Source organism: Neltuma alba, unplaced genomic scaffold, assembly GCF_004799145.2.
Source record: "Neltuma alba isolate B1F8T4 unplaced genomic scaffold, ASM479914v2 tig00011952_pilon, whole genome shotgun sequence".
Taxonomy (NCBI): Eukaryota; Viridiplantae; Streptophyta; class Magnoliopsida; order Fabales; family Fabaceae; genus Neltuma; species Neltuma alba.
The window spans coordinates 44,914-170,526 of record NW_021636531.1 but is presented as its reverse complement, the minus strand read 5'-3'; the positions used below and the strand labels follow the sequence as shown (position 1 = coordinate 170,526).

Here is a 125,613-nt window from a genome sequence, read left to right as displayed (position 1 = left end):
AAATTTGGTAAACATATTAAATAGATTATTAATAAATATTAATATTAAAAAAACAAACTACTAATTTAATATAATGAGGGATAAAGTAGTAAATAAGGTTTATTTTAATATCTTAATTAAAAAATACTTTAAAAAAATTTCAAGAATATTTCTTAACAGTATTAATGGTTTGGACTATAACCTATGTTATCAAAATAGGGAGAAGAGCTGTATAATTAAAACAAAATGGAATAATGGTTAGAGTATTTTGCTCAAAAAAATTTCTTCTCCACATATGAATAAAACCAAAGTAGTATTTATAAGATAGGTGAAGAAAATTTGTATTACTATTTATAAGTCACATGACTATATTTTTAGTTTAAATATATTATTTCATATTTTATTTATTATTATATTTTTAAAAAAGGCATATATACTAAATAAGGTTGAGGTTGTGAAGTTATTTAATTTGAAGATAGATGCAATGATATTTAAGATTGGGATGCCATGAGATTTGGTGTCTAACTCATATCTGATGACTTTTGAATGGCAAGGCTTGTTACTCATATTTAGAGGTGAGTAAAACCGAACCGTAATCGAAAACAGAACCGAATTCAATTTTGGTTTTTCAGTTTGATTATTTTAGTTTTTGGTTATATATTCAGTTTTTATTTTTGTAATAATTCAGTTTTGGAGTTCGGTTTGGTTAGTAAAAAAATTTTCAGTTATAACCAAAAAACCAAAATAAATATATTATATATCTATATTTAATAAATATTATTATAATAAACATATATATGTGGGTTTATGTGAACACATTAAATATATTTATACTCAATAAATATGGTTATAATAAATATTATTATAATAAATCACATTATATAATAAAATATTTATTAATTAATGATTGTAATTGTGTTATTATTATTATTATTAATTTAAAATGACTTTCATATTTATAGTCACACTGCCTTTGCTCGCCGAATTTGCTTGCCACGCTATCATCTCGGATTTTCACTTCCGTTTCTTGTGAAGTGTTCACTTTTAAACAAACCCCCCCCCCCCCAGACAAAAAAAAAAAAAACAGGCCCGATATCGATGGGCTAGGTCGGTTCAGTTCATTCCTCTTATATTGTGAAAAGGTCACAGCTAGGCTCAAACAAATATAAATGATTCACACTTGACTTCTGGATTTGGAAGGATCTTTGCTTCAGCCTTTGAGGATTCTTGATTCAGGGGAGTTTGGCCACTCTTATGAACACTTAAAAAAATATTGTTATATAAGTTGAGACAAAAATTCGTCTAAAGTAACTTACATCAAGCTCTGCAAAATTGCTTTAAAAAACCTAATTCAAACACCTTTTTATTGTCCGGATTTGTGATGGGTAAAGCAGCAGTGCCGTTGTGGCCAGGTGTGAAAGGTGTGAAATTGCGTTTGTGAGACTTGTACAAAACGTGAGATTGAGTGGCTGTGCAGTATGCTAACCTCTCTCTCTCTCTATTCTCTTATCCTTAATGTATGATTTAATTAGAAAGTTGATACTCCTCCGATCCTTAATATAGGACCTAATTCTTGAGTTGGTTTTGGTCATAAATATAAGACCCATTTATCATATTTTTTAATTTTCTCTAAATTACCCCTATGGATATCCCTCAACCATAATCAAGTAGAAGAGGGAGAGGGGTATTAAGAAAGATGATTATGGTGTTTTAGGAAAAATGTGTCACTTTTCTTATAATTAACTAATTTACCTAACTTTCTTAATCTAATTAAATTAGTTAAATGGGTCTTATATTAAGGACCGGAGGAGTATTTGTTTTATATTTAAGACCTATTTTATACATGTTTGTTAATTTCTTTTTCAAATTAATCATATTGACATTCTCCCAACAATAATCAAATAAAAGAGGGAGAAAGAGAATTAAGAAATATACTTAGAGTATTTTAGAAATAATATGTCATGTGCATAATTTAGCTAGCATCATTAATTTACTCAAGCTGATTAATTATATCCCATATTAAGAACCGAAAAAGTATATATATGTGGCAAGAATTACCATCGTTTATGCTTGCATCAATTATATTATACTACCTCTATTCTTAATAGAAAAACTAGAAAGGTTGGATTTATTTCTAAATATAACATCAATCACAGTTTTATCTTGCAAATTGATAAATTTTTTCTCTAAAATGTTTTTATTGACTGTAAAAGGTTCTCACCAAGAAGTATAGTTTAAGCATATAATTAAATAAAGTAGTCTAAATAAGTCAACACATTTATTACAATGAATCAACTTAACTAATTTCTTTAATATCATCAAATTTATTATCCATCTCTTTCATCAAGAATCTCATTGGCTGCTATGGTCCTTATTGTATAATTTATCACTCTCTCATCTTAAGGAACACATTAAACTGGTTAAATTATTCAAATTTACCCCTGTTAAAGTTTTCTCTCTCCCCTCGTTGACAATCATTTTCACCTCTTTCCTCTCTCTTTTTTTCAAATAATAATTAAATAAGAATGAAATTAAAAAATGATTATTAAATATCTTAAAATTTTTTAAAAAAAACTCCCCACAAATGACTTAAGTGCCCAATTAACGTGGAGCTATATACAGTGTATAGGGTTAGAGATTTAGGGAGGAAGCTACTGAGTAGAGTTGGTACCCGCCAACCCATAAAAAAATAGTGGTTTAGGGTTGGCCAAAAGTTAAACCGCTTGTAAACAATACTTTTCAACCCGTATCGTTTAACCCGCAACCCACCACAGGTTATCCCGCATTTTTTTTTTGTATTTTTAAATTTTTATTATATGTTTATTATTAAAAAAATACATATATCATTTATTTGGTGTTTTTAATTAAGTATTTAAAGAAAAGATAAAAATTTCATTTCATTTTTTATATTGTATAAAGAAAAATATCTTCTAAATAAAAAAAAAAAGAAAATAGTTGTTGGCGCATCAACCCGCCATGGAGGGGCCGCTACTACATAGGGCTTTTTCAACCCGCCCTACCTAACCTTAACCTGCCACAGGTCAACCTGTAACTTGCGGGTTAACCCGTATTACCACCCCTAGCTACTGTTGAGTAGGCTCCCAAAAAATAGAATAACTAATCTAATTAGTTATTTGGTAAAAATATAGCTAATTAAGTTATATTTTTTTGGTTCTAATACTACTTCATTAATATAAGAGTTAATTGATATTCAATGTGATCATAAATATAAAATTCTAATACATTTTGTCTCAAATATTTATCTTTTTTTTAAAGTAGTCATTATAATAGTTGTACATATTAAAGGTTTCATCAAATAGTAGTTCTAGCTAATACATATAATTAGTAATGATATTTTAAAAAATATAAAACACATTTATTATAAATAACTATCTTAACTAATTTTTTAATCTATTCGAGTCAGTGAACTAGTTATTATATCAAAGATATTCAAGTTAGTGAACTAGTTATTATATTAAAGACAGGAAATAGTATATTCATTATCTTGCACATGCATCCATTCTAATAAAAGTAATTCAAATACTCCTCTAACAAAAATCTTTCTAAACCAAGTAATCAACGTGCCCTGATCTTGGAGGGGATCTCTCCATTTCTCTTCACTTTCATTTCAACTACAAGGTTTTATGTTCTATGAAATCATTTAAAAAAAAAAAGAATGAAATTATATCGTTGAAATTGCAATCTTAATAGTTAAAATGAGGGGAAGGAAAATGGAGGGAGAGGCAAGTGGAGGGGCCGTCTCCTCCTCGAACAACCCAATTCTCCATATACTCCCTCACTTCATGTATGTTTGTTTATCCGACCCTTCTTACACTATTTCTCATCTCGAGCTCTTTCAAGCCAAGTCTTGCCTCAAAATTGCACATATACTTATATCAACACATGTATACGCTGGCCTCTCCTCCTACATATATCATCGTCGCAGCAACAGTCATTAAATCAAACATGGCCACCGTCGACAATATCGGCAACGCCCCGCGCTTACATGGTTCCGCCACCATCTTGGCCATCGGCACCGCCACTCCTCCAAACTGCTTCATCCAAGCCCATTATCCCGACTACTACTTCCGCGTCACCAACTGTGAGCACATGACCCACCTCAAACAAAAATTCAACCGCCTCTGTACGTCGTCTCTCTTATCATTTCTTACATTTAATTTTACTTTCTTCATCGGTTGGTTTCATTCATGTAGTTATTTTGTTATCTCAGGTGAAAGATCTGCGACCCAGAACCGTTACATGCACCTGACTGAGGAGTCTCTGAAACAGAATCCTAACACGTGCGCCTACATGGCTCCTTCACTTGATGCCCGTCAAGATACACTTGTGGCGGAGGTTCCCAAGCTCGGAAAAGAAGCCGCCGTTAAGGCTATCTAAGAATGGAGACAGCCTAAGTCCAGGATCACCCATCTCGTTTTTCTATACTACGTTCGGCGTTGATATGCCCGGCGCCGATTACCAACTCACCAACCTTCTCGGGCTTCAACCTTCCGTCAAGCGTCTCGTGATATACGAACCGGGCTGCACTGCTGGCGGCACCGTCCTTCGTCTCGCCAAGGACTTGGCTGAGAACAATAAAGGTGCACGTGTTCTTGTTGTTTGCTCTGAGATCACCGCCATCATTTTCCGCGGACCCTCTGAAACCCACCTCGACTCCCGCGCGGGTCGACAAGCCTTGTTCGGTGACGGTATATCATCGTCGGAGCTGATCCTGACGCCTCTGCTGCAGAGCGTCCAATTTTCCAATTGGTATCCGCAGCGCATAAACCGTCTTGCCAGATTCCGAGAAATCCATGAAACTACACTTACGAGAGGCGGGTCTCACTTTCCACTTGCAAAAAGACGTGCCGGATATCATCGCCAAGAACATCGAGAAGTGCTTGGTCGATTTCACGGCAACGATAAGTACCATGGAGCTCCTTGTTACTGCAATAAGCAACGAAGCTGGGTTGTTGCGGGTAAATTATGGAGTCAAGTACGGAAATGGTGGTGATTAGGGCACCAAATTAAGTGCGCGACCGCGAGCGCGGTGGAAAAAATAAAGATGGATCGGCGGTGTAATATTAATATAAGAATTATATTTCACTTTTAATTTGGTTTTAAGTATAATATCTCAATTTATTTTGTTTCTCATATTTTTTTTCAAGGCAGTTATTATAATAATAGTAATTTTAGTTAATACACTTGATTAGTAAAGGTATTTTAAAAAAAATACCTATTTATTATAAATAACTAACTTAACTAATTTTTTAATCTATTCAAATTAGTTAATTAACTCTTATATTAAAAATGAGAAAAAGCATTTATGTATGCATTTGTCTATATACGAAATTTATCTTTGACGTGTAATATACATCTAGAGATGATTACCTTTTCATTTCTTTGTGGTTAGAATATATTACTTTCTTTTTTTTTAACTTCTATCATAATTTGTTAGATGTAATTACGCGCCTGTTCGGATGAGCTCATTTCAAATGATTTTTATTGTATAAGATACATCTGTGAGAAGAATTCTTTCAAAAAAATATATATATAGGTGTTTTTTTTTTCCCGTCATTCACTAACTTGCATTATGCTTGCAGACGGTTTTTACGTTCAAGTTCACAAACGATATATGTTTCAGCAATTTTCTTTTTAAATTGAAATTCCGGCGTTTTTTTTTTTGTGCGCGCCAAATCTCTGAGTCAATCAGTTTATATATATATATATATATATATATATATAAGATTTAGATGATTCAGTTACTTGAAAAACTCGGCATGATTAATTTTACCTGAACTATATATTCTGCCCATTATCAACTGATGACAATTAATGCTCACGTGATATTATTGGCTCTAATAGTTAGTTGTGCCTAATTTCAAGCATGAAAGAGGAATAGTTTTGATGCTCATCGTTTTGATAAGCACTCTAAGCTTATTAAATCCAAAACATTCATATCTCATCTGAGTGAGTGGTTTAGATTTGATTTCTTTTTATTTTTATTTATTTAAATAATTAGTTTAATATATATATAATGTAAATAGAGATAATATTTTTAACTATCATTTTTTCAAAAAATAACTTTGTCTATTTAAAAATAAAGTTGTTAATTTTAAATATAGACGGTTCAAATTATATATAAATAATCTAGATCTGATGAGTTTAAGTGCTTATTAAGACGATAAACAGTAAAACTGATGGCTAAATTATATAAACAGTGCAGATCAAACGGATAAAATACGTAAGGATAGAAAAATCAGGGAATTCTTGATTCAGCCTCCTTACTATTGTTATGTCGCTTTTGAGGGGAAAAAAATTCAACACGCAAGCATCACTATTTGTGAGGCTAATAATCAAATTTCATTATTGATGTGATTTTCCTTTGACTTAATGAGCATGTGATCATAATTCATATTTAACACCACCATCAAAACAGTGGCCTCGCATTGTAGCCAGGCGGGACAAAGCGTGATCACCTAGATCTCGAAACATGCTGATGCATGATATCTTACCTAAAAAAACTAAATAGTCCCGCTCTTTTAAATAGATCAGTTACACTCCTCCGGTTTAGAATGCAAGTATCAGAACTCTGAAAGGAGTTGATTTTTTAAGCATCAATTTGGACTTGTTTGATTATTTAATGTACTTTTTTTTTTTATGAAATTCTACTCATTCTCTCTACTACTTATCCTCTTTATCAATCATGATATTTTAAGAAAATAAATATTGATTTTTACATATTATTGTTCTTAAGTAATTTAATTAAGTTATTGAGTTGTGTAATTTAGCTATTTGATGTTTAATTATATTTTGACACAAAAAGGAGTATATGAGTAGGACAAAGTCAGTGGAATGAGGAGGGTCGTTTTAGGCTGACTATAGGGGTGTCTGGATGAATTAAAATATAGGTTTTAAAAGTGTTTTTTATAGTATATAAAATAAATAGGTATAGGAGTTTATCTCGATTTTGCGAAAAGTGCTTTTCAAAAGCACTTTTAGTACTACCCAAACACCCCCTATAATGACGGAGATGGGGGTATGCAAAAAATGGAGAGAAGAAAATATTTTAATGAGCTTGATTTAAAATATTGATGAAGTAGAGTTAAAAGTTTTTAATTAATTTTTATTATAATCTTTATTTTCTATTTCTTTTATTAAAATTTTAAAATCCTTATTTTTCTTCTCATCTTCTTTTCCTCTATTTTTCTCATACCAAACACACACAGGGTTAGAGCCAAATTAGATTAAGCTACTCCTCGGTTTTTAATATAAGATCCAGTTGTTGAGTTGGTTTGGTCCTAAATATGAGATCCATTTATCATATTTATTAATTTCTCTGAATAATACCCCTATGGATACTCCCTCAAACATAATCAAGTAAAGGGAAGATGGGGTATTAAGAAAGATGATTATGGTATTTTAGGAAAAACATGTCACATTTTTATATTATCTAACTTCCTTAATTAAATCAAATTAGTTAAATGGGTCTATATTAAAGACTGGAGAGTACATACTTACCTATGCATGCATGTTGTGTTTCAGTGTTTATAAAGACTCGAGATGGATGGAACGGGGGCATTTGGAATTTGCATTCAAAGCATATAAATTAATCGAGCAGGTTGAATACTTAAATGCATAAAAGTATCTTTACAGATCATAAATCTTATGCTTTAAAAAACCCATCAACATGGTGTTTTAAAAAAAATAAATAATAACGTCACTTTAGAATTTCAGTGAACAATATTATTTTTGTACAAATTTGCCCTTGAGGCGAACTATGTTAGAGACGTTTTTCTTTTCATTAAACAAGACTAATTTAATAAAATAATATCGTATCCTTCTAGCATAATTAATCTCATTCTAAACTGTTTAATCGTAGATTTTGTCATCTTCGTAAATACACCCTCACGGTTGCTGCCAAATAGTAAATCCGGTACTTAATATCAGAGTTTATTTAACTTTTATTTTAATCCTAAATATAAGATCCTGATTCATTTTGTCTCTCATATTTATCTATTTTCTTCTAAGATAATCCTTGTAATAATAGTAGTTCTAACCAATACACTTGATAGTAAGATATTACAGGAAAGACAATATCTATGTATTACAAATAACAACTTAACTAATTTTTTTAATCTATTCAAATAGTCAATTAACTTTTATATTAAATATTGGAGGTAATACCATTATACCAATGAGAGTAGGGTTTAGCGGAAAGAGCTAATCTTTCATAACGTGATAAACCAAAGTTTAATCCTTTTGAAAGAAGTATTCACATTTAGTGTCAGAATTGTCTCAAATAAAATGATAGCTATGCTTTAACAAAAACAGAGAGAGAGAGTATTGGATTTGGAGGTAGTACACATGGGTCCACGCAGCTGCTGGACATCACTCAAACCTACCGGCTCCTCATATATACCCTCCACCATATATCCTCTCGTCGCAACCTTCAAATCAAACATGGCCTCCGTCCATGAAATCCGCAACGCCCAGCGTTCCCATGGCCTCGCCACCATCTTGGCCATCGGCACTGCCACTCCTCCAAACTGCTTCATCCAAGCCCATTACCCCGACTACTACTTCCGCGTCACCAACAGTGAGCACATGACCCACCTCAAACAAAAATTCAACCGCCTCTGTACGTCGTCCATCTTCTCATTTCCTACGCGTTTTTTTTTTTGGTTTCATTCATGTAGTTATTTTTTTCTCTCAGGTGAAAGATCTGCCATCAAGAAGCGCTACATGCACTGACTGAGGAGTTTCTGAAACAGAATCCTAACGTGGGTGCTTACATGGCTCCTTCGCTTGATGTCCGCCAAGACATGCTTGTGCTGGAGGTTCCTAAGCTCGGAAAGAAGCCGCCTTTAAGGCTATCCAAGAATGGGGACAACCTAAGTCCAGGATCACCCACCTGTCTTCTGTACTACCTCCGGCGTCGACATGCCAGGCGCCGATTACCGCCTCGCCAGGCTCCTCGGCCTTCAACCTTCCGTCAAGCGTCCATGATGTACCAACAGTGCTGCGCTGCTGGCGGCACCGTCCTCCGTCTCGCCAAGGATTTGGCAGAGAACAACGGGGGGCACGTGTTCTTGTTGTTTGCTCCGAGATCACGCCGGAATTTTCGCGGGCCCTCCGAAACCCACCTCGACTCCCTCGTGGGCCAGGCCTTGTTCGGGACGGTGCAGCTGCTATCATCGTCGGTGCTGACCCTGACCCTTCTGCGGAGCGCCCAATATTCCAGCTGGTTTCTGCGGCGCAAACCATCTTGCCGGACTCAGACGGAGCCATCGAACTACACCTGCGAGAGGCGGGTCTCATTCCACTTGCAGAAAAACGTGCCAAAGATTATTGCCCGTAACATTGAGGATTGTTTGATGGAAGCATTCTCGCCTGTCGGCATCAATGACTGGAACTCCATTTTCTGGATCGTCCACCCTGGTGGACGGGCCATCCTAGATGAGGTGGAGGCCAAGTTAGGGCTCGAGAAGGAGAAGCTGCAAGCTACGAGGCACATTCTTAGCGAGTACGGGAACATGACTATTGCGCGCGTTTTGTTCATATTAGAAGAGATGAGGAACAAGTCGTTAAGGGAAGGAAAACCCACAACCGGCGAAGGACGGCAATGGGGAGTGCTGTTCGGATTTGGGCGGGTGGGTGTGACGGTGGAGACGGTGGTGTTACGTAGTGTTGCGGTGGCGGCAGGTTATTAGAGATTGAAAATACGAAGTGAGATAAAAAATGGTGACTAGAGAAGCGCCTAATTAAATGCGTATGGCAGAGGAAAAAGTACTGGTAGGAAAAAATGGACCGTATATCTAAAATAATAAATGTGAAAAAAAACAACTTCAAAAGCGTGCGTCCGGGGAATCAGACTCTCAGCAATAATGCGTAGTAGTAGTACAGCCGTCAATAGCTAGATAGACGGAACCCGTCTATATAGCGCGCCCAAAAGAGAAAGCAACGTGGCTGCTTATTCACCGCCGTTTAAAGTGATGACAGGTAATTGATTATCCCGTGTTTGGTACAGGAAAAATAAAGGCGAGAGGGAGGATACAAAAAATTTTAAATAAAAGAGTAATAAAAATTAATTTAAAACTTTTAAGCCTGGTTTTTAATTTTTTAAATGAGTTGGTTAAAATTTCACTCCTTTCTCCTCTGTTTTACTCGCACCCGACCCTTATTTCGATACTTTGCTGCTGCATATAACAGTCAACTCCACATATGCTGCACAAGGTGGAAAGCTTTTGATGGGTTTGTTACTTTCTTTTTAAAATATGGGTTTGTTAATATTAGCTCATGGCCAAATCAAAGATATATCAAAGGGGTTAGCTCGAGCTCGACGCCAATAATTTACAAGAAATAACCGTCTGCAATGACAATGGGCCGCATGATTGGATCTAGTCCTACTGGGCGGCAGTGGTACATGGGCCCGGTGTATAATTGTCAATCTGGCCATCCACAGTTTAAAGCCCACCATACCTTCGCAAAAAAGGTTTAAAACCAACCAAACCCGTATTTGAATGAAAGAAGAGAGAGCATGCTGGTACAAAATAGTAGAGCTTGTGCTGGTCAAGGGGAAAAAAAATCCGGGAAAAGGACCTTCCTCCTTCCCTTCCTTTTCATTTCCTCCACTTCTCATCTCAAACCATTGAGATTTTACAAACTGAACAGCTCAGAGTTTATATTTTATAAAATTATGAATAAAATTGTTTTGAATTATCATAGCTACAATTTACTATAGTTTAATTATTTATTTATTTTTATAAAATTAATATTATTTTAATTTTATAAAAACATTGTTTTGAATTATCATAGCTACAATTTACTAGTTTAATTTTATTTATTTATTTTTATAAAATTAATATTATTTTTAATTTTATAAAATATGAAATCTGAACCATTCGAATTGTAATCCTATAATTGAGAGGGGAAATAGAGAGAATAGAGGAAAAGGGGATTGGAGAGACTCCTCTCCCAAAAAAACTCAAAACCAAAATGTACAGGAGGATAACGTTTTCATCCAAAATAAAACAGGTTAAAGTATATTTTTAGTCCTTTAACTTTACATAAGGTATCATTTTGGTCCATTAACTTTAAAAAGTAAACTCTTAGTCCTTTAACTCAAAAATTGTTAACAAAAAATAATGATACTGAGCTCTCGAATACCGGATAAAACAGTACGAATATTAAGTTTAATAGTCAAAATAAACACGATTGTTATAAAAAATCATCATTTAAGACAAACAATTTTGGAGTTAAAGGACCAAAAGTATATTTTTTAAAGTTAAGGATCAAACTGAAACCTTACATAAAGCTAAACGACTAAATGTATACTTTAGCCAATCGAAAATTATAGAGATCATTCATTGAAGGAGGGCTAGGAGACATCATTGATACTAGTTAATTTCCCCAAACTCTAAAATACTGGCGTAATTATGTTTGCTCCCCTTGTCTCGGAATCTGACGATCCTGACTTTAGTTTTGGATGTGATTTAAAACACGAACATAATTAATTTTTATAATACATGTGTATTTTGGATTCATTATCAACAATATGACGACACACTAACGATCTTATTATGATATTAACTTGCGTCTGACAATTAGTTCGACGTAAATATCTAGAGGCTGGTTGCTGTTGTGTGTGCTTGTATCGGGCCTAACAAGTTAGAAAGTGGGATTATCATCATGCTCTTCTTAAACAGGGTTGGTTACGACTGTAGGACCCAGTATTAGAATATCAAGCTCGTTGATGAATTTAAGTTACCAAACTTATCTTAATTCTGCTTTTTCCAATTCAATTATAACCGGTATGTATATATGTAATACACGCGTTGGCACAATAAATAATAATGATGATCATATATGTGATACACTCTCGGAAGATTTTCCACCCATTTTTCAATAATGCGGAGCGCTCGTGATGCACGCATTGGCACAAAAAATAGGTTTAATTTTACATCTGATTCTTAATATAACAATTTGTTTGATTTTTATTTTGATCCTAAATATAAAATCTCAATCTATTTTGTTTTTCGTATTTATTTATTTATTTAAAATAGTTCTCATAATGTTTCGTCAAATGGTAATTCTAGCTAGCTAATATACATGATTAGCAAGAGTATTCTAAGAAAGACAATACCTATTTATAAAAATAACTATTTTTTTAATTTATTTAAATTAGTCAACTAGGTCTTATATTAAGTATTGGGAGTAACATTTTATATTTGTTTCATTCTACCTACACACATATATAGCCAAATTTGACTATGAGCCTCGATCTTTTTTACTAGTTTTTGATTTACTACTGCATATATGGAGTGGAATTCTGATTATTTGAATTCTCCAATTAATTTTGATTCAAACAGATACGTCATAAAACTACAGACATTCTGAAGAAAAATGAGGTAACGATAAATATATGGAAATTAATAGAGGGGGATATTGAGACACATCACACACAACATGAACAGATGCTTGGAGGGTGACGTGCTTCAATTATGTGCCATTCATTTTAGTATCCTCCCATAAATGCTCTCCCATTCTCACCTAACGTCTACAAATGATAATTCGCATGCCAAACAATATTATCAGTACTTCATTTAATGCCTGCTTGTGTGTGTGACAAGTTCGTGCTTTTCGGTTAAAAAGGTTCGAAATTTTAGTTAAGTCATGAACAATATAATTTGCCGCAAGTTTGGTATAAGAACATGAATGATACGTCTAATTAATCATGCTAATTGAATTGTCGTTCACCATTTATATACGTCGCTTCTGTTCTTGTCGAAGCATTGATTTAATAATAGTCATCACATTGTACTATCTCAAATATATGTTAAAAAAAAGCATTTTAAATATTATTTATTTTATAAACAAAATCGTTTTCTACCACAAATCTTTTCATAACAAAAAATTTAGATGAATTGAGTCACGTGAAATAACTAGGACCAAAACATGTTTGTGGACTCAAAATATGCTTAAAAAGATACTTATAAATCGCTAACGGATAATGTTTTCAACTTTTCATGTAAGCAATAATCACCTTGTGAGTTATGAGCCAGGTTTGTGCTAACTGGACCAACCTTTGGTTGCTTTTATAACAAAATCCTTTTTGTATTATCGCTACTTTAATAATAACGAGTATACAAAAAAAACTCTATAGTATAACAACATACGGATCAATATAATAAAAAACATCATATCTCTTTAATGCTATCAATATTTAATACTCCTCCGGTCCTTAATATAAGACCCATTTAACTAATTTGATTAAATTAAGGAAGTTAGGTAAGTTAGTTAATTATAAGAAAAGTGACACATTTTTCCTAAAATACCATAGTCATCTTTCTTAATACCTCATCTCTCTCTTATACTTAATTATGGTTGAAGGAGTATCTATAGGGGTAATTTAGAGAAAATTGATAAATATGAAGAATGGGTCTTATATTTAGGACCAAAACTAACTCAAGGATTTGGTCCTATATTAAGGACCGGAGGAGTACAAAGTATCGAATTCCTACTAATTTAGCAAGCCGTACTCTTCAAACCTTCATGAACAGTACACCTCATTTTAATCTGAAGGTTTTGCGTTGTACTTGAAAGCTTACGTAGTCTATGTATCTAAATCCATACATATGAAATATTCGTATTAAATTGTGTTGTTTATAGAATGATGTCATAAATCTCTGATGTCATGCAATATTTTGAGTGCCACCTAATTATTGTATTAGTATATCATAAAAAATCTATAGTAAATGGCACTAATGAAGACGTGAAACAGGATACGACATACATAATGAAATAATTTCCACCTTGAAAGTTAGAGAAAAGATGGACAATATCTGTTTCGGCAAAAAAAGATGGATAATATATATACTTGTAGGTAAAATAAATATCCAGATTTGACAATAAACAGGAGAAAAGATAACAACCAAATTACTAAAAGATCCAGAAATAATAAGACAGAAAACAGGCGATCGTAACTTACAAAGGAGACTCCACAAAAATCCACTCATTCCAATTCCAATATAATTAATGGAATTTTACCTTTAATTTTGGGCATTTAGTTTATCTCCTAAGTGATACACAACACCAAAAAACCGTAAAACGCAGAAAATAAGACTAGAAAATTTGAATTGTCTATTTACAAAATTCAAAAACCAATATTTAAAAAAATTGTTTTTTAAATATATTTATTTATTTCATAACGGATGATTTATCCAGAGCAAGAAATATTAATATATTTAATATAAAAATTACTTTGCTAATTTAAACATTAATAGATTAATAAAATTAGTTAAGTTAGTTATTTATAATAAATAAATATTTTTTTAAATATTTTTACTAATTATTTTTATTAGTTAGAACTTTTATTTGATGGAACTTTAATATGTATAACTATTACAAGAACTATTTTTAAAAAATAAATATGAAAAACAAAATGAATCAAAATTTTATATTTAAAATCAAATTAAATATTAAATTAGTTTTATAATTTTAAAATCTTTTAAAGTTGATTGATATTAATTAGCTACACACCAATATATTGAAATTCTTGCAATTTAAATTCTAAATTGTATGCAAAGAAACATGAAATAAAAATAATATTTTATTTGTTATTTTGGTTTTAGCATTACATATATGTGACATGCAAGAGAGGAACGCTCTCATATTAAGATTTGTATTGGGTGCTCATCAGGTGATGAGCACGCAATGTTCATCACTCATCTGGACCGTCCAGATCTAATATGGATGATTCAGATTTATTCTTATTTTTATTTTTTTAAAATAATTATTTTAATAGGTATAAAATAAAAAATAAAGATAATCTTATAATTATCATTCTTTAAAATATAATTTTATATTTTAAAAATAATTATTTAATAATATTAAATCTAGACCGTCTAGATTAAATCTGAACGGTCTAGATTGCTCGTCATGTGATGAGTGCTGATCACCTGATGAGTACCAAATGGAAACCCTCCCACACTAAGGGGGGAAAAAAGAACTCCGGCGATGATAATGTAATGTGTAATAAAATTAAGGAAAAAAAGATACAAGTGTTGGTGTATTACTTTCCGTTTATTCCTGCTAATGTAACAAATCTCGATTCTTTTGGTAAAAAAAATGCAATGAAATTAGGTGATTTTGTTGCAAGTAACTAAATTTAACATGTTAATAACTAAGTGAATTTAATAAGTAGGAGCAATAATATAAATGTGCAGCTCCACCAGCACCATGGAATAAGCGGCCTACCACCCAGATGAACGTGGCCACTCAGCTGCCCGTCTCTCCGACCTACCCACTAGTCCTATGATCCCTCCCTCCCTCTGTAGACTTAGACACGCATATATACACCTCACTTCATCTTCCACTTCTCATCTCTCACTCTTACCTTCACTTGTACATATACCCTTTCCGGCTACCTCCCATCATCCACCATGGTCACCGTCGACGAAATACGCTCCGCCCAGCGTTCACATGGACCCGCCACCATCCTGGCCATCGGCACCGCCACTCCTTCTAACTGCCTCATCCAGGCCGATTACCCCGATTACTACTTCCGCATCACCAACAGCGAGCACATGACTGATCTCAAAGAAAAATTCAAGCGCATGTGTATGTCATCTATCTCCTCTTCATCCATGTATATGATTCTGTTAGTTTACGTTTGAGTGTTAGTTTACGTTTGATTGCGTGAATCAGGTGAAAAATCCATGATCAAGAAGCGTTACATGCATCTGACGGAGGAATTCTTGAAGGAGAATCCCAACATGTGTGCTTACATGGCTCCTTCTCTTGATGTGCGTCAAGATATAGTGGTGGTGGAGGTGCCTAAGCTCGGAAAAGAAGCCGCCGTTAAGGCCATCAAAGAATGGGGGCAGCCCAAGTCCAAGATCACCCACCTCGTCTTCTGTACCACTTCCGGTGTTGATATGCCTGGCGCGGATTACCAGCTCACTAAGCTTCTTGGTCTCCGACCCTCTGTTAAGCGTCTCATGATGTACCAGCAGGGTTGCTTCGCCGGCGGCACTGTCCTTCGTCTTGCCAAGGACTTGGCCGAGAACAACAAGGGCGCGCGTGTTCTCGTTGTTTGTTCTGAGATCACCGCCGTCACTTTCCGTGGGCCCAGCGACACCCACCTCGACTCTCTGGTGGGCCAGGCCCTGTTCGGGGACGGAGCTGCGGCAATGATCGTCGGTGCTGACCCTGACCCGGCCGTGGAGCGACCAATTTTCCAGATGGTCTCGGCGGCACAGACCATCCTGCCGGATTCCGACGGAGCCATCGACGGACACCTTAGGGAGGTGGGTCTCACGTTCCACTTGTTGAAAGACGTGCCGGGAATCATCTCAAAGAACATCGAGAAGAGTTTGGCGGAAGCATTCACACCCATCGGAATCAACGACTGGAACTCCATCTTCTGGATTGCCCACCCGGGCGGACCGGCGATTTTGGATCAGGTGGAAGCCAAGCTGGGACTCAAGGAAGAGAAGCTGCAGACGACGAGGCACATTCTGAGCGAGTACGGCAACATGTCGAGCGCTTGCGTGTTGTTCATATTGGACGAGACCAGGAAGAAGTCGTTGAGGGAAGGAAAATCCACCACCGGAGAAGGACTGGAATGGGGAGTGCTCTTTGGTTTCGGGCCGGGCCTGACGGTGGAGACGGTGGTGCTGCACAGTCTTCCGGCGGAGGCAGGTCATTAGAGAGATCATTAATGAATTACAAGTTTGGTAATTAAGATTGTGTTAATTAATGGTTAAGTAGAAAAAATTGTGAGGGAGGGAGGGGAAGAAGAAATAATGAAAATGGAAAGGCGTAAAGTACATAAATATATATTTCACTGTGTTAACAATGTTTGTGGAGTGAAGAGGAGATTGATTACTTTAATGGGTGAAGTAGTTGTGGGCGATCTTTAGAATGTTGTTACGTTGTGTCACAATCCAATGGCTCCCTGGCCTTACCTTCTTTTAATAGGTTTGTTAGAAAACGTGTAATCATATGCGCCTGCCCAACGAGGTGGAATAGCCAAGTATTAGGTTAACATACACGATCAAGACTATTGTGAATCCGATTCAAGTTTTAGAGACCGTCTGAAATAGAAACAAAATCATGATTTTAAAAGTATTTTTACGATATACGAAATAAATATGTAAAAAAAATTATTTCAATTTATCAAAAATTACTGTTGAAAAATACTTCTGGAATTGCTCAAATACTGCCTTAATGTATGTGTCACAAATTTATGTAAGCCAGACAAAATAGAGTAAGGGGAGAGCTCGCGACTGGGATGTGAGATGCGCCTTGTTTAGCTTAGCTTGTTGAATAAGTATATGGAAACTCGATATATCCTTTAATTTAATCTGTGGCTTTCTTATGAAACGTACCTTTTGCCGTCAGATATTTGCATGAAAAGTAGAGATAATGAAACAAACAAGTGTTTAATTAAAGCTTTTTGGGGGTGTATTTATTTATTTATTTATATTTATTGTGGGAGGCGCATCAGTCGCGTACAATTACATCACGGGAAGCGAAGGTGGGGGTTAAACTGAAAAGGCCATAATGCGAATCACATGTGATGTGGGAGAAGACCGCCAGCCACCTACCCACCCCCACTCTGCCACTATACTCGACGGAACTGTCCATTCCTATCTCACAAATCACAAATGTAAGGTCTGTCGTAACGGTTCCGTTTGGTAACTACCAACCGCTCCTTTCCAGCATTCCACAACCCCCCCCCCCCAAAAAAAGGCTGCTTCCATCCCCAGACACAGCTTGGTTTTCGCCCTTCATTATTATTATTATTATTACGCTTGAATTATTTCATATTATGCTCCTTCTCGTTCTATCATGCACCAAATTTACATGAGGTCATCTCTCTCTCTCTATATATCCTCTGTTATTCAGCGTTGCCATTATTGCAATGTCTGTTTATAACAATTTTATTATACTCCTCCGATTCTAAATATAAGATCCTTATACACACTTATAAGGATCTTATATTTAGGACAGAAAGAGTAATTATAATTAGTTTTCAGTTACTGTCTATATTATTATACTGAATACAGTTATTGAGGGAAGCAAGCCCCGCGTTCTTAAGAATCCCACTAAACGATCGATGGAAATAAAAAATAATTTCATGACCATCATCCTTGACAGTTTCTCAATATCTAAATAAAAAGGTATACGGGCTATCGCCTTTGTTAGGCATTATTTATATCTTTTATTTATTAAAGTATTTATAAGCATGTTTCATATAAACTGAGTCAAAATTTCTCTCACATATAAATTGAAAAACTCACAAATCTAAATAAGGCCTTAACTGCTTGCTCACCGAGTATTTTGTATCTTGCACATGCAATAACTGCAAAGGACTGTTTTAATCGCATGCAAGAGGCGAGTGGAACAGGATCATATAAATAGCGAGGAAGCACAGTAATAAATGAACACAGCCTCTTGTTTTCCAGGAATTTCTAGTGTGTGTGTGTGTGTGTTTAGTATAATGGTGCGTATTTAATTTTAGTGGGAAAAAAATTAGACTAAAGGGTTGGGATGGTTTTTATTTCAGAAAAGAACTGCTCATGCTTAGAAAATGGAGGAGAAATTTATATAATTTTAAAGAAATAAATTTCTGTGCGATTTACTAAAATCACCTAGGTGGACTAGATTAGGCCCGTATTCACTGCAGGTTGTAGGAAATCAGATGAGCCCAGTTTTGATGGGCTTTCGGCCTGCAGGCCCGGCAAAGGATTGCAAGCACTCAGCCCAATAGAAATATTAAAAATTACACACATGCCATTGTACCGTTCCAAGCCATTGGCGTGCAATCTGACAAAAATAACGCACTCTTCTGCGTGTGTGTACTTGTAGAGACGTACGAGAGATCTCAATTCATTAAAAAAAAAAAAAAAAGGATCAGGCGATCATGGAAGCAAAGACACCCGTATCTCCCTGCAGGACCCATTTCAGATTTCTCGGATCTTCTGCACGACGCGTAAGAAATTCAGCTTTATGCCCCGTTTGTCGTAACAAAAATGAATTTAATACCACCAGTCCACCGCCTCCTTCTCCTTCTGCTCTAGATATGGTTTATGATGCACAATACATTACAAATTAAATATTATATTTAAGATTCAAATAATATTTTAAAATAAAATAATAAGTAATAATAAAATATTAGTTAAGGAATAGATTTGATCATAGAACTTTATATAAAGTTTTAGTTTAGTGCTTAATCTAAAAAGTACATTTTTAATCATTTAATCTCTAAAATTGTTAATATTAAATGATAATTTTTTTGAGACAATCATATATATATCATAGCTGTTTTGAAAATTAGATTTTATATGTTAGAATTTGAAAATGATTTGTAAACATTTAATATCTCAGTATCATTACTTTTTTATTAATAGTTTTCGGGCTAAATAATTAAAAAAATATATTTTTAAGTTAAGATACGAAATTGAAACTTTATATAAAATTAAAGTACTAAAAATATACTTTGATTTAAAATATCATTAATCAACGTTTTGTTTTGGCATTTTAGTTAAAACGTACATTCCCATATTTTTTTGCTTGATGATTACGTCAGGGTTTAAAGTAAAAATAATTTCACTGGTTTAAATAAGGTTGCCTGGATCTGTGTGGTTGAGGCAATTTCATTGGCTTTGAATGATAAAACAAACTATTGAAAATCCTCAAGCACAGACTAGAATAAACATTTCACAAGACCCAAGGATGCTATTAAGACCAGCATAAAACTGTTAAAAACTTCGAACTTTGATGGATATATGTAATAATATAATATAGAATCGTAAATTTATAAGCACAAGTTATTTTCTGTTGGAGCTCGAGGGAAGAACTAAGCCCATTAGCCTCCGCAGAGGATCGTCCTTGATTGACTGCCTTCATAATTAGTCAACGGTCGTAATACTCACAGTAATGGATATTTTATCTTATCTATCCAATACCAAGGGATATCTGAATTCTGAACCTCATGAATCTACTTTTAATACTTTTCTAATATTATGGCGCAGCTTGTTTAATTTTAAAAAAACGTGATTTTTAAAACAATTTAGTAATTTTATAAAAAATAATTTATTTTGTAGAATTTTTATAAACAGTATACTTTATTTTGCTCTGCGTTAAAATAATTAAAATATCATTATTCAATATTATGTTTCTGATTTTATGATATCTTCGTAATCTTTGCTGATAAAAAATATTTATTATCTCATCATTTTAATATTTTATGATATTTAGTATGTTTCCGCATTTCTATGACATTCTCAAAATAATCAGGAGCACTGTAGCAGTGTAAATTACACTCCCATTACTTAATGTATGACCTAATTAACTAATTTAATTAGATTAAGAAAGTTAACAGGTTTAGTTAATATGATATTTTTTTTAATAATATTAATTTAAAAAAAATAAACATGTAAAATAAATTTATATACAATTAAGACAAACATTAACTCTCAAATTAAATTATATACTAAAGATCGAAAGAGTATAAATTACTTACCTCCATAAATTAATCTTGAGATAGAGAGTCTAAAGCACGCATCCCTTGTAGTTAGGATTTGGTTTACTCAATACACAAAAAGTTAATCAAATCTCCAGTCCCTTGCCTAAAATATAGTCTCTATTAATCATTGCAGCTTGAGTTGATAATTTCAACACTTTTAATTTAAAAAAATTTAGAAAAGTTTGATAAAACATTGATTTAAGACTTTAAAAGTCCTTCGGTGTCACACACTCATCAAATATAAATATTCAGTCTAAATTATTTCAATAATTGAATTCTCACAGAAGTATCATTTACCTACCTTCAAAGCTTCAACCTCAAGCTCCCTGTGGTCTCGTGACAGACTCAATATTACAATCCCAGAAGAATCGCCCTCGGAGTGAGCGATCTCGCAAAACGGCCAAAAGAGAAATCAATAAAATAGAAGAAAGGCTTCTCGAGAGCCATCATATAATAATACAGGGGAATAATTAATGGAGCTCACAGTAATAATAGTCGCATTGGTGGTGAGGTCTTATCAAAGGTTCTTAGGAGTCACAAATCACAAGTTGGTAAGGGAAGTGATAGATGCCGTTCAAGAACTGTAGTTTGATTAGCACTAAACAATTCTAAAAAAAAAAAGGATCGTCTTTCGCCCATTTATGAGCCTCCTTTAACTCCTATCAACTTAACCCTTTATGGGGTGTGAAAAAGGTTCTTCAATCAAGCCTCCACAGTTTGCAAACAGGGTAGAAACTAGAAATACACTCTGAATTATTTGTCCAGATAGCAGGGAAGGCGTAAAGAGGAAGAAAGAGAAAACGAAAAAGGTGACTGAGGTGGTAGTAGTAGTAGGGTTTTCACAAATAGGTAACTGTGCATCATCTTGGTCCATAAAGACGTGATCTTTGTGGGGCTGTACTAGTTATACTGTCTGAAAAGTTTGACGGATCTATTATGAGGTGAGTGATCTCTTTCATAATTCTGAAGGGTGTGCGGTTACTGTTAACTGAGCTGCACAGAATGGCAAGAGGAGGCTGCTGAATCTAAATATCAGGCAAATCCAGTTGAGTGAATACACTGACACAGGGCCAACGATGATGACAGAAGGGGCCAAACCAAACCAGAAAAACCAGAAACAAAAGAGAAATCCGATTACAGAGTGGAATTTCATAAATTGGTAAGCCAGAAAGGGAACCAAATCATTGAGCCAAAATAGTTTCCGCTTTCATCAAGTCAAGAATCTTTCAAATCACAGCCAATCATCCCATGTTTCGTTCACGTCGCTGCTGATATAACCCCCACAAGGTTACTTCTCTGGTTTTACTTCTTCACAGAAAGAAAGGCAACCTTAAAAAAAAGGGGGAACAGTTAAATCCCTCAACTGCTACATTTCTGGGGAGTTCTCTTGACCTATAATATCATAAAATATTAACAAGCATTGTTTTTTGGTTTTTTTTTTTGTTTTCTCTCCCAACGATAAGATTAAGAATCCGAAGTGTTGGTACTGGTGAATGAAATAGGAACTTAAAGAAAAAAAAAGCTAAAAGGGTACAGTACAGCCGCAGAGCTGGCTGGCCGTTACATATGATTCTTTGCTTTGTCCTAAATTTTATTCACTTTGTATAAATATGATAAGCACTAAATCAAAATGCTCAGTAGGAGCAACGTCAACATAGCTGGCTGGTGGGGTACAGCAACCCCACAATACAAACAAACCACAGCTATGCCCTTTCCTTTCTCTCATTTCTCAGCCGTTGATGTTGTTTCCTCTTTCAGTATAAAAATGTTATCTTTTTGTAAATACGTAGCTATATCATTGCGTTTTTGCACCTCCACTGGGCTGTTTCTCTCTCTCTACCTCTCCCCACCCCTCTCTTCTCTGTGCTGTTGTATTACCAGCGTGAATCTGTGACAGGCAGCCCCCAGCCAGATGTGATAGAGATACGATACAACAATTGTGCCTCTTTACACCCCAAAAAAGAAAATTGAAACGGAATAAAATTAAATAAATTCTTCGTCTTGTCCCTGCGTGTCCTCATATATTATTATTTTTGTGGTTGTGGTTGTGCTTGTTGTTATTATTCACCTCCTATTCTGGTCTTTGTTCTATTTCAAATTGAGTTCAACTCTGAGAGAATTGAATTTGGTCAGCTGGTCACAATAAAAGAATAAAAGGCTTCTTAGTTTTCGAGAGCTCTATGTATATGCTGATGATTTTGAATTGGGTTGTTTGGTAATAAATCTTGTAGTGTGCTGTCGGCGCAAGGTCACTTTCTGTCGGCATTGTCTGCATCCGACGATTGTACACTGAGAGAGCATTTCTAATTAATTTAATAAAAGTACAACGGAGATCGAGAGCGTGGTTCTTCTTCTGGGTTTTCATTGCTTACAGAGTGTCACCACTGATCACCACCTTTGAAGAAACACATTGATTTGGACCTCGCGAGTCTTGTCTTGTCTTGGTAACAACTGAAACTTCCAAGAATTGTGTCTGATCTGAAAGCGGTTTTGTTTATGCTTTTGATGCTAAAATCCCTACTTTCTGCTTTGTTGTGTTATTGAAATTCTCTGTTTGGTTGTTTAGTTTGTATCAAAGACAGACAACTGCTTCATATGGGGGAATGTGGATGAATCTCGATTTCGGTGATGGTGCATTGGAGCCTAAATCGAATCCTCGTTGGTAAATGAAGCTCTGGCTTTCTGAGATCCTGCCTCATCATTTATCTGGTAACACAGCTCCTCTGATTTGGACAAAAAAGTGGCTCTCTGTTCAATTTATCAACCACATGCAGATAAAATATCAGTCAAGGTGTCATTTAGAACCAGACATACATTTAGCTGGAGCTCAACTAGTTTCCAAATTTTCTGGTCTTTTTGCTTGAAACTATTCATTAACCTCATTATCATTAGCAAACTGTAGGAGGTATACTAACTGCATGCCTTCTTCATTTGCAATATGTCACATCTTCAATCTGAGCTTGAGTTTCACCGTCAATAGATTGTGATCTTCTGCTACATGTTGGATTCCAGGTTCTTATGTGTATAGAGTCAGCACAATATTGAACAGCAGAATTGCAGTGATCCCCATTATCAGATGTCAAGAAATCTTGCAGCAGCGGTTGGAGGAGCTGCAGGAGCCGTGGCATTGGTAGGGATAGTTATACTACTGATATGGTTCTGCCTGTTTCACAAGAGCAGTGTTTCTAGAAATTCAGAGACAGGGTCCTCTGAACCTTCCCAAGGTAACAACAATATTCTTGTATAACCAACACTTGCAAGTTTCCTTAAGGTGGTTCTAATGATACAAAGAACAATCAATTCTTGGTTTTGGCCTCAATTCGTGCAGTGGGAAGACATGGTGGGATAGAGTTAACAGTAAGAGATGCTAGGCGTTTTGAGATTGAAGAACTGTTTCACGCTACAAAAAATTTCAGTGACAAAAATCTGATTGGAGAAGGAAAATTTGGGGAGGTTTACAGGGGTTTACTTCATGATGGAATGCTTGTAGCCATCAAAAAGCGCCATGGATTTCCTAGTCAGGAATTTGTAGATGAGGTAACATTCAGTTCAATTATGCTCCAAAAGACTTCACTTTATGAGGTGCTGAGAAATATATAATTTAAGTACTGCATGCTCCCTGAAAGATAGAAATCTCATCAATCCGACTTCTCTGGTCCTCCTCCTGTCTTATGTTTGTTTCTGCTTGAGAATTTTGATTAGGATCCTATAGACATAGTCGGTAGGGTATATCTTATTGTTTACTCTCCTGGTTTGACCTAACAGTACTGAGTTTTACTTCAGGTACACTTCCTCTCATCCTTTCAACATCGAAATCTTGTAACTCTTTTGGGATACTGCCAGGAAAACAATCTACAGTTTCTCATATATGAGTACGTGCCTAATGGGAGCGTCTCCAGTCACTTGTATGGTAAATCTCTGTGCAGTTACTGTATCACTTTTTTTTTTTCTTTTTTTTAAATGAAGTTTTGTATTGTATATCTGCAAAGTCGAACCGTGGACCATGGATTTATCCTGCATGCAAAGATCATCCTGCATGCTGTAAAGTTGTACTTTGTCTTGTTTTAGCTTAATATACACTTTCTTCTGAAAGCTAAGGCCTGGGACTTATTTATTTGTAGGAGCTGCTCAACAATCACGTGATAAGCTGGAATTCAAGCATAGACTTTCCATAGCTCTGGGTGCAGCTAAAGGTGATCCTCTGCAAAATCAGTGAGCATTTGTGGCTTTCCTGGTATCATTTTTCTTCTCTTCCTATATAAAAGTACTCAAGTTTCTAAATGGACCCCAAAAATTCATTTTGTAAGCCCTCCTAAATCTCATTTATTTCCTACTACATCCTGTATGCATAACAGGTTTTACGTTTCAAAATGCTCATTCATCATAGGACCTATTGTGCACAGGTTTGGCTCATCTTCACTCCTTAAGCCCTCGTTTGGTGCATAAGGATTTCAAAACAGCCAATGTTCTTGTGGATGAAAACTTCATTCCTAAGGTTGCAGATGCAGGGCTTCGCAACATCCTAGGAAGAGTTGAAATTGCAGGGCCATCTTCTCAAGCTGCGGCAGATGAAATCTTCCTTGCTCCTGAGTATATATCTCTCTTGATTTGTTTCTGTTCTTTTCATGCATCTATGCATCTTCTCTAAATTCCGAATGGCACATTCTTGATTCAGAGTGAGAGAATTCAGAACATATTCTGAAAAGAGTGATGTATACAGTTTTGGGGTATTTTTGCTGGAACTGTTGAGCGGGAGAGAAGCAACTGAATCACCATCTTCAGACTCCAATCAGAATCTAGTTGAATGGGTATGTCATGGATATAGAACTCCATGTCTCACTCACAGCAATGAACACAAATTACACAATTATATATATACATGTATATATATAAAGCATTGTGATATTTGATGTGTGTGTCTGATATAATTTTGGTGCAATGAAGGTGCAAAGTAAGCAAGACCCTGGGATTATGTCAGGCATAGTTGACGAAAGAATGGGAAGCAATTATACAGCAGAAGCCATGGAAGAGTTTATGTCACTGATAGTTCCATGTATTGACAGTTCAAGTGAGAGACGACCTGCAATGAGCTATGTGATGATGGAAATTGATCGAATACGTGAGAAAGAAAGAAACTTGACGACAGTGATGGGAGAAAGAACCCCTATTGTGACCCTTGGAAGCCAATTATTTGAAGCTAAAAAAGAATAAGGTATTGTGATCCTATTTGTTACATATTATATAATCTTCTTTTGATTATTGTTCTTTATTATTTGTTATGTGGGTGCCAGAGAATAGGTAGATCCAGCTGCTTGACAAGTGTAAAAAGAGCAGTTGGAGTTGCACCGTTTTTATCTGGGCTAATAAATAATTTTTCTGTTTGTTTTTATTTATTGTGTTGTAAATTTTTTTTTTTGGTTGGTAAATTTATGAGATATATGTTGTAAACCATCATTTGTTGTTCATATAAGGGGAAGATTGGGTTGGTGTGACCATGACTGGTTATGAGCTGCTCCTTACATTAACGGTGCTTTTTTTTATTATTAAAAAAAAATATTATTTTACGATCCCCACAAAAGGGTTTTTTTTTTTTTTTTGGTGCATAGGATTAGGAAGATTTCTTTGAACTCTACGTATAATTGACATTCATGCAGTTTCACTGGAAACAGAGTTAGCAGAAAGCACAGAACATGTTTTTGTTTAAATTTTTCAGATATTTCAGGATGATCGACATAAAAGAAATCTTATTAATTTATACTTCTTTTATTGTTATTTACTCGTCCACGTTTGAATTTCTATTTCGCTCGTAAATAATTATTGCTTGTTTTTAATAATACCCGTTAGATAAAGGACGTGAAATGGAGGTAGTTAAGAAAAGAAAAAATAATTTTGACATAATATAGAGATTTTGCTTTCTCGCTAGTCTGCATTTTTTCCCCCTTTTCTATAAGGACAGGCGTATGAGGAAGTATCTCCTTCAAAAACCATTCATATTTCATAGACAAGTCACTTTGCTTCATCAGTCTCTTTCTATGAGGAGCATCACAAGGCATCCATTGATGACCGTTCGAAGAAGATGGGCGCTGACGCAGACCTACCCTCTCTGTTTTCACTTCTCTGTTTCTTGTTGTTCAGTCTGAGGGAGGGAGGGAGACTGAGAGTCGGCTATACAACGGTCACAAAATGAAGGGGCATTTTCTCCATTTCAGCGTCTTCGGTATTTGCCTAAACGGCAGCGTCTCAACCCTCACGTTATCACATGGCTTACAAAAAAATAATATTCATCCCATATTTAATATAAGACTTATTTTATAATGCAATTTGAGTGGGAGAGTATTATATATATGTGATCAAAAAAAAAGGAAAAATAGCAACAACAAAAAAAAGATTGTTCAAATAAAAAAATTATATATAAGGATTTGCTCATAAAAATTGTTATCAAAACTCATAATATTATCGTCAAAACCCATACTAATATTGTTATGGGTTTTTATTTACAATTTTTTCAAAATATTGTATGGTATATAAACACACACATGTACGGTTTTGGCGTAAATTTATATGGTCTCCTGATTCTGCAATTAATAATTTGGTCGCATTTTATTTCTCAATTTTATTTTTGCAAATAAAATCAATCAAAGCCTTGGATGTAATTGAATTCATAAAAATACATTTGTTTTAACCAAACCCATTATTTCAACACTGCCCATATAAATATCACTGTTGTCATTAGTCGCAACAAACCATTATGAATTCAAGCTTACCACAAGGGGAATTAATAAAAATAAAAAACTGAAATTGGCCAGAAAAAAGAAGCCAGCCAGAGTGCTTTTCTTTTTCTTAGCTACGGATTCACAGCTTCACATTCTGCAAATGGGAAAGAAATAACACAGCGGGCGCAGAGACCCCCCTCTATTACAATAATATTGAGGGCACGTGTGCCTATTTCGGAGTATAATAACAACAACAAACTTACTGGCGTGGGAGTATATATAAATAAAATTGTTACGTTAACAATTTATTTGATTAGTACTACCTCCGGTTCTAATTATAAACAAAATCTGTTAACAATTTATTTGATTAATACTATTTTCTGTTCTAATTATAAACAAAATCTTATAATTAGAATAGGAGGTAGCATGAGTTATAACAAATGATCGAATAACGTTTTGTACTATCAATCTACTCCCCCCGGGGGGGACCGTCTTGGAGGAAATCATGTCTCTTTCAATTACCGAAATGCTCCAAGCGGGGTTGAAATTTGTGGGGACAATTGACGACCCAAGTCCAAAACTCTTTTGTTTTTTTTTTTTAAATATTTAAATATAAATTCCGATTACAATAACTTACTTTTTTTCAAATTTGACTTGAGTCTAATTTGACTTGACATTGACTAAACATTGGAGTGTAATGCCTGTGACAAATTTTTGCTTTGTTGATCTGAAAATGGTTCAACACCAGATAATTAAGGTAACCTCCGATTGCTCCATTAATTACATCAATGCATAATACTTCTTCCGATCTTAAATATAAGACCTATTTTGTAGTGTAATTTACACTATAAAATGGGTCTTATATTTAGGATCGGAGAAATATTAAACTTCTAGAAAACAATTGAAGAAAGTTTAAAAACGGTTCATCAAAAATTGAATTAGAAGGAGGGAAAAGATGACATAATATTCTTACATAACAATTGAAGGCAACAATTGACTGACTTCCATGCAAACCAATTTCGTAACATCTTATTACATCACAAACCCACAAAAATACACAGAACCTTCTTGTCACAACACTATAATTAGGCAGGTTCATTGGTTCCATCTCTTACCTTCATTACTAACTCTTCAGTGGTAGTGCCAATAATTTCATTAGCACGTCTCAACCCAACACATTGATATCGTCCAATGGAATCCTGAATTAACGGTAAGATTCCACTCAGAACAGAAAATCAGTCAGCAACAATAAATTCTGAAGTAAATTTAGTAAATCAATTAATCAACATCTGTTTACGATTTTCTTGATCATTTTATCACTCATGTAAGTTTTTCCAAGATAATTCATTATATGTCAGGATTGGAATAGGAAGAAAACTGCGAGGCATCTCACCCGGGTAACAATTCCCAGCTTCTCTAATTTCTTGACTGCATCATCCACGTCAAAATTACAGCTCTCTCCAAACTCATCTTTTAAAAGATCCTCACACGCTGTATCCAGATCCTGCTTCATAAAACCAGACAGGTAACATCATTAAGGCTTAAAAAAACCCTTGTTTTCTTGGCTAATGAGAAATTGTCATTATAAAATAGAGAAGGAAAATAAAACAGAATTGTTAAAATCTTGCATTGATTTTTATACCTGTCTTGTAACTTTCCCTTGCTCCATCAGAATAAAGAACGAGACTATCACCTCTTTGACCTTTACATAAATAGTGCATAGCTTAAATACAGCGATGTAATACTCAATAACAGCTAGCAGCAGTATGCTGTATCCAGTTGATATTCCAACAGTCTTAAGACATTTGCTTTTCAATACTAATCACCAACTAAACACTAGAATTATACCTCCAAAAAGTGGTCAAGTGAGGAATAAAATCATGACTAGCAATTAATTGGAAAGGAAAAATGCATATAATGACGCAGAGCACTTACTTCTTGTTGAATGACATCATCGCACAAGTGGAGAAGGGTACCCTTTCCACTATCAAGTTGTCTGTCATACATTGACTGAGTAATCAAGTTCTGGTAAAGAGTTAAATTTTGTTGGAACCTAAGGTTAAAGTGTATTAGTCAACCAGGTTAAAATAAAAGCATTGATCAACGGCATTTACTTCTTACCACTACAAAATCATCGAAAGCGAAAGATATTTAATGAGCATAATAGCTATGAACAAGTCAAACCATGAATCTGTACCAAGAAAATTGCCCAACTGGACTTTAGAGTTCCTATGTCACCCATAGAGAATTAAAAAAGGAAAACTTGATAAAAGGTGAACAAGCAGAAAGCTCTTTTTAGAATGCTAAGAACCATACTTTTGGGAAGGCTACGCATTTCGAGGTTCTTAATTTAGTTTTTTTAATTTATAATCCTTCAATCTGAAAATATATTTAATGGCTTAAAACACAACAAAAGTAAACTCTTTAAAAGAAAATTACTCTATCCATCATAAAGATAATCAAATTTAAGTCAACTGATGGCACGATTTGGAATTTTCAATGAAGTAGGGAGCTAGCATCATTTACGTGAAGTATGTCTTGGCAAGATAACCAACTAGTGCCGAGAGAAAAGCAATAAGGAACCACAAATCAGCTTTAGGCATTTCAAGAGAGCTAATGACAGCAACCTGCAAAGAAAACAACCACAGTAATTGCACTAGAGCAAAGATGGGCTTAAGAAAGGAACAGCTCAGTGTAAATACTTGGTAAACTAACCAGACCAACTAAAGCAGTTCCAAGAAACTTGACCCAATCCATTGGAGTCAATCCAGGGTTTTTCTTTTCCGGCTGTCAATTAAAAAAGATCCGTCACCAGTCACACTTGCATGCATTGTGGTAAAAGGTAAGAGACAGGTCTATGAACCACAGAGATAACACAGAAGAATTAAATGAGGCAACTCACAAGAACAATTTCCATATCAGCCATTGGAATGTTTTTAAAATGCTTCACAAATATACTGCGATCTTTTTTTCCTCTGGTACTGGCTCTCCTGAAATTCATTTTCCTTATAATTTAAGTTCACGGTGTTTCTTCTGCAGAATCTTATGAATATCAAGCATAACTAACGAATCAGCTTTACAAGAGATTTTTGACAGGAACTAATCATTCGTCATCTCTCTAATGATAGCAATATAGGCTTTTTCACCAAAATGGAAAGGGGGAATATAGAGGGAGAATTACCTGTAGACAACAATTATCCTGTCAAAGGTAGGTTCTTGAATCGTAGTCTTGCTCAGCAAACTTTTTAAACTGGCAATTGCAGCAAATAATTCCTTGAGTGGCCAGAAAGTCAAATACTCAATTAGAAAGGTTTATGCGGCTTAGATGAATGAGCCTAGTACTGACGGTGATAACGAAGCACACTATGCATGCTGGGCAATTAGATTTGTGCTGAATAAATATGTAACTCCCAGTCTTTTTTTTCTTCTTCCAATTTTCTGAATCTATAAGTGAATCTAGATAACAAACCCCATGCCATAAAGAACCAGCACTTGAGCTTAAAAGCTTATACTTAAAGAACAGTGGCGCATGACTAGCAGAAAAGATTGAATCAACGTGAAAGAAATTCCAGAGTACTTAACGAGCACAGCCAAAAACTCAGGATTCACACATTCTGACCATCACCAACAGATAGCATTATTTAAATTTAAATTACTGGGAAAGGTAGTTTACGTACATCAATAGGATGCAGTAGATAAGCATGTAATGCCATTTATTTATGATTAAGAATGTCAAGTGAATGCACTACGAAGAATCCTAGCCCAACACCACAAAGAAAACAGTAATATATAACTGGGAAAGATAACATCAATAGCAATAGTACATAAACAGATGTGACAAGACCTTAGCTCCATATTCTCAAGACGTATGCGTTCAACATATAAATCATCCGAATCTATGTCCGGAATGTGGTTCTTATTCTCTTTCTTGTGACGTTTCGGTGGCCTTCTAGACAAAATCCTTCCCAACCTGCAAGCTACGTAGTTTGAAAAGATTTCTTGAAGAAGACCTAAGTACAATATGCAGGGTCAACGATAATAACTGTATTTGTTCAGGCAAAAGAAGGAAAAGTTAAATAGTGGATATCTGTACATCACATTTTTAAAGACTTAAAAAATTGAGCTGAGGCAAAATTATGACTTCTCACATCGGATTATTATTGTAGTTAACAAACAACTTCAGTTTAATTGAAAAGATTTCCATAATCTTTTGCTCACCTAGTTTTTCTTAACAGATATCGCCAACCACGAGCAATGAGCATGTCCAATTTCTCCAACAAAAAGAAGTCAGTCATCCGATCAATTCCAATGCCGCGTCTAAAGATAACGTACTAGAAAAACTAAGAGGCATTAGCCTGTTATGGTTGTTAAAGGGATGAACAAAAGAACAACATGAATTAGTTTAAGTGAGAGAGAGAGAGAGAGAATGGAGGGAGAGCTCCGCATACAGTGCAAAAAGAAGAAGAAGAAGTAATGAAAGCTGTTATAAAAAAGAAGTAATAAAAGCCAGATGATTTCCTATAGCGATTGAGGAAGGGGTAAGTCGGGGGCTCGACTGGAAGCACAATGGAGGGTATTTTTGGAATAAGGCGGTGGTAATAGGTGGTAAAATATGGTAATAAGGATTGACATGGGAGGACCTATGAATCTGGATTACCATCCTGTTGGTGATGATTATCACCGTGAGCCCACATCAAAAGCCAACCAAAGAGCTTTCAATGGTGATGCAATCCAGATTACCATTCATTCCCATGCTCGCAATGAAATTGACAAATAAGCTGCTTCTATATCTTTGACGCGTCTTACACAGCCCTCACAATCCAGAAAACAAACCAAATTCTCAAACCCAGATAAATAACCTATTTCATGAAGCCAATCATTGTTGCCACTAACAATTGTTACTACTTTTATCATATTTAAAGCCGTACCTTATCTGCATATTCCGGAGCGTTCTCATATTGATGCTCCTCAAAATATCTCTTCAAAAGCTTCTTGTCAAGCTAGATTCAATTAAAAGGCACACATCAACAAATACTAAAATCACAATCAAACCTCCCCAGTAACTCCAGCCGTTATATGCAGGGATATTATGCTTACAATAATCGAGAATGCAACCACCATAAAAGTATATGTAAAAAACCTTAGATTCATCAACAGTAATGGGAAGATGTAGACGATACTGCCCAGCAGCAGCAACTTCAATCTCTTCATCAGTTGCTATCTTAAAGTTACTTTTGTGCATGACCTGCGGGGAAAAAATGAAAAAGGATAAAGCAATCTCAAGATACCATAAGGGACAAATATTTAAATACATATGAAGGGCTCTGCTTCACGCGGCCCTGAAACATAAATGCAGCAATTTAGAATCGAGAGCAATCGCGAAGACCGGCAATAAGTTGTACTTTGCCTTTTTCTTTTTTCATGGTTCCATTATTATCACAAATCATCGTTACAATTTTTAACGGAATGTCCATGTTCATGCAGTGACACAATACCTGAAACATTAATGATAAGAACTTCTGTTCAAATACATCAATTTCTGTGTCGGTCAATTTCTGTTGTTCCAAGTTCTGTGCCCCGTGAACAGGGTCAACAAGGGCGTAGAGTTGCTGGAGGAATAAAACAGTCAGCCTCCTCCTCAATGTATCTTTTGCATAGCTATATCTTGAGGAGATAAAGAATACATGGATACCATCATTTCCTCAAAGTGTAGAAGGTACCAAGCTCGTATGGTGTACTCTACTCGTTTGCAAAGCTTCAAAAACTCGGCTCGGTCCGAACTTTTTTCTGCAGAGTACTAAAAAAACTCAAGTCCATGCTGGCTCATATAAACTCGAACTGCAAACTTTATACTCCATAACAGTACCAAATAATTCAACTAGATGAAAGGAAATGCTATGTAAGAGAAATCCCTCCTCGCTATTTGTTTATGAAGGAAATGACCATCTCAGACTGAAATGATGAAAGGAAAGGGGCAAGCGTATTTCATACATGATGTCCATTTACAGATTTATTTCTAGAGATATCATTCAACAGATCTCGGCTTTATTCCAACAAATTTGAATGTCACTAAGACCAGTGCCATACTTCTATATTACAGAGTCCCGCAATACAATAACGCCCAGAGTTTTATGCATGTTACAAAGAGAAGAAGATTCGAAGTCTGTACCAATAAGGTTGGCCAATGTCATAATAAGCCTTGGCTTCAGAATTCGAATGACGGATTCGCGCTCTAAACGAATGACATCCTTCTTTTTAACCATTGCTTAAGCAGCAGTAGCAATCTAATCTTGAAGGCTTCAATTGAAGGGTTTGTTTTTCTTCTACGGTAAATTGGGAATGATCGTTCGTACCTAAATTAGACGGGTGGTTACTCCACATGCAATGCAGAATTGTCAATAATGCAAAATCACTTGGAAGCACAGAACAGGAAAGAATTATCCCATTTCTACTTTCTATTACGCGATCACTGCGTTCAGGGGAAGACGTAGCTTCGATTTTTACGGAGGGAAATTTTCTTCAGATGGCCACCAATTGTTGGTCGTTACCAAATGAAACGTCCGAATCGCGGGAAGGAGTGTGTCAAAAAGCAAGAGCTGGGGAGGAGATAGTTTAAAATTTTTTTAAATTGCAAATTTTAAAGGGGCCTCACAGTTTTTTTTTTTTTTTGCACTTTTTTAAACTAAAATATATGTATCTTATCGGCATATTCATATTATTTCTAATATAGGATGATACTTATATTTTTAAAAAATTATTTAAAATACTGTGAGGTATTAAATATAAATACCTTTCCCATAAGAAATTTAACTTTAGTTTACCCCATTTTAAAAGACTAGTCCTTCCCCTGAACCCAATTGCCGTTGTTTTTCGATTTTGGAACTTTTTTGAAGATGAACCCCATGGGATTGGATGTGACGTGGAGATAGAATAGGAACTGGGCTGGTCAAGAAGGACTTTTGGGGCAAACCTCGATAATTCCAAAATTAGTTCTCAGGCAAGCCCATAAACGCATATTCCATAATTTATTAATTTTCCCCTGGATAAGCCATGATATTCATTTATGTTGTAACAGGCAATGAGACTTCTTGTTAGTTACTGTTATCTCTAATTGTGCTATATGAACTCTAATTTTTGTTGGGGAAAAAAAGATATTAGCTGTAAATTTGATGGAAACTACTTCTGTTATATTGAGTATTGTTGCATTCAAAACATGCCAAACATATATTTTCTTAATACTGAGACTCTTTCTTTTAATTTGTCATTTTAACAAGTAATAAATTATGAAATATTTTTATTTTTAATTTAATCCAATGCAATGTTAATGTTCTTATGCATCCTATATGATATTATCATCGTCATCGCCACTGCCACCGACATCGTCCTATTGTATAATATCAGTTAATTGATCCCCAAAAATTCAAAAATTGTATGTGGTTAGTTTCTTGTGAACTTTGGACCGATTCTCCATATTAAGAAACTTCTGCCCAGGTATCCAAACTTACTATGAATTAATCTGAAAATTCGAAGACTTTAATTTAAAAACCAAATATTTTTTTTTTTCAAAAAAATGAGTAATTGAAGTAGGAGATCTTATAAATTTCTATCGCTATTTGTTAATGTCAATGTTCCCCCCCTGGCCGTAACAATTTTCAAAAGGTGTGAAAATACTTCTCATCCACAAACCTAATGAGAACTAGTTGATTAATTTGAGTAAATTTAGAAAATTTGTTAAGTTAGTTATTTGTAATAAATAGGTGTTATATTTCCTAAAATACTATTGCTAGTAATATGTATTAGCTAGAACTATTATTTAACAGAATTTTTAACATGTGCAACTACTACAATAACTATTTTGTAAAAGAATATTTTCCCGATTTTTAATATAAGAACTAGTTGATTAATTTGAGTAGATTAAGAAAATCAGTTAAATTAGTTATTTGTAATAAATAGATGTTGTTTTTCTTGAAATATCCTTACTAATCACGTGTATTAGCGAGAACTACTATTATTATAAGAACTATCTTAGAAATAAATAAATAAATATGAGAGACAAAATGAATTAGAATATTATATTTATAACCAAAATAAAAGTCAAACGAGTTCTTATATTAATGAGTAGAGGTAGTGGATAAATATGAGAGATAAAGTGTATTTAGCTCTTATACTTAAAACTAAATTGAATATCAAATTAACTCTTATTTTAAAAAACACAGGAGGTAATACAAGTCTATAACCATAGAATAAAAATGTAATTTTTGTCAAAATTCAAGTATAGTAATTTAGACAAGAAGACAGGTACATGAATAATATCGATAAGGAGTTACACGCGTAATCCTTTTTGTTCATGTACTTAAAGTTTATTTGGCTGAACATAGTTCCATGTATTATTTAGGTTCATCCAATTATATTTATTGTGATTGTTGCAGTTACTTATAGATTTTGATTTTTCTATATTTTTGTTTATCAATATTTTATATTTTTGCTGTACACGAGCTCGTGTACATTGAAATAATAGGTAGTATAGCATAATTCACTTTCAACTTCAGCTCGTACGTTGTCCTGTGTACTTGGTCAATAGCATATACGGAGCGCATATAAAATAAGAGGGGAAGTCTTAATAAATATAAAACAAGGAAGTACAATTTATTAAAAATTACATAATGATCACAATAAATAATATTGGCCCGACCGAAATCGAATAGGTAATTATACTTAATACAAAATCATGCATCAAGATTTATTTTCTTTTTCTTTTTGGGGGCCAGCAGTCGAGGCCTTGACACAGTTTAGCAGCACAACAGTTAAAGTATCACGTATAGTTAGCAATCATTAATTTTATTTTACTTTTTTTTTTGTAATAATTCATTAAATTTTTTATTTTCGGGTGAACATTATTATATATTGTATGCCTTGTTCATGAATGATTTCTTCTCCACGATAAATTTGTCAAGATAATTGGATACAAAGTATCTTTGATTTTTTGTTTATGTTAAAGTATCTTGGATTTTGATGGTATGATAATAAAGCGAGATTCAACGAATTCACAAATCTTTTCAATATTATCCTATGCACTCAAAATTATTATCAGTGAATTTTGTCAAAAAAAAATTATTATCAGTGATTGAGTTTCCTAGGCTATTTATTTTAGTATTGCGTTATACATACAAATCCAACAACAATAATCTATTTCAAAATAATCATAATCTTTCTTTTTTTTCGACAACCACCTACCATATATGTACCCACATCCGTTCAAACTAAGGATGAACGCTAAAATTTAAATCAAATTCAAAAATTCATCTGAAAATGTAAATTGAAAATAATTATAATTATGAGTAAACTAAATAAGCACTTATTAAAATATAGCTATTTAATTCATCGAGAAAGATAGCAAGGATTAAATATTAAAATGAATCAAATAATATATTTAAAAGAAAAGAGTTAAACTACAAACCAGATAATTGGCCGGTAAATAAACAAGAAATACGGATCCATTGACCTAGTTTAATATCTCTTTCTATATAAAATGACTAGGAATATGGATATTGATTATGATTATCAATATCCATCATGCATCATTCTCGTAGATACACAAAATCTGATCATCATCTCCTCACAACTTCAATTTTAAACTTATTTGGCTATCAGCGGATTGTTAATTTCAAAAGCCATTGTACATTATTCAATGAAAAAATCGGAGGATCTAAAATCCGAATTGCCACCTCCCATTCCAAGCTTGGGGGAAATGGCATTTTACGTTCAAGAGAAGTTCCGACTTTACGAGACAAGAGCGAGATTTTACTTGATCGGAAGTGATCGTAACAGAAGGTTCTTTCGTGTCTTGAAATTTGACCGTTTGGAGCCATCTGATCTCTACATTGACGAAGACCCTGCGGTGTATTCTTCTCGTGAAATCGATGATCTTCTACGACGTATTGCTGATGGAAATAAAGCAACAGGAGGCCTTACTTTTGTGACCGAAGCTTATGGTATTGCAGGGTGTGTCAAGTTTCTGGAATCGTATTATTTGATTCTAATTACTAAGCGCAAACAAGTTGGACTTCTATGTGGTCATGTAATATACAGCATTCAGGAGAGCCAAACGATAACAATACCACACGCCTCAGTTCAAACCGATGCAGCTCACTCAAAAACTGAACTGAGGTACAAGAAGCTTTTATGCAGTGTTGATTTGACGAAGGACTTTTTCTATAGTTATACCTACCCTATAATGCAGAGTTTGCAGAAGAATGTGTTGTCCAGGACTGGGATGCCGTACGATAACATTTTTGTTTGGAATGATTATTTGACACGAGAAATACGATCTATATGCAATAACAGCATATGGACAGTAGCTCTAGTTCATGGCTATTTTGAACAGGCACGCTTATCAATCTTTGGGAGGGAATTCAGTATTTCATTGATTTCTAGACGATCAAGATATTTTGCAGGGACTCGCTATTTGAAGAGGGGAGTCAATGACCTGGGAAAGGTTGCTAATGATGTTGAGACAGAGCAGATTATCCTTGAAGAAGAAGCTGGTTCTTACAAGGGACAAATGAGTTCTGTTGTGCAAATGCGTGGCTCTGTACCACTTTTCTGGTCTCAAGAAACTTCTAGATTCAGTCCCAAGCCGGACATCGTCTTGCAGAGGTATGATCCAACCTACGAGGCCACAAAATTGCATTTTGAAGACCTTGCGGAGAGATATGGCAATCCAATTATTGTGTTTAATCTGATTAAGACGGTTGAGAAACGGCCAAGAGAAATGATATTAAGGCGAGAATTTGCTAACGCTGTTGGGTATCTGAATCAAATTCTACCCAAAGAAAACGAGCTTAGATATATTCACTGGGACTTTCACAAGTTCTCAAAGACCAAGTCTCCAAATAAGTATGGAAATATTTTGGGGGTTTTACGTACTGTGGCAAGGGAAGCAATTGATTTGACTGGTTTCTACTACAGTGGCAAGCGCAACATCAAAAAAATGGCCGACAAAACCAACCCAACAAGCAACGGAATCAGTCTTCATTCACCATTTTTTCAGAACGGAGTTATGCGTACCAACTGTATTGATTGCTTGGATCGTACTAACATAGCACAGTTTGCTTTTGGTCTTCAAGCTTTAGGATGCCAGCTTAAAGCAATGGGTTTAAGTGATGTTTCATGTTTGGATTCTGATAGTAGTATTGCTGCAGCTTTGATGGATATGTATAGAAGTATGGGAGATGCTCTGGCCGAGCAATATGGTGGTTCTGCAGCTCACAATACTGTGTTTCCAGAGCAACCAGGAAAGTGGAAAGCAACAACACAATCAAGAGAGTTTTTGAAATCTTTAAAGCGTTATTACTGTAATACGTACACAGATGGGGAAAAACAAGATGCAATAAACTTGTTCTTAGGTTGCTTTCAGCCACAGGAAGGAAAACCCGCTTTGTGGGAGTTGGAATCAGATTACCATCTTCATGTATCTGGGGCTGGGAACGACCTAAAAATCTTGGACAACTGGTCTAAAGACCCAGCTGGTATAGCTGGAACAACTCCTCTCAGACCTCTCCCAGCCTGCAGAGAGGATTTCTCGCGCATAAAGTTGACTTCATTTGATAAGCTAATTGAGAAGACACGCGGTGCAATTAGGGACGTGAGGATATCCAGTGAACCAGATCAGACACTGGGGGGCGGCTATAAAAAGAGTGGGGTTGCACCTGATGCAGCTGAGATCCAGCTTAAAAGCGCAAATTGGATTTTTGGACAGAGAAACCATCAAGGGAGTGTCACAGAGGGAAAAGCTACTTCTCATGAAACTGATTTCGAGAAATGCCAAGCTGGAAAGAAGGATAGTGGTTTTGATAATCTCGATTGGCTTTTTTCTAGCAGTGATATGAATGAAGAAGAAACTATGCGAAGATACCAGGAAATGGCCTCAGTTAACGAAGAGAATGAGAATGGTTGGTACGGGGGTTCTCTTCTTCGTGATTTTGATGAGAACAGTGAAATATATAAGCATTATGCTGCGTTATGTCACATTCCTGAGTTGGAACCTTTTAAAGCTGATGACCCTGAGAAGGAAAAACATTATGCCGATGTTTTAAGGATGGGATCATTTGATGCTCTTAAACTTGATGATGTTGCCATTGCTGCAGAAATGGAACGAGCTCTCAAGGAGTATGATCAAATTGGTGAGGACTTTGGAATTATTCCCAAATCTTGTAAATTCCTTGCTGAAAATCACAGCTGGTTGACACGCTGGTTAATTGGGAAAGAAAAGGTACCAACAAGAGGGTCGATGTAGTATTCAACCGTTATGATTAGATTATAGCTTTGAAGCATTCTAGACTGCTTCTGATTCTGAAACAATGTCACCGAATTTATAAGATCTTTTCTTGTGAATTATTTCTCTTTATGGTATGCGTATTCATTTTACTGGATTGAAATTAATTTGATAACCGTTTGAATAAATTAAATAATTTGTGGTGATAAACGAAAGTAATGCTACTCGCACCAGGGATACAAAATTTATAAGTAGCCAAATAAGTGAATAAATAATAGGTCAATCGAATTGTTTAACATGTTCAGATGACCAGCTAAATACATAATCTTTCAAAGGACATCACGTTTACGTTCAGTAGTAATCAATAGTTAGCAAGCACTTGTATTTTCACACGAGATGTTTGGCAGGCTGTTTGAATGATATGACTATTTTTATTTTTTTTCATTGCATGTTATATGATCCCTTAGAAATTTGGTATGTTTGACACTATATAGTAATTCAGTTCAACACTTCAACGTATGTGTTCCTCAAACCCGACACGGCGAATCCAAGCGATTCAAATTCCCAAGCTTTTTGTGGGGAAGCTGAGTCTGAAGATATACTAGCTCTAAGGCATTTTACTCAGCTAAGACAAATTTTGAAATGCAGCACACGATGCAAAATACCAAGTTCTTATAACCAGTTTCGGTACTTATTACTTTGATGAGGTCTATATTTGGTTTGTTTTTGTTTTTATTTATTCAAAATAATTATTTTAATATCTATAGAATCTAAAATAGAGATGATCTCTTAACTATTATTTTTTTAAAAAAATAGTTTTTATTTAAAACTAATTAATTAAATGTTATAAATATAGACTGTTCAAATCAGATATAGACGATCCAGATCTGATGAGCTTAGAATACTCATCAAGGTGATGAGCATTAAAACTGTAGTCATCAATTTGAATGCTTGTAATCGACTTGTTTTTCCGGACAAAGAGCCATGTGATTATTAAGATTAATCTCGCCAAACATTAACTGTTACCATATTCCCAAGTTCCATAAACACTTGATAAACATGACCCATTAGGACTCGAAGACAAAAGGAGTCCATGGCAAGTTCTAGCATTGCCCAACAAATCAAAAAAAGAGGGGAAAATGCGTGGGGGAAAAAAAATCTCATCAATTAACTAGAAGGTAGCTCACAAATTTTAGCCAATCAGCAACTTATCCTCTTTTAAGAAAGTATAAGTAGGTACTTCCAGATTGTAAGGGGCAGGGCCCTTTCTGATTCTACCAGAAATATCATAATGTGAACCATGGCAAGGGCAAAACCAACCACCAAAGTCACCGGCATTTGGCAAGGGAATGCAACCCAAATGTGTGCAGACACCAATCACCACAAGCCATTCTGGGTTCTTCACTCTCTCTGCATCCTCCTGGGGATCACGAAGAGATCCAACATCAACATTGTTAGCTAACTTGATGTCTCCATCTGTACGACGCCGTATGAACACTGGCTTCCCTCGCCACTTCACAGTCACAGTAGTGCCAGGCTCAATGCTCGAGAGATCTACCTCAAGCGAAGCCAGTGCGAGAACATCCTTACTCGCTGACATGGAGAGCACAAATTTGAGGATGAGAAGGCGAACCAGAGAAGCATACACAAACCTCCCACCCGCTAGAACAAAGTAAGCGAATGCTCTCTTGCTTGGATCGCCTGGAGGAAGCCGCTCATGGTTGTATTCATCATACAATATCTTTGAAGTTGGATTTTTAGTTGCTGCGACAGTTGCCGGAATAATGTTTTCCTCTGTATGAACCTGCACTGATTCAGAAGCAAAACCTGAAAGAAGCCAGGCAGAGTAATTTAGTAGTGCCAGTATTAGAGAGATCCAAAAATCTGTTTGGGAAAATAAGCGCTTGTGGAAGAAGAAAATGCCTACACTTTCTGACTATGCATAGTACTCCTCCAGTCCTTAATATATGACCCATTTAACTAATTTGATTATATTAAGGAAGTTAGGTAAGTTAGTTAATTATAAGAAATGTGATACGTTTTTCCTAAAATACCATAATTATCTTTCTTAATACCTCCTTTTCTTCTTCTACTTAATTATGATTAAAGGAGTATCCATAAGGGTAATTTAAAAAAAATTAATAAATATGAGAAATGAGTTTTATATTTAGAATCAAAATCAACTCAACAATTGGATCATATATTAAGGACAGGAGGAGTATTTAATATTCACCTGAGTCAACAGCAGCTAAAACTTTTTAAATTGTTGATTCTATGTCATGGTTAGGGATGCCCCAAAAAATGGAGACTACGTAGCTAGGAGTTATGAAGGAGGAGGAGAAAGGACAAGGTATGGAAGAATATAGCAAACAAAATTATTAGAAATATGAGAACAAGCTTGTTTAAAAGATCATAACATAGAAAAACAAAATTAAGTATCCGTGTTTCATACGTTCATCAAAAGACAATGGATCAAGATTTAAAACATTTGACAAGCATTAAGCGACAGCATGCACCCGTTAATTAAAACTTATACGTACGTCAAAGTGCAGCTTCAATGTTAAGCATATATCGGTTCCATTAAAAACGCGAAAATCAATCATTTCACCTAATCGGACGCCTCAAATCAGTGGAGATTTCAAGATCACGTTATCAAACAAAATGCATATCGGAAACTGCAAACAGTACAATGCGTAAAATGAAGAAAACCCTAACCTCTGAAGGAAATGAGGGAGTCGAACCCGATATACGAATGACGGGAACAGGAGGCGGATCTACCGTCGGCGCACGAAGGAGGAGCTCGAGAGACGAAGGCGGCCGACGTCACGGCCTGGTTGGGCCTCCATGACCAGGAAGAGAGACTAGAAAATCTCCTGGCAACAACCCTCATCATTTTGATCCTCCAATTCTGCCTTCCTTTGTTTGATCGTTCCTATGCGTTTGCATGAACCAGACGTGAAGCGTAGAGGTATTTCGAATGCCTAGTCTAACGCTGCCTTTGCAATGATACTGCGAATACGGAAGTTAGTTAATTCTTCTTCTTTCTTTTTTTTTGAATAAATGAAAATTAACCTTGAAGTTAGTTAATTCTAGACCATCGCATTATACCGGTCGCTCCATGTATTATTTGTATTTCTTCGAATACAAATATTTTATATTTATAAATTGATAAATAAGTATAAATGACTGGGAGTAAATATAGATATATAATTTTTATGATTTTTTTAAAAATATATGACTACATGATAATAAAAATTATTTTATTTGAAATATAAAATTTTAAAATAAAAATGTAAGGTCCAGGTCTATTATATGAATTTTATTTCTACAATAAAATTCAAAATAAAAATTTCCGATTCATGAATTACAATAAATCCAAGTAGATTGGCCGGTTTTAGAGGCCCGTGCATTCGATCACCTGTTAGAAGTGTTTTTTGTCGAAATCTCTTGTTACAAGTTACAACCAACTTCTGCCAAAAAAAAAACAGAGAGAGAGAGAGAAGAAGAAGAGAGTTGCAACCAAGCACCACAATAAATGATCCCCTGCAGGCCAGTACTCGTGAGATTGGCTGCATGCGCTCCGGGTCCAGGGCCTTTTTGAGGCCTTTTTTTTTTTTCCGCCAACGAGGCTTTAATTTAATATAATATTAAAGATATTAAAATTTTAAAATCATTGCTACTCTACCTTGATATATAAAGAAACTATTTAAATTAGCTATTGCTTAAATATTCGTTTTCTTAAAATATCATTTTAAATTATTTGCATTAAAACTCTTTTAATACATACAATTATGATAAGAATAGTTTGGAAAACAAATGTTAAGTACGTGAAATAAAATAAATTAAAATATTATATTTTAACTTAATTTTAACCTCTAACTAACTTTTACATTAAAGACTAAAGACAGACAGTATAAAGAAATCCAGATTAAATTTTTGAACTTAAAAATTACTCCTCCAGTCCTAAATGTAAGACCCTTATACACACTAGTATAAGGGTTTTACATTTAAAACCAGAGGAGTATGAACTATTTTTTTCAACATATTATTGGGTTAATACTCCTCCGGTCCTTAATATAAGACCTATTTAACTAATTTGATTAGATTAAGGAAGTTAAGTAAGTTAGTTAATTATAAGAAAAGTGACACATTTTTCTTAAAACACCATAATCATATTTCTTAATACCCCTCTCCCTCTTCTACTTGATTATGGTTGAGGGAGTATCCATAGGGGTAATTTAGAGAAAATTGATAAATATGAGAAATAGTTCTTATATTTAGGACCAAAACCAACTCAAGAATTAGGTCTTATATTAAAAACCGGAAGAGTATATATTCAACACCTTAAACTTATTTTCTATGTGCATCTAACACCTCAATCTTATTTTTATAGTTACATCCAACACTCTAGTTTTTAAAGTATAAGATGCACTAAAAATAAAATTAGAGTATTAAACGCCTCATAAAAAAATTAGGGTATTAGATACACTTAAAAGATAACATCAATGTATTAGATGTGCTTTTACCTTATGCCATTATTTTTACTTCCCCGAAAATTTTCAATTTTAAATTGGTTAAATGTATAAACACTAATAATCCAAAGTTGTGGTTTATTTTGAAAATTAAGTTGCCCGACTTCCTCGATATCCCTCCCTCTTCTAGACGGCGAATGCTGAATAAGCAGGTCGATCGTAGCACTGAAACCCATTACTTGTGGAGGGAGAAAACAATAGAACTTTAATCAACTTATCGATAGATTCCTTGTTAAAAAAGCTAACGTCAAAAGCCGTCTTAGCTCAGCCGGTAGAGCGCATGGCTTTTAACCATGTGGTCGTGGGTTCGATTCCCACAGACGGCGATGTGACTTCTCTTTTTTTTCTCACAGAATAAGCCCAACCCATTTTACCCCTTTAGGTTGGCGTATCCCCACTTGGAAAGCTTTTTCGATCCAAAGCAGCAATGCACTAAGATCACTTTTTCTCTTTAATATTTTGTCTTCTTCTTATAGAAGCTGTGCCTAATCCTAATCCCACATACATATCTGGTTTCTCTTTTCTTTTTGGGCAGAACATATCTAAAGTTTTGTTCACTGCCAGTGCATTTAGGCAATCCCACGTGGCAAAACAAACGGTGGAGAATGAAAAGGAAAATGTACAGCACAAAGCACGCTCACAATGAATGAAAAGAGAGAAAAATAAGGATTGGAGCAGAAGGTGCATGCAGCTGGCCGAGACAAATAGAATAAGTAGCCGCAAAGGTTGACGCACACGGCGAGCTGATGATGATGATGCAGCCGAAAGCGTGTAAAAAAAAAATAATATCTTTTTCAGTTCTGCTTTGAGTGATCTCAGTTCAAGTTTTATTTAATTACTATTATAGATCCTATCTATATGTAAATGCACCATAATGTCACCTAGTGGCATCATTTCCCACACACGCATGGAATATGCCTGGCTTCAAGCTTCTCTCTTCACCTGTACCGTGCCGCGAAGCTTCCAATATTGCAGCCATATATATATATATATAATCTCCTCCCCGATCAGCTCCTTTGATGGTCAGCTCATCTCTATCTCTATGCATGTGTGTGTTTATTCTAATATACTTCTCCAATCCTAAATATAAGACCCTTATACAGAGTGTATAAGGGTTTCATATTTAGAACCAGAAGAATATATATACGTAGATATATCTCAGAAGAGATCATAGTGTTTCGCTTTTATATTTTCCCCACTAATTGAAAACAGTCACTGCCTAGCCCGTTGCAGGTTTATCAATTATATTGCCTGCTTGATTGTGTCTTGCTTAGCCTATCATGCAAATTTGCCTGGAAATATGGCGTGCACGCATCATGATATCTGGTTTCAAAAAGTCACATTTAGATTAATAAAATAATCTACCTACATGGGTCAAACAAATAAAATTTTCCATATGCTGCTTGAATTAACTATATATATGTGTGTGTGTCTGCGTGTGTGTGTGTGTGTCTATTCGCATAACATAAAATATACAGCTACAAAGTTACACATTTTAGGTTAGGAAAAGAAAGGCATGTTTCAGGCTCTGTGGCCCCAGCATAATACATTAATACGTATGACTCACATTCTAATTATTATTAACTGTTAATTAAGTATGGATGCTGCGTAGATATAGTACTACCTCCGGTCTTTAAGACTTTATTTATAATCTACAAATAAGGTTTTATAATTATAACTAGAGGTAGTATTAATTTTACCCAATTAGTTCGTCTTTTCCTCATATTAGATAGTAGGCCGGTGCTCCCTAGCCCCCAATAAGATGGAAATAGAAAGAGACTGATTAAGGAGGTGAGCCGATCATGGGAGGTGAGCCTATGGTTCAAAAATATTCAAACGAGACATCGATCTTTTAGCACATCACAGATGAATGTCTCGTACTTATTATTTTTTGTCCTTAATAGAAGAATAGAAGAGTTAGTTGACTAAGTTAAATAGATTAAAAAAATTAATTAAATTAGTTATTTGTCATAAATAGGTATTGTATTTCTTAAAATATACTAGTACCTGCTAATCAAGTATATTGGTTAAAACTGCTATTATTATAAGGATTATCTTTAGAAAGAAATAGATAAATATGAGAGATAAAGTGAATTTAGATCTTATATTTAGGATCAAAATAAAAATTAAAAGAATTTTTATACTAAGGACCTGAGGTATTATTATTTATGATTTTGTATCAAAATTAAATATATATACTTTGATGTCCCTACCAGTACATTTCAACATCAGCGGCCACAACCTTGACATATTGTTTGGCAATCTAAAGTTACTAAAGATAACACGAAAGAAAAATAAGTTAGCCTGTTTAACTTTTGGCTTTTCGTCGCCTTCGTACTCGGCTGCCTGCCAAGCATGAAAGCCTCCAAACTAAACCAGCTAGGCCATGTAGCATACTTCCTCCGGTGCTTTAATATACATAATTAATAAACACATTTTGTAGTAACAGGAGTAATCAATTTTTTCATTTTTTTTAACTAATTAACTAATTTTTATATTAAGTACATAAAATAATATTTAAAATCTAAGTTAATACTGATTAATAGCTACATGCAGGATTCAGAGGTACAGTCTAATAAAACACTGCACTACGCATCACATGCCTGTCTCGGTGTCTCCGCTAATTTGGCACATGTGTTCATATATGTACGCTGGGTTCTAATGCTGCGTTGGCAAGGTGAAAATATACAAGAATTGGAAACATTGCTGCAGTTGAACTGAATGTATCGTTAATGATAACTAAAATTGTTGCATACTATTGTAACCGATAGCAGCCAGTTGGAAAAGACTTCAACATTACCTTGAAAAGGTCTATCAAAACATAACACACATCATCAATAATTTTTTTAGTAGTCCGTTTAGTACAAGAAAAATATAGAAGAGGAAAAAATTTAACCAGTTTGATTAAAAAATTGAAGAGGTAAGATTAAAAACTTTTAATTATTTTTATTTCTTTTTTATCTTACACATTCTTTTTATTAAAATTTTAAAACCTCATTCGTCAAATTTTTAAAATTTGACCCTTTAAAATCTTATCTTCTTCCATCCTTCCCTCCATTTTCCTGTGTAAATATAGGGTGATGGAAATTTTTTATGGATAAATATATTATTATCAAACTCGTGAATTGACTCTATAAGTTCAACGTTTTTACATTTTCACTTTACAAAAACATGTTGCTATCTGCAAACTTAGTTGAACTTGTGAGTTTACTCGTAGAATTTACTATTTTTATATTTTTAACTTATAGAATCGTATCAATTCACATTTAAACTTGTGCTAAATTAAAAATTTTAATTTAATTATGTTTAGTGAGTTTATATATGAATGTCATAAAAATTTATTTGTTAAATATGGTACATTAAGAATGTTTTGATGAATTTAATTTCAATTATTTAGATTTAAAATATATTTAAATGAAATTATTGTTATTTTTATATTTTAATTATTTAATTATATATTATTAATATCAATTTAGTAATAAAAGTAAATTCTTATGAGTTTAGGTTACATCTCCTTCATGAGTTTAACAACCCTGGATAAATGAGATCCAATATAGAATTTGTTGCTATTTCGTTGAGAATACATTATGATCAATAAATTACGAAGAATAATGTTACACTCGTCTCACACCTTTTTTTTAACCCCCTGAATCTTACACCATCAGTGATATATATCAAATGTAAATCTAGGAGAATTACAATGAAATCCCAAAAAATAAAAATAATTACAAAACAAATCTTAAAGGTTGTCATTTTCTACTATAAAATTTGTAATTACAAACTGCTTATGTTATTATTAAAAATTTTTAATAATTATTTTTTTCCTTAGAACCTCATTGTAATTTTTCCTATAAATTGTTGTACCAAAAAATGTAGTTACGTTGTACCACTATTATTAACCAATCTTAACCCAACATACATATATATTTGGGTGGATATGTACACAAAAAGGAAATGAATCACTTCAGTACTCTCTATTTCATGAACAATTTTAGCTATTCAATTTGATTGTCAATGTGATTTACTGTCTTTGTATTTATTATTATGTGGTTAAATGTTCTTTTAAACAATATCATAATATTTTTTTTATAATGATTTATGACTATATTAATGGTGCACATTCAATAATTTTTCCCTATTAAACGAAAGAGAAAATTTTGATCCATTTACTTATATCCCTTCCAATCAATCTCCAATCACATTTCAAGTAGACTTTGGCTTCTTCTTCTTCCTTTTTTTTTTTCCCCCACTTCTCATCATTTACTCCAACATAACTAGCTATAATTATCTTGAGATGAAATCCAAGTATATTAAGATTTGATTGGAATCAACATATATAAGCAAAGGACCTAAATTTTATCCTTAAATCAGCAGTTAAATAACTAGCTAGGAGAGATTATAGATAAAGAGTATGAGTAAGAAATGATGTGAGAGACTCGTTTTTCTGGCATTCCATCCTCATTCAAAACATAAACATACAACATGTGAGTTCGTAGTAAACAACAATTGATTGAACAATCAAGTGAAAAGATGTTTATATATATATATGTAACAATTGGACAAGCAATATTCAGCTAATTAAGAATTAAGCTGATAATCCGAACAGCTGCACAGATAAACATACTCCCCCAATGCATGCAGTAGTTCAATTCTGACTGAATTATTATATATCACCTCGTGTGTCTTCCATCAAAATCATCAGTCCCTTTATCAAAAAAATAATAAGAACCCGAAAACCCACGATCTCCCATTACTTGTTCACCGTGAAATTGATCAGACCCAGCCGTGGAAGAAGATGAAGTCACTGCCGATGACGGTGAGAAGAATGAAGAAGAATCATAAAGAAGTGACTCATTAACGCTCTGATAATTATAGAGACCCGAAGCAGCTCGCTGTAGATCATCATCATCCCTACTCCGAAGCACCTGAGCGTACTGCATTAGGTTTGGAAACCCCTCGTCCGACGGAGGAGGCGGCTGCCATGGTGGCTGAGAATCCGGCAGCGGCACCGCCTCAGATGGAGGCTGACGACGAGGGGGAGGAGCTGAAGTTTGATGAGATTGAAAATTAGCTACACGTTCAGGGAAATTGAGCTTGGCTTTATTGCCTTTGAACTTCAAAGCCGCAGCATCATAAGCCGCCGCAGCATCCTCTGCCGTATCAAACGTGCCAAGCCACACTCTTGCTGCTTTGTTCGGGTCTCGGATTTCGGCGGCCCATTTCCCCCACGGTCTCTGCCTAACTCCTCTATAATGTTTTTTCCTTTCTATAACATTCCCTTCACAAAAAATATTCACTCACAGATCATATATATGCAAAATCTTCTGCATATTAATCAGCCCATTTTAGTCCAGGGAGTCATCTAATTAAAGAGATCGATACTTCTTAGTTTTGTGGAATCAGTAGGCTAGTCAATAATAAGAAAGCAAAGTTTCAATATTTCACGTAATAGAATGTAGGGAGGCCAATGAAAGATATGCACCACTGAGAAATACCAAACTTCTGGTTAACTGGTCATAAAAGTCAATAATTTAAGTTCAACACATCGTTATCAGACAGACTCAAACCTAAAAGATGGTACGAGCGCACTTACGATGAGCTAGCATACAATATTAATTGAAGGTTGGATAAAGAGAGTGTCTTTTCAAACTTGGCCGAACAAGCTAGATAGCCGATCGTCATCAAGGAGATAAAAACATGTTTTACATATGCGATTTGTGACTGGGGGGAAAAGTCACGGTGGATCGACCAAAGTGTGAATTATTGAAGACTTTTACTGCTCTTATTAAAGAGAGATCACACACTGGCTGCACTCTCGTGTCAGGAAAAGAGGAAATCTCAGAAAATAATATTGACAGATATCGATCATTATCATAGAATTAAAAGAGGCTATTCTGAATTTTAATTAAAAGATCGGTGCACAGAGATCTTGATATTCGAGTATATATATAACATTACTGGTAGTATAAGGAAAGTAAGGGGCATATTATGAACTTAATAGATATATAGTAATTTTACCTTGTGGAAGATTCTGGGATGAGCTGATCTGAGTCTCAATCAAACCAGAAGAGGTTGTTACTTGTGGGATTGGGAAGGGGGTGCTAGTGGAGCTGATAAGATAGGGAAAGGGAGAGGCCGAAGTGTCTTCTTGTGTTTGGGTCTGTGATAGCGATGGGAATAATCCAGAAGGAATGAAGAAATCTTGCTTTTTCTCCTCCTCCGACGCTTCATCAGAAGAGAAAGGCCTCTTTCCATGCCTTCGATCCACCTTGTTCAATTCTTTCTTTAACTCTCTCTGCCTCCTTCAATTCTTCTTCTTCTTCTTCTTTGCCTGTACTTTCTGTGCTTACATAGATATCGTGCTCCTTCTCTTTCTCTTTTCTCGCTGATTAAGCCTGCGGATCATCAGATTCAGGCTGCACAGCTTGATAAAATCAAGTAGATCTGCGATTTCTTCGAGAGAAGGTGACAGATGAAACAAGGATCGAAAGAGGAGATGTTATATGATTGTCATCTTAAATAGGATTAAGAAAAGTTGTGGGGGAAAAAAAAACAAAAACAAAAAGAAAAAGGGAAGGGCTGATGGAAAAGAACAAGATAACGGGGGGCTAGCTTGGATGGTTTATTACTCAACGTTGAAGTCAAGTTTATTTGTCCTTTTTTGGATATTTTAATTTTAATTGATAAAACTACATATTTAATTATCATTAATATTTTTACATTTTTTAGAAATTTTTTTACATGCTTTTTATTTTTTACGTTTGTAATTATGAAAGTGTTGATTAAGAAATCATACTTCACATAGTGTATGTTTATTAAAAAAGTATTTTATGAGACATAACTCTGTTAAGGACGGCTGTTACACGTGGCAATTCATGGATGAGGACCTTCTTGAACTTCTACATAATTGGGGTTCTTGTCTTGTTGTCCATATGGTCATACCGCGGAAAGGAGTCGTACCTGTAACCATACATTGAATCTAACACAGCTATTCGTCGAATAAGTTCTTGTATAGAATGTATATATATATATATTCGAAAAAGTTCTTTTTTATTTTAAGGAAAAGGATCTCTCAGATCTAATTAATTTAACAACGGCGTTTGTTCCGTATCTCATTTGCATTATTTTTAACCATAAAAAATTAAATCCTTGAGCAGATATGATATATGAGGGGATAAAAGAGACAGAAAAGTGTAAATTTAAAATCTTAATCTTAATCTTATGCACAATTTTATCTTATTTTTATGCGATTATTTTTCTGATATATGATCACAGGTAATGAATATTACCTATTGCCATATTTGTATTGAAGATTCAAATGCTAACCACCTCCAAGGTACGTAATTAATCCCGTTGGGCAACATTTGCCTTGTACAGCTTTGGCGGGGATAATATTAAGCCGTACATGTGTGTTTATCTGCACTGTCACTTACTCACTTCACTTTGCTGGATTGTGTAGTTTGCATCAGGGCCTGTGATTACTTGAAAGGAAATAAGAGATCCAGAAACTTTGACTGGGTGGTTTAATCTGGATGGTAGGAGTGAAAGGGAATAGATTTGGAAGATCGATCAGTGCGTACTAAACATGCGACTTGAGATTACCAAAACTTAAAGAAGCAGCAGAATAAGGATATTTGTTAACTGTAAGTTAATAAAAAAGGAAGTAGAAGAAGTCATAGAACTTATACACGCCATCTTCTAATGCAAGATGCTCTATCAGAACCTATTTACTCCATGATTATATATATAAGTTTATATATTTATATAGAGGCATGTAAGGCTCAAATGAGTTGAATCTGTGCGTTATTTTATTAGATGATAACTTGTTTAAGATCAGGTTCAAGAGATGGCCCAAACACAGAAGTGGCCTAGCTAGTTGAGTTAAAGGAATACGACGAGCTGAACCAGTAACCATTAAGGATCCAAAAATCCTGAATTAAATCATGAATAATATAATGTGGCTAGCTGGAAATCCTGAAAATCAAGGAACAACTGTGTGAGAGAGAGAGACCCGGGAAGGTTAATTTGGAACACTATATGCCCTCAGAGGGTTTTTTTTTTTTTTTTTGACCAGCATATGCCTCAGAGTTAGAGGCAGCATGGTGGAATATAATTGTCCCATTCAGTGCTTATCATTTTGATGAGAAACATACGTTTATCAGATCTTGATTTATATTTTATTTGGATGGTCTAAATGTGATTTTTTTTTTACTTCTATTTGTTTAAAATAATTATTTTAATATGTGTAGAATTGAAAGTAGAGATGATTTTTTTAACTATTATTTTTTTCAAAAAAATAATTTTTCTATTTAAAAATAGTTAATTTAAAATTTAAAATTTGGACCGTTCAAGTCACATATAAACAGTCCAAATCTGATGAATTAAAATACTTATTAAAATGATGAGCACTGAAAATAGTTCTAGTTCATAGTAGAGCATATTAATTGCTTGTTCACCAATTAATGAAATTATCATGCCCACACTATTGCAACACAGTACTCATTTGTCTGTTAGTTGTTTGTGGAACTTAAAAACGATGAGTGTCTTGATTACATATTCAGTGCCCGCTGGGCCGCCACTGATGGGGCAAACGTGAAAGAGAATTTTTAAAGGTATATATATTTGAGGCACACTTCACCTCAGTAACACTAATAACATGCTTTCTTCTTGCAAAAGATATTGTTGATATGTCATGTGCAAAAAAGCATATGACCCCACCTACTATTATTTTCGAAGGGCCTTTGAGAGGCTGATGATGTGAAAGCGTGACGGTCAGTTTTAATTTTTGTGTACTGTTTTTTATGCACGGGGGTTATCATTAAGATTTTAAAAGCATATTGGTGTCTACTACTCCTTGCTTTGGCCTGGGGGCTTTTGATGGGGACTGACGAAGTCCCCTTTATGGTGGGATCAGCTTCTCCTCAGTTTGCATATAAATTATACTACGAAGATATAGTGCAAGTTGGTTCTGAATTCAACAGCTTCTGCCGTTGGCCCCAGATCCCAATAGCTAGCCTTCAATAATAATGTTTCGTTTTCAACCTATGAATTTTTAATGCGTTCTGGTATATCTGCAAGTGTATCTTTCTCTGGTCAAGCAATTGGGTGGTCATTTCATTTATGCACGAGAGGGTTAAGAAACAAAAAGAACATTGGGATGGGGTCAAATTCTGATAATCCAAACTCGATTCTGATCGATAAACACCATTTGGGAAGTTATGCCCACTAAACGTATTAAATGTCACATTAATAATCAGGAGATTGCGAGTTTAATCTTACTTAGAATTTTAAGTGATCACTGGTACGAGCTATTTTAAAAATTAGCCCCTTAAATTTATTCTTATTTTAATTTTAGTTCTTTAAGTTTTAAACCATATATTTTAATTTTTTTAGGAGTAAAATGGCTTAACTTTTTATTGAATTATATGAACCAATGTTTAAAATGAAAAAAAAAACTTGAAAGACAAAAATCTATTATTTAAAATTTGAGGGATTAAAACTAAAATAAAAATAAATTTAAGGGATCAAAAATTATATTAACCCACAATAAAACCTTCTAAACTGTTAGAGTTTATGTTATGAGTCATGTGAGATTAACTTTGCATAGAGCACTTCGTGACAATGTAAGTGGTGGGAATTCTTGTCATTTGACCAAAGTTAATTGAGAGGAGGTAAGAGTTTTCAACCATTTGAACAGGGAATATTTCTTTTTCACGTTTCCCGTTATTTGTCTTCTCAGCAACACTGAACAGCATTCATAATATAGAAAAGATGGTACACAGGATCAAGGAGCATTATTATTATATTTCATATTAGGATGAGATATTTGAATTAGAATCCATATTTGTCATGCATTGAATTCAATGTCTGGGTGCGCTTAGTCAATGCAAAACTACGTAATTTTAGCTAAGCATCAGACCATCAATTACTCGTTAAAAATGCCTTTGTGATAATTTTATTGCACAAAAATTAATAAGATAATAAAATCCTAATTGCAAAGTAACGTTAGTCAAATGATACGTGTATATAATAGTGCAATGTCTGGCTTGCCAGCCTGGTATGTTCATCTATGTATGTTGAATAATTATTATTCTATATAATGCTACAACAAAAGTCAAATAAATAAATAAGATATAATAATTGAAAATTCTAATAAAATGACGTACAGAACTTTTTTTATTTGCTATTGTATTTAAATATATTATATGATTACATGATTATACACAAATTTAATTTAATAATTAGTCAGAAAATCTTTTTTTTTTTTTGTCAACTTTTGTTTAGGTCTACCGGCTATGCAGCTTGGAACCTCCGGCCGGGTTAATAACACCACGCATTTCGAAACCGTGGAGCCAGGTTTATTGGTAAAATATTAAATTTTTAGCATAATATTATCTATGTCCTTAATGTGAGAATTATTTGATTAATTTGAATAAATTAAAAAAATTCATTAAGTTAGTTATTTATAATAAATAAAATTTCTATAAAAATAAGGGGGGAGGGAAGGGGAAATTTTAATAAGCTCAATTTAAAAAATTAAAAAAATCGGGTTGAAAGCGTTTAATTAATTTTTATTACTCTTTTATATTACTTCTTTTCTTTATTTAAATTTAAAATCCCACTTCTTCAATTTTTTAAATATATTTTATTAAAATTTTTCTTCCCTTCTCCTTCCCTTCATTTTCCTTATACCAAACAGTACCTAAATGTTATCTTGTCTATAATGTCCTTACTAATTATATGTATTAGCTAAAACTATTATTTGATGGGACATTTAATATGTGCAATTACTACAAATACGAGTACTTTGAAAAGAATAGATAAATACAAAAAACAAAATGAATTGGGAGCTTATATTTAGCACTAAATTAAATGTCAAACGAATTCTTATATTAATAATTAAATGTAGTGAGTTATAAAATCTTGACCGTCCTGAACATTCCTGACTGATCTAATGACCAGTAGGGTTTGATAAAATGCCTAATTAAGATATCGCATGTCACTGTATTAATTAATTTATCGCAGGCTTGTTTGAGAATACTTATATTGACGTTCCTCGTCGAATCTATGACTTTTCTTCACACGTACAATATGGCTCTTTACAGTTACTCCAAGAAACCGTTGCGTATCACTCAAAAAAGAGGGAAGAAAAAAGAACTCGGCACCGATTATTCTTAAATTCTCTAGTCTTTAAAGCTAAACGATGCTTTGCACCTGTCCTAGCATAGCTAACGACAGAAGTAAAATATAAACAAACGGCAACATTTAATTTAAACACATACTCATCTGGCCTAAAAAACCTGACACATTCCACCTTTTTGTTAATTACTAAAAATACTCATCCAAAGAATTATAATTGATCTCTCCTTCATTTTTAATACAGAAGATGGGCCAAAGCGCAAAAAAATACCAACTTTTCTTATGTACGGGGATTTTTTCCCCACTTCTTGTTGACTGAACTGGAAGAGGGATGAGGGCGTTTTTTCCCGAGAGAGATGGGCCCAAAATGAATCATTGTTGTCGCTTTATCGATAATGGGTTCAAAAAATGAAGAGAGCCGTTTTGGGCTTAAAGAAAGAAACTTCTACGCTTTTTGCTCGATTTAGGCATTTGCGGGCCTCAAGTCCATATTGTGACCGCACGCAGCCGCTCCCAGAAGACCCTCTCTCTGCTTTGATCGAATTCACCATCGGAGAAAGGCCTGCTCTGGTCATAAAGGCGGCGCCGCGCGCGCAGCAATAGGCCAACGCTGGAGGGATCAATGGAGACGAGCGCGAAAGGCGAAGGGGCTGGGAAAGTTGAGAAAGTCGAATTTGATGCCTCGGAGATTGAATATGTTAGTTATGGTGGCGAACATCATCTCCCCTTAATTATGAACCTCGTGGACCAAGAGCTCAGCGAGCCTTATTCTATCTTCACGTACCGTTACTTCGTTTATCTATGGCCTCAGCTTTCTTTCCTGGTTCCGGAACTTTTACTTTGCATCTTAGTATTGTTTGGGAATCTTTTTCGCATTGGTTTGTGTTCTTATCTTTCTGTACTGGATTTCAGGCATTTCACAAAGGTAAATGCGTGGGAACTGTGGTTTGTAAGATGGGGGAACATCGCAGTACGTTCAGGGGCTACATTGCAATGCTGGTTGTAATCAAACCCTACAGAGGAAGAGGCATTGGTAAGTGTTGTCTTGTTTATCTTCAAAATTCGCTGTCCGTGTCCTACTTCAGGAAACGTATGGAGTTATTAGTTTCGTGCGTTTAATTACCAGATTATAACCTTTTCGTTATTTTGCAGCCACAGAACTTGTTACCAGATCAATTAAAGTGATGATGGAATCAGGTTGTGAAGAGGTACGTAGCTATTGCACAATGTAGGTTTGAAATTTAGACATATCCGAAGGATTTTTTTTGTTTTGGGCTTTTTTTTTTGGGGGGGGGGCATGGAGAACCTTTAACTTTTCATGTTGGCTGGTATGGAATGAAAATCTGAAAAGTAAGCATGATTTTACCTCCCTTGCTTCATATTACTGAAAACATAAAGGATTATGATCCTGGTCTTATGTGTGCTCAGGTTAGATCAAACGTATTGCGTGATCTCAAGATATTGATAACGAAGTTAAACTAAAGAAATTTTCATGTTGTAAAGGTTCTAGTGTCACCTTTTTTGGTAAATAATTCTCCCATAAATGGGATGAAATTGGTAAACGCCTGCCAATATGATTTACTCTATCAATAGTGACTTAAACTAATTATCATTCATCAACAATAATAATTAGTGTGGCGCAGGTCTTCTATGGAAAAAGATTATTTTTTAATGTTATTCCATTTTGTATTTTATGCAGATTGGCTAACTAATGGTTGATTGTTGTGAATGAAATTTCGAAAACCTGTATGATTTTTTAATGCATATGTTTATGCTTGACTTATCAGCGAAACGGTTCCCCCCCCCCCCCCAGGCGTAGGTTCAAGTATAATTCATGTGGCTTCCAGTGGTAAATTTTCTTATCACCAGATCTTTTCTCCTAAGTTGATGCTTTTGAAGGAGACTATTTAGTAAAAAAATTTGATATGTTATATAGGTTAATGGAAGGTATTTTAGTAAAAAAGAAGAAAATTAAAATTCGTGCGACTTAGTTTCGTGGAAGGTAATCTCTATTTTTAAAGGATGTTGGTTTGTTTTACCTATCTTAATATTATCAATAAATTAATTGCACTTATGAAATTCCTTATAGTGGAACTTGAGGCATATGCGAGAAAGTTGACAATGGAACTCAGGTTCTTGTCTTCTTGATTATTCCCGACTTGGATAGTGTGAAACGTAAGAAGGCAGGAAACTCATAGTTAGCTAGTGCTTAGTCATATGTGAATGTTCAGCAGAAGTAGGGAAGAAAGACATAGAGGGAGATGAGATTAAGATTTCAAAACTAAAACCTATACAAGCTTTCTCAATTTATTAATGGACATTCAATTTGAGATAGGCGTTGGAAATCATCTGTGTTTTACCGGCTGCATTTAAAGTCAGATTTAGAAGCAGGTCATATTATATTAATGCAACCTGCCTTTTCTGATGGTCTTGCATTGACGAATTGTGGATCATGACTACTCCGTTTTTGTTTGCCTCTGAATCTTAAAACATGGGTTCTGTTCTTGATTTACGTGATTGGACGTTATGGCCTTTATTACTACCCGTTCTTTGTTTTTATAGATTCTTCCCAAAGAGGATACCTACAATAGTTGGGACTTATTATTTCTGGTTCATTCTAGTGAGGAAAAGTTGTACATGGGGAAGCCTAAGCTACTGTTTCTCGTGCTTATGGTTACATTAGTCCGTTTTGACGGTATTCTAGGGGCCAAGCTTAATGGCTACAGCTATTCCACACAACAATGTGCAGTGAGGTCGAAAGAGGGAGTATGCTGATTCACGTTATTGTTGTTCTTGCAATTTTCTAGGTTACACTGGAAGCAGAAGTTACTAACAAGGGAGCACTAGCACTATATGGTCGCCTTGGCTTTATTAGGGCTAAGCGGCTTTTTCACTACTATTTGAATGGGGTTGATGCTTTCCGTCTGAAACTGCTGTTTCCCCAACCAGAATTACATCCATCTCTGCCTATGATGGAGGACAAAGATGATAGCCACAAGCATGGTGACCATAGACATTCGTCAGAATGATAAGACTTCGTCAAGGTTGTAGCTTTTATGGAAGCACATTGATATGCAGACGCATGTTGATAGTGCAGATATTTTTACTGAGCAAGTCTGAGAACCTTTTTGTAACTAAAGTCGCCTATGGGAAATGAGCATCTATATTTCAAAAAATTTCCGGTGCTCTGATATTTGTTTTTGATCGTATGATCATTATTTTTCCGGTAGGACTAATGAACATTTAAGAGTGAGCAGTAATCTCAATTTATAGGCACGGTCATCTCCATCCTTGGTTGGTGCAATCTTCTCCAGGCAAAATCTAGTTTGTCTGTGTAATCGAACGAGTGACGGTGAAGCTGCAACTTGCCTGCGCAAAACGCATCATTTTTTTTTTTTTTTACGAAACGAGTGTGGACAATTTGCACGAGAGTGACGGTATGCGACTATTGATAGATCAGAATGGAGTTGTGCGTCAGGGACGACAACTCGATTTTTACTACTCTCCTCCCTGTCTGTGGTGATGTCAGGGAGGATAACTTTAGTGCCAAATGCCTAGCGTCATTCGGCTTCAGGAACGGCGGGGTATGCATAAACTGACTCTACGGACTGGACTTTACATACATGATTCATTACAATGAAAGCGTTTGTTTTAATTTTCCAATTATACTTGTTCATTTTATATTATATTCTTCAAAATAAAAATTTAAATGCAGTTTGCTTGAGTTTTTTTATTCATGAAATGCACATATAGTCACATAATTATTTAAATTGGATAGGTCTTTGTATGTTACACAGAATCCGTGTACAATATATAGTAATAGTCGGGGTATTGTTAATGCACCTGTTGGCTAAAAAAAAAAAAACACCAAAAACTGCTCCGTCAATATTTTTGCCTATTGGATTTTTTTGTTTGTTCTTTTCTCTTAATTGCTGTGCAAGATTTTTTCTATAAAGCTCACCTATATCGAGCGTGTCTAGTGTGAATTATTACTTCCTTCGTATCAAAATATAACCTATGTTTAAATAAACTCATCTCGGCTCAATATGGGTTATGTTTAGATGGTGATTGGCCTATGGGTGGTTTTCTCCTATTTTGCCCTAATTCACAAATTTATTTATTGCATTTAATAGGGGTGGTGGTGAAAATTACTACTCTTCTAGTCTTAACTATAAAATTCACTCTATAATATAATTTATACTGTAAAGTGAGTCTCATATTTAGAATCGGAGGAGGATAATATCTCATATGGTGTTTGAGTATGATAAAAAGAACTATGATAATGTAATAAATTAGTGTTTGAATTTTCACTGTACAGTGTATCCACATTTAATATTTGATTGGTACATTGAATATAATTGTCTCGAATTATAGCATAAAAAACGAATGTAATTATTTTTACAAATTTAAAAAATTATTCAGCTTTTCAATTCTTTTATTGGTATGCATGAAATTTTTAAAATGTTACTGGTATTTTAGGCTAGAGAAAGTATTTAATCCTATGACCAAAAATGTATGATGTTAATTAATAAACTCTCATGTCCTATATATACAAATATCACATTTTTATCTGGTTATAAGTATATCACTCATATTAATATTTTCTATGCATTGTGAGTAATACTCGTGTTCAATTCATCCGAAATGTTTTAAATTAGAAAGAAATTATTGTTATCTAATTTTAACTTCACGCGTAAATCTATGTGGTCCAGTTTAAAAATTTCTACTTTGAGGACAAAGCAATATTCGTGTTCAATTCATCCGAAATGTTTCAGGTTAGAGAGAAATTGTTGTTATCTCATTTTAACTTCACACAAATTCATGTGATTTAGTCCCCCCCCCCCCCCCCCGGGCATGGAAAAACTTCCTACATTGAGAACAAAGAGGATACTAGCGATTAATGATAGCAATAGTATAATTTTTCAATACATGTTTTGGCGGGTCACGCACAAATCCCAGCTAACCTTGTTAAATTTACCAATTTAATTTGTTTTTCTCAATACTTATTACTATTTCTGATCCTTAATATAAAATCTAGTTAACTAATTTAGGAAGATTAAAAAAATTAGTCAAGTTAGTTATTTATAATAAATAGGTGTTGCCTTTCCTAAAATACCCTTACCAATAATGTATACTGGCTAGAATTATCATTTGATGAACCTTTAACATGTGCAACCTATAAGGACTATTTTTAAAAAATGGATAAATATGAGAAGCAAAATAGATTGAGGTTTTATATTTAAAATCAAATTAAAAAAATCAAACAAGTTTTTATATTGAGGATGAGAGGTAGTTTTTTTTTTTTTTTTGGGGCCTGATCCACTCAAACGTGGAGACCTTTTCTGTTGAAAAAAATAAAAATTATGCATCACTCATATACTTTTATTAGAGTTCACGAGTAACTTTTTTTACAATTACATTTGGATGTTTCAGATTTTCAAAAATGAACTACAGAATTTACAATTTATAAAATAGCGTCACCTGTAAATTTAAAGACGGACTATATAAATATTTCAATAAGCTTGATAATTATAATTATAAATTACTATATAATACTAGCATACTGCTTATATTTATAATAAATTGTATCATTCAAATTCAAAGAATCTTATCCTGCTTTCCAATCTAACGTGATTAAATTTCATTACAATTGGAATATTTGGCAGCAAGTTCTTAACACGTCGGCAAACTATGGCACAAGGGCTCCACCAATGTATTCAATTTTTTCTCAGCTCCAAGTTCAATTTTGGCGAGAACAAGAAGCGGGAAAGGAAGGGGAAGGAGGTGATAGAACAAAAACGCCAAAGAGGAAAAATATTCGCCCCTGTGTCCGTACAGTCCCCGAGGTGGGAGATATATAATGGATGAAACCAAGCATTGCCCTGTACTGCGTCACTCTGCCCCGATTTGCTTCGCTTTTCTCCCAATGCTCATCTCTTCAAAACCCTAGAAGTTATAATCTACTAGCGCTGAAGTTTTCATCGTTTTCTTTCCAATTTTCTAGCCAGTACCCCGGCCCGGCTGTTACCGGAGGAGTTCGGACCAGTTAGTGCCTTTTTATCTGATTACTTCGCGTCCTCATTTATTTTATTTTTCTCAGGTTTTATTCATTCATTTTCTTTGTAGACTACTATGGGGGCGCAGTCGTTGAACCGTGTTAGTCCGAATCAGAGTCCTACTGCTAACAGTGAGCTGGGTGCTGGAATGGGTCGTCGGCATTCCGTGGTTTCGACTCCCAGGCGTAATATTGTACCGAATGGTCATAAATGTGGCAAGACTGAAGAGCCAAATGGTTTAAAAAATTCGCCAATTCAGAGAAGAACCAGTCCTCGAATACAAGCCAAGCAAAAAGTGGATACGGAACTTCCAGTGTGCCGCAGAGATGAGCTGCTCGACAAAGCTAGTGATGCGAAGATGACTACCTGTAAAACAAGTGTTAGCTACGAAAATGTTGATAAGCAACAGGTAGTTGGAGGACCAAAGAGAACTAAAAATTTGGATAGTTCAACAACTAAGGAACCGCACGAGTCTAAGGAGCCTTTAATAAAGAGAAGAACTAGCCCTCGTATCCAAGCGAAGCAAAAGTTGGATAAGGCACTTCCAGTGTGCAGTAGGGTGCCGTTGTCCGGTGACCGAGACGATGCTAGTGATATGAAGAAAAATACAACCTGTAAAAGAAATCGGAATGACGAAAATGTGCGTAATGAAAATGCTGTGGAGGACCAACAGAAAGCTAAAAAATTGAACGAGTCAGTTACTGAAGAGCCAAATGAGGACAATGAATCGTCAGCTCAAAGGATAGCTAACTCTCGAGTTCAAAATAAAGAATTTCTAGTGCGACGTAGAGTAGAGCTATTAGAGAACCGAGATAACGTTGGTAATGATAAGAAAATTAAGTGTTTCAAAACAAGTTGCAATGAGGAAAATGGGAATGAACATGGGGGTAAGGAAGAGGGAGTAGGTAAGCCACCTAGAGCAAAGAAGCTGAAAGAGGCTTCCTTGGTTAATAACAGACAGACATCTGCGGGTTCGAAAGCAAATGGGGCAGGGAATTTTGACGATAAAAGTGACTTTCTTAAGGTGAAAGAAACGTTGAGGCTGTTTAACAAGCATTATCTTCAGTTTGTTCAGGTTAGTTTTAATGACCATATTGTTAAAGTTTGCAATTAGGCAGTTTGATTTTCCAAGGTACAATGTATGCGTCCTCCTTAATTTGCTGCAACTCGGGATAGACCAGACTTAAGGCTTTTTTATATCTATTTTTCTCTTTTGCGTCATCATTTTCAGCTTTGGTTTAATTTGGAATCTTGATTTTAGCATCTTCTTTGCATATTAGGAGGAGGAGAAGAGGTGTAACAAAGTGGAATCTTCCCTCAAAGTGTCTAAAGGAGGTTCAAAATCTAAGGTTGGTCACGGATTCACCGTCTGTTGCATTTTCATCTATATCAAAATGCGTTAGTGTGCTTTATGCCAGAAATCCTGTTGAATGGAGTTATTTCTATGTCAGTTTCATGTGAAGATGGCTTACCTCTCCCTTCATTTGTGATATTCTCCTTAATAACACATTTCTAGATATTTCTTTCTTTGCTTTAAGTGGTTGGCTGCGTTGAAGAGTAAGATTCATATTTCATCCCTTTATAGTTTATACATCTTATAATACGTTTTTTTTTTTTGGGCTCACATTGCACACCTGGCACTGTTTGCACAATTTTTCGTACATGGCGCTATATCTTTATATGCTCAACGGTATTCAGACTTGTTTCTGAGTCACATCATGTATTTCCTCCCTCTCATGGCTGCCCTTGATGGTTTACACTTGGTGGAACCAGACTTGTTTTTGTTGTCTTTTATGGCTTACGCCCGAATGTTTCTTCAATTGAAACCAAGAAATTGGTGTCTGTCAGGATATTCAAATCTTGCTTCACTGGGGAGTGAAATTTAAATTTCAGCTACCTCACAGATTTTCCCCCCCTATTATTATCAGTTAACAAAAAAGCTCAATGTTTTAATTTATGCAGAAAAAAGCATCAGTTGAAGTTCAAAAGTCAATGGCTAAGCGACCTGATTTGAAAGCACTATCCAAGGTGAATGGAAATTCGTTATGCTTACCTTTAGTATAATTTTCTTTATTAGTCTTTACTGTTGTTTTCCCTATTATAGTTAATTGCATGCAATATATATTTATTTTACTCTCTTCTCATCTTAATTATACCTCTTTCTCTTTGTTACTTGATTAATTGACGCCTTTTGTCTTTCTGAATCTGTTAATTGTTTAATTATGCGTCCTTTCCCTTTTAACGTGTTAGCTGGCTACATTCTTAACCAGAGTGAGCTATAATTGTGAGAGCTACGGTTCAGAGGATTATCTAGTGATTGATATAGTTAATTATTGTTGAAATCCTATAATTACAGGTTTACTCTTTTTTAGTCAGTCATGTATATCACGTGATTTGGCATAATAGCCAAGCTATTTATTTCCTTTTTTTGTTTTTTATTATGCATTTGTTTCCATGTTAGTATTTTTTTTTATTTGTTGTTTTCTTTGGTTATTTAGTGTCGATTGTCAATTTTCCCCTCTCCTTAGATCCTTGGAGTTTGCCGCATGGCAAATTTGTTGCCATCTGCTGCCCTCCAGTTCTATCTCTCACCAGGAATAAATTAAGAAATTTTGTTCTTTTTTGAAGTTCTTCATGATATCTGAGCCTACAAAGTTTGAATTTGTTAGCGGTTGGCATGAGAAAATACATGTTGATGGTTAGCATAGGGAAACAGAGACATCTACATCACAAAAGTGAAGTGAGGATGCCCAAAACCAAGACCTTTGCTACACGGTAAGGTGAGAAAGTAGAAATTATAAAATAAAAAAAAGACTGCGATCAAGGTGGGATGTGAAAAAGGACTTGCGCCTTGCTATACAGTGAGTGAGGAAACTGAAAACAAACACTTTGCATCAGAATGCTACAGAGTGAATTGTTAACCCTTTCCCAGATTTTTGGATTTTGGCGCCATAATGGTGGCATCATTTCAGGGATGATGCAGATTTGTCGCCATATGCTCCCTTTTACCTATATAATTTGGTAATCCACCTTGAACAGTAATGTGAGAAACTTCAGAGTCGTTAATATATAAAATTCTTCATTCATTATTTAATGTTGTCTGGTATTATAATTTCTCTTCCCTAGTCAAAATTAAGTGGCTTTAGTTGCGATACAAGACTGGTGCAGATTTCTCTTCCCTAACATTTTAAATTGGAGACATTTGGCAGATGTTAGAAAATCAGGAGACATTGTATTCGGAGAAAAGAATTGGTGATATTCCAGGTCGGTGGCTTCATCTTGCATTGCTTCTGCTGTTTATCATGTATTGGGGCTTATTAAACTCAGACATTTTCTATCTGTTCCCTCTCAACCGAAGAAGATTTTATTTATATGCACAATTATATCTATAATGTTAAAAAGAATTGTGCTATGTTCATTGTACCCCATGTCAATTTGTATAAGTTCACTCTTAATGGCAGGTATTAAGGTTGGACATCAATTCTATTCGCGCGCTGAAATGGTTGCTGTTGGGTTTCATAGCCACTGGCTAAATGGCATAGATTATATGGGTCGAGCTTATTCCAAAGTGGTAATGCTGTTGTCTGTACTGTTATTTTTGAATTGACTATAATTTAAAAAATCTAAGATCTTGAATATGCCTGACTGTCGAATGACACAATTCTGGATTAAGTGCTCATCTAATCGCATGTCTCTCTTTCTCTTTTCCTTGTTGAAAGTCTCAATACAGTCACTATGAATTTCCACTTGCTGTGGCCATTGTTTTGTCGGGAATGTATGAGGATGATATTGATAATGCTGAGGACGTTGTATATACTGGTCAAGGTGGGCATAATTTGACTGGTGATAAGCGTCAAATTCGGGATCAGGTGTTAGAGCGGGGTAATCTGGCTCTGAAGGTGCATACCTACTACTTAGATCTTTTAATCCATTGGATAATAAATATCCTGCGTCTTTGTGCAATACTTGTTAACCAATTTTGCTTTCCTCATCACTATAAGACATATTTAAATTAGTTGTTGTGACGATTGATGCCATTGCTCAAGTAATATGAAATTAAGAATTACAATGCTATGGTGGAGTAAGTTTATATCTCATTTATGGTATATAAGGTTTTAATGGGACTAGCTAGCTGATGATTGTTGTTTCTTTGATCTTGCCGAACTTTTACGTGTGTGTGTTTTTTTGAAATTATAAAGTGAGTGGTAGTCCTGTTTCTGAAGTGTGTTATTTATTCTGGGATATACAGTTTTTACGTTCACAGTGTTGGCTGCTTTTAAGAAGCATAAGTTTTTTGATCATCTAATTGGTACTTGGTTACCTATTTAATTTACTGGAACTTTCAATATTAATAAAAGATTTAGTGTACTAAATTCTAGTATATTGGTGTGATTATGCCTTTGATGAGGTGAGAGCGTGATGCTATATTTTGTTTATTACCTAAAAACTTACATGATGGTGAGTGCTCATTGCTTCAGTTTTTTTGCTTTGAAGATTCATAGCAGTAATTTACTCATGTAAAATTCTCATTGAAAATTCATCCTTGTACAAAAGCCTAGAATCTGATTTCATATGAAAACATAATTTCAAAGGAATTAATGAAAGGAGATTGCATCGGTCATTAATCTGCTTTCACATATTCATAGTATCGTTTTTACACATAATTTCCTGTGTAATTCTGGTTTCCATCTCTGCCTGTCCTTTGGTGTTACTATTGCGAATGCTTTCATTCCATTTCTACCCAGTTTTCTTGAATATCTTTTAGTTGACACCATAGATTAGAAGACCACCGAAAACACTCAGCTCTGCGTGCCGTACAATTTTTGAAATGGCTTGTTTTGGGGCTACTTCCATTTTTCATTCGAAAAGCAAAGCATAGCATCAAAAGCATAAAATAGAGAATGGAGGATGAATTGATTCTGTTTCTTATTCTTTTCTCTGAGCACTGAGCACATATAAATGGGGAAGATGCAATTATTCTTTATTAGAATCTCATCTGATCTTATAGTGCAGCAATAGTTACAACTTACAAGAGACATAAATCCTTTAAATCAGCAGAATAAACTAGTACATATGAAGAAAGATGAATTTGAAAAGATATTATATGCATTATGACTATCTTTAGAATCTGGCTAATCTTGCAGACTACTTCAGGAAAATTGGTAGGTTTAAAGATGAAAGTTTTGGTACGGGTGTGTCGTTTTTGCTAATGTTTGGTGCGTTTGGTCATAGTGTAATGCCTGTTACTCCAAGCTTCAAGAGATAGTTGTTTACCTGTTTTGCTTTTGGTGCTCAAGTTCAACTGTGCTTGCCAGTCATGGATAAACATGCACAACAGTTGGATTTTGTTATATTTGCATAGTTCTTTCGCATCTATTTTATTTAATGTGCTCAACATTGTACTTTATTTGAAGCATACGAGTCAATCTAACTTTGCGTTCCATTTTAGAACTGCATGGAGCAATGTGTGTCTGTAAGGGTGGTTCGTGGACATGAATCTTCAAGCAGTTACAGTGGCAAAGTATACACATATGATGGCTTGTATAAGGTAGTTTTCCCATATGCTCATTGGAATCTGTTTTTTCTTCAATTATTGATCCTTTATTCCTTCTGAGGGGTTATGTATAGCAAGCTTGGAGCTATCTAGTCTAAATACTAAATTATAATCCCTATAGTTACTCTATTTTGGAATGTGTAATATGAAACTTAGCATAATTTGTGGTATTGGATTGGATCAGAAGGCTGGTGGGTATAATGTTCACTAAGTGCATTGGGGAATTCCGGGCTACAATCTTAGCAGGAAACAAACCATGACAGATTACTTGTTAGTGTCAATTGTCTTGAATTTGAGTTTAAGCTACCTGTAGGTTTGAAAATTAAGCAGTAGTGACAAATGCTGGAAAGTGATCACTAAACTTGGAAGTTTTAGCTAATTATAATGCAATTCGTTTTTAAACTTATTATAAAAGCTTTTCTTTTTTGACAAGGACTGGTTTGACCAGTGATTAGTGATGGAACTTATGACCCAACAAATAAGTGGGTATTTTAAGTTCGATATGTGGATATTTGTTTCCTTTTTTTTTTTTGGTTCCTTATTTTTCCAAGGTTTCAAAATCTGATTTCTGGCTGATCAGTATTCTAAGCTAGATAGAGAAATACCAAATGAACAAGGTTGACTGGTTCATTGAGCTTTGCGATCTTTTGTGTGAAATCTCAAAGTGTTTAGTGCAGTTTTTCCTTAAAACCTCAAAAGTAATTCTTTTTGATGCATTGCTTGATTCTCTTGAATGTCATAATAATGCAAGGTTAAGTTTTAATGGTAATGCATCAAATTAATTTCTGTTTTCTTGCAGGTTGTTAACTATTGGGCGGAAAAAGGATTATCTGGGTTTACAGTCTATAAGTTTCGGCTGAGGAGGCTTGATGGGCAGCCAATCTTGACAACCAACCAGGTCCATATATTTGTTTTCCAATTTCATTGTGAAGGGTATTCGTGTCTATGAAGTTATGATAGTTTTATTTACACATCTATCCGGGAAAAGTTTGGACATTGTTCCACTTAATATGCATTTTCTCAGGCGATTCCTTACCTCTTGCATGTGTTATATGGGATATGGTTATCTCTGGTTTTATTTCAAGGTTTCATTTCTATCTTTTTGAGGGAGTCTCGCGTGTTTGATGTACAGGGAGATTGAAAAAGCATTATCCGGTTTTGGGGTCTTCTAGGCTAACTGTTGCCCAAGTACAGGTCCTTTGGATATCCAATCCTCCCCCTTGAGAGATGCCTCCCACTAGGATAAGGACAACTAAAAGTAAGCAACTCTCTAGCCTACTAGGATAATTGACAACTAAACTAAAGCACTACATGAATGATAAACATAAAAACACTTGCTAACCATTAAATAATAAGACGATTTTACATCAATCCTATTGGTCTTAATTTGTCAAAGTATCCCTAGATTTAAGTTTTATTCCTAACTTTAGTGTGTAGCAAGTTCTTAACATGTATGATGTATGACTTGCGCCATCCATAAGACAACCGTTGTGATATTTATTATTAGAGTTGGAAAGGCAATGATGTTGTGACTACTATCATTCATGGCAAATGCCACATTTGTGTTCACTTTTTTTTTTTTTTTTGGGGTTATACACTGCCCGGTAATCCGGCGCCTATTGGCAACCGACTAATCCGGACTCGAGGGGTAGGAGTGCTGTCCACATAGGCGGGGTTGTCCACCCCTTCTCCCAACGAGAGTGCTTCCTAGGACTTGAACACACATTCTCATCCTTACGGGGGGCGAACCCACTTACCAGTTCGACCAACTGCTCGTTGGTCTTTTGTGTTCACTTTTGTGATTTCTTGTTTATTTATTCATATCATACTTTAACAAATAGGTATTTATTATGCTTTATCTGAATAAAATTATTCTCCTTTTAGTTCCATTGTATAAAGAAACTTATTTTCTTATTCAGATAACTTGTTGATATGTTGAGTTGACCGTTGTCATTGTAATTCTTTTATTTCCTAGAGTTTCTGTGACAGATCATGGGTCAAATTTTTTTTGCAAATGGCACTTTAATGCTAAGCGATGAAGTAGTGAAGAAAGTTAGAATGATCTTGGTTATTCATTTTGTTGTAATGACAGGTGTATTTCATTAATGGACGTGCCCCTCAGTCCATTGCTGAAATACGAGGGTAATGCAGAAGCTACCATAAGTTTAATATCCATAAGTTTCAGTTTGACTATTGTGGCCTGAATGCTTTTGTTGTTATTTTAGGCTTGTATGTGAGGACATCACCAAAGGTGAAGAAGATGTGCCTATTCCTGCCACTAACCTGATTGATGACCCCCCAGTTGCACCCACAGGTATATTGAATCTTTAGCATTTTCTGCTGTCACAAATGTTTTCTTAAACCTAAGTTTAGCATTATGCGTACCCGTGATGATCTGGCTAATTGACATGGGTTCCTCAATATTATAGGTTTTAAATATAAAAAATCAATTTTGCTTTCAAAGAATGTAAAGCTCCCCAGAGAGGTCGCTGGATGCAAGTGCAAAGGCTTATGCGTGGATCCTATGTCCTGTGAATGTGCCTTACGAAATGGATCTGATTTTCCCTATGTATCTCGTAATGGAGGGAGGTTAGATCATCGAAATGAGCGAGCTGAGCGCTGGTTATGCTGGTTGCTGGTATACTTATTACTGCTTTTAGGTGTATATTGACGGTAGTCTATGATTTTTCACCCGCTAGGTTAATTGAAGCCAAAGATGTTGTCTTTGAATGTGGGCCAAAGTGTGGATGTGGTCCTGGTTGTGTTAATCGAGCTTCTCAAAAAGGACCAAGATATCGTCTTGAGGTTGTACTTTTTTATTAGTCTTAAATTTTTAGATTAAACTACCAATATGGTGTATTTAATTTGCACATGCAATCAAATTTTGACAGGTTTTTCGTACTGCAAAGAAAGGATGGGCTGTTAGATCTTGGGATTTCATACCTTCTGGGGCACCAGTTTGTGAATACACAGGATTAATCAGGAGGACAGCAGATGTAGAGAATACACTCGAGAACAACTATATTTTTGAGATAGATTGTTTGCAAACGATGAAGGGCATTGGTGGAAGAGAGGTTTGAGTTCATATCTGTCTTTTATATTTTGGTCAGCTAATTCAGTATGAGATTATATTTGTCATTCCATGTCTCTGTCTTCTTCCTTTTTTTCGTTCTTGTTTTTTGATGCAACTGGCAAGTGAAAACTTGAGGTAAAAAAGAACTATTCACGTGGAGCAAATTCCACCAAAAGTCTATCTAAGATGTCTCATTATCTTATTTGCTTGCAGAGGCGATCACAAAACGAAACATCTACAGCAGGCAAGCTCTTGGACAATTATGCAGATGATAATTCTGAATCCGCACCAGAGTTTTGTATTGATGCCGGCCATATTGGAAATATTGCTCGATTCATCAACCATAGTTGCGAGCCAAATTTATTTGTTCAATGTGTTTTGAGCTCACACCATGATTTAAGGCTGGCACGAGTGATGTTATTTGCTGCAGACAACATACCACCTTTGCAGGTTAGCTGTTCAATCTTTTACATATGTGATGATAATGCTTTGAACACTAAAACACATCAATGGATGAAGTATTTGTATTTACTTTTTAATTGAACTCAATTATTTTTGGCTTTATTTGGGTCAAAGTTAATTATCCTCGGCTTTAAAATTGCATTTTACTATGATTATTTTGATGAGCTGAATGGGCGGTGGTAATGTTGATATGTAATTTCTAATGATTTTGTTTATTAAAATTGGATACTGCATTTAAGTGTATTGTCAATCGATGGTCAACAATAATGCTCTTTTGGTTATTAGTTGAATTTATCCTACGAATCAACATTGTGTCCTGACAAATCCAATTTCATTCCTCGCAGGAGCTTACATATGACTATGGTTATGCCCTTGATAGTGTCTTGGGTCCTGATGGGAAAGTAAAGAAAATGACGTGTTATTGTGGAGCTGCTGACTGCAGAAAGCGACTATTCTAACATATGCTTCTTGGTGCATGCGTTTTTCTTTCTGCCATTGCACATATCAGCATAATATCCTTTTGATTTGTATGGAATGAGGAAAATCAGGTAATATTCTATGTAAATCCAGAAAAATATGATATATCATTCATTTGATTGATATCGTCTGTCAAACGATTGAGATGTAATTTTTTGGAAAGTCGAAAATATCAAACCCCTTTTTTCCTTACTATCTTGTACTTTCTTGCACTTACGTAATTTATGTAATTTTCTTTCCGTTTTTTGGTGCACAAGCATTTTGCCATTTAATTGTATTTTGCCTGAGTGATTGATTTAATGTGAGCACTTACCATATGGCTTTGAAGGCTCCTATACAGTTTCGTGTGCGGGTGCCATCTAAGAGTCGCCTGTAACACAGACTGAGGCACTCGTTCTGATAGTTTCAGTTTCTGAGACATCAGCGTTGTAAAGGTGGAGTCTGCACAAGGGTTTCAGTTTCTGAGACATCAGCATTGTCCCGTTCTAATACAAGTTTTATTCCACTAGGTGGTGTTAGTTACATGAATTGCATCATTGTGTTCTATCAACAATTAAGTTCTTCAATATGTTGTTGACTTGGAGTCTCGTTTAATTATCTTATTAAGTGTTTTTTAGGTCTCTCTCTACTTTTTTTTATTAGGACTCCAAACCGTATGATTTAACTTTTCATCGGGCCTCTCATGGTCTTTTTTGTACGTGCACGAACCACTTCAAGTGGTGTTCAGTCATTTTCTTTCTATGAGCTCAAACTTGCTCTTATTCTAGTATTTTTATTCTGAACTTTATTTTTTCTTGTATAATCATATATTTATTTCAACATCAACACATCTGGTTCTGATATATTATCTTTTTTGAACTTTTAAATTTATTTTATTTATTGTTTATTACTTTGATTATGCTATTTACAAATTTTTACATATGGCTGTGATTTTCTTTTTTTTCTTTTTGTGAACATTTTGAGCTTATTTCTTTTCTGTCTTTTACAATTATATGAAGGTTAAAAAAAAATTTGTCAACTTTCGATTACTCCCAAAATTTTAGCTAAATTTTTTCCTTTGTTATTTTTTTTATACTTCTCTGGTCTTTAATATAGAATCTAATTGTTAAGTTAGTTTTGGTTTTAAATATAAGATTCATTTATCATATTTATCAATTTTTTTTAAATTACCTTTATAGATACTTTTTCAACTATAATCAAGTCAAAGAAGGAGAGTGGGTATTAAAAAAGATGATTATAATATTTTAGGAAAAATGTGTTACATTTTTATAATTAACTAACTTATCTAACTTTTTTTAATCTAATCAAATTAGTTAAATGGGTTTTATAATAAGAACCGGAGGAATAGTTTTTATCATGATTTTATTTATTTATTTGCCAGCCAAATAATGATATCGTGAGTTTATTTATACTTCATGTACACTTGGTTTTCAAATTTAAAAAAGTTTATAAGAAAAAGAATAAAGTCCCAATTAGCGGGATGGGGCTGGAATGTGATTGTCCAGATCAGATTCCGACTTGTTTGATGAGTACTCCCGACCCCTACTTTCAGTGCAGGTGCTGTTCCTCAAGTTGGCAACAAAAAAAAAAAAAAGGTGCTGTTCCTAAAACTTACTAGAGGCCGAAAGATAAAAATCAGGTCATAATGTCATGCTGCACCATACGATGTGAGTACTAAACAGCCTAGCTCGACCCAAAGGTCAGACTGGGCCCTATTGCCTAAATGGCCCGCCCATACTAAAGACTTCTAAAGCTTATTTTGCACGTTCGAAAAGCCCCAAAAAAACTAAAAAATCTTTTGATTTGATGAGAACGATTTTTTTGCATCAAGTATTTTCCACGCATTTTTGTTCCACGCATTTCTTTTGTTGAGAGCCAATATATAATTGTTCTGAAGATTTCAATCTAGAAGTTTATTTTCACTTGATTTCTCAACATTCTGCAAATAAAATGTACAAATATTAAACAGACTCCTTAAGTTTTCAAAAACATACTTCAAATCATGACTTTTTCAAAAAAAATATGTTCAAGTTCATTTGTATTAATTTTTAATACCCGGCTTAACCGCCCCAAACACCAGGCAGGGGTCGAAGACTTAACCCTAAACCCCCAGCGCTCCACATATGTTGGTTTCTCTATTTGTTCTCTTTTTGGTAAACTTGCTCGAAAAGAAATTACCGCTCCATGTACAAAAATCAGATTCAGATTCCTTGAATACAAGGAACCGAGTTCCGCATTCTACAAATCAGATGCTACATTAGAACCGGAGCTTCTCAATTCAAAATAATACCAGCCGGTTTTTAATATATTGGAGAAAATCCAAAAGAAAGTGGATTGAAATGATAGATTTAAGAGTAAATTTCTTGGTAGTATAATAAAAAGAGACAGGTAATTCGGGACAAACCATAGTAAGAACAATATGTACAGCAATTGTATTCTCATCATTATTCCAAAATATATGATCCTTAAAAGCGTTGTGGAGAATTCAAGTACATAGAACTACCGTCTTGGTTGCCCAGCATCATTGCCGCGTTAAAGTGCTGACGCGTGACATGATAAATCGGCAATCTTGACTCTGACATTTATCCTGCTGCTAGATAGGTTCGTCCAGTTCCAGGGGTTTCCTCCTGTACTGGCGATTCATTTTTTGAGAGCTCTTTTTCGTATCATCTATTGCTTCTGGTTCATCCTCCTCCATGGCACAAACATCATTATTTTCAGTATCACCCGCAGCTATGCTAAGTGGCACGCCTCTTCTATGCGTAAACTCTTTCGCCCCCTCAATGTTTTGCTTTGTCGTGGCATCAGTCTCCACCATCGTGGCATCTCCTGATTTCTTCTTTGATATAAATGTTACTGATGGAAGATCCTCCAATCCATCATCTGCCTGCGATTCAGAGGAGGGCTTTGATCTCTTCAGCTGAGAAAGAAAATCCATATAAGCTTGCTTATTAGAATTGTCGTCCATGTCGCCTGAAGTGTCAAAAGTATAATGCGTGTATCTTGAGGGGTTACGAATGTAATCTGGAACTGCTGATCTGAACTCTTCCGTGCCTGATGACTGTTTAAAAGCTGTGACATTTTGCGCCGAAGAGGTCTTCATACAGATGTCGCTGTCTCCCTCAGATACATCATTACTTCTATCATCATATTGAGAATCAAATCGAACACGTTTTGGGGGTTTCGACTCTGAAGGAAAATCTTTCCTCTTCAAAATTGATTTTGGGTTGGTGCCATCTAGAGATGTGTTTCCCTGTGCATCATCACTCCCAGGCGCAGATTTCTCAGAGACTTGCAATGCATCAATTTTTTCAGCTGCTTCAGCATCCTCCTTCAGCCTAATTTTGGCGGCCAAGTGATTGGCACGTGGGTCTCTCACAAAGTCACGAAATGTAGCAGGAAGCTCATTGCAAGAATTTATTTCTACCCCATCATCATTTATATCCTTCATATATAAGCGGTCACCAGAGTTCTCTTTCCCGACAGCTTGCTTGTCATATTGATCTTCTTCTTCCTGCATTAGTTTACCACTAAGATCATTAGGCTAAACTTCGATTTGAAACTTTGCGATAAATAACAACTGAGCAATCACTATAATTTATTTAAAGAGTTTGGTATGAAAACTGGTCCTAACTTTGAACATCATGCAGCGTAGTTATAGGGGCTCAAGAAGCTCAGTTCCTCTCACACTAAGAGGCACTGGCTTCAATAAGGTGCTTGCCAGACAGTGCCCCGAGTCCTTCCAAGTTCTAACATCAGTCAAGGCACGCAACTAAGGCGCTTTGGTGTAAATTGAAGGTTAAGAGTCGCCATTGAAGCCAAGTCCTAATGTTTCAAAAGAGTCACTGGATGAACTAGAAAGCTATGAAATCCGACCTAGACTTGGATGTCAAAGGATAAGGGAACATAGCGATCCTAGTGACCAAGTGCATTTGATGGTTAGCATGTTAAATTAATTAATTTATCTGAGTAAATTTACATTGATTTATTCATTTCTATATAGCATTCTTTTAGCATTCTCTCCGTTTTAGAGTTTTGCTTCCCTTAGAAGTACGCCTTTTTTTGTGCCTAGTTTATGTCCCTTCCCCCCAAAACCATGTATTGGCGTTCCTCCATAATCACAATGAAAATAACTCAGTATTCTTAAAACTTCATAATGTGCTCTAATGACATCCATGATGATGATGATGATGAACGCATAAGGAGCAAATTACCTCGTAATCCAGAGTACAATCACGGCCAATGGCGGACTTTATTTCCCACTCTTCGTCATCATAATCGTCCGGCTTCGAAGGCCCACGAGACCTCGGTTCGACATCTTCGTCCTCGTCAAGGTCTTCCAGGTCATTCTCCAGCTCATCTCGAAAACTGGAAGGGCGTTTCCCAGCCCCTCTTGCTCGATCATCGAAGAACGACTGGTAGGGTTCCGGCTCGGGCCCGGGCCCGGGCTCGGGGCTGCCCGTGCTTCGATTCCATTCTCTCTTCTGAATCTCACCGTCGGTGAGAGACCACAGAGAGCTCAGAGACGACGCAGCAGTGGACGAAGTCGAATTAGAAGACGAAGCTAGAGAACCAAACACCCTGTCCACTCGCACTCTGAAACTATCTTCCATGACAGCGATGGTGAAGAAAATAGGGTTTCCGGGAATCGAATTTTCGTGAGGGAAGAAATTTCGCGTTTTCACTGCGTTGGAACAAGAGAATTCGATTACTGATGCCCTTATACTTTCTTTGGGCTCGTTTTGAATTTGAATCACCGACATTGTTTTTTGGTAAACTGAATCACCGACTTTGAGCCCCCCATTAGAAGCCATGACGAGTAGCAACGGTGGCCCATCGGCCACAATCAGGCCCAGTTTAGCCCTCAGCCCATTAAAAGAGGAGCTTTTTAGTACCCAAAAAAGTAAAACATCCTTTTACCACCCAATTCTAGTTTTACACACATTTTGTCCAATAAATAACATAATAATTTGAAGAATTAATATACTTTTTAGTCTTTTAAATTTACTTTTATTTTGATTTTGTTTTCTCATTTTAAATCATAGGTTTTGATCCCTCAAATTTCTTATGATTTAAAACATTGATCCCTGTAATATAATAAAAATTTAAATCATTTTGCTCCGTTGAGAGACTAAAATCTATAGCTTGAAATTTGAAAAACCAAAACTAAAATAAGAACTAACTTAAGGGACCAAATATTATATTAATCCTAATTTTAATTCAATGTATATACTCACACTATTTATACAATGGAGCTTAGTCTTATACACTTAATAGACTTTTGTCTGACTAAATTAAATTAAATTATATATTAAAAATAATACTTCATTATGCAATAAATAATATATAACAAATTCCCATATCTTAAAGAATGTGGCAGGGATTAATGTATGCATTTTATTCAATAGAAGGAGGAGGGAAAGGATGAGGTTAAAGTAAGATAGTTTTTTAACAAATTTCCCGATCGCTGTTGTTACAGCCATTTTTTAAAATTTAAAAATTTGAGCTTAAACAGGACACTAAATCATACATGTATGAATATTCAATATATAATTTTGTAGTTTGAAAACTGTTTTAATAGCCTGTTCAATGTTTTTTTATTACTTTGTCACGGACAATTTTGGCGTGACAACATTTACAGTTACAATGTGTGGCACCAAAAAAAAAAAAAACAGTATGCATTATGTCTTAATGCCCAAAGTTGTAGTAACTCTATCCCATCATCCAATAGAATTTAAAATATAAATTAAAATTTATGTAATACCACCTCTTTTCATTAATTTAAGAGTTAATTAGAAGGTTGAATTTAATTTTAAATATAATATTTCAATTTACTTTGTTTTTTAAATTTATAACACTTTTTCTAATTTTAAGAGTTCTTACAAAAAATATAATGCCAATGTATATGATTAAAGAATATAGTTTAAAAAGACAACACATATTTATTATAAATGATTAACTTAATTAATTTTTAACATTTCCGAATTAGGGATCTAGGTCAGAGTTGGTGCTATAAAATAATATTTCTGGTCTTAATATGGGAGTCAGTTGACTAATTTGAGAAAATTAAGGAAGTAAGTTGAGTTAGTTATTTATCCTAAATAGGTGTTGTCTTTTCTAAAATATCTTTATTAATCAAGTGTATTGACTAGAACTATCATTGTTAGAAGGGCTACTTTAAAAAAATATATATAAATATGATAAACAAAGTGTATTGGGATCTTATATTTAGAATCAAAATAAAAATTAAACATGATGATATATTAAGTACTGAAAGTATTGAAAGGCCGTTAGCTCGGATTCGGTAAGTTAGTTAGTATTCAAAGTTACTTGGCATGTTGTTACTTTCTTTTTCCGTTCTAAGACAATCGGTGTTCAAAAAAAAGATTATAAAAAGACAAAAAGAGCTAAATTATCGGTTCAGAACTATGACAAAAATCAAAAACCAAAAACAAAAATTATCAGTTCTGAGCTGCTCAGCCCAAACCAGCATCCAGTAATTAGGGGCATGTTCAGTTGAATGGTTAGTTTGCTGATGGTTAAAAAAAATCGTTAGTTTATTGCTATTAATCACTATCAACGGTCAATGATATCACCTTCAGAGCTGCAAGATCGAACAACTCTTACGGCTTTATTTCTTTCCTTGACTTCGAATCCAAAGTTCCGGAATTTTGACTGTTGAGAGCGTGAAAGATCGCTGATCTTATAAATATCAAAGCTTGAATATTTGGCTGGCAGCTTGGCTCAGTAATGTTGTAATTTCTAGCTCAGTGTTTTGCCGGGGACATTCTGAGTTCCATTGCCAGCAGCCATGGCGATCGCAACGGTGTTATTTGTAGTTCTAGCGGTGGGATTTTTGGGTGCGGAGTCAGAGTATATAGAGTACAATACCACACAAAGGATCGTCCCTGACAAAATCAATGTCCACTTGGTGCCTCACTCTCACGATGATGTCGGCTGGCTCAAAACTGTTGATCAATACTATGTTGGAGCCAACAATTCCATTCGGGTTTGTCCTCTTTCATTTCGATGAGGGAAAAAGGCTAAATATATAGCTGATTGCCGAATAATTTTTGGCATGTTTGAATGCGGTTTCGGTTTGCTGGACAGGGTGCATGTGTGCAGAATGTATTGGATTCCGTTATATCTGCGCTACTGGATGATGAGAATCGCAAGTTCATCTACGTTGAGATGGTAAAACACTTCTGTTACTGGCTTAAATTCTCAACTCAAAATGTTGGAACCTTAGAAAAGTAAAGTTTAACCTTCTCCTTTTCAGGCATTTTTCCAGAGATGGTGGAGACAGCAAAGCAAAGCGATGAAAATTAAGGTGAAGGAGCTTGTCAACTCGGGTCAGCTGGAATTCATGTAATCATCTGAAGCTTTATTTCATCTATCAGTAGCTATTGATTATCTTGTAGATCAAAGATGAGTTCTACTGTCTCTACGTTCTAGAATAGAAACTTGGTTAGATTATACATGAATTGATGACTGACAGTAAGCTCGCCTTCTGAATCTCTTTCTTTTCTTTGGTTGGCTTTTGAAGAAATGGGGGCATGTGTATGCATGATGAGGCCACCCCGCATTATATTGATCTAATTGATCAGACAACTCTGGGGCATCAATTCATCAAAGAGGAATTTGGTAAGATTCCAAGAGTTGGCTGGCAGATTGATCCTTTTGGCCATTCTGCAGTTCAGGCTTATATGCTTGGTGCCGAGGTGTGTCTTTATTAACCTGTAGAAATATATCTGTTCATTTATTTTTAGATAAGATGTTTATGTACTGATTTTCATCTAATGGTATTCAAAATTTCCTAGAATTATAATACTTATTCTGAAATGACTTCCATTTTGCTATGTCTTTGTTTGTATACAATCTCTAAATCCAATGAGATCGTTTGCTGCTGCAGCTAGGATTTGATTCGCTTTTTTTCGCAAGAATTGATTACCAAGATAGAGCCAAACGATTGAAGGAGAAGACTCTTGAGGTTGTTTGGCAGGGTTCCAAATCTCTTAGATCCTCTTCACAAGTGAGTTGTCTAAATCCCTTAAAAATTAGATTTTGTTTCAGTTGCCCGTATTCTTGTCTGCAAATCAATTCACGCAATTACTTTTCTGGCTAACTTCATTGCAGATATTTACTGGGATATTTCCCAGGCACTATGATCCTCCTGATGGTTTCACTTTTGAGATAAATGATGTTTCCTCTCCTATTCAGGTTGGATTTTATTTTATTTTATTAACAGGAAATGTTTAGTACCCTGGTAGCTTTTTCTTTGGCCATTCCCTCAATACCCTGTTCTCACATCTAAAATTCTCTGTCATTTGAATTGAAGGATGACGTTCTCCTGTTTGATTATAATGTTCAAGAACGAGTCAATGACTTTGTATCTGCAGCTTTAGCTCAGGTAAGATCTCGATGACTCTTGAGTTGCCATTTTGCTGGATCAAATGTAAGGTATAAGAAGCCAGATAAATCTTTTGATACGAGAAGCAAGTTGAATTTTAATAAGTTGACCATGTGGTCCAGTGATACAATAGTAACACCATGTCTTGGTGAAACTGGATATCAGCTTTAAGTTCTTAGCTGTGTTTTATTTTGTTAGAGATGGAGTTATCATTGGAATTGCAGTTTAAAAGTAAAAGGTTGCCTGTTTCCAGGCTAATGTTACTAGGACAAATCACATTATGTGGACAATGGGGACTGACTTCCGTTATCAATATGCGAATTCATGGTTCAGACAGATGGACAAGTTTATCCATTATGTAAATCTGGTAATCTCTCTTTACTGCTATTGCGCAAAATGATTCCCTAAAGGACCTTTCTTCCATCTCTGGTGGTACTCGTTGGTTCAGCTTCTTCTTTTAACTTTTCTTTTTCGGGGTATACCCTTAGGATGGACGTGTTAATGCATTATATTCAACACCATCTATCTATACTGATGCAAAATATGCAGCAAATGAGGAATGGCCACTCAAATTTGATGATTTCTTCCCGTGAGTTTCTCTTGGGTATTTCATTGTTAGATATAGACTTCACAGAGCTCACTTTTGAATATGAGGCAAAATTTCAGGTATGCTGATCATCCAAATGCATATTGGACTGGCTACTTTACAAGTAGGCCAGCTTTGAAGGGTTATGTCAGAGTGATGAGTGGTTACTATCAGGTAAAGTCTTAGGCTTCTCCTACCTTCTAGGGTGAGTTGGGTAACATCTATTACTTTGTATTTTGGCTTCTAGGCGGCAAGACAACTCGAATTCTTTAAAGGAAGGAGCAAATCAGGGCCAAATACTGATGCCTTAGCAGATGCTTTGGCAATTGCTCAGCATCATGACGCAGTTAGTGGTACAGAAAGACAGCATGTTGCTGCTGATTATGCAAAGCGAATCTCAATGGGCTATTTGGAGGTTCATTTTTTATTTTATTTTATTTTTGCTTAACCTTTGACAGCGTAAATAATTTAAAATTTTAATTTGCAGGCAGAGAAGTTGGTTTCATCTGCTCTTAGTTTTTTGATAAACCAAGGACAAAGTTTGCATGGAGGGAATCCGGTGACTGACTTGCAGCAGGCAATGCAACATAATCATAGCAGAATTTCTTTTCCGTTTAAATATGATATCTGTTATTGCACCTTTTGTGATTATCTACTAAATTATTTATGGCGGATCTGTTGACAGTGTCCTCTTCTGAATATAAGTTACTGTCCTTCCTCAGAAGTTAATTTGTCTGACAGGAAACACTTGGTAAGTTTTTTATTGTATCATATTTGAGTAATAGCCAACACTTGAAAAAAAAAAAAAATCCCTCTGAGCGATTTATGACTCTTTCTTATGAAAATGTTTCTCTTATCTGAGTTTTCTTGTAGGTGGTTGTTGTGTATAATCCTCTTGCATGGAAGAGGGAGGAAGTAATTCAAATCCCTGTATGTTCTCTTAATGGTTTTTGATTTGTTTAGATACTTCAAACATATTTAGAAACACACGTATTATTTTACTTAATTATAACTATTGAAAAACTTTTTTTTGGCCTTGATAACTATTGAAAAACTTTAAATCTTGATTTGTGTGACTGACTCCGGAAAAAAAAAAAACGTCACAGGTTTCCATAGAAGAAGTTTTTGTCCAGGACTCTGCTGGGAAAGAAGTTGAGTCTCAGCTTCTGCCTTTATCAAATGCCACTATACGGATCAGAAAACATTATGTCAAAGCACATATAGGAAAAGCTCCTTCTTCAGAGCCCAAGTATTTGCTTGCATTTTCAGTGTCTGTGCCACCCCTTGGTTTCAGCATCTACAGAGTCTCGAAGCCTAAACAGACAAGTTATGGATGTTGCTTCCAACCCTAACTCTGTCCCAATCCTTTTTTTTTTTTTTGACCAAGAGTCCCAATCCTTCTTTGACTCATTAATGTTCCACTGGAAAGTTGGACTGGAGGACAATGATGCATCAGCATTATTGACAAGATTTCTTTCACTCATTAATGCAGGACAAAGCTTGACAATCTCCAAGGCATTTGGGTTTACAAATAATAGCATAGAAGTTGGACAGGGGAACCTGAGGCTACTTTATTCTGCAGATGAAGGGAGACTTACTCATTACACTAACAGCAGAAATATGGTAAATTTCAAGGGGCATTAATTATTTTTTGCCTACTTCTAATATTTTCCTGCATGCTTCTAATTCGGTGTTCAAGACTTAAGATTTCTGGCCAAATCATTACAGCCAACACTCTGAGTTTTGCTTGAACAAGTCAGTGATGATATTTTTTTCCCTTCTTATTTTGTTTATGGCTAAAGGTTAGAGCATCAGTTGAACAATCATACAGTTATTATTCTGGAAATGATGGAACAGATAAAGATCCTCAGGTACTAATTTCTATATCATTGAGTTATCACTTGCAATAATCCCCAGTTATTCCTTCGTGCATGGTACAATTTCTTTGGCAATCTCAGCCACATTATTTACTGTCCCCACTCAGGTTTATATTTTATTAAGAAAGAAAAACCTTTCCCTCATCTTGATTCAGGATATACATTGCTCGTCTTGGTCCTACTGGATTGTAGACATGTTTTTATTTTATTTAGTTCAATGTTGTGTACAACGTATACAAGATATTTTTAAGACCCTGCCTTCTTACTTTATTTTAATCTACAACTTCTTCTTTCAGCAATACTTGTGATCCAAAAATATTTGTTAAAATTACCAACTTTTTGATCTTTTGTTGAAGGCTTCTGGGGCGTATGTCTTCCGTCCAAATGGTTCGGTGCCCATAAGGCCTGATCCCCAGGTTATGAACTCTTCTGAAACTTTCACCTTTGGTGCTAATGTTTTGTTTGTGATAGATCCAGAAACAATTAAACATATGTATTTTGCTTGTTTGTGTGTGCTCAGATTCCTATAACTATCCTACGTGGTCCTGTATTGGATGAAATACATCAACAGCTCAACCCATGGATATCTCAGGTATTTTAGTTTTTTCTCATCTATTCAAATTTTCATTCCAAATCCGAACCCCACTGGAAGAGAAAAAAAGAAAGCAAGAAAGAAAGAAAAAGGAAAAAGAACCCCCCCCCAAAAAAAAAAAACAAAAAAGAACAAAATTGTCCAAACTCTTTTTTTTTTTTTGCCCTAATCTTTTGTCTTTTTCTGCAGACTACAAGGATATTCAAGGAAAAGGAGCATGCTGAAGTTGAGTTCACCGTAGGTTACCTCATCTTGCTATTTGATATAGCCAGCTTTTCATTGGCTGTATAGCAGTTCATGGTATGCATCTTAAACTTATTCCTATATGCCTAGGTTGGGCCTATACCTGTGGATGATGGCATTGGGAAAGAAATCATTACTCAAATTACAACTAAAATGAAGACCAACAAGACATTCTATACTGATTCCAATGGACGTGATTTCATTAAAAGGGTATGAGATTTTTGTCTGCTGTCTTTCCATTAAAATACAATTGGTTGTTGATATTGGACTGCATCGTTAACTTTGTCGCTTTTATCTTACAAGCAACAGCTGTGATTGGGAGCTTGAGACTTTTGTTGATGAGAATAGTAAAATTCATTTATGGGGAAAAGCCTAAATTGAACTTGAACATGGATTTATTGATTATAGCCTTTTCTGTATTCTGATATTTTCAATTGTTTTGCAGATTCGAGATTTTAGGACAGACTGGGATCTACAAGTAAATCAACCAATTGCTGGAAATTATTACCCTGTATGCTCTTCAAATAAAATGCTCCCAATTCCTACATCTAGTTTTTGTATATGTTCAATGTTCATCTTGGCAAGCAAACAGGTTTTCTTCTCTCTTCTGTTTTTTTTGGAGGGGGCATTTGAAAGATGGATGTCAAGTCCATTGCGCTCCAAAATGTTTCGCTTTTATGCTGATTCAAGCTTCAATATTTCTGGAATAAAGCAAAATCTGTCAAATAAGTTTGATTCTTGCTGTTTTATATTTTGAACTCTCTGCTCGATACTCCCAGTGGACATTAATGCATGTTATGCTCCCTGCGTTTTTTTAAGGTTAATTTAGGAATATATATGCAAGATAGTGGCATGGAACTCTCAGTGTTGGTGGACCGTTCGGTAGGAGGATCAAGCTTGGTGGATGGTCAAGTAGAGCTGATGCTCCATAGGTTGATTATATTTCTGATATATTCCTACATACTAATTGCTTTTATATTTTATTGTATTATAGTGAATACTGACTGGCATTATGTTGGTCTCTGATTTGCTTTCTTACTTTCTAGGAGGTTACTTCATGATGATTCAAGAGGTGTTGGTGAGGTACTCAATGAAACAATTTGCACTGCTGATCAGTGTGAAGGATTAACTGTTAAGTGCCTTTTAGAACCATTTCATTTATTACTAGCAGACTAGCACTTGCATGATATTGTGTGATATCTTCTCCCATCTTTACGAGGACATTTTCCGTATGTTTAACAGAGGTCTCTTAGTAACATTAACCATTTGTAATTACAAAGTTGGATACACCCTCATGAACGATCTCTTCCAACCAAATGCAATACATCGGTTATATTACAAATGTTGTTGTTATCGCCAACTTAACCCTTTAGTATATGATTGCATTTCAGATCCGAGGAAAGTTGTATCTTAGAATTGACCGCATTGGTGAAGGTGCCAAATGGCGTCGAACTGTAGGCCAGGAAATATATTCACCACTGCTGTTGGCCTTTACAGAACAGGTAAGGAGGAAAAGGAAATGAAGTTTCTTTTTCCCCTTCTGAAGTTACCTATTTTTGGAGTAAAGCAATAAGGAATTTCCTGCAGGATGAGGACAAATGGTTGCACTTCCCCTTGTCAACATTTTCTGGCACGGAGTCCTCATACAATTTACCAAACAACACTGCCCTTTTAACCCTCCAGGTATGCAGGGAAATGCCTTTGAAGTATCTTCAGAGTTCAGGATATCAGACTTCCCGGACATTTTAAAAGGAAAAACAAAAGACAGATCTTTAGGATGCCTTTTAGTACCTTTTCTATATCTTTAATCTTATCATGTATATTTATTCCTTCTTTTTTTTTTTCGGTGACATGTATACTTATTCCTTTATATGAACATTTTGCAGGAACTTAACAATGGAAAAGTGCTCATTAGATTGGCTCATCTTTATGAGGTTGTAATTGCTTACCCTGATTTATCAAATAAAATCTCGATTCAATAAAATCTGTCTAATTTAAGCTGCACAAATAGTCTGGTTTGCATAGTTCATGGTACAGGACTTTGGTCTGGCACTTTCAAACATGATTCATATAAGTGTTGCTGCGGACCTTTGCTGCTTGCATTTAAGCTATACTTTGCAACTTAAACATAAAAGCATAAATAACAGAGCACATTTCGTCCTTTATATATGTCGGCCATAGGAGCAAGTTGTTCATACAATTACAACCGTAGAATAGAAGTTTATACAAGGAGATTTTATAGGCCAGATGCAAATGATTTATGATATTTGCCAAGCATGAGATGCATGCGGAGTTTAATCCATTTTCAGCTACCAAATATTTACTCTTCACTCAGATTTCAATTTTTCTTATATATAGTGATTGTTGTTTGTTGGGTGACTATTGGTGTATAGATTGGAGAGGACAAAGATTATTCAGTAATGGCAAGCGTAGACTTAAAAATGCTGTTCCCTAACAAGAAGGTAAGAGCAGTAACTACTTTAAACTACTTTCCCACGTATACATGGATCTTGTACTTATATCAACTCCTTGACTTTTCAGATAATTAAAGTGACGGAGATGAGTTTGTCTGCTAATCAAGAAAGAGCTGAAATGGAAAAGAAGAGGTTAAAATGGAAGGTTCAAGGCTCTTCTGAAGAACATAAGGTGGAAAGAGGAGGCCCTGTTGATCCTGCCAAGTTGGTGGTTGAACTCGCTCCCATGGAGATTCGGACATTTCTTCTTGACCTTGATCCCCTTCTAGCTGTTGCTGGACGAGGAGATCATGGAGTGATGTGATAGAACAACTCACGTTGCCAGCTGATGTTCCAGTAATAAGTTTGTAAATAGAAGAACAGTTTTTTAGCTTGTGAGTTGCAGTAACTAAGAGATCCAGAAAATGACCGTTCTTCATTTGCTTAGTCAAACTATGAGAGATATCTGTCTAGCCCTGACAAGTATTGTTTTCTGGCCTGGCCAGCTTTTGTAAAATCATGCATCACTCCGCAATATCAACTTTCTTTCTCTCCGCTTATCCTTATGATTATTTTTTGGTAGAAATAAAATACACTCCAGTTGTATTGCTAGTTGACTAATTGACTAGATTAAAAAATTTGTCAACTTAATTATTTGTAATAAATAAATGATGTCTTCCTTAAAATATCTTTGTTAATACGTGTATTAGTTAAAATTGATAAAATCTTTGACATGTACAACTACAAGGACTACTTTGGAAACAATAGATAAATATGAGAGATAAAATGAATTAAGAGTTTATACTTAGAACCAAATTAAAAGTTAAATTAGCTCTTATATTAAGGATCAGAGATAGTACCGTGCGACAGAAAGGAAAGGCCTTCTTTTCCACTCGAAAAAAACAGAGGGCCCTCCGGCAACTAGACTAGAAACCATACTGTTTATGTACAATTAATGTTGAGTTATATAAAATAATTATGTATGGAAAGATACCATGTTAGATAAGATGCTTTCAAGGTGTTTTAGGGGAAAAAAAAAACTACCTCTGTCCTAATTATAAGACCTAGTTGACTAATCTGAGGAAATTAAGGAATAAGTTAAGTTAGTTATTTATAATAAATAAGTGTTGTCATTTCTAAAATATCCTTACTAATTAAGTGTATTGGCTAGAATTATCATTATTAGAAGACTGTCTTGGAAAAAAATATATAAATATGAGAGACAAAATAGATTGGGGTCTTATAATTAGGACCAAAATAAAAGTCAAACGGGCTCTTATATTAAGGACCGGAGGTAGTATATCAGACTTCTTCGATTCTAAATATAAGATTTATTTTGTAGTGCAAATTGAGTTTATATTAAAGCTAGAGAAGTATTAACTAATTTAACTAATATTCTTAATATACTCAAATTAGTTAATTAATAGGTTCTACCTTAAGGACTAAAGGAGTATATAAATTGTGTTTATGGGTTATATTTTATTTGTGTGTTTCTTCAATGCATTCAGTCTCTCTTTATTTCGATTAAGAACTAAAGATTTGAATATCCCATTATGAATTTGACGTCAGACATGCCACATATTGTTAATGGTGTGGAGAATTTATGGGCGACATTTTTAAATTTTTTATTTAGATCATGAATGAAGATGACATGTGGATATAAATGAGGCGTGCTAGATCTTATTCACTCACGACAAAAAGAAAATTAGCCACCATTGATGATTTAAATTCTTAAATTTTCGTTGTATTTTATAAATTCTGTAAACTAGATATAAGCCTTGCCTGGGTTGCTGAGAATTATCCTTTCTTTGCTTTGACCCTCAGTCCCAGGTGTGGTTTAATCGTAATTTCAAGCAGCATTCGGTGAAGATGCGGCGGGCTCCCCGGGGTATGTGAGTGACGGACGATATAAAAGAGACGCCGAACAAGAATTGCTGGTAAAGTGGCTTTGGCTGTTACCACAGACGAACCTCCCCTTCCCCTCCAAATTTTTCATGTCCATCTTGCCCTCACAAGCTCAGGAATCACCCTCGTCGCGTTCTCAATCTCCGATATCTCCAAACCCTAATCCCCAATATGGAAACCTCTCTCTACCCTGTCATTCTCCCCCATCCATCTCCTCTCCTATCGGTCAAGTTCCATCCGTCGGATCTCGCCGGATCTCCGATTCAACAACTCCCGTCGCTATACCCGACGTTGATTCAGGTCATAGATTCATCTTTGCTGGTTTTCTGTTTGTCATTTCGGAAGCTGTCTATAAGCAATTTACGTTGTACGTGGGTGTTAATTTCATCTACCTTGTATATTGATTACCGTAATTTGTCATGTGAAAGGGCTTGATACGCTTGCTTGCTATATGACATTTAACATTTTTCGTTAATTTAGTTTCCCCGTTTGGTCCTTGAAAGTGCTGAGGGGAGGAAGAAGACGTGGCCTATTAAAAAAAAAAAAGATTGCATTCTTGTGCGTGTATCGATGCGGTTATCTTTGTCCGACAAATTCAACTTCCTTTTTCTCTGGTTACCCAAATTTCCCACTGATAGTGCTCGGGGGGCAAGTTAATTTTTTTCCCGTAAAATTGTAGTCCATCTAGTTTAGTTGCTCAGGGTTGGTGAACAAACGATTACGGTGTCGCGTAGCTATGTGGCTGAGGTTTTCTCCTCACAATATAAGTGTCCTAATGCCTCTCTTTCTTTGGCGGGCTTGCTACCCCTGTTATTGGCTTTGACCAACTAACTTATGCATTGGTCGTTTTATATGGCAGGTCCATCGACTCCAGCTACAGAAGATTCTGGTGGACCTTCCGAAAAGGTATTTTGATTTTCATTGTGGAGGGATGGGGCTCTTTTGTATTTGCCATAATATCTATGTTAGTTGAATGAGGATGCTGATATCTATCGCTTGACTGGTTGAAGCATATGTGGTCATAAAAGTGTAGAATTATATGTTAGGGGCTATGTGTTTATTTGTAAGAAATATGTTTGCCGCTATTAATTCTTTCTCTCTATTTAGTAGGTGACTGAGTTGGGATCTCCAAGTGGTATGAAGAGTTCACCTCACCAAAACTCCAGAGTACATTCCCAAAGCCAGTCAAGAAGGCGGGCCCCTAGATTATCTCAGTCAGCAGGGAAGATGACAGGAACAGTTTCTTCTCCTGGAGATCTGCAAAATACTAGGTCTTTTAATCCACATGGAAGCACCCCCTCAGCAGGAAGAAAACCTCAGATGGTTAATGGTAATCACTTGCTGAACTTTCATTATGATCCCATATCTCGTCCTCAAGCAAGGGGTCCTCCTCCTCCACCACCAAGAAGGCAGCAGAAGAAAAAGCCATACAACAAAGATTTATTTTTACAGGCAAATTACAAATTCGTGGTGTTAGATTCCGGTGACTATTCACCGGAGTCTTTAGACCCAGATAAAATGTTACAGTGGGAAGATATTGTATGTGTGAGGTATTCCACTCCATTCTTGGTTCAGTGTCCAATTTGTTTGGAGTATCCTCTTTGTCCGCAAATAACCTCCTGTGGGCATATTTTTTGTTTCCCTTGTATCTTACAATATTTGATGATGGGTGAAGAGGATCACAAGGGTGATTGCTGGAAAAGGTGTCCCTTATGTTTTGTCATGATATCTGCAAAGGATTTATATACCATCTACATTGAAAATGTTAAGCAGTATCAAGTGGGAGATATCGTCGAGTTCAGACTTTTAACTCGAAAAAAGGACTCTTTTACCCTGTCTGATAAAAATAAGGAGACAGAAGTCTCATCACGTGGCGATAATAATTTGTGTGACCCATTTTCCAAGTTCACACTCACATCAGATGTAGATCTCTCAGTGAGACAGGCAATATCGGATCTAGACGGTTGGCTGGCCAAAGCTGATTCTGGTCTTGTTGATGACTTGGAGAAACTTCCATATGTTTGTGCTGCAATGCAACAATTAGAACAGAGGAAGAAGTATTGGAATGAGCACAGGGCCTGTGATGTTGGCAAATCGTCTAGGCTTATTGATTGTGGACACCATAAACCATCAACAGTTATGAACAGCACTGATGTTGATAATGAAACCCGGTCTTATGGATCTGGATCTACCTCTACAGATTTCCATGACCAAAGCAAAGGTATAATAATGGATAATTCAAATGCAAGAGCCTGTCCAGCTCAAACTTTGGATGTGGAGAGAAAAGTATTAGATCAAGAAATTAATCTATCTTCTTCCTATGAGGGGAAAAATGAAATTCAAAGGCATCCAAATGGTTCTGGAGATTCAAAGGAGAGTGACTCGTACAATTTTTACCAGGTCAACAATGATTAACATTTTTATTTATTCACTTGATTTCAATATTGGCATTTGGCTTAAAAGTGCATTATTTAACTGATTTTTCAAATGTTACCAACTGGTTATGAGGACAAAGAGTTTCATGAACGCCAGATATTGCCTTATAGAGTGAATAATTTAAATGTCAAATGCTTTTTTGAGCTCACATCCAGAGAGAAGTGATGTTTTCGTTGTTTGCGAAATTTTTGGTTTGATTGTGGTATTTTGCTTCGTATATCAAGGTCTGAGATAGACAAGAGTGCATCCAATTCTAGAGTTGCTATTTTAGTTTTGTTTTAACTCTCCTGGAAAGCTTTATACATAAAAGTTTAATTTCCTTTCCATTATAACAATGATATTTGTTTGTTTCATTAATATGCTCATTCAGCCATTACATTTCAGGTTGCGGATGGTCAGCATCTCATTCTGCATCCCCTGAACATGAAATGTCTACTTCACCATTATGGAAGCTATGATATGCTTCCACACAGGTTTGGACAATGTTAATAATTAATTCATATTCCTCCCATGTGCTTAAAGTTGTATGAGATGTAAGATTTATAGGTATCAAAATTATTGCAAAAGAAAACGTGTCTACTGATGTGATGTTTAGGACAAAATAAAATTGCCCAACTTGAATTTTTACTGTCTATGAATTGTTGAATGTGACATTTGGCTTAAACACATGTAGGAACACCTTTGGCTGTTTAGTTACATTAGCTAGATATTACTCGGTACCATTTTCATATAGATGAAACTGTATTGAACTTCAAAGCTTGGTTGTATTGATGGGAATACTTACTTTTGGACCTGTGTTTTATTTTTAGACTTTTCCTGTGTTGTGGTTTCTGTATCACTGCTTCTTTGGCATTTCCCCTTGAGTCCTTCACTTAGTACTATGTCTCAAGTGCTCGTTATCATATACTGGGGGGACAAAGCCGTGCTAAGAACTAAAATTCTATTTGCTGGGCTGGCAGGTGATAGGTTTGAAATTATTATCTGAAGAAATATATAAAATTTGTTTAGTTGCTCATCCAAAGGATTATCAGATTCGATGATTTTTAACCACATATAATAAATTGTTAACCATTTTAAAATTTATTGCAGAATAAGTGGAAGGATTTTGCAATTGGAAACAGTCACTCAGTCAGAGGCAATGAGGAGGCGGTACCGATATTTGAGTCATTTTCCTTTAACAGCAACATTTCAGGTGCTTTAAAACACGAAGTTCTCCCCCTTTCCCTTTTCAATTAAAAAGAGTTTTTTTTTTTTTTTTTTTTATGATGCTGTGAATTCTAATTAGTGGTTGCCTGAATTTTTTAGCTTTGTGAAATTGATTTGAGTGAGATGCTGCCCTCTGAATCCCTGGCCCCATTCATGGATGAATTGAAGAAGCGTGCAAACCACAGGAAGCAACTGACAAAGAAGGTGTCCTTGAGCTCTAATGTATTGTAGATTATGTTAATATGTGATATTCAATATAGTAGTTGGTTTGTTAATATGTTATGGGAAAATGGATTACTAATGATTGATTGGTGTTTTTAATGCATATATGAAAATATATGTACTAACCTTAGTGTGTTTTTGCTGAAATAGAATTTTTTTTCCTATTATAAATGAATTCTTATATGGAAGTTGTTTGATTTTGTTATTTCGAGAACTTGTTAATGGAAAAATCGAGTTGAATGTGGTGTCTGAAGATATGTAACTATGCCTGTTGTGCGAGTAGGAGAATTTTGGGCATTAAAGAATCCTGTTTAGGCTTAGTCCTGGACGAGTTTTCTTCTCGTACCTGCTCAAGTTTTAAGTCGGGGTTATTTAACCCAGAGCCTGAATCATGTTTAGGATCACAAACTTGGGGCCTGCCCAGGTTTTATAATAGAACTCTAGTCCCTCCCTAAAGCTCTTCAGTGTTTCTGTACTGGTTGTCTGCATGGCCCTAGGGCAGGTTTCCTCGTGAATGTTCTGCATTATTATCATGTCATATGTGTATTTCAATTGTCTTTTTTTGGGTGTCCAAAGCTTTAACATGTATGTTCCCATCTCCCGAGAATCATACTATTCATTTTTTTAGGAGCGAAGAGAGAAAATCAAGGCTGAAGCTTCTTCTACGCATTCTATTCCCATACCAACCGGTTCTCGTGATAATTCTCCACCATTCTCCATGGATGATTTTGAAGGTAATCCTGCTTTCTTGGAGTTGGTTAAGAGTAGCTTTAGAGTGAATGGACTCAAGATCGCATTTGTGGTAACTATTCTTTTGGCTTTTGGTTATGATAAAAATGAGTGATCTTTGTGCACTGTAGTTTTTGAGATTGAGCATGGGTATGAATCCAGTCTTGTTAGTTATTGGGCCCTGAGGTTAGTTTCTGTATTTCTTCCCTTGTTCAGCTTTGGGAAATTCGGATGTAACATCAAGTCCTCCTGTTGTTGGGGGAAGAAGTTTGTTTTCAAATGTCACAAGACTTGGTTTTGCTGCTGGTCATGATTCTCCATCCTTGAACGTTCAAGAAACTGTTGGTCTACATAATCATAATGTTACAACTGAATCTTCTGGCTTGACAGGTATTGTCTTGATGATAGTTTGTTGTCTATTACTAAAAATCAACCTGCTTTAATGTCTAAATGTGTTTTGTTCCTCTTTTTTGTACTGTTAATGTTCCTGCAGGTCTGAGAAATGTGGAGACATCATCGTTTGCCAATGTTATATCTAGAGCAGAGTCTACTAATAGCTTAAATGCACCCAAGACAAGTGACTTAGGTAAGAAGGGGAAGAAACCAACTAGAGTTCTTATGTCAACAGCTGGGGGCAGGCGCTACTGACCATCATATCAATGACTTTATGCTGGGAGTTTTGAATATCTCTTGTCATTTTGCTAGCCCGCTAGGTTTGTCGCCCTGGAGGAGTTTTTCGCATTGGGAGTATTACTTATCAACCTTTCCAGTGTATGGAGAGCTCGTATTTTGTGTTAAAGGCTGACTTGTAGATACCTTAGACTGTTGCAAACAGGAATATATGTTTTCACCAATATACAAGACGTGGCTGTTTAAGTTCAGTTGAATGGGTTGTCGTGTTCCCAAAATTGTGCCTCCGGAAAGTCTCTTAATGCTGTTTTTAGTGCAGAGCGTTGATATATGGTTGAGAACGGCACGTGGGGAGTCCAAAATGTTGGAAACGCTCTGGGGGTGTGTGCGAGTTTTCAGGCAGCGTGAATCCAGCCATGTTTTGTTGCTGGGGATTTATGTGGGGGAAAAGTGTTGGCGGCCTGGATCGGCAAGTAATCTGTTAATTTCTGGGTTGGAGTAGGGGATTGCAGTGACACTAACATTCACTTGAAAAATTAATAGCGACCTCAATTGGTAAATTTTTATTCGTATCCTCCTCCTGGAATTCCCAAATGCTGACCGATGTACTCTCAGTAAAACTAAGATCCCATTTTGTAGTGATGGGTCTTGCATTTATGATCAGAGTATTTTTTGTTACAAGTGAAAAAGGTTTTTAAACGTATGATTATATCAGAACCTGAATAATAAAATCGTTCTGAAAAACACGTAAAGAAGCTGGTAATTGTACATTGATTTGCAGAAGCTTTGTTTTAATAGAATGAAGAGAAATATACTACCGTTTAATAAAAAACTAATTTTATGAAATGAAAAAGTTTATACAACTAAAATTAGTGCTAGTAGAGTCAAGGGAATGTCATGTTAATAAACATCAGTTTGTGAAACTGGCTGACATAATGTCGAAAGCAGTCTCTTGACAACATAGGAATGTGCTAAAATAATTGTCGCTTGTGGCAGCTTTATTCACCGTTCTCATCTAAATTTTAAGCGTTCTTGTTGGTATTTATCAAGCAAGCTCGTCTCCTACTATTACATTAAGTAGATTGAAAGTGTAAGGGAATGATCAAATCATCGATAGAATATTGTGAGAGCAAGCAGAATTCAAAGAATCTAAGGAGTCTGGTCCTAGGTGCCAAAATGGCGCAGGGACGCCATTGTCCTTTGTTGCCTGAACGCAAGAAGCTACAATCCGATGAGAGAATGAGAGAAATTCAGCTCTGGGAATCCACTCATTCCCATTATAATGTTTACTTTGAAACAGAGTCATAAAGCCTGGCACCTCAACTAAGCTGGCCACACCGATCTCAGAACCATCAGCCAAATCCGCAATGATCTCAACAATCTGATATTGACAACAAGCGAGGTCTGATTGATCTCATTTGTCATTCCAATTCTTGTACCTTGCCCAAACCTCACCTTTCTGTGGGTATATCAAGAAGGAGGAATCTTCTCGGTTTCGCTCACACTTCATTACATGAGAAAAGTGATATAACCCCAGCATTCTAATGGTCTTACCTGCACCGAATGAACCACAGCCAATTGGCAGACCTTGCTCTATCCAGCGTTTCTCATCAGTATAGGTGAGATTAGGCTCCAAGAATGTCACACAGATATTATCTTCTGAAGCTACATTACTCACTATAACATATCTCCGGGGAATAGCTTCTAGATCATCGCGCACAGCCCATATTTGATTGCAAGCAAAATCTTCCAAGGACAACTTATTTTCAAGGTCAACTGATTTAGATTCTGAATCTGATAGTGCCTTGCGTGTTTTTGACTTAGGGCTGTCTAGACGAGAGGGAACTGCATATGGATCAAGCTCAAACATGCCATCCATATCTTCCCCAACAAATCTATGTGCCGGAATCCTGTGAGAAAACTTAAAGAGATCATCTGAAGGAATTGATAAAAACAGCTCTTGGCAATTCTCTTTCTGTCTTCTAAAGACATTTTTTTGTCCATCTACTCCGACCAATCTTGCAGCAAGCATGTTTCCTGACTCGGTATATCCTCTAACGATTTCAACCACTTCTAACTTGGAGCTTTTCCGAGCTTCGTCATTTGAACGCCTTATCATATGATCTAACTCTCTGTACATTGCCCAAACCTCTTGTTCTTTTGGGAAGATTAGGACTTGCTCATCAGCATAACTACAAACAACGTGCGAAAGAATTGCTGGTACAATTGTTTGATCCTTACTTTTATCTACACTGAATTGCCCGCAAACAATAGGCAAACCCATCTCACTTCTGAACAACTCGTATGAAGAAAGTTGAGCAGCTCTTAAACACTTAACATGTAATCTTAGCGGGCTCTTCTCGATCTCTTCAATCCGGAAATAGTTTCTTGGCATGCATTCATGATCATAAGCAGCCCAAACTTGGCCAACTTTAAAAAGTTCAGAACTTCCAATGGTATTAAAAGGCCTTGTTGCTGCAAAATTGACACGTGCTTTCTCATTCCTGAACGTGCTCAAACAAGAATTTTTGTAACTCCACATGTTGTCCCTTCCACTCCTGGCTTTGTAGGTGGCCATTTCTGACTTTGTAGGAGTTGAAAGTATTTCGTGGTTTAGATCAATATGTCCGGCCAAAGTAGAATGATGTATTTTCTGGACATTCAGGACTTCACAAGCTTCGAACATGGCGTTCCTCTTCTTGTCAAACTCTGTGCGCTTTTCTGGGTTTGAAAGTACAGAATATGCTTCCTCAACGATTTCCAGAGCAGATTCAGCTGCAGGGATGTGGGTCTTAATGGGTTTTAAAAGGTTTGAAATTTTATGATATTGGAATTCCACATCTTGTTCCGAAGCTGCTTGCGGGACTTGAAGAATCAAGTACCAGTCACTTTCGCTGTGTATGAAATCATAACTTGCTGAGTTTAAAACGTCACAAACAGTGATCATACTTGAGAATTCATCAGTGGCTGGAAACTGTCGTTGTAGTTTTAGTAATTTATCTCTAGCAGCAGTGTGATCATCCCTCGCTATCATTTCTTTAACTGCTTCCATTTCTCGACATTCCTTTGGCGTCACGCCATCCATCTTTCCTGAAGACTAATGGATTTCCCGTCAAATTCAGTTTTGTGCAGTAAATTTGACTTGAAAAAGAAATACAAAAGGAAAAAAGAAAGAAATGGTGGAGGACTTCGTTGAGTGGATGCAGAGTTTGTCAAATCCAAAGAAGAAAGGTAGATATCGATATAACGCTTAGTTATTGAATGGAAATTGCGGGGCAATGGAATTTACTTAAACACTCAATTTTAATGCCATTCTTCATATAGGAGTTTCTGCCAGTGATGGTAGAAAAGTAGTTCCAACAGAATGGATTGTACAGAGGATAGAGAAGGGGTGAGGGGGAGAGAGGAATTTCAATTCACACAGTGGCCTCAGCTCACAACTTGTGCGTGTCTGGACTTGTCACCCGCCAGGGCATAATGACTCGTTTGGGCAAATCTGTACATTTCTCTTGTCTACTGAGGCAGCTGGGTAAGGAAATGATATTTAAGGAATCTTGATTACAGTTAAAAACATTTTAAAGTCTTGGTCGGAATCAACATTTTTATGAATGAATTTTTTTAATACTCATCTTCCACATTTTCAAAATTCATTTTTATTATTTTTCAATACTCAAATTTTTAACAATTATTTCAACATTCATCTCATGTATTTTAACACTTATCTCTAATTTTTTCAATACTTAAAAAATGACAAATGAGTATTGAAAATATATAAAATGAATACTAAAAAAATTGAAAAATTGAGTGCTGAAGATATTAAACATGAATGTTGAAAATATTAAAAAAAAATGATTACCTATAGAATTCACTCTCAATCAAGTAAATTTTAATTATGTCAAAAAATCAAGTAAATTTTAATTTCAACAAAAACACTAAAAAAAAACATGATGCTTAATTGCAATTAATATCGTTAGAAGATCTTAAATATTATATTAATCACATGTTACTTGGCTTGCAATCGCAAGTATTAGCCTCTTGGGTGATTAAAATACCTGATTGGTAATTCCATTTTTTTGGTGGGAGACTATCTAAAACTCTAATGGCATGTTAGACAGCCTGGAATGGTGTGAATCGTTGAGTTGGGATCAACATAAGCCGAAGTCGGTGTCAGCGTTAGCGACGGTATTACCAGGCGAATGTGGAGACGGTGTCGTTTTGCAGATCGTGGTCGTCGTCGAGGTGTCTCTTGGGAATGAACATGATGAGGGGTACAAGCAAGATCTTCATGGCCTGCTAATCATCACTTCTTCATTGTCGGACACACTTACTCGGTCTTCTCCGCTATATTCCAACTTCCCCGATGAGACAGCACAAATTGCCGTCTTTCGGCAATAACAGGCGACCCACGATTCTGTATTTGGTGTGTGCTGTTGCATTCTTCTCGCTTCTAGTTTTCGCCATCCAATCCTCTTTCTTCGCAGGTAAATGACAAACGAGTGGTGATTCCAACTCTAAGCTGGCTAGTTACTGGTGCGTCCCGTTAATTATGTTTTCTTGTCTCTCCGTATCCATTATGCATATTCAGGGTCTCTGAGCACAGATCGAAACTCAGCAACAATTCGCATATTGTCTGATTTTCAGTCCAGTGTTCAGCAGTGTGTGGTAAGCACGGACTTAAGCTCACAGTTTTCTTGAAAATTTGCATCTTTTTCCTCCCTGAAATTTGCTGCTTTTAACTACTTTCGCTTTCCTTGAGTAAGTCCTTATTATCTCTAATTTGCATCCCCTGTCGAATGGTTTTACGTTGGATCTGAATTTTAGTAGTGTTACATTTTCCACTTCCTCAAATGCATTCCTTTCAGCTGAGAATAATGTCGATAAATTACTTCGTGTTGATGATTTAAAACTTGGTATTGAAAAAAGGCAAACAGGGGGCTTGGGCTCACTGCGCATATTATCGACCACTGCAAGTTGATCCTTAAGTTTCCTGAAGGCACCAACAGCACCTGGGTTTGTTTGTGTCTTTCTTGACTCCATTTCTGATTCATTATTTTCAATAATAGTCGAGTGCTTATTATCTATATTGCATTAATTGCAGTACAATGAGCAATTTAAAATATTTGAGCCTTTGGAGTACAAGTATGATGTGTGTGATGCAATTCTGTTGTGGGAGCAGGTGAAGTGTTATCCTTTCCCCCTTGTTTAAATTGTATGTTCGGGGTGCTTGCTACTGTACTGATATCTCAAGATATTGCAGTACCGTAACATGACTACAGTTTTGACCCGAGAATATCTAGATGCTCGCCCGGATGGATGGTTAGAATATGCAGCAAAAAGGATAGCACAGTTGTAAGACTATGTAGACATTATTTCTCCTGTTAATTCCTGTCATTTCTCATATAGTTGTGCTTAAATTGGTTGGTTTGAATTTGATTATCTCATTAGGAAGTGCTTATGACCATCTTTTTTCCTTCTATTTTTTTAGGGGGACTGATAAGTGCTATAATAAGACTCTTTGTGAAGAACACCTCAATGTATTACTACCAGCAAAACCCCCCTTCCATCCACGGCAGTTCCGCACTTGTGCTGTTGTTGGAAATTCTGGAGATCTTCTAAAGACGGAATTTGGAAAAGAAATTGATAGTCACGATGCAGTTTTTCGAGACAACGAGGCTCCAGTTAATGAGGTAAACCATTCCGTTTTCCAACAAGGATTTCCATATAATAAATGCTTTTCTTTAATAACATATGCATTTAAGAAGAGATCTTCTTTGATAAAGCAATAGATTCCCTTCGTAATAATTTTTTTCGGCTATTTAAAGTTGAGCTCTTGAAGGGGAGCCTTGGAGCAACTGGTTAAGTTGCCTTCATGTGACCAGGTTTGAGCCGTGGAATTAGCCTCTTGGAAATAATGGCCCTTCCCTGGACCCTGCGTGAGCGCAGCATGCCTTGTACATCAGGCTGCCCTTTGATTCAAAGTTGAGCTTTTGATTGTCCTGACACAGATGAAACTGAGCTCCTCTTAGTTCTAGGCATTGTTTTCTCTGCAACTTTAAGATACCATTTTTTTAGGATTAAGTGGAATTTATTCTACTTTCCATTGTTGAGGATTTACTTATTCAGAACATATTTGTCAAGTGCTTATAACTCTTTATGAACTGTGTAGAAATATGCCAAGCATGTTGGTCTTAAGAGGGATTTTCGTCTGGTTGTAAGGGGTGCTGCTCGTAATATGGTCCCTATTCTCAATGGATCTGGTAAGTTATTATTCATTATTCAAAAAAGCCTTAAATGCTGATTGAAGACTCGAAATTGAAAGTTTTGCCTACATTAGCTCCTAAAATACAAGTGCAATGCACCTTGGTAATATAGATATGGGCATATGGATGGACTCCAAGAAGAAGAGAAACTTTCAATGCCTAAGCAGTTAGTTTATATATCCTGTATTTAACAGTATTAACTACTCGAGACCTAGAAAATCCTGAGGGGGCAGGGGACTAGGATACTATTGCTTTGATGCATTTCAATGCTTCATCAGATGTTAATTCTGCTTTATATTATATAAATTTTTCATGGCATATAACAATTTGATTTTTTCCCAGATGATGAGGTACTCATAATCAAAAGTGTAACACATAGAGAAATCAATGCAATAATAAAGGTGAAAACATGTTCTTAAAAGCCGTTTCTCTGTTTTTTTTTTTTTTTTTTTTTTTTGGCATGTAAATTTCATTACAGCCAAGAGCTATATGTTTGCTAGAATAAACTTATACTAGCTGCTTCTCATGACAGACTGTTCCAAACCCAGTCTATCTCTTCCAAGGTATAGTTCTACGTCGAGGTGCCAAAGGAACTGGAATGAAATCTGTAGAGTTAGCACTCTCCATGTGCGATATCGTTGACATATATGGTTTCACTGTTGATCCAGGATACACTGAGTGGTTAGTTTCTGCCTTAGAATTCTGGATTTTAGATAGAGTCGAGATATCAAAAAGAATGTAGTGAAAGAGTGGAGGATAAGCTATCTTAAACTTTGTCATTGTCTTCCTCTCTGACTAAATAGATTCCTCCACTGATTCATCTCATCTTGTTCAGCTTCTTATTTGCATGTGAGACTGTTGTGCTAATTACTTTTTCTTATCTTTTGCCTCCGCTACTTTTGTTGCAGGACAAGATACTTCTCTACTCCTAGGAAGGGACACAATCCACTTCAAGGAAGGGCTTACTACCAGCTTCTGGAATGCCTTGGGGTATTTAAATTAATTACAAATATGAATAAATACCTTTTATGTTTTTTGTTAATCTCTTCTCTGACATTGGGTCTTGTTGTCAGGTAATCAGGATCCATTCCCCCATGCGATCTGAGAGGGTGCAAGACTGGTCAGATGTTCCAAGTCGAGAAATGATAAGCCAGGCTCATGCAGCAGCTATGCGCATGAAGAGGAGCCAAACTGATCGGGCTGATGATTTGGGGCAGTTTGGCAGTTGTAAGGTATGGGGCAATGTGGACCCAGACAAAGTCGGGCCAATCTCAGGAACTCCAGACATGAGTGATAAAAGAAAGCATTCAAATTATAGTAAATGGGAAGTCATGCCTTTTGAGAGTCTGCGAAAAGAGGCTCAGGATCACTATCATCAGATGCAAGGGGTGTCTCTATATAAAATGGATGGCAATAAGTTGGAAGATCTGGTGTGTGTTAGACATTCCTTGAAATCTGAGGCGTGAAGGGTTGTTCTCCATTCTGTCTACTCCTATTCTCCGATCATGGGCCCAACTATCTCTAAAATGAAATGGGCTTTTCAGGGTTAACTTGTAATATGTGCTATAGGTCATCAACGGTTTCTCGTTCCAACAAATGCTGTGGTAATGGCAGCATGGCAAGAATCTCAACCCTGGGGCTAGTCAGTATGCATTAGTTCATTGATCTGGATGATTTATTCTTTGGTGATTCCACGATAGTGAAGTAGCAATCACAATATAGAAATTCTGATTCTCGAGGTTTTTTTTTTTCGCCCCTCCTTTTTCTGGTTTTAACTCTGAAACAGACACTGCTTGGTTGATTTTTGATATCATTACAATAGAATACCCTTCATCATTATGTCTGGACGTACTGATAAGTTTGTTACAGTGACCTGCATTAATATTTTTGTTCTTCGAACATGCATTAGTACTTACTTTAAGCTCAAAAAAGGGCTACTGAAAGTCCCCTACATGATTTGCGAGTTACTGTCTCTTGTAGTTCTCTGCTGAATCAAACGATGGATGAGACTGTTGACAATAAAACTTCCGTAGTTTGTAAATCATGATAGATTCTCGGTCTCTAAGCCTTCTGGGAGTAATAACAATTCAGAGGACTTTCCACAAATCACAGTCGTGCATAATTTTAAATTGGTTATCCCAGTCCCGACGATGCGCAAACGAGTATCATGCGAGCAGGGAGTAAGATAATCCCACAGCTTCCAGTTGGCTAAACAAAAGGCTCCCCCGTGGCCATGCATGACAGATAAATCAATTTGGATATTTTACGGTAATTGATATTCATAATTCTTTTTTGTTTTGGCCTATCAAGATATCAAATCCAGGTTTGATATTTATTGCATTCGTTAAAATCAAATATCATCACCGCAAAACATGATAATTCTCCGTTTAATTGACAAATCAAACGGAAAAGTCCAAGAGTTTCATAAATATCTCATGATTGATGCAACCCGCGGAAGCATGACCATCACAAAGAGATAAAGTAACCTTATCCGGAGCCATAAATATCTCATTCCACTGCGGAAAAAACCCTGCACTATAAATCGGAAGCTCCATTTCTCCAAAGATATATCATATAACCCCGAAAAGATCTGTAAAACTCATCGAAATAAAAAATGCAGACTGCTCTAACCTTTGCCCCAAGCCTTGTTCCTTTGACGCCTTCAAGGAACATCTCGCAGGTAGCCAGCTTTCCTCCCAAAGTAACTGCCTCCCTTAATTCCAAACGTGGCTCTCCGATCAAAGTTGCGACCGTTTCATATGACACTTCCACTGTTGATTACAGCTCTCAGACATCGTAAGCCTTCTCTTTATCTTTCATTCTACTGAAGTGTATCCTTCTCCCTTAGAGTTGTTTTAACGTGAAAGATTATTTCTTTTTTCTTCTTTTTTTTTTCCTGGGGGGTTCTTCAGAGTGTTTCCTGCTGAAGCGTGTGAAACCATTGGAGGGGAAGCATGTTCGGCAGACATGTACCCTGAGGTGAAGCTGGAGCCCCAACCCAGCAATGACACTCCACGAACAGAGAACGTCGAAAGAGAGTATCTTGAGTATAGTGAAGCGAAGACGTAAGACTTGATTCGATTAGATTATATAATTAGTACCTGGCTAGTGGATGAATACAATGTAGGTGTTATAATCTAATTAATATCGATATGTTTTGCAGGGTTTTCCGAGGAGAAGCTTGTGATGATCTTGGAGGAATTTTCTGCGAGCGTGAGTATCAGAGGGGGGTCTACTAGGGAATAAAAATGCATCCTATTAACCCGAATCCAGCTAGATCTCAACCGGATGTAATGGTTATGTTTGTATATAGTATAGACCTCTTCTTAAACTATGTCCCATTTTCTTTATAATGAAATAGTACGCTTAAATTTGTAAGCTCTTGTTTTACTTCCCGCTATGATGGTCTAGTTTACTTGCAACAAGGGCAAAAGATAATGATGGGCAAAGAAAACAGAAAATGGCAAGAGAGGAAGGGAGCACGCGCACGCTGTGACTAATTAGAATGTGATCATCCCAAATATGGGTTTCATTTTGATTGGCTTTAAAGGACAAGCAATAAAAGATGGTCTGAGTGTTGGCCCCAAAAAAAAAAAAAAAAAAGATGGTCTGAGTACATCTGGAAACAGAGAAACAGCTTATTTCCCACCATCAAAACCTAATCTTGATTATTGAACCCTTGAATATTCACAAAAGCAAGTCATCTAACAACAGATTTCTTACGCTATTAAGATATCAAACTCCTGAACATCTATCTATAGAATTAATACTCAAACCATACCGGTGCTTCTGTTCTTACGTCGACAACAGTTGGTCAGAACAAGTTGCTTACCTTTCTTTATCAAAAAGTTGGAACATCAGAGCATCGTATTCATGCTTATAGACGTCGCCTTTGAAACACTGCTATACAAGTTCCTAACAACTCACAACGCATAAAAGGGAGAATCGATCTCTCCCACCCCAAAAAAAAAAAACCCCAACCCCACCCCAAAAAAAAATCCTCTGACTACATCACATTATTAGCATCAACGATCACCGAAGTAAATACTTATGCCAGGCAATTAATCAATCTCAAGGCGGCTAATTTACTTTTCCAGATATCAGAGAATCGGCCATTGCCTCTGCACTAGTTGGAGCACTCCAATCACATTCAAGTGGATTCCATCATTTGAAAAATGGAATTTGCTTGTGGCTAAGCCTGCTGGTCGGCATTGTTCTAAAGAGATAGCCTCTGATTCCAGAAGATAGAACAGAAAAACCTTCAAACCGATTTCGTTTGCAGGGTCGGATCCCATCTTTTCTAACTTCATTTAAACCAACTGACGGAAAGCAAAATAAATGGCCAAAAAGAACAGATTATCTTGGTGTGATGTTATACTGAAATAATAGCATGTTGGACTCATCGAACTTCAATTGATTATAATGCTTCTAACAGGATGCATTGCAGCCATCAAAGCTCCGAATGGGCCACTCCAATAACTCACCATAGAACTTCCAAACAGCAATTATCAGAATTGCAATAAACAGAAACTTAAAAGCAAAATTTCCCTGAGATAATACACCATTTTAATCACTGCTCAACAATTATAGGATCCAAATCACTATCCCGAGCAAAATTTCGTTTATAACAGAAACTACAGACGTAGGATTATGAGCTACATCCCCCTATGGCAACAAAAGAAAAGCAGGCTACTTCTTGAGCATATCATCAGAAACAACTTTGAGCTGCTTCCTCTGCTTGGACTTGGCGATCTTCTTCAACGTCTTGGGATTGGAAATCACCTGAAGTTTTGTACCAGATTTCAAAATATTCTCTTGCTTCTTCTTCTCCCTCTCTTCCCTCTTCTTCCTCTTCTCAATCTTGTTCAACCTAATCTCTTCCTTCAACTCTGTCATCCTTTCCTTATAGGCTCTCTTCAACTGTTTCTCTCTCTCCCTCTGCTCAAATGTCGTGCCCTTCCGAGTCACATGTACCGCCGACGCCCTATTCTTCTTAGGCTGCTTCCACTTACGACCTGAAACCCTCCCTGCTATCACGCCGTCGTAGCTGGGCTTGCCGAACACCGGCTTGTTAGGGTCATCGGCGGACGGCAAAGCCGATCTCTTTGCTGGCGGAGGACAAGTGTCGTCGACATCCATCGAAGCACCGGCGCCATCTCCGTTGTCAACTTCGGCGACGTCGTTTGCCTTAGCCTCTCTTTTGCGTTTGTAGGTTTTCCCGCCAAACCCCTCGTCAAGGCAGCGAAAGTCTATTGTGCAAGCCATGGTTTGCTATGCGCGATCGGGCAGAGACGACGCCAAACCCTAGAGTCGGGTTTGAGAAAGCTTGGACAGGTGGGATTTATATACGACATGGATTTTACAGAATCACAGGGCCGAGAAGGGAGTTGATAATAATAAGGGAAAATCGAAAAAAAAAAAAACCTAAAAATTGAAAAATTGCATATAAAGAGTATTCACAAAAATTGTTCTCATTTGTCTAGTATTTTCAAAACTAATATCAATGTTGTAACAAGTCTCTATTTATAATTTTTTTTATTTCTATGGTCTTTTTTATGATTTTTTCAAAACCAATATTAATGTTGTAATGGATCTCTATTTATAATTTTTTTATTTCTATAGTTTTTTTAATGATTTTCCTTAATAATAAATTGGTCCCTATATTTTATGTAATTTTCTATTGACTATAGAGTATAAACTTATGGACCGATTGTTACAGGAGAAATGAAGAGGAAGAGAAGAGGGGGGGGATTTAATGAGCTCAAATTAAAAATTTTAAAAAATAAGATTAAAAGCTCTTAATTAATTTTTAATACTCTTTTATATTACTTATTCTCTTTATTATAATTTTAAAGTCCCACTTTTCTAATTTTTTAAATGAAATTTATTAAAAAAATTTCCTTCCTTTTTTTCTCTTTATTTTCCTCATACCAAACAATACCTGAAGGCAATTTAATATGTACAGTTTTGTGAAATCTTCAAATAAATTCCTTTGTGTTTAAGGAGGTATTATTTTTGGTTCTTAACATAAAAACTAGTTTGGTATTTAATTTGGTCATGAACACAAGACATCAATCTATTTTATCTCTCATATTTATTCATTTTTCCTGATATACTCTTTGTAGTAATTACATATATTAAATATTTCATCAAATGGTAATTCTAACTAATACATATTATTAGCAAAAGTATTTTAAGGAAGACAACACATATTTATTACAAATAACTAACTTAATTATTTTCTTAATCCACTCAAACAAGTCAACTAGCTTTTATATTAAGGACCGGTAATAATTAACTAAGACAAGCTAAAAATCCATGCAGTAAACAATTTTATTCACTTATTATCATATGTTTTTCTTCTTTAGTAAAATTTTGTTTTTTCAAGGTTGTTTTCACACACCTCACACCGTAATTTTGGACCCACAACATAATTCTAAGACTTACAGTTGGCCCAGTATCTTAAAATGTTTTTTAAAAAATGAGTCTAGTCTCTTAAAGTATTTCTTAAGAACAATTTTACTTTAGCTATTAACTCTGAGTAAGGTGCATCTAATATTTGGGGCAATTTTTCTCATAAAATGTCTTAATAATCAGTTTTTCGATCTTTCTACTATACAACAGGCTTCCTCATAAAATCAGCTTTTTAATTGTGCCTAAGCTGTGCCTTGAAGATGACATTTCATCACTTGACGCACTATGAAAGTGTCCAAAAGATTATTGGCATCCTCTGGAAATGAATTGGCTCAACTTGATATTGAGTCAGCCAATTGTTTAGGAGAGGCTTCTTATGAAGGTTTGATGCGTGATTCTCACAGCAATTGCATTACGGTTTTATGAGGAAGTATCTCAACAAGTCAAGTGACTTGTTAAAGATACTCCTCCGGTCCTAAATATAGGGGTAGGAGGAGCAGAACATCAAATTTGATCATGTTTATCCCGGAGCCAGCAAATGCGCGAACTAACTTGCTAAAGATACTCAGTCTTAATGTTCGCTTGTTATCCTCTTTTAAATTGCAAGAGGTTGATCGATTCGAATAAACAAAACATGTAAGTTGTGCTATTCTGTTAAAAAAAGTATAGTGTTGCTTCTCTTTCATATAGAATTCTCAAGAGAGTGGAATAACTCTCAAGGTCCCCAAGATTTATCATACCCCCCATTTCCAATGACGTGTAAGTGAAATACATCCAAATTTTCTAATAATACTGCTTATATATATCAATCCCAAGGATCGCATATAATCCTGACATATCCTACAAAGATTTTCCGAAAAAAAGTCTAAAAAAATCTGATACATGAGAACTCGAATTCTCCACTTTGATTGATGATTACTGCCGACAAGAGCTTGATCAAAAATATACCCTATCCCACATTGGTTCAGATCCGTATCAATGACATGAAGCATATTTGAATCTTGCAGGAGATGTTATCCAACAAAATAGGAAATTATTGCAGCCCTTCAACTCCTTTGCAGACGACTAATAAAGAATAAATACGTCTACTCTAACAATTCCAGAACAAGTACCCACTTCACTGATTCCACCCAACTGAAGACTTCCTTCTCACCACACACTCCCTTTTCAGCTACATCTCAATCATCCATGGGGAGGGCTGAAAATGCGGGATTGATATAATTTAAGAGTGAATTACATTGCCGTAACAGCAATTACGGCCCCAAAGTGTTCCTATGTAATGCGGAAACAGAACCATTTCCAAAGGCATATTCTTCACTCTCAAAGAAGGTCGAGTGTAAAGCCTTTACACACTGCTCAGCTTCACTGTCATTTACTACCAACGAAATATTCACCTGGCCCCAAATAAACCAAGAATGATCAGGCACATAATTAAAGGAAAACCCAAGTTCCTTGATTCTATGAACGAGTTCCCAGTTCAAGTCAAATATGTGGATATAACAGACCTACACAAGTCCTTTCCACGAGATATGTTAATGAAGACGCAAACGTACTTGCGCTTCACAGATCAGCCAATACTATACCAGTGTGTATAATAAATTATGCATATATAAGCTACATGTCCGATCACATATGCAAAGCTTCAATTTCCTATGGAAAAGAAAGGGCTGATAATTCCTAAGAGCACATACAGTGCAGGAAAATATGAATTTGACCAGGTTAATACCTTAGATGCACCCTGAGAGATCATCTGAACAGTGACACCAAGGGTTCGAAGAACACGAAATGCCTGCACCAATGTGCCCATAAATCATTTTTTAATGGTAGAGAACTAAAAATAGACTGACTACAGAAGAATAGAAGCTGGCAAATAGATGACCATGTGTCTGAAAAATGCAGTATACAAGCTTCATGCCATTAGAAGATAGAACATTCATTGAAAAAAGATACTCCCTAGTCGCAACGTAGAACAAAAGGACGGACCCCGTCACCCAGATACTGGCATTACCAAAAAGCAATTAACATGGAAACAGTTAAAAAAGAAAAAAAAAATCCTTGAGGATTTAAGGAACTATATTTAAATCAAGAAAGGATAATAGGAAACCTTCTCCAATATCAGTGATGACCTCTGAACGTTTCCAATAAGAGAGATGATGGATCTGTTCTGTAGAAGATTTACCACAGCGATTTTCTCCAGTTCTTCAACAACATAGTCAAGTTCCTGTTCCAAGAAGATAAAGTACGCCAGCCAATTACAACGGCAGGGACACAGAAATCCCATCAAGTAAGCATGTATTTAAGTGAAAATCAGAAGACCCCTAGTTAAAGAATGGACACTTCAAACACCAAAATAATAAATTAATAAAATTAAAGAGAGAACATATAGTATTACACATGCCTGCTGAATTAGTTCTCTGCTCCATAATTTTGATGGATCCAATGTCAAGGAAATACTGACTTCACTAGTAGCTACAACATCTACTGATATGCCTAAATCTTCAAAGATTGAAAAGACCTGCATTAAATATGAAAGTATGAAGTCTGAGAAGGATTTAGTCACTACAACTCACACCAGGCATTAGTTTTCTCACCTTAGCAAGGAAGCCATACTGACCAAGCATGCGGGTGCTTACAATATCCAACATGGTCACGTTACGTTTCAGAACAATGCTAGTTAATACTACCTGAAGGTGGAAAAGGGAACACGTAATGTCCACAGTTTCCTATAACATAATGTTATTTAGTATAAATATCAGGACTCAATCGATAGAAAACCTTGCTCATATCTCTCGTCTTTGCAATAAGAGTGCCTGGAGCTTTCGGGTTATAAGAATTTTTAACCCTAACAGGAATGTCACTTTCCCTAGCAGGTCTCATAGACTGTGGGTGTAGGACCTGCAAAAGGACCGCAAGAGAGATAATTTACTCTGAATTCGTCATTCTTAATCCATGGCCCAAGACCTTTCAATCGAACATAACAACCAAGTTGCTCACAACAGCATTGAGGGTGATAGCACACCTGACACTAAGCTTAATAAAAAATTGAGTAAATAAGACAGAAATATTAAGCTAACCAAGATTCTCAAAAATATGAATACGAGATTATTTGAAGAAGCTAGTGAAAGCCCGAAAGAGTCTTTTAACAATTTGAGGTGAAAATAGTAGTAAAATATGCAATTAAAAGCTTTCTGCAGAAAACAGAGATCTCATTTCAACAATTTTCAGCAGATGAAGCATCAATCCCATACTCCTATGTAGTTCCATTTTGATTTGAACAACAGTAAAACGGTGGGATGGGGTGGCTAGCAGCAACATGAATGTCACTCGATCGGATTCATATGAAGGCAAAGAGAAGAATCGGTTCAATGCTAAACCAGAACAACAAATACAAGGTAAAATTTAAAAATTGTAAGCCCGGATGGTTATGCATTATCCATAAACTGCATAAGCTATAATGAAGATACCTGAGCACCAAAGTAAGCAAGTTCTGCAGCCTCATCAAATGTCAAAAATGGCACCGGCTCTGCTTGAGGGCATATATTTGGATCACAGGTTAGAACGCCATCAACATCTTTCCATACCTGTCCAGAGGAATGAAATTAATTTGTTTCTTTCTAGCCTCCATTTAGTCTTTAACATTTCGTGGTGATAGTGCAGAGATGTTGCAGTGAACAATTATAATAATTCACAAACTTTGAAGTCAGTCCCTCATCATCAAGCTCAGACACACGCCATTCCATATGCAAAGGTTGTCTACTGAATAGCGTTTTATACCAACAATTAGGTGTCTTGTTTACATACTAACCCAGTGTCTTGTTTACGTACTAACCTGTATCTCTGGCAACCCTAGAGCTTTCCCAATTGTTGTTGCAGTCAAATCACTGCCCCCTCTTCCCAGTGTTGTCACTGCGCATGATTTCCGGGCCTGCTAGGATAAATAAAAGTCACATCATCTTTCTGATTTGAGAATACTCATTTTAATGAAATAAAAATTTGGAGAAAAAAGATTAGGAAAAATTGTTGGAAAAGTCTTTTTCATAGTGACCTTTCCGAGGAAGCCTGTAACAACTGGAATTGCAGGATCTGAAAACCAATCACCGTGTAACCTCTTTGCAACAGCTGGATAAGTTGCTTCCAGAATATCCGCATTTGTGAAGTCATCAGTTGTTATAAAACCCATCTCAAATGCATCATACTGCCATACATAAAATTAGCAAGAAATATTAAAAACACTATGGTCACAGGGTACGAATAGAAAAAACACATATATCCTGAATCGGACAATCTTCATTGGCAAAACAGGAAAACATACTTGACGAGCTTTAACACCCATTCTATTAAGATAGGCAGCAAAGATCCTGGTAGACATGCACTCTCCAAATGAAACTAGATAGTCTTGAGTTCTTGGAGTCAATTCTTTCATCATAGAAATCCCCTTCAGAAGTTGCTCTAGCTCTTCTAGATGCTCTGAAATTTTTTCAACAGAGTAGGAACATGTGAAAATTATTAAATGGCCATACTGACAAGACAGGAAAGAAAAACGTGGTAGAAGTAGTTCAATTCATGAGTTGACAAAATGAAATTGAAGAACTTGCATCAGTTATATATTATTAGAACACAATGCATGATGATTAGAATTCGAATAAAAAAACAAAACAAAGAGTTTAGGGTTTAAAATAGTTTATCCGCTTTATTCTGAAAGGAGTTACCGAATAAAAGCAACAGACTAAAATTGTTTGCAAAACCTGGAGAGATTACAGTCTTATGTCTGCACTTGCTCATCATTACAGGAGAGTAAGAGTTAAAATAACATTATTTTTAATCAAAAAAATGACTATTTGATCAATTACCCCCTTAATGCATAGACATAATCAACGTTATAATCCCCCACTATCCATAGAAATGAAATCCATTTTTCTAAATTTAAGTAATGAACAATTACTGGATCATGTGGTGTTTGAAGGATGTAACAAGCTCGAATTGTAATATGCCTGTATTCTTCTGTGACATAAATAGCAGTTACCGGTATTAGGTATGAAATTTTCAACATGCTCTTGTGAAGGCCAATTTTACAGTCTCATATAACCATACAAAGACGTGCACAAGTGATTTAAAGACAGCTTCAGTTAAAGAGGATAACTGCCAGTCCTGAGGACAACAATCTTCTGTGAAACTGGTCACGTGAAAATTTAATCACGAACAATAATTTATATGCAAATTATGCAATCAAAACAATAACTGATCCCCCCGGGGGGGGGGGGTAACTCACTTGCAATGACAGACCTGTCCACCCCAAGCTCATCAACGGTCCTGGACAAAATAACAACACGCAATGAGAATGTGCTTTTGTTTTTAACACTGTTATTACAAATGGAAAGTCAAAAAGAAAACTCATTGCTCTTGCCTGATATGTAGGTCTTTTATAAAATTAAGTTCATCAATACTAGAGGCATTTGTGACCCCACAACTTACTGCTTTCTCTCCAGCCTAGCAAAAGGAAAAGGCATTTCTTTCTTAATGTTTCTTGATAAGTAGAAATGAGAAAGAGTATTGACGTGAAACAAAATGAAAAGCAGTACCAGCAAAAGTTTGTTAGTTGTCTTTCCCATCGCAGAGAGAACAATTATAGGCCTCTCCTCTGGAAAGCTCAGTATAAGGCTAGCAATCTCTCTCATCCTGTCAGCAGTAGCCACCGATGAGCCACCAAACTTCATGACGCAGGTGAATGGTTTCTCAGTTCCACTAAGGCCCTCATCTTCATTTTCATTCTTCTCGAGTATATCACTGTCTATGGCCTTGCAGCTGACACTGAATGCTAACTTTTCCCTTGTAAAACTTCCTTTACAGCACAACCCAGAAACAGAAGCAACCGACGTTACAAAACCAATTCTTTGGGACAATAGTGGCTGGTTCTGCAGACTTCCCCACTTACTCACAGGGAAGGCATTTCTAATACCATTAAACTGCAACACACTAGCCATGCCTGTTGACAAGTGGGAAGCAAGGCACTGAGCTTATAATGGCGTATTCCAATAAGTTGTTTCGACAAATAAGTCAAATGCCAAATGAACTCTCAGAGTCGGAGATCAGGATCGATCATCAGTCAACCGCTTCAACTTCATAAAACTAGATCTGCAAATTGTCCATCGCTTGGTTGATTCACAATATCGTGATGGATACGAGATAACTCGTAATAATAGGAAAAACTTCAGATTTTTTACCGTATGTTCCCCCATTGGAGCAAAAGCGATACCAATATGGACCCAAAAACGAATAACCAAAAGAAACTGAAAATAATTATACCTTGTCAGAAAGAGCTTTAGCAGGTGAAGATGCAGAGGTGGTTCCTTTTAGACAAGCTCCAAAGGTGGGAAAATGAGCAACCGTCAGGTTTTCGACACAATGAGATTCCTTCGAAGAGAGAAGAAGAAGCTCAACGGCGCTTCAGTTTGGAACGCGAGCCCCCAGCCTCTGAAGGAGGAGCAAGAAGAAGGAGGTACCACTACGGCGGCTCGCCGCTGCTGAAAGTCCCACAGGAAAATGCCAAAACGCGTCTCTACTTTCGGTGCGCCTTCGGTTTCGGCTGGAAAGTCCTACCGAAGATTCAGTTGAACCCGGAAACAAACGGCGAGGATCGCGTTTGGTACTTTGGTTACTGTAATAATTTTTACACGTGCATGAGAATTAAAAAAATTCGGAATTAAATAAAATTCGGAGGGAGAATTAGAGAGAAGAACTAATAGAGAATGATATTTAAGGGAGAGGACCATAAAAATTAAAATTATTTAAAAAGACCAAATATTCAAATATAAATTTAAAAATACTACATTATTTCTATTCAGGCCTCCTACATTTTCTCCTATATTTTATTTTTAAAACAAATGTGAATTAATAAATTTCACTAAATTAAACATGGTTTCTCTCAAAATTTACAACTTACATAAAAATCAATTAAAACAAACTCAAATATCGTTCAATCATGTAAAAATTAAGGTTTTATTTTCTGTATCAAAAGTTAAAATTTTCTTTATAAAACCATCACAGACTTTCATTGAAAATAAAAGTTATATAATTTTATTAAAATTTAGATTATTGTATAATTTATTATATAAATAAATTTAAAATTTTAAAGAAAATGATTTCATTAAATTTCTTAACACTACATGTATTTTTTATTTTAAAATCTGATATAAATTTCTTATAAAATAAAAATCATAAGTAATAAAAATTTTCTATGGATTTTTTAAAACCATGTATATAATAAATTATATAATAATCTAAATTTTAATAAAATTATATCATTTTTTCAATTTTAAAAATAAATTAATTTTTACAAGGAAAATAAAAATTTAATTTTTACATAAATAAACAATGTTTGCATATTTTTTAGATTGGTTTTAACGTAGGTTGAAAACTTTGAGAGAAATCAGGTTTAATTTAGTGAAATTTGTTGATAATGTAGGAGGGAATATAGGAGAAAATGTAGGAGTTTTGGATAGAGACAATATGGTATTTTTAAATTTATGTTTGAATATTTGGTCCTTATAAACAATTTTAATTGTTATAGTCCTCTCCCATAAATATCACTCGCTATTGGTCTTTTTTTCTAATTCTCCCTATAAAATACTATCTCTAGTTCTTAATATAAAATCTTATTTAATTTTTATTTTGATCTTAACTATAAGATTCCAGTCCACTTTGTCTCTAATATTTATACTTTTTTTTCAAGAAAGTTTTTCTACTAATAATAATTCTAGCCAATACACTTAATTAACAAGGATATGTTAGGAAATACAACATATATTTATTACAAATAACTAATTTAACTTATTTTCTTAATCTTATCAAATTAGTCAACTAGCTCTTATAATTAGAACCAGAGATGATATAAAAAGTGTCATAAATTATCAGAAAATCGTAAAAAACCGTAAAAATTATAAAATTATAAATAAGGTATTTTGTAAAAACTGTGTTTTCATTTCCAGTCTAATTATTGTGAAAATCTATAAAAATGTTGTCACAAATCCCAATTCCCGATTTGTAATTTTTATAATTTTTTTCACAATTTTCCTAAATTATTGACTCATAAATACTCCTTCAATCCTAAATTTAAGGTCTATTTTATAATATAAATTATATTATTAAATAGATTTTGTGTTTAAGACTCGAGGAGTCAATGAGTACATGAGATTCTTTTCTTTTGTGTTTTTAACCTGAAGACATCCAATTTAGTTAAAATATCATATGAAATATTCATATTAATTATCAATATAAAATTGAAATAAATAATATTCTTTTAGAAGATTCATTTACATTATAAAATAAGTCTTATATTTAAAACAGAAAGAAATATTACTTTTTATCAAAATAAATAGTACTCCTTCGGTACTTAATATAGAACCTACTTGTTGAGTTGGTTTTGGTCTTAAATATAAGACCTTTTTCTCATATGTATCAATTTTCTCTAAATTACTCCTATGGATATTTTCTTAACCATAATCAAGTAGAAGAGGGAGACGAGGTATTAAGAAAGATGATTATGGTGTTTTAAGAAAAATGTGTCATATTTCTTATAATTAACTAACTTACTTAACTTTCTTAATCTAATCAAATTAATTAAATGGATCTTATATCAAGGATCAGAGGAGTAGTATTTATCAGCCATGAGTGTAATAAAATACTAAATTCTATTTAAAAAATCTTCAGTTTTGCGCAAAATATAATGAAAATCACTTGCTGCAATTACAAGATGCGCAATGTTATAACCATGATCATGCCCGCGGGATATTATATTTATAGTTATAAAAAAGGGGGAAATTAATTTATTGGTTCTGTGATTTTGAGTTGACTATAACTCAATATTTATAGTTTTAGTCATCTAAAATTTTGATCCCTATATTTTTAAAAAATAAAATTATATATTTCATAAAATTTAAAAACTAGAGTTTTAAATTATCAAAATTAAGATTATGGAGAATGAGCTGTGATGAGTCAAAATTTAAGAATCGAGTCAGAACGAGTTAAAATACTGCACAAGTTAAAACAGCATGAATCAAAAGATTAAATTTTCTTTAACAATAGCAGTGATAGAGAAGCATGGGTTTAAGAAAATTACAAAAATGGTTACACCGGAAAATGCTATTCTTGTTTTTTTTTTTTCCTTTTTTTTCCGTGGATTGGTTTATGTATATGCGCGCGAGGGCTCATGGTTTAGAAAAATGGCGGGTAGTGGATAAATATTTTAGACGACAAGAAATAAAGTAATAAACCATAAAAGCCCCGTAGAAGAGCAGTACCCTGAATCAAGAGTTTACTCCCTTTCTTTCTTTCTTGGCGATCGACTAACAGGGATCTCCCCCCCCCGGGGGGACGAGAGTAGGATGGACTTGGAATTTACTTTTTGATAATGAGTGTGTTGGCCATTGAGTTTGTTTTCAATATTATAGGTGTTTGGATAGAAACTAAACCATAGTTTCAGAAGTGTTTTTACGGTTTACGAAATAAATATATGAAGGGATTTGTCTCGTTTTACGAAAAAATGATTCTAAAAAGCATTTTTGAACGTTACAAACACCCCCTTAATTGTAATGAAATCAAAGAAAACGCCGAACGAGTGTCACTTCCATATTAGTATTTTGCGGGAACAAATGGTCTTGACCAGTCTTATTTTATATTACCTCCGCTAGACCACTACTAATTATAAGAGCCAGTTAACTAATTTAAAAAGATTAAGAAAATAAGTTAAGTTAGTTATTTATAATAAATAGATGTTATCTTTCTAAAATATTCTTGCTAATTAAGTGTATTGGTTAAAATTATCATTGTTAGAATGATTAGCTCAGAAAAAAAGTATAAATATGAAAGACAAAATGGATTGAGGTCTTATATTTAGAATCAAAATAAACGTCAAATAAGGTCTTATATTAAGGAGCGGAGGTAGTATTACACAGTATGAATTAAAAAGTTAATTTATAAAATCAAAAATAAACTTGATATAATTCGTCTTAATATTGGATTATTTTAGTACTTCCCAGCATTACCAGGTTCTATCTTTTGTTGTCAAATACCAAATTTAAACGCTGTTTACTGGAGTACAACTTTGTTATTAAACTTCTTAATAAGAGCAGATACATTATCCGTATGCCCGGTAAATCATTCTCCTTTTCACAGACTAAGCGGATCCAGAGCCCATGAAATTCAAAATTGAATAATACTCACAGAGGAAGAGAATATAAACACTTAGGAAACAAAGAGGTCATTCCATGATTATTCAAGATAAAGGCACAAGTCTGATCCGATCAAAAACATAATTGAGAAAAATGCTGAACCTAACCCCTCAACCTACAAATCTATTAGCCAAACCATCTGATCGTGACCTTCACAGAGGACAAGATCCGGCATTTAACCGCCTGGAGTTCCGCAACACAGCCGGTGCCTCTGTTGGCAAGACGACCATCTCTCGTGAACTTCACTCACACCATTCCATGGCAAGCCGCTGAATCCAACAATACTGCTCTAATTTGCTCGGGGGCAACATCCTGGCCTTCCCTGCATTGCTGGTTAAAGGCAAGGAAGAAAGAAAAGTTATAAACACTTGATGGTATATGTTGGCATGAAGCTGCTAGTTGATAAGCTTCAGGTCCAAAAATGAACAGTCAGTTATTATTAAACTAATATATTTTCTGTTACTATCTGCAGTGCCACTTGTTCATTAACGGCAATGAATGACTTGTTCAGATACTTCACAAGGATCCTTCCAAATTTTTTTCCTGTACCATTACTGGTAACAAGAACTCATACTGGCTTTAGTTTCCATCAACCGTTAAGTTTTTTGGCAAAACAAGCAAGGCTCAAATGCTTTAGTTCCAGCCAAAGGGAAGGGAAGCTAGAGAGAACCGGAGACCACTTGAGCTTGTGGCTTGGCTCAATAAACTTGTTCTTCAAAAGGTCACAAGAGAAACCTGTTAACTCTCCTGTAAATAATAACGGGCATGGGGATTCTTCTGTTAGGCATCTAGTAGTTTAGAGAAGTTTGGGTTCTAGGATTCCGATATCATGCCTTAATTTTCCTTGGGTGAGAACCTTCTCACATAATCTGGAAAACTGCATGTCAAATTATGAAAGACAACAATATACGACATGTGTTATCGAATCATAGAAGCCCCAGATACCAAGAATTCATATACCATATCATATGAAAAAAATTTTAGCCAGCAATATCATATGAAAATTTACAGATCCAAATTATCGCTAAAAGGATTGACACTGGAGAAAGAAGTATACCTCAGCTCGGAACACATCTAAAGCAAAGCCATTGAAACAACTGATAACAGCCTGCTGAATGTCCAATCCAAGGCTGTCCAAAGCCTTCAAGGTCGTAAGAAGAAGTCCTGGTCTGCGGGCACAAAACATATGGATGTTCACAGCTCTCCCTTCCCTTAACCTAACCTCTACCTGTAAATTCAGAAACACAAGTCAGAGCAATTTCTTCAACTACCTCACAAACGGACTTTGCAAACAAATATATTCTTTTAAATTCTACTTGATGATCAATGGTCTGCACTAATAAATATTGGGGATGTATAGTCTAGACAAAGCCACCGCAGTACTGCGCAGCATCTAGCAATTTTTTTTAAATATATATAAAAAATCTCTAGATACAGAGTAGGTGATTTTGTCAGCTCCATTGTTTATTTACCACATAGGACTTTGAAAGACATGACATGTCTGATGCACCAAGTCGTCAGATCATATTTCATTTCAAAAAAAAAGAGAGAGAGAACCTCATTGTTTATGCTTTGACAACTCGTAATTAATTTTGTAATTTTTTAAAATGTGATATGTAGCAGTGCAGCACAAATTACTGAATTAGCAGCAAAAAAAACACAGCTTTACAGCATTAGGTGGAGCTGGCTATATGAATCACATGACGTCATTGTAATCTATTAATGGCCAAATCTTTGGATAGGTGCAGCACAATTAGCAAAAGGTTAATTTCATATTCTCTATATTAGCCCCAAAATAAAATTAGCCCTCATGAAATATGCAGACCCTGCGCATAAATGCAGATATCTATCCAAACCCAGTGGTGTAGACCATCACCAACTAGTCATCCCTGTACATCCTAGTTAGGGGACGGGACCAAAAATAGGCATACGAATCAATTGCGCGTTATCAACATTCTCTTCAAGCAAAAAGCTACCATAATGTGAAGAATAACAACACGAGATGAATGTGAACAAAAACTAATTACTCGCGAGGGTTGGTTCTTAGGGCTCGCCAGGGAAGTAGGGCAAAGTTCTTCCTTAACCCTGCAGGGAAGGGTTGGGAGAGTGGGCGTCAAAGGGTGGAAATTTGCAGAAGGTGGTGGCAGTGAACCAGTTGGGGTTGACTCCAGCTCATTATGAAGATCGTTGATCCGCTGAAGCAGCTCCTTCAAGTAGTCAATTGCATCCCCAAGTATGGAAGCCCTATCCATCTGTGAATTAAATCAAGGAAGGTGAGAGATTAGACTTGCATTTCAAGAACTAGTCTAGCGACTAAAATTTGTCACGAATACGATAACTAATCAGGTCTTTCAAACATAAGAGATCGCGCATCATTTCTCATTGCATGAACTAAACATGCTTCGAACTTCTGTAGATGAATTTTTCTGGAAAATAAAGAAGCCAAAGGCATCCGCGTAGTTTATCATTTTTAAAATCCAATTGTTTGCTCCTTTAGGCATAAACTTATGAAAAGCGTCGAAATCATCAATAAATTCATGGTTCTAGGCAGCTCTAAAAATCGTTCAGGACAAATCATAAGGTAAATGCATACTTATTATAGTGATATAAATTGATGTCCTCAAAAATATATGGGAAAACGATGGAGGAGCTATTAACATGCTTTTAAACATTTTTATTAGAAGAAAATGCTTCCGATCAAGTTTTGATACCTTACTAATCTTCGGCACAACCGAGCGAAGCATGTATAGCCTATCATTTAGTTTCTTCCTGCGCCTTCTCTCGGCCATGAGATTTTTCGCAGGTAACCCCTTCTTCTTCCCCTTCTGATCTCCCCCCGTAACAGTACTGTTTGCATTAGAATTGCTTCCGCCGTTATTCCCATTCTCCTCCGCCTTATTACTCTCATTAAAGTCGTCAGAATCATAATTTAGGCCAGATGCATCGATGCTGGCTTCTTCGATTTCGCCGTCTTCTTGCTTCCTCTTCTTCTCCATGTTTGAATAATCATTAAATACAGACGGCAAAATTTCTAAAGAACCCAATTTATCAGCTCCGCCAGAGGTTTGGCGAAGCGCAGCTCGCTTCTGAAAGAGAGTGGGTTGAGCACCAACAGGAGGGAAAACGTCAAGTGGTCTTAGAACCTTAGCCTTGTTAGAAAACAGAGCATTTCCGGAACCATCGTATCCTTCCAAGCCCATTGGACTAAATCCTCCACCAACTGTGATGCCATTGTCAGCAGCAGGCAATAGCCTAGTTGCTGGGAATTCATTGCTTGAACTGATCTCGAGGTTGCCCATCTGGGGTTGAGTATTCAGGCCCGAAAATCCCATCAGAACATGGGAACTCAAAGTCTGGTTTCCCTGGAAGTGACCGAGAAAGCCACTTTCAGAGCCCAAATCGAAGCCATTATTCTCAAAAGGGTTGTTGCAAACAGCATTGAAGAGAGAAGGGAAGCACGATTTGGGTGGTAAATATGGCTGTGACTGCGCCGGGTCGATAGTGAATGACGGTGAACAAGAAGATGAATCTATAGGCTGCAACAGGAAATTGTCATTTGGATTCGAACAAAAACCAATATCTCTGGTTTCTTGGTGAACTGGGAGACCAGGGAGATTGTGATGAGATGAATTGATAGCAGAATCCATGTACCATTCACTTTCGAGCATGGATTTGAAGGACGTTAGTGGACCTCCCAAGGCAATGTCCTGGTCCTTGGACTCACCTTCGTTGTTAGTTCTGGTCCAAGATGCTGCGTCTTCAACTTCTTCTATCCAAGGGACGCCGGGAGCTCGTGGTAGCATGTGTCTCTCCATAGCGCTAGAGTGGGAGTATGAGAGAGTTTCAGTTAGAAAGGCAGAGAGAAAAAGGCAGGAAGCTTTTCTCTCATAGCCTAATATTTTAAGAATTTAACAGAAAGGGGATTCGAAGTCTGAACGTTATGTGATGTACCGAAGATGAATGGTGAGGACACCGCTGTGCAGTGTGTGGTTTTTATCTTCGTGTGCTCTGTTGGTTAGAAGACCCGCCCTGAATAGACGAGATGACCCTTCTTGTGTTGGGATAATTACACCTGCTCTATTTAGGGTGTATTTGGAATCACATCTGGGTCTTCAAACTGACTTCTCTATCAGTAAAAATAGTTTTTTTTATTTGGGATGTGTTTAGAATCACATTTTTGCAATCTGACTTCTGTCACTGAAACATATTTATACAATAAGCTCAAAGAAGCTGCTTTTATCTAATCTGACTTATGTAAAAGTCATATTGAAAAAAAAGTTACTTCTCCACCGCTAATCCAAACACACCCTTAATTTAAAAAACAAAACAACAAATTTCTTATAAGAATGTACTGTGCAGAGTTTGTTTTGCTTTTCACTCCTTTTTTTTTGGCCGGGATTTTTCACTGAGGACGACTTAAATATATGCATTCGTAATAAGTTAATACTTTTTAATTATCTTCAGTTTTAAAAATAAATCAAGACCATCATTATAATTATATTGACTAAAACTTAACAAATACATTTTTAATTTATCCCGGTTACAAATTTAAAATTTTGGAGTTCAAACGAAAAATTGGAAAGTAATTTTATGCTAAAAATATTTAAAACAACTTTCAATATAAGAAATTGATTGATTTATTAATATGTATAAAAATTATTTTGAAAATTTTTAGGATTCGAAAGTTACTATTTGAGGCATAAATGAAGAAGTAATTATTGACAATTTAAACAAAAATAAACAGGAGCGCCAGTTGCTTGATTTTTTAAATAACCATAGTGATTAATATCGGGAATTCAGGATTTACTGAAACTCAAAATGGCGATTTATTGGGAGGCTTTATCAGCTGCATAGAAATTAGAAGCCACCACGGCTTTGGTAGTAAGTCTTGAGATAACAAGTAATCATGATCTGGTCAATACTTTTTTTGGGACTCATCTGGTCAAAGATTCGACCCAGTAATTCTCCTTAATTAAGGAGTATTGGGCTGGAATTAATATCATAATTTTAAAATTGCTTTTAGAGTATATGAGATAAAAATATTGAGAAATTTATATCGATTTGCAAAAATATACCCAAACACTCTTATCACGTTGAAATGCGTGATTATGAATGTTAAAGATATATGGGTGCAATTTTATTTCTAATCTCATATTTCAAGTGTAAATCATTTTAATAGTAAAATTGCACAGCTAAAAATATCGGTAAAATTACTCCTAAAAATCAGGAATAGAATTACTTTTTTACCCAATATTCAATAAGTCAACTTATTCAATATATATGTGGTCAATTCTGAAACGCTTCACTAATCATTTGTAGCCATAGTTCACCGAGAAATGGTCAGTCTGCAGTCTTAGATGCATGTCACAATGGCTTGATTATAAGTTATCTGTTTTACAGGCTCTTGATATTTTAATTTATGAAATATTAGGTGTAAATATGAAATTCACATGTTCAATAGACATGCCACGTACGATTTGTAAATACTATAAGTCAATGTATGCTAAGCGATATGCATTACATGAAATTAAATTTGATTAAAAAAAAAGATGAAATAATATGTAGTATAATAACATTGTACTACGCTATGAACAACGTAGCCAGTTTTTCATACGTTACATGATGTGCATCCATTATAAGTTGCATTACTTATTATGAGGAAAAAAGGACGTGGTCGTGATATTTTTTTTAATATAAAAATAGCAAGCTAATTAACGTTAATTTAGGCCAAAAATGTTAATTAGTGTGATATCCACATTAAAATTAAAACATCCAGCAAGTTACGCCACGTGCTCATCATAAATCAGGGGTAGTGATTTTTGTTTTTTTGGTCCAAAAAATGTCATACACATTGTCTATGATTTCAAATGTAAAAATTGTGATGAGATGGGTTATCTATAAACAACTAGCTATAGTGAGGTGACACATTTGGCGTCCTCATGTCTGCTGCTACAGTGCAATAGCGTGCGATGCAGACTAGAGAGGGCAACTTGGTTTGAACTTCTGGAGTTCTGAAGTTTGAAGAAAGAAGGGAAGTCAGAAAAGCGAGGGAGGGAGGAAAAGCAGAAGACGGCAGCCATAAATGAGATCACAGGCTTCAAACACGTCCTTGTAACTGCTTTCTTTTTCATTAGTTTATAATTTTGAATCTTGAAGGATCTCTCTGGCACTGGCGTGCATGCATTTGTACTTCCAATTACTCATGAGAGAGAATCAAACCCTTCCCGCAAGCAACATGCCCTCCCATAATTATTAAACTAATCCTTGGGAGTGGGGACCACATACGTGCCTCTTTTTTTTTAAAAAAAAAAATGACAAAAGGGTAAGTTATAAATTACTAAATTCTATGTCAGTGACAACATTTTATTTGGTGTTAACAATATTAAATTTGTAAATGATAACAAAATTTTTTGATATTTCTTATTTGATATTTAATAATTTCTTTTTTTTTGTTATTTTTTTCAATCACATGTACTGAGATTATTTTACCTTATTGATTATAAGTTGTAATCAGAATTTGGTTTACCCAAATATTTTACCTTAATTTGGGAAAGTCAACTCCCCCCCCCCCAAATTGGTAAGAATTCAGCTTATTTTGAAATTTGAACGAGGTCATGCGTGATGCCACAGTAAAGATGGTAGTGTGATAAGATATACTAGTAATATAGCAGCATTAGATAATGATTTAACATGTCATATTATAGAATCTATAGTTATGATGGTGTTTGGTATCTCAAAAAATCATTTTTAATAAGTGATTTCATGCAAATCAAGACAAAAACTCCTCTCACATACTTATTTCATATATTATAAAAGTATTTTTAAAATCATAATTTGGTTTTTACTCAAATATCTCTATATGTGTTTTTTAAATTCTCAATTTTTGCATGGTAAGCAGCTATGTAATTCATGTTACTTTTCACTTTCTGGACCTGAAAAACTTCACAGCTGTGGCCAAGAAAACGCGACTCCATAAACTCAAATAATTAATCACCTTTGCGAGCAGTGTTACGCAAAAAAAAAAAATGAAAATATAATTAAAAACGGATACTTTGCTTTTTGCTCCCAATATTAGTGTAGATGTCATGAAGATACAAGGGTATTATTGGTGATTGAGAAGAAGTGCAGCTTCAGCGTGTAACATGAAGCGGCATGATGCTTTTTGACGGTAACTGATCATCATTCGGACTCTATTACTTAAAACGTGAGATCAGGCGTTGTTTCGTAACAGGACTGCTTTGTAATTAACGATATATAAAGTACTCCCTCGTATCATTTAAGATATCATGATACTCATGAAGAAACTTTTGCGCGGCATATGAGTTAAACACTCGCCATTTACATCATACCCTAAGATTCATGATTTATTTCCCACGCCATATAAAAGAAAGTATACAGTGTTTGTCATTTGATGATGCGTATTTAGAACATGTCCAAATTTTTCATTAGAGGTCACAAGTTCAACATCACTACAAATATTATGTCTGGTTCTTATTATAAAACTCAGTAGATTAGTTTTGAGAGATTAATAATGAAGTTACTTAATCATTTAATTATAACATATGTCACGTGAATCATGATTCCTCTAAAATATTTATATGGATTATCAGATCACATATCAATTTGTAAGTGATGCAAAATAATTTAGACAAAAACAATAGATATCTTAATTTTCCTAAAATAATTAACTGCATCTTATATTAAGGATAAAAAAAACATTAAAAGTTTCATACTACAAGAATTCCATCAAATCTCAACACGACAGAATAACAATTACTGCCCCATTTTTTAGAACCAATGGAATTATGTCAGGGTAGTAATTCATCAAAGAGTCATCAATCAATTGCAAATCGGTTTTCTCTTCCACTCCTCCATTTTCTTCCCAGGCGGATGAGTCTGCAGGCAAATTGCGGGAGAAATTATGAATCCTCCTTATTAGAACGGTTGTGTCCAAATTACTGAAAGAAGACAGTGTTCTAACCTTGAATTGTTAGTGCATTGAATCAAAGTCTAGTGACTGAATAGGTTGATTTTGATTCAATTGGTATAATTTATAAAATATTTATAAAAAATATAATCATCTCAGACAATATGTATTCATATTTATTTCAGGCATACTATACGAATTTACAATCGATCACCCACTATAAAGAGCATTTGTTCTCTGTTATAAAAGACCAAAATAATCAAATATACGAGTTAATTAACCAACTATACTGACACAAACTTTCATGATTAATCAGAATAAATCATCAAATATAGAGTATAAGACCAAAGAAAAATCGACCAAAAGTCTAATAAAAACGCAAAATAATATGGTTTTGCTTTTTCCTCCCTCAATAAAACGGCTGTGATGAGTTTTTTCCACCAGTTTATCTTATTACCTTTGATCCTAATTATAAAATATCATTTATAGTTTACAAACGATATTTTATAATTAGAACCAAAAGTAGTATTTTATTTTTGGGTGTGCGCGTTGGTTTTAGGGTTTTTTTTGGGTATAGTCAGCCCGTTTCTGACGACACTGCTTCTCACTAGAGAAAAAGTAAACACATTGGAAATTTGGTCTAGTCTGTAGCACTGGAAATTAGTTGATTAATTGATAAGGTGGGGCTGGCTAAATTGAACGGAGAAGCAGAATGCAAGTTGGTGATTTGAACCATACAATTTGAAAAGGCAAGCGTTTTGGAATAAATTTAGCAGAAGAAGAGCCAAGCTTCTCGTGACCACTTTTCCTCCTTTCACCGCTCCTACTTCCCCCTCAATCAATCTTGAAACTACTCATCCCCAAACTTTTCAATTCCCCCCTCCTCAACGCTTCCTCTCTCCCTCTTCCACTTGTCACCCCTCCCTCTCTCTCTACAGCACTCCACCCCATACTCCCACACCTTAGAAAATTTTAATATTACGAGCTACTTAAGCTTCTCTTTTTTAAAAATACTACTGTCCATATATGACTAGTCTAGTCGTATGAAAGTTTTCTTGTAAGTGAAACGTTGCCGATTTTTCATCATGTAGGTATCATTTTTTGGCGTTTTATCTTGTCACTAAAAAATACTCATTCAATCCTAAATATAATATCTATTTTATAGTATAATTTATATTACAGAATAGTTACCCTATAAAGTAGATTTTATATTTAGTAGCGAAGGAGTATTTTATTATACGCTGGGCAAGCAATGAAACAAAAAGCACCTATACTTTTTAACTGACTCTGGAATTGATTACAATCGCATCCTTGTCAGCTTCAAGAAGAAACTTAATTTTTTTATGGGTTTCAGGAAAAACCTCCAACCTTGAACAGAAACCGATATCTCACTCTCACTGATGATGATTGCCGACGCAGATATTTCTGGGTCCTTCTTCATCTATAATGCTCCCCAAAACCAGAAAACCCCCATAATTAGCAGCATTTCAAAGATAATCCCAGGTCACGTGACATCGCATATTGGGCGTCAGGGATGGCACACGTGGCACACATGCAACTGATGGGGGGAGAGAGAGGGGGATTTTGAAACTAATCGATGTGGGACCCCGGGTTCTTTCTAGGGTAAAGGCGTGCTCATCAGCTCATGGTTGTCCTCGCCGTCTCTGGTAGGGCTTTTTTTTCATTTAAAGCGCTAGCGGTGTTGTGCATGGCATGTGAATTTGAAGACGACGAGCCATTTTATCTCTCTCCTGCTGACAAAACTTGTTGTCTGCAAGCCATTGATGTGATGCCTGGTAATGGTAAGTATTAGGTAACTTGTTGAGACGATCGATCTTATTGGAGGAATCTTCTGATGAGGATTGAGCGAAGCAGAGAAGAAGGTAGCTCACGCAGCCACAATCATAATGTTCTTGGATAATAAGGAGGAGGTTACAGACGCTCTTATAAACATACCAATGACGATTGAAAATTCTTGGCTTGGCCAATAAATTATATACTTAATAATTTCACTGTCTTTAAAGGTTCAACATGTACAGTGCAATACAAAAATTATTACGTCAAATAAATTTGAGTTGTTAAAATGGTAAAATATGACACAATATATCATTTCATACTTTAAAAAAAAAATTTAAAATATTGTATTCCATGAAATGTGAGGTGATCTCACCAGAAACAACCAAAATTAACATTCCTCCACAAGCTCTATCCACCCTCCTACCCGGAAATTGTAATCTTTTTATTCTTGGTGCGTTTGATTGCAGGTGTAGTTATGGAATTTTATGCTTTCGCAGAAGCACGTATTATCCATAAAAGTTCGTTTTATGGGAAGTTTTAGGGTAGGTTTTTTTTTGTTGGTTGTAAGTTTTAGGGTAGGTTTTTGAACTGGCATGGGCATAAAATGTTTTGTGAGCTAATTAAGGATAAAAAGTACTCCTAATTAATCAATTTAAGTAGATTAAAAATGTTAGTTAAATTAGTTAAAATATTATAATTATCTTTTTTAATTTCTTCCATCTCTCTTCTACTTGATTATTGTTGAGAAAATATCACTATAAGTAATTAAAAAAATTGATAAATACCTGAAATATATCTTACATATAGGACCAACATTCTAGAAGAGTATTATTTATCTTTTTTTTAGGACAAAAAGTTATTATTCGTCCCAGCTAACGACTGATTAGTGTAATTCGCTTTTCTTC

General features: G+C 35.4%; 16 protein-coding genes, 1 non-coding gene and 2 pseudogenes across 26 annotated transcripts; 12 read left to right on the top strand and 7 right to left on the bottom strand.

Moving 5' to 3' along the window:
- The first annotated feature begins 3,945 nt into the window (after window positions 1-3,945).
- Window positions 3,946-4,997, top strand: LOC114719812 (chalcone synthase-like; annotated as a pseudogene).
- Window positions 4,998-8,442: 3,445 nt separating this feature from the next.
- LOC114719797 (chalcone synthase-like) lies at window positions 8,443-9,692 on the top strand (annotated as a pseudogene).
- A 5,582-nt stretch (window positions 9,693-15,274) lies between these two features.
- LOC114719773 (chalcone synthase-like) lies at window positions 15,275-16,959 on the top strand. Its single transcript, XM_028905301.1, has 2 exons — window positions 15,275-15,600; window positions 15,688-16,959. The coding sequence occupies exons 1-2, from the start codon at window positions 15,423-15,425 to the stop codon at window positions 16,689-16,691; spliced, it is 1,182 nt and encodes a 393-aa protein (XP_028761134.1). The 5' UTR covers window positions 15,275-15,422; the 3' UTR covers window positions 16,692-16,959.
- Window positions 16,960-21,361: 4,402 nt separating this feature from the next.
- On the top strand, window positions 21,362-26,018 carry LOC114719820 (putative serine/threonine-protein kinase). Of its 7 annotated transcripts, none has more exons than XM_028905361.1 (10): window positions 21,362-21,674; window positions 22,747-22,959; window positions 23,082-23,306; window positions 23,418-23,739; window positions 23,844-24,052; window positions 24,299-24,425; window positions 24,637-24,708; window positions 24,919-25,105; window positions 25,191-25,323; window positions 25,460-26,018. In XM_028905361.1, the coding sequence occupies exons 4-10, from the start codon at window positions 23,592-23,594 to the stop codon at window positions 25,724-25,726; spliced, it is 1,143 nt and encodes a 380-aa protein (XP_028761194.1). In that variant the 5' UTR covers window positions 21,362-21,674; window positions 22,747-22,959; window positions 23,082-23,306; window positions 23,418-23,591; the 3' UTR covers window positions 25,727-26,018. The 7 variants fall into 7 exon arrangements, with proteins under 7 accessions (XP_028761194.1, XP_028761193.1, XP_028761200.1 ...); XM_028905360.1 differs by having other exon boundaries at window positions 21,362-21,802; XM_028905367.1 differs by lacking the exon at window positions 21,362-21,674 and having other exon boundaries at window positions 22,341-22,959; window positions 25,236-25,323.
- A 2,148-nt stretch (window positions 26,019-28,166) lies between these two features.
- On the bottom strand, window positions 28,167-33,688 carry LOC114719819 (uncharacterized). Its single transcript, XM_028905359.1, has 15 exons — window positions 33,398-33,688; window positions 32,921-33,015; window positions 32,724-32,837; window positions 32,369-32,473; window positions 32,157-32,228; window positions 31,447-31,559; window positions 31,073-31,198; window positions 30,410-30,478; window positions 30,131-30,218; window positions 29,944-30,015; window positions 29,755-29,855; window positions 29,164-29,281; window positions 28,871-28,930; window positions 28,622-28,732; window positions 28,167-28,427 (listed from the first exon to the last, which is right to left on the bottom strand). The coding sequence occupies exons 1-15, from the start codon at window positions 33,489-33,491 to the stop codon at window positions 28,314-28,316; spliced, it is 1,452 nt and encodes a 483-aa protein (XP_028761192.1). The 5' UTR covers window positions 33,492-33,688; the 3' UTR covers window positions 28,167-28,313.
- A 3,228-nt stretch (window positions 33,689-36,916) lies between these two features.
- Window positions 36,917-39,523, top strand: LOC114719811 (phosphoinositide phosphatase SAC1-like). The gene has a single exon (XM_028905349.1). The coding sequence runs from the start codon at window positions 36,917-36,919 to the stop codon at window positions 39,521-39,523; it is 2,607 nt and encodes an 868-aa protein (XP_028761182.1).
- Window positions 39,524-40,016: 493 nt separating this feature from the next.
- Window positions 40,017-71,405, top strand: LOC114719776 (histone-lysine N-methyltransferase, H3 lysine-9 specific SUVH4). Of its 3 annotated transcripts, XR_003737935.1 has the most exons (17): window positions 60,956-61,218; window positions 61,300-62,304; window positions 62,510-62,578; window positions 63,192-63,257; window positions 64,439-64,493; window positions 64,691-64,800; window positions 64,949-65,128; window positions 66,679-66,777; window positions 67,583-67,681; window positions 68,876-68,925; window positions 69,009-69,097; window positions 69,213-69,372; window positions 69,483-69,588; window positions 69,675-69,857; window positions 70,070-70,306; window positions 70,663-70,866; window positions 71,124-71,405. XR_003737935.1 is itself a non-coding variant. In XM_028905305.1 (16 exons), the coding sequence occupies exons 2-16, from the start codon at window positions 61,306-61,308 to the stop codon at window positions 70,774-70,776; spliced, it is 2,616 nt and encodes an 871-aa protein (XP_028761138.1). In that variant the 5' UTR covers window positions 60,956-61,218; window positions 61,300-61,305; the 3' UTR covers window positions 70,777-71,048. The 3 variants fall into 3 exon arrangements, 2 of the variants coding, with proteins under 2 accessions (XP_028761139.1, XP_028761138.1); XM_028905305.1 differs by lacking the exon at window positions 71,124-71,405 and having other exon boundaries at window positions 70,663-71,048; XM_028905306.1 differs by lacking the exons at window positions 60,956-61,218; window positions 61,300-62,304; window positions 62,510-62,578; window positions 71,124-71,405 and adding exons at window positions 40,017-40,022; window positions 56,431-56,440 and having other exon boundaries at window positions 63,205-63,257; window positions 70,663-71,048.
- Window positions 40,695-42,395, bottom strand: LOC114719781 (cytochrome b-c1 complex subunit Rieske-4, mitochondrial-like). The gene is made up of 2 exons (XM_028905311.1): window positions 42,218-42,395; window positions 40,695-41,329 (listed from the first exon to the last, which is right to left on the bottom strand). The coding sequence occupies exons 1-2, from the start codon at window positions 42,393-42,395 to the stop codon at window positions 40,695-40,697; spliced, it is 813 nt and encodes a 270-aa protein (XP_028761144.1).
- On the top strand, window positions 44,288-44,360 carry TRNAK-UUU (transfer RNA lysine (anticodon UUU)). The gene has a single exon. It is a non-coding gene; the product is annotated as a tRNA-Lys (tRNA).
- LOC114719810 (ethylene-responsive transcription factor ERF112-like) lies at window positions 48,447-54,371 on the bottom strand. The gene is made up of 4 exons (XM_028905348.1): window positions 54,325-54,371; window positions 53,647-53,778; window positions 50,053-50,336; window positions 48,447-49,312 (listed from the first exon to the last, which is right to left on the bottom strand). Exons 1-4 carry the CDS (start codon window positions 54,369-54,371, stop codon window positions 48,705-48,707), a joined length of 1,071 nt encoding a protein of 356 aa, XP_028761181.1. The 3' UTR covers window positions 48,447-48,704.
- Window positions 55,716-58,477, top strand: LOC114719782 (N-alpha-acetyltransferase MAK3). The gene is made up of 4 exons (XM_028905312.1): window positions 55,716-55,996; window positions 56,086-56,206; window positions 56,326-56,381; window positions 57,981-58,477. The coding sequence occupies exons 1-4, from the start codon at window positions 55,796-55,798 to the stop codon at window positions 58,200-58,202; spliced, it is 600 nt and encodes a 199-aa protein (XP_028761145.1). The 5' UTR covers window positions 55,716-55,795; the 3' UTR covers window positions 58,203-58,477.
- Window positions 71,406-73,142: 1,737 nt separating the features above from the next.
- LOC114719780 (clumping factor B) lies at window positions 73,143-75,474 on the bottom strand. Its single transcript, XM_028905310.1, is given in 3 exon segments — window positions 73,143-73,461; window positions 73,464-74,309; window positions 75,010-75,474. Coding segments are annotated over 3 exon segments (1,329 nt in total). The 5' UTR covers window positions 75,409-75,474; the 3' UTR covers window positions 73,143-73,377.
- A 1,852-nt stretch (window positions 75,475-77,326) lies between these two features.
- LOC114719775 (alpha-mannosidase At3g26720) lies at window positions 77,327-85,522 on the top strand. The gene is made up of 29 exons (XM_028905304.1): window positions 77,327-77,804; window positions 77,906-77,989; window positions 78,075-78,163; window positions 78,342-78,516; window positions 78,708-78,827; window positions 78,932-79,015; window positions 79,134-79,205; window positions 79,459-79,572; window positions 79,694-79,794; window positions 79,872-79,965; window positions 80,039-80,206; window positions 80,279-80,368; window positions 80,477-80,542; window positions 80,665-80,721; window positions 80,898-81,117; window positions 81,284-81,414; window positions 81,594-81,662; window positions 82,025-82,084; window positions 82,189-82,260; window positions 82,450-82,497; window positions 82,594-82,713; window positions 82,949-83,014; window positions 83,323-83,435; window positions 83,550-83,634; window positions 83,895-84,005; window positions 84,091-84,186; window positions 84,390-84,437; window positions 84,897-84,965; window positions 85,045-85,522. The coding sequence occupies exons 1-29, from the start codon at window positions 77,607-77,609 to the stop codon at window positions 85,279-85,281; spliced, it is 3,057 nt and encodes a 1,018-aa protein (XP_028761137.1). The 5' UTR covers window positions 77,327-77,606; the 3' UTR covers window positions 85,282-85,522.
- A 1,321-nt stretch (window positions 85,523-86,843) lies between these two features.
- On the top strand, window positions 86,844-92,654 carry LOC114719778 (RING finger protein 10). 2 transcript variants are annotated; one of them, XM_028905307.1, is made up of 9 exons: window positions 86,844-87,161; window positions 87,721-87,767; window positions 87,972-89,261; window positions 89,682-89,770; window positions 90,387-90,489; window positions 90,603-90,707; window positions 91,354-91,459; window positions 91,671-91,844; window positions 91,948-92,654. In XM_028905307.1, the coding sequence occupies exons 1-9, from the start codon at window positions 86,951-86,953 to the stop codon at window positions 92,100-92,102; spliced, it is 2,280 nt and encodes a 759-aa protein (XP_028761140.1). In that variant the 5' UTR covers window positions 86,844-86,950; the 3' UTR covers window positions 92,103-92,654. The 2 variants fall into 2 exon arrangements, with proteins under 2 accessions (XP_028761140.1, XP_028761141.1); XM_028905308.1 differs by lacking the exon at window positions 86,844-87,161 and having other exon boundaries at window positions 87,969-89,261.
- Window positions 87,575-100,230, top strand: LOC114719779 (sialyltransferase-like protein 1). The gene is made up of 12 exons (XM_028905309.1): window positions 87,575-87,584; window positions 96,240-96,565; window positions 96,670-96,746; window positions 97,008-97,094; window positions 97,183-97,260; window positions 97,342-97,433; window positions 97,570-97,771; window positions 98,251-98,341; window positions 98,687-98,745; window positions 98,877-99,025; window positions 99,253-99,334; window positions 99,418-100,230. Exons 2-12 carry the CDS (start codon window positions 96,445-96,447, stop codon window positions 99,808-99,810), a joined length of 1,431 nt encoding a protein of 476 aa, XP_028761142.1. The 5' UTR covers window positions 87,575-87,584; window positions 96,240-96,444; the 3' UTR covers window positions 99,811-100,230.
- A 685-nt stretch (window positions 100,231-100,915) lies between these two features.
- LOC114719817 (light-regulated protein 1, chloroplastic) lies at window positions 100,916-101,725 on the top strand. Its single transcript, XM_028905357.1, has 3 exons — window positions 100,916-101,140; window positions 101,257-101,409; window positions 101,508-101,725. The coding sequence occupies exons 1-3, from the start codon at window positions 100,959-100,961 to the stop codon at window positions 101,581-101,583; spliced, it is 411 nt and encodes a 136-aa protein (XP_028761190.1). The 5' UTR covers window positions 100,916-100,958; the 3' UTR covers window positions 101,584-101,725.
- A 994-nt stretch (window positions 101,726-102,719) lies between these two features.
- LOC114719816 (coiled-coil domain-containing protein 86) lies at window positions 102,720-103,667 on the bottom strand. The gene has a single exon (XM_028905356.1). It carries the CDS (start codon window positions 103,607-103,609, stop codon window positions 103,034-103,036), a length of 576 nt encoding a protein of 191 aa, XP_028761189.1. The 5' UTR covers window positions 103,610-103,667; the 3' UTR covers window positions 102,720-103,033.
- A 1,747-nt stretch (window positions 103,668-105,414) lies between these two features.
- LOC114719821 (aspartokinase 2, chloroplastic) lies at window positions 105,415-111,347 on the bottom strand. Its single transcript, XM_028905368.1, has 14 exons — window positions 111,062-111,347; window positions 110,338-110,890; window positions 110,163-110,245; window positions 110,028-110,068; window positions 109,071-109,225; window positions 108,804-108,953; window positions 108,588-108,683; window positions 108,223-108,339; window positions 107,534-107,653; window positions 107,350-107,442; window positions 107,157-107,273; window positions 106,863-106,979; window positions 106,485-106,547; window positions 105,415-106,152 (listed from the first exon to the last, which is right to left on the bottom strand). Exons 2-14 carry the CDS (start codon window positions 110,737-110,739, stop codon window positions 106,012-106,014), a joined length of 1,695 nt encoding a protein of 564 aa, XP_028761201.1. The 5' UTR covers window positions 110,740-110,890; window positions 111,062-111,347; the 3' UTR covers window positions 105,415-106,011.
- A 3,652-nt stretch (window positions 111,348-114,999) lies between these two features.
- Window positions 115,000-118,933, bottom strand: LOC114719787 (transcription factor ICE1). Its single transcript, XM_028905317.1, has 4 exons — window positions 117,696-118,933; window positions 117,012-117,236; window positions 116,042-116,212; window positions 115,000-115,314 (listed from the first exon to the last, which is right to left on the bottom strand). Exons 1-4 carry the CDS (start codon window positions 118,797-118,799, stop codon window positions 115,231-115,233), a joined length of 1,584 nt encoding a protein of 527 aa, XP_028761150.1. The 5' UTR covers window positions 118,800-118,933; the 3' UTR covers window positions 115,000-115,230.
- Window positions 118,934-125,613: the final 6,680 nt, after the last annotated feature.

Excerpts from the sequence above, each read along its gene's own strand:
- LOC114719773 (XM_028905301.1), top strand. The coding sequence starts at position 15,423 with ATGGTCACCGTCGACGAAATACGCTCCGCCCAGCGTTCACATGGACCC. Across the intron at positions 15,601-15,687 it reads AGAAAAATTCAAGCGCATGT|GTGAAAAATCCATGATCAAG; the intron begins GTATGTCATCTA and ends TGCGTGAATCAG.
- LOC114719820 (XM_028905361.1), top strand. The coding sequence starts at position 23,592 with ATGTCAAGAAATCTTGCAGCAGCGGTTGGAGGAGCTGCAGGAGCCGTG. Across the intron at positions 23,740-23,843 it reads GTCCTCTGAACCTTCCCAAG|TGGGAAGACATGGTGGGATA; the intron begins GTAACAACAATA and ends CAATTCGTGCAG. Across the intron at positions 24,426-24,636 it reads CGTCTCCAGTCACTTGTATG|GAGCTGCTCAACAATCACGT; the intron begins GTAAATCTCTGT and ends ATTTATTTGTAG.
- LOC114719819 (XM_028905359.1), bottom strand. The coding sequence starts at position 33,491 with ATGGTTAAAAAGAAGGATGTCATTCGTTTAGAGCGCGAATCCGTCATT. Across the intron at positions 29,856-29,943 it reads GAACTGCTTTAGTTGGTCTG|GTTGCTGTCATTAGCTCTCT; the intron begins GTTAGTTTACCA and ends TTTTCTTTGCAG. Across the intron at positions 29,282-29,754 it reads CTTGCCAAGACATACTTCAC|GTTCCAACAAAATTTAACTC; the intron begins GTAAATGATGCT and ends CTTTAACCTTAG.
- LOC114719811 (XM_028905349.1), top strand. The coding sequence starts at position 36,917 with ATGAAAAAATCGGAGGATCTAAAATCCGAATTGCCACCTCCCATTCCA.
- LOC114719781 (XM_028905311.1), bottom strand. The coding sequence starts at position 42,395 with ATGATGAGGGTTGTTGCCAGGAGATTTTCTAGTCTCTCTTCCTGGTCA. Across the intron at positions 41,330-42,217 it reads CTCCCTCATTTCCTTCAGAG|GTTTTGCTTCTGAATCAGTG; the intron begins GTTAGGGTTTTC and ends GGCTTCTTTCAG.
- LOC114719810 (XM_028905348.1), bottom strand. The coding sequence starts at position 54,371 with ATGCGTGGTGTTATTAACCCGGCCGGAGGTTCCAAGCTGCATAGCCG. Across the intron at positions 53,779-54,324 it reads GGTTCCAAGCTGCATAGCCG|TGTTGCTGAGAAGACAAATA; the intron begins GTAGACCTAAAC and ends AATGCTGTTCAG. Across the intron at positions 50,337-53,646 it reads ACCACTTACATTGTCACGAA|GAGGCAGAGAGAGTTAAAGA; the intron begins GTGCTCTATGCA and ends GAAGAATTGAAG.
- LOC114719782 (XM_028905312.1), top strand. The coding sequence starts at position 55,796 with ATGGAGACGAGCGCGAAAGGCGAAGGGGCTGGGAAAGTTGAGAAAGTC. Across the intron at positions 55,997-56,085 it reads GGCCTCAGCTTTCTTTCCTG|GCATTTCACAAAGGTAAATG; the intron begins GTTCCGGAACTT and ends ACTGGATTTCAG. Across the intron at positions 56,382-57,980 it reads TGGAATCAGGTTGTGAAGAG|GTTACACTGGAAGCAGAAGT; the intron begins GTACGTAGCTAT and ends GCAATTTTCTAG.
- LOC114719776 (XM_028905305.1), top strand. The coding sequence starts at position 61,306 with ATGGGGGCGCAGTCGTTGAACCGTGTTAGTCCGAATCAGAGTCCTACT. Across the intron at positions 62,305-62,509 it reads ATTATCTTCAGTTTGTTCAG|GAGGAGGAGAAGAGGTGTAA; the intron begins GTTAGTTTTAAT and ends TTTGCATATTAG. Across the intron at positions 64,494-64,690 it reads AAGAATTGGTGATATTCCAG|GTATTAAGGTTGGACATCAA; the intron begins GTCGGTGGCTTC and ends TCTTAATGGCAG.
- LOC114719775 (XM_028905304.1), top strand. The coding sequence starts at position 77,607 with ATGGCGATCGCAACGGTGTTATTTGTAGTTCTAGCGGTGGGATTTTTG. Across the intron at positions 81,663-82,024 it reads GAACAGATAAAGATCCTCAG|GCTTCTGGGGCGTATGTCTT; the intron begins GTACTAATTTCT and ends CTTTTGTTGAAG. Across the intron at positions 82,498-82,593 it reads ATGCTGAAGTTGAGTTCACC|GTTGGGCCTATACCTGTGGA; the intron begins GTAGGTTACCTC and ends CTATATGCCTAG.
- LOC114719778 (XM_028905307.1), top strand. The coding sequence starts at position 86,951 with ATGTCCATCTTGCCCTCACAAGCTCAGGAATCACCCTCGTCGCGTTCT. Across the intron at positions 87,162-87,720 it reads TATACCCGACGTTGATTCAG|GTCCATCGACTCCAGCTACA; the intron begins GTCATAGATTCA and ends TTTATATGGCAG. Across the intron at positions 91,460-91,670 it reads CTCCATGGATGATTTTGAAG|CTTTGGGAAATTCGGATGTA; the intron begins GTAATCCTGCTT and ends TCCCTTGTTCAG.
- LOC114719779 (XM_028905309.1), top strand. The coding sequence starts at position 96,445 with ATGAGACAGCACAAATTGCCGTCTTTCGGCAATAACAGGCGACCCACG. Across the intron at positions 96,747-97,007 it reads CCAGTGTTCAGCAGTGTGTG|GCAAACAGGGGGCTTGGGCT; the intron begins GTAAGCACGGAC and ends TATTGAAAAAAG. Across the intron at positions 99,335-99,417 it reads AGCTTCTGGAATGCCTTGGG|GTAATCAGGATCCATTCCCC; the intron begins GTATTTAAATTA and ends TCTTGTTGTCAG.
- LOC114719817 (XM_028905357.1), top strand. The coding sequence starts at position 100,959 with ATGCAGACTGCTCTAACCTTTGCCCCAAGCCTTGTTCCTTTGACGCCT. Across the intron at positions 101,141-101,256 it reads GATTACAGCTCTCAGACATC|AGTGTTTCCTGCTGAAGCGT; the intron begins GTAAGCCTTCTC and ends GGGGTTCTTCAG. Across the intron at positions 101,410-101,507 it reads GAGTATAGTGAAGCGAAGAC|GGTTTTCCGAGGAGAAGCTT; the intron begins GTAAGACTTGAT and ends TATGTTTTGCAG.
- LOC114719816 (XM_028905356.1), bottom strand. The coding sequence starts at position 103,609 with ATGGCTTGCACAATAGACTTTCGCTGCCTTGACGAGGGGTTTGGCGGG.
- LOC114719821 (XM_028905368.1), bottom strand. The coding sequence starts at position 110,739 with ATGGCTAGTGTGTTGCAGTTTAATGGTATTAGAAATGCCTTCCCTGTG. Across the intron at positions 107,274-107,349 it reads AGTATGGCTTCCTTGCTAAG|GTCTTTTCAATCTTTGAAGA; the intron begins GTGAGAAAACTA and ends TATTTAATGCAG. Across the intron at positions 106,548-106,862 it reads CATCACTGATATTGGAGAAG|GCATTTCGTGTTCTTCGAAC; the intron begins GTTTCCTATTAT and ends ACATTGGTGCAG.
- LOC114719787 (XM_028905317.1), bottom strand. The coding sequence starts at position 118,799 with ATGGAGAGACACATGCTACCACGAGCTCCCGGCGTCCCTTGGATAGAA. Across the intron at positions 117,237-117,695 it reads TTGTGCCGAAGATTAGTAAG|ATGGATAGGGCTTCCATACT; the intron begins GTATCAAAACTT and ends TTTAATTCACAG. Across the intron at positions 116,213-117,011 it reads CTAAGAACCAACCCTCGCGA|GTAGAGGTTAGGTTAAGGGA; the intron begins GTAATTAGTTTT and ends CTGAATTTACAG.